The sequence below is a fragment of the Coregonus lavaretus genome, assembly GCF_964263955.1.
Source record: "Coregonus lavaretus genome assembly, chromosome: 13".
In the NCBI taxonomy this organism is placed as follows: domain Eukaryota; kingdom Metazoa; phylum Chordata; class Actinopteri; order Salmoniformes; family Salmonidae; genus Coregonus; species Coregonus lavaretus.
In genome coordinates this window covers 37,457,151-37,601,329 of record NC_140000.1, presented here as the reverse complement: position 1 = coordinate 37,601,329, position 144,179 = coordinate 37,457,151, and the positions used below count along the sequence as shown (strand labels likewise).

Below are 144,179 nucleotides of genomic sequence, written 5' to 3'. Positions count from 1 at the left end.
AATGCATAGATATGGTTTATGGTCAACGCAACCCTTTTGACCTCGGTTCATTCAATGGCTGATAAGAAAAAATACCCCATTAAAAAAAGAGCACAAGCACCTGTTTTTTCTCAAGTGATGCCATTGATTTTTGTATTGACCCCAGAGCTTGAAGACACAGCCAATAGTTGATCTTACCTTACATGGCCTATCTCTGGTAACATAATTACCCCTTACCTTGTACATAGATAGAACCGTCCACTTAGCTCGTTTTAAGCCAACACCAGATGGCAACTGAAGGAGTGCAGCATCTGAAAAAGGTTTTCCTCTGGCATGCAAACATAATCAATAGCTCCATTTCTTAGTCAATTAGATCATGTAGACAAGAAGCACTAGTCAGCAGAGTGGTCCTAAAGTAAACCCTTGCGTGGTTAGTCTACTCTCTATTAGTGCATGGCCAGCGGTAATTGAATTGGCCTGAACAAGCTTCGGGCCTTGCCCCCTTTCCCTCTGACAGCGTATATTCAGCTTTGATTGCTTAATATACTCCTAAGCTATAACATCTTGACCATTAAATCCTTTTGAATCATCTTATTCAAATATGCATCAATTTCATGTTTAATGTAGTGGGGCGATGTATTGAACATTGGAACATCGCCAGAGTTCTGTGATGTCACGCTAGCTGAATAAATAAGACACGCATTCTATTTCCCTCTTGTTATTTTGAGTAAATAAACAAAAGTGGCAATAATCAGATGCAAGCTAATTATCCTTCTCCGAGCCAATCAATGGCGAAGCATATTATTCAGCAGCAGAGAGAGAGAGAGAGAGAGAGAGAGAGAGAGAGAGAGAGAGAGAGAGAGAGAGAGAGAGAGAGAGAGAGAGAGAGAGAGAGAGAGAGGGGTCCCTTAATGTTAAAAACTGCACATCCCGGAGTTTTAGAAAATGACATTGCTGATGAAGTGATTCAGTGGCGGTGCCATCCTCTCAAATTGCTGCACACTGATATTAAGCATTCAAAGCGTCTGAACTAATTAGGACACCATTAGCAGCTTCCCCACTCTTTCTACATCATTATATCATCACTTCTGTATCAGGGCCTGTGAGGTCAGAAACTCACTTTATCATTTCCACCATTACTGAGGTTGTTCTATTGAAACACTTACATTTGCATATTTGTAAACCCTAGTGAGTGGAAATAACGGCTTGATATATTTGTAACTTTAAAGTTTCACTTCATCTTTGACTCATGTCAATCAAACTAAAATATCTTTCATTTTGTATGTGTGAATCTGTCTTAATTTCTTCTGGCAAATAGGGTATCTTTTGTTTGTTCATCTTAGTGCTGGGTATGCCATGCACTGCTCAATGGCTTGCGTGTTTGGAAGGAGTCAAGGATAGCTTGAGGGGAAAAGAGCAAGTTAATATTTTCTTATGTAAAACATTTGAGGAATTTTTTAACCTTTGATAGTAAAGCATTGTTAGCCATGCAAGCTACAAATGCATTGGAGCACTGTATTGTGTCACACAGCCACAATCATCGGTTTATTCTGATTTTGAAGCGCTCTAGCCCTGATCTGGGCATAGCCTCTGTTCTCGAAGCACATAGCCACTCCAGAGACATTACAATGAAAACATAACTGGCATTTTCTGTGATTCTGTCTAAAAGTGTCTCCATTTTTTACTTAAGGGAAGACAAAAACATCCAAAGGCCATAACACATATGTGATGCTCGCAAACAGCGATGACCTATTTGCTCAGCACGCAATCAAGGTAACCCAGATAGAAAAAAGAGAAGTACTGTATTGTGCAATGTTACCTAAGTATATCATTAGTAGCAGTGCTTGTAGTGAACCATTTGCCCTTGTGTGAAATGAACCCTAGCTAAATGTGAGCTAAATTATAGAACAGTGCTTGGTCAATGTTGGGTAATCTATGCAATGGCCTGTTTTATTACAAAGGGCAAAGTTTCTCCCCTGTCTGCTCTTCAAGAACAGGTAGGCTAGATATGTCTACTGACATACTGCAGATGGAACATTTTGCTTTTGCAATCACAGTATTCAAGTATCAAGTATTGTGTAATAGTCATTGTCTATTGCACTCACTGACCACTGAGCGTCTGAAAATGCCTTGGAAATGTGCATCGTCATGACATCATCTTTAATGTTCTGTACTTTCCCTTTCATGTGGGCAGAATGGTAGACTACCATGGTTTAATGACATTAAAGAAAAAAGTGAGTGAGAGAGTGAACTAAAAGTGCATTTGGTCACATTCCTGAAGTTGTTGATGGCATGGCAGCCCTAGAAATTCTATGACAGAAACGCTGGCTGACAGAATGGCAAATAATGGCAATTATACTTCCTCTATAATCAGTGAGATCCTTCACAATCATTCCATTGATGGGTCAGTTGGTTCAGTCCAGTTGATGGAAGCTGGGGAGAGAAAAAAATGGCTTGCGCAATACAATAACATAAAAAGTTGTGTTTTTCTTTCGCCGTCATGTCGTTGTGCAAAAACAGCCAATAGTTGATCGAGCTTTAATTCCATGTGACGTGGCCGGTCATGGGGAAGAGATGGAAAGCTGGGAGAAAAAGACAGGGGATGGCAGCTCGGTCGGAGGGAGTGAGACGCTTGCCCCGTCTCATTCTCCAGGGCACCATGGCTAACGTGAATAGACTGCTGCCTCTAATATCTCCCTCTAAAACCCGTGGAAGCCTAGGGGACCATTAGGCCAGATGAGTTTGGACCTTGCTGCATCATCAGAACTTATTTTGATTTGTTGGATTAATGTATTATGCAATTGACTGAGTTGTTAGTTAGTTTGCCTCAATTCAGTGAATAGTGAAAACTATAGCTCTCGAGATGTACACTTTTTGGACTAAAGCCACCACAAAATCAGTATAGTGACTAAGCCCTGGGCCATCGTTTCTGCTCTCAAAGCTGTCACAAAAGTGTGGTCCCTACAGGAAGAAAGCTTATCTCATCTGGCAATGATGTCGCCACTTCTTCCACGAATCCAATGTGTCCCACTGTGCCTCCTTCCATCCCACTTGCATGTCAAGTTGAGAGTGTGGCAAGGATCTAACACACCACCCCAATGGGCACAATCTGTAGGCTTTTGTGTGGCTTACTTACTATATGATGCCCTAGGAGTGGGCTGTGCCAGGCATGGAAATAAAACAGAACAGGATCACAAGACTATCACGCCATGAAGCCTTTAGCATTTGTTCTTCCATGCTGGTTCCATACCTATCCACTACTTCCTTACCTGCTTCCATAGCTATTCTCCTAACAGTCTTTAGATAGGAGACAAATAGCACTCACCATCATGCAGAGTTTCTTGCTGAACAAATTGCAAGCAATCAACAGTACATTACATATTCAGTAGACAAGGATATTATGAGCTAGTCTATATCTTCCCAAACATAGGAAAGGAAAAGTTTTGCTCCCGCATGCATCTTCTCTCTCTTCTGCACGCCTTGGATAATGAACACCTCTTTGTGGATCTGCAGCCATCCATCCCAAGCAGCAGGTAATGGATTGAGTGTGAAATCTGGTATGGATGAGAGCCCGTGGGTGCCGAGTGGGCGTTCAAATGGATTCTGCAGCTCGGCTGAAATAACACACTTTGTCACCGGTAGCTTTGTCTTCACTGCTTTACCACCGGCCCCTCGAACAGCAACTCTTTAAGATGTGACAGCGTGCCAGAACGTCTGCTGCGAGAAATATTTTTATTGTCATGAAGTTTCTTCTCGCCTAAACCCCTTAATCCGGGAATGTCATACAAGTACGTTGATCCTTGTTACTGTGATATTGTTCAGAGAGATGAAAGCAGATCAAGAGACGTCGAAACAAAGGGAACCCAGGATGCAAGCTCATTGTTTCAATGAGAGCTGAAATTATTCATCGGGAAGTTGCTGAGTTTGGTCCTAATCAGACATTTGTGTTAGTTAGGAGACATTGTGTCTGAAACAATCAGCGATAGCTCAGAGAGATAGATACACACTAGACCCACATGATACAGTTGTGTACTTTAGTATTCACCACAGGAGTATTCTCATCAACATGGTGTCCATGTTGTGATGCGAAACCTAAAAACATCTGGTGGTAAATTATGGATGAAAATGAAATGGATGCACTCCCATCTTCCTCCCCTTAGGAGCGTAGTAATTTAGTATCCTATAAAATAAAAATATGTTCTCCCATGCTGAAATGTATTTTAGCATGTCATGTTCCGCAGCCATTACATTGAGTGGTGCATGCATCTATTGTGATGAAGTTTCTCCCTCAGCGGGATTGTGGGTAATTACAATGTGTTTATCAGTTGGGATAACCGTTATTGCCAGCGAGCTGTGGAGCGATGGCGGAACGAAGCAGGGAGAGGAGATGGTGAATGCTGTTTGGAGCAGCCCAGAGGCACTCACCCACATTATGCAAGGCTAACACACTGGGCCCAGACACCTGTTTCACCAAATGAAATATGAACCAGAGCCAACTGCCAAGGCACTTATTCCCAGCACAACGGACAGGGCCAACTCAGGAAGCAAGCAGACAGAATCAGACTCTGGCTCACAGATCTAAAGCTAGGATGTGATGATAGCTGCACACGATTACATATGAAAGCTGTATATCTTGGTTGAGTCAGGCTCAGAGATCTAGAGTTAAGCAGTCTGCATATACCATTACATATTAAGGCTATAAGGCTTTGTTAGCTAGGCTTAATGGGCTCACAGTATGCCCTCTCTGTTGACTTATGTAACCCAGTGAAAATGCTGGATGAGCCGATTTAAATCACATGAAGTATTCATCATTTATATACAGCACATATGAGGATTCCAGTCATGAGGTAAACAGTGTCTTAAGGCAACTATTTGGCTTTGTTTGTTTCTGTTGAGTCTGGCACACACGTATTCAGATTATTCACTTATTGTTGTGACTGTCAGTTCCATTTGGATTTATCCATATGGGTTCATTGGGTTGATATAGATCTCTCACCAAGCCATATTGATTGCAGCTGTCTGTCTTTATGTAATATTCAAACAGGCTCTCCAGAAATAAACGGAGGAGATGGAGATGGAGGACCTTTCCCTCCAGTGTGTGGGCAGCTGAGGGAGAGAGAGCTGCAGTCGGCTGGGCTGCAGTCGCCCATGTGGTAGCAGCCTTCAGCAAAGCTGCCCGCTGTGTCACAAACGCACTCTCATCATCAAGCCAAGAGCCCACTCGCCAAGCACCATCACCCCCCACCTCTCCGTACACCCCACTTCCGTCAATCCTCCTTCCTCGGAGAACAATGAACCTTTTTCACTTTCATCTACATTAGTATCATTGGTTGCCATGGCGTCCTAGAGGCAGCCTAGCTGCTGGGCTCTTAGCTCCAGCAAATGTGTTGTTAATTTTGTTTTATCGTTCGTGTTTTTATGTGTAATTATTTTTCCGCAAGCTATTCGTTTTGGAAAATAATTAGATAGAGATCACATATTTTCAATTGCAGCAGTAAATTGATTATTAGATCGATTTGACTGCTAGCTAGCTTTACTGCCAGCTGCTAGCTTTGCCGATGCCGTTTTGATTTGAACGTGCCGTCCTTGGGGAGCTCATGCAGGAGATTTCCTCTGATGTTTCGGGCGGCTTGGACAGACTAGACTCGGTGCTGAATTGTGGAGCTGTAATGGAAGCCTGCTACACCGGGAATCAGAGACCATTCAGCCTGGAGAACACCACGGGAGATTACTCGGGCTGGTTCAGCGCAGGGACTGGCGACTGAGGAGCTGCAGGGAGGCGACTCAACTTAGCGAGGATGGTGAGGCTGTGGAAAGATTTGCAAGGCAGAGCCAGGCTAATCGCAAGTCGTCGCAACCAACGCAGTTTGGACAGTGAAGGACGCTGGCTGACTAGTTCTGCGAGCTATTTCCAAGTACAGCAACCACTGTCATCGGGAGGACTATTTAAATATGTTATTGTTTTGGTCTTTGCATAGTTTAATTATTTTGGCCATGTGATGTTTACTACAATTCAGCTTTTAGTTGTGAATGTGTAACATGTTTGATATTTTTGAAGAGGACCACAATTGAAGTACGTAAAAAAAAAAAAGTGTTATCCACAACAATATATTTTTTAATGCATTGTATTGTGTTTTTAAATTGTCGAATAAAATCAATCAATCAAATCACCCCTCAAGGCCCACATTCCCCTCATCCCTCATCCGAAGCCTCTGGAACACAACTCTCAAGTAATCGCTTCACATTAAATACAATTATTCCCCCAGGATGACCTAAGGTGCTTCCCCCTTGGCCATCCTGAGTCCAGTCACAGAGTAGCACAGGGGGGTTAAAGTTCACTCCATTAGCCAGTCATGCAGAATCAAAGGTAATGCACCTTAGTGGGAATGCAAGCCCTTAGCATCTGGAGCATGTCTGTGGTCGGGATGTGTATGTGTTGGTTGAGTGTGTGTGTGTGGGGATTTGTGTGTGTGTGTGTGTGTGTGTGTTGAGTTGGTGGGTATACATGTGTATTTGTTGCGTGTGTGTGTTTGTGGTGGCTGGATACATGTGTTTGTTGAGTGTGTGTATCGACGTGAGACATGCTTCTGTCTAGTCCTGTATGTTGTGGTTGAGTGTGTGGCGGACATGCGTCTGGTTTGTTCGAAGCACGCCTCCCCCCTCTTCCCCGTCACTCCAATCCTCCCTCTCTCCTCTCCTTGGACTGGAGTCTGTTAACGGCATGTAAAAAAAACTCCTCCAGTTTGTTCCACAGTGTCAGCACCGAGGATAGTTTTGTCCTTCTAAATATCATCACTCACACCATGAGGTCAACGAGCCACCGCATGTCTCCTCCGTACACGTCAACCCCAGACGACGGCTCAAAATATCATTAGTAATGTACGTATCATTAGAGGTATTATTTACACGGAAATGTCAATTTGTATGGCCCAACACCACATGGCCGCTGGGTTACATGTGTCTATCTGTCTGTATGTGTATCTGTCTAAGGAGTAACCAGATGACAGAGTCGTGGAGGTGTGAATCTCTCTTCCTGATTAATCTACTGTAGGCCTATGTCCCTGGCAAAATCAGCTTGGAAATATGTCTGGGCTTGTTCTAACTCTGTCTTCAACACATTTCAGAATGTCATCTGAGGATCTGGACTGTATGGTGGAAGTGTTTTGCTATTATTATTTTGGTGTATTTTATAATGGACATGAATTATGGTGTTTATTTCTCTGATGGTGTGGGAAAGCAAAATATTTTATTTATTGCTCAGTTCATTTTTGCATAGGAAACCAGTACTAGAAAATATAACACACTTTTCTTGTTTTCTTGTTATTCTTTGGACCTAGGTTATATGATTACAGATTTCAGTGAAGTGTCATTAGGTTGATTTCTCCATCCCTTAAGGTTCTCTACAGAAGTCATGTGGGTCTGCAGTGGGTGGTGAAGGAATGGTGGCAAGGTTTTGCCTGCCCAGTCATGCCCCTTAGACTGGTACACTGTCTCAGCCTGCATCCAGACATGTCCGCTTGCCTGCCACCTTCTCTCATGTTATTTTCTTAGAAGAACTCTCAACTCATAGTAACACAGTATTCCTCTGGAACTGTATCTCTCCTCCACTCTTTCTCACTTTACTTTCCACACAAAGAGGGGGAGAGATGGGAGAAAATGGTCATATTACATTTTTAATAATCAGGATTAATTTTTACCCAACATAAAGGGGGGGGGGGGCTTGGGTAGTAATTGCTCTAATTTCTCAATCTGATTTGGTAATAATATTTCCATCAAATTTAAATTGCTATCACTATGGTGATAAAACATTATGGCCTGCCTGTGTATGTTAATTCTTCTCCCGATCCTCCCTTGCCATGCACGGCTGCCTCCCGCTCATGCCTGGACTAAAAACGTATGTTCAATGTTGGTTTCCCTTTAGCGTTGACTCCAGTGTAAATTATTAATCCATCTCGGTGATGGCGGTAGTTCATTTCCAAGCACCATAATTGTGGTGGAAGAAAAAGGGAAACAAACTGCAAGATAAGAAAGAAAAGAAATGGTGGGAGGGCAGAAAGATTGATAGAGGGAGGGAAAGAGAGGGGGAAATATACACTGTAAAACCTTACCTGTTATTTTTACAGTATCTTACAAGTAGCTAGTTGCCTGTAACTTACCTTAAAATAAAGTGCAGTATGTTACTGTACCATATGTTACAGTATCCAATACTGTTACTGCAATCTTTTTTACAGTTGTTCTTATGGTAACTTACAGGCAACTGGCTGTAAGTTACTGTAAAACAACAGTACAGTGCATTACTGTAATATTTGTATGGTAATTGTAACAAATTAATGAATGGATGAATTAATTAATGAATTAAATTCATTGAGTGGAGATAGGGCTTGTATTTGACAGTATTTTACCATACTTGTGTGGGATTGATGCAAGCAGGTTGCCTGCAAGGTAATATATTGAAATATTACAGCATATCAATGAATGCCAGTTTGGAAGCCTTTGTTAAGGCCTGTAGAAGTGCGAGAGATATAAAATACTAAATTTTGGTCTTTCATAGCAATTGCACTTCTAGAGGACTTAACAACAGCTTCCAAACTGGCAGTGACTACAAGGCAAAACAGACCAAAGGACATGGCAACTACTCAATCATTAAAGGTTTGAGACTTGACGCCACACTAATCTGTCCCATATACACATTGAATTGTTGGGGCACCAGATATCAGTGAAATTGGTACAACACTCTCACTAATGGGTGGCACAAATGTAGCCGCTTACAAGGCACGCCTCAAAATATGTTCATGAGCCAGAAACAACAATACTACTACTAGTGGTACAACCACTACAACCACTAGTGGTCAAAATGTTTTTGGCACTCCAAAAATACGGTATGACACTGTATTCAGTGGGGTGGAATTACTGTACCATTCGAAATACAGCAATTATTTCCCTGCCCACAACATTGTCCCACAATGCACCATCATTTACAGTATGCTGCAGTATAATGTTTCACAGTATTTTACTGTTGATAAATGTACACATTTACGTATAAATCACAGTTCTTAATTACAGTGTAATATTCTGTGTAATTAAATGTGTAAATCATATTAATGTTGTACACACCTTGTTTGGTTGGTTCACTTCAGACCATGATGTCTCTCAATCCTATCATTCAGAGTTGTTTGAAAAAGTTGCAAGTTGCCAATCCCATAATGCTGTGTGGTTACAGTAATGTACTGTTAAAGCAAAGTTTCTTTGGAATTTACGGTATCATTTACTGTTTATGCCTAAAATCACCCAGAATGCATTGCCATTTACGGTAATTTATTGTCAATAATTAATATGGTACTTTACTGTTAGTTTTATTGTTTAATACTGTCAACACAACAATAACGTTTTACAGTGTAGAAAGAGAGAAATGGGGCAGAGAAAGAGAGGACAGGGTTATCTGGGCTGTGAATCATGCATGAAGAAATAAAGGGATATCAAAGGAGAGCTAATGTTCATTTTATCTCGGATAGAGACAACACAGCGAGCGAGATATGGAGGGAGGGAGCGAGAGAAGATGCTGGCCTGACCTCTGAGCTATTATTACCATGCTCCACTTCAAGTAAGGCTTTTTTGCGTTCAGCTCAGGTTGGCTCAGGCTGTGGCCAGAATCCAGCCCTTCCCTTCCCTTCCCTTCCCTTCCCTTCCCTTCCCTTCCCTTCCCTTGTCTTCCCTTGTCTTCCCTTGTCTTCTCTTGTCTTCTCTTGTCTTCTCTTGTCTTCTCTTGTCTTCTCTTGTCTTCTCTTGTCTTCTCTTGTCTTGTCTTGTCTTGTCTTGTCTTGTCTTCTCTTGTCTTCTCTTGTCTTCTCTTGTCTTCTCTTGTCTTCTCTTGTCTTCTCTCTCTCTCTCTCTCTCCCTCCCTCCCTCCCTCCCTCCCTCCCTCCCTCCCTCCCTCCCTCCCTGGGCCTAGCTGCTGTGCTCATGAAGGGAAATGTTATATTTAGCTGACCAGTATTTTATTTGTTTGTTGGAAGTAACAGTGCCCTTGGAAGGCAGCCAGAATTCTGCAGCGCGTTCCTTTCCAGCACACAGACAGCATAAACAAGTCCAATGCCACAGTGCACCAACACTGGGCTGGCTGTTGACCAACCGCCTCAATCCCCTCATGCAGAAGGCGGGAGAAGTGATTTAACGTGACACTGACAGAAAATGTATGAAGAAATACAAAATACGATTTTTTTCTCAGAATATGCACAGTAGGAGGGAGAGGGAACAAGTGGCTTTTCTGATGTTGTCTGATGAGCACTGCTGGGTTGTGTGTCATCCAATCTCACTTTCGTTATCTGATTAATCACCTTGGCAACACAAACTCTTCTAATACAAGTGTAGGAGTTATAATATGTAATGTGTTTGAGAATTTCTGTCCATATGAAACTGTTTTTGTAATGTGTTTCTGTTCTGACTTATACACTACATGACCAAAAGTATGTGGACACCTGCTCGTCGAACATCTCATTCCAAAATCATGGGCATTAATATGGAGTTGGCCCCCCCTTTTCTGCTATAACAGCCTCCACTCTTCTGGGAAAGCTTTGCACTAGATGTTGGAACATTGCTGCGGAGACTTGCTTCTATTCAGCCTCGAGCATTAGTGAGGTCGGGCACTGATGTTGGGCGTTAGCCCTGGCTTGCAGTCGGCTTTCCAATTCATCCCGAAGGTGTTCGATGGGGTTGAGGTCAGGGCTCTGTGCAGGCCAGTCAACTTCTTCCACACCGATCTCGACAAACCATTTATGTATGGACCTCGCTTTGTGCACGGGCGCATTGTCATGCTGAAACAGGAAAGGGCCTTCCCCAAACAGTTGCCACAAAGTTGGAAGCACAGAATCGTCTAGAATGTCATTGTATGCTGTAGCGTTAAGATTTCCCTTCACTGGAACTAAGGGGCCTAGCCCAAACCATGAAAAACAGCCCTCAAACATTATTCCTCCTCCACCAAACTTTACAGTTGGCACTATGCATTGGGTCAGGTAGCATTCTTCTGGCATCCGCCAAACCCAGATTCGTCTGTCGGACTGCCAGATGGTGAAGCGTGATTCATCACTCCAGAGAACACGTTTCTGATGCTCCAGAGTTAAATGGCGGCGAGCTTACACCACTCCAGCCGACGCTTGGCATTGCGCATGGTGTTCTTAAGCTTGTGTGCGGCTGCTCTGCCATGGGAACCCATTTCATGAAGCTCCCGACTAACAGTTATTGTGCTGACGTTGCTTCCAGAGGCAGTTTGGAACTCGGTAGTGAGTGTTGCAACCGAGGACAGACGAGTAAGGCCATTCAACTGCCAATGTTTGTCTATGGAGATTGCATGGCTGTGTGCTCAATTTTATACACCTGTCAGCAACAGGTGTGGTTGAAATAGCCGAATCCACTAATTTGAAGGTATGTCAACATACTTTTGAATATATAGTGTATTTTCAGTCCATATACACTGGCACATAAACCAGATACAGCCTTCCATCTGTCACGGGTCCACTTCCCATGGGTCTAGTTGCAAATAATAACACACTGGGTCTCTTTCGTTATAGTGGGAACACAGAGTGCATCCTGGGTCAAATCCTGGGTAGCAAGTGATCCCTAAAGTCAGCATCTTCTCCCTAAGGTAGTGTCTGACCTATGCGAGACCCAACATCTGACACTCCTCACACCACCACAAATGAAAAGATAGAAAAAGACAGGGCAACAACGGACAAGGATCCTGAAGAGGTCCTCTTTTTCTTATTTTCTTATGAGTATGGTTATTGTTTTTCCTCTGTCTCCTCATCCTCATCCCATAGCCCCACACTCAGCGAGGGCCATCATGCCTGGGGAAGGTTAATACGGTTGGACAGGGCAGAGAGGTGGATCCCCATTCCCAAACATGACCACATCGGTCGTACAGCTGAACCCTGGGCTTAGCATTAACATTCTAAGCCACACAAACACACACCAGTGCAATCTGCTGCTCTCCTTCCTAATAAAATCCCAGCCACCGGGAAAATAGATGCTAGTTGCATCCGATGCACTTTGCTGGTTTGGGTCCCAAAACTTAATCAGGCTGATTTCACTCATTTGACAATTCAATGATTACTTCTCATTTCCCTCCCTTCTCTGATGTGGAATCAAACAAGTGGAAAGAAACAGCAGACATGCTTAAAGGAGGTGCACTCATTATCTTCAGCTACTGTGCTGTGTTTCGTATTAATTTTTGAAAATGCTATATTCTCTTTGTGGAAACCCAAGTAATGACCAACTGATTGAAATCGTACAGATGCAACACAGGTTTCATTAACCTGACTCGCATTCAGATTCTACGAATCAAGAGCTGGTTTCTGGGTTTCATTGCTTTGTCAATGTGCTTTGTCTAACTGTGTTGTTTATGTATAGCTAGGCCACATTTTGTTCTGTATCTGGGATACTTTGTGTTCATAATGAGTGTAACCTATTAGAATTGTTTTTGTTTACCTGAATTTGTTATTGTACATAATTGGCTGTTCCTGGAAAACCCATTGTCCTTCTAATGTTTTAACCACTAACAATGCTCTTCAACCATAATGAGAATTTGACTGAAGGGACACTTTGTACTCTCCACAATAGCTTCTACTGAAGTTCTTTATGTCATTGTCAAATCAGATAATTTTCTTCTCATCATGATGACAAATATGAACTTCAGCTTTTTCGTGGAGTTTTCTTCTCTCTCTGTTTCTCGGAAATGGGTTGAAAACGACCCTAAAGCAACAGGCCCTGTAGTTTGTGGCATAATGTGTCCTCGCATGGAGAGAATTTCGCTGTGACACTTTTTTCGAATATACTTTTGCTGAGCTCTGAGCCGGAAAATATATTTCCACTCACAAACCTCAGGGCATGGGCCAGCACTAAAGCAAGATGAAGTAAAATAACATTACAGATGGATGTGAACTTATGTGAACCACTCACACACGCAGTGGGTAAAGTACTTAAGTGAAAATACTTTAATGTACTACTTAAGTAGTTTTTTGGGGTATCTGTACTTTACTTCACTATTTATATTTTTGACAACTTTTACTTCACTACATTCCTAAAGAAAGTAATGTACTTTTTACTCCATACATTTTCCCTGACACCCAAAAGTACTCGTTACATTTTGACAGAAAAATGCTACAATTCACACACTTATCAAGAGAACATCCCTGGTCATCCCTACTGCCTCTGATCTGGTGGACTCACTAAACACAAATGCTTCGTTTGTAAATTATGTCTGAGTGTTGGAGTGTGCCCCTGGCTATCTGTCAATAAACAAATTAACATAAATTGTGCCGTCTGGTTTGCCTAATATAAGGAATTTGAAATGGTTTATACTTTTACTTTTACTTTTGATACTTAAGTACATTTTAGCAATTCCATTTACTTTTCATACTTAAGTATATTTAAAACCAAATACTTTCAGACTTTTACTGAAGTAGTATTTTACTGGGTGACTTTCACTTGAGTCATTTTCTATTAAGGTATCTTTACTTTTACTCAAGTATGACAATTTAATACTTTTTCCACCACTGCATAGACACATGCACGCTCTTCTTGCCTATATGTCAGTGTTTGTGTGGAGTTGGATAGCATATGCTGCCTCCTTATCTCAGTCAACAGGCAGGAGGGAGTGTGACGCATGCTTTTGTCTGAGCCCACGTCCACCGCTCTTTACCACTCTACAAGCCTCTCTCTCTCTCTCTCTCTCTCTCTCTCTCTCTCTCTCTCTCTCACCTCCCTTCAGCTCTATTGCACAGAAGCTTCCAGACTCTAGAACAAACGCATTTAGCCCCTAGCCAACCCATCAATTAACACTGTTGCGCTGTGACCCGAATGTACCCCACATTGATTATATATGAGATTTACCATAGTGACAATCACCATATTGGAAGAGAGCACTCTTCACACCCTATTCAGAGCAGAAACACCATGATAGCATACTGGGAAAGCCTCCAATGTTATTGCCCACATTATCCTTAAGCTAAGCTAAGTGCTAAGCTCCACCGTTAGCATTGTGAGGCTGCCAGAGAAAAGAGGTCTGGCTACAGAGGCGGAAGGCTAGCCCGGTCCATCTACATTGCAGCAGAGTCTTAGCCTGCAACCTGACTTAATGCACCAGGCAGGCCAGGCAGCATCCTAAAGCAGCAAGCAGATCACATGCCTTTTAGAGAAATGATGACTACTTAATGTAAATCCTCTCCAAATGGAGCTGTGTAAATCTTAACAGAGAATGTACTACAGTACGACATAGCCTATAGTCAGTGTTCACTTCAGTATAGATTCTAAGGAGGAGTTTTCTATTTGGTGGATATTTCGCTAGCTGCACGACTAATCTTGTCTAAGTGTAGCGAATATCAATCCTGGCAAGTTTGATTAATGAAATTGATATAGTGTGGCAATGGGCATTTCCATAACCTGTTTGATATATTGTTCTGCAGGTGGTGTCGTCATTTAAAAGGCTTACCAGTGTCACCTAATAAATGAGCAAAGGCTTTCTGTCTTTCCCAAATGAAGATGTATCACCGCGCCTGTCACCCAGATCAGGGATCAAACTCCTATCTTGACTCGGATCCTCTTCACACAGATCATCGACGCAATGGAACGCTTCCACAATCTGCTAAAAATAGGGGAAAAAACATGATGTACACTACAGGTCAGAAGTTTTAGACCACCTATTCATTTAAGGGTTTTTCTTTATTTTTACTATTTTCTAATAATAGTGAAGACATCAAAACTATGAAATAACACATATGGAATCATGTAGTAACCAAAAAAGTGTTAAATAAATTTAAATATCTTTTACATTTGAGATTCTTCAAATAGCCACCCTTTGCCTTGATGACAGCTTTGCACACTCTTGGCATTCTCTCAACCAGATTCATGAGGTAGTTACCTGGAATGCATTTCAATTAACAGGTTGCCTTCTTAAAAGTTAATTTGTGGAATTTCTTTCCTTCTTAATGTGTTTCAGCCAATCAGTTGTGTTGTGACAAGGTAGGGGGAGTATACAGAAGATAGCCCTATTTGGTAAAAGACCAAGTCCATATTATGGCAAGAACAGCTCAAATAAGCAAAGAGAAACGACAGTCCATCATTACTTTAAGACATTAAGGTATTTTGGTATTTGGTATTTTATTAGGATCCCCATTAGCTGTTGCAAAAGCTTCCTGGGGTCCACAAGTTCAGTCAATATGGAACATTTTCTTCAAATGTAGTGGCAAAAACCATCAAGCGCTATGATTAAACTGGCTCTCATGAGGACCGCCACAGGAATGGAAGTTTACCAGCCTCAGAAATTGCAGCCCAAATAATTGCTTCACAGAGTTCAAGTAACAGACACATCTCAACATCAACTGTTCAGAGGAGACTGTGTAAATCAGGCCTTCATGGTCGAATTGCTGCAAAGAAACCTCTACTAAAGGACACCAATAAGAAGAAGAGACTTGCTTCGGCCATGAAACACGAGCAATGGACATTAGACCGGTACAAATTTGTCCTTTGGTCTGGAGTCCAAATTGGACATTTCTGGTTCCAACCGCCGTGTCTTTGTGAGACGCGATGTGGGTAAACGGATGATCTCCGCATTCATTCTGCAGCGATACGCCGTCCCATCTGGTTTGGGCTTAGTGGGACTATCATTTGTTTTTCAACAGGACAATGACCTAACACACCTCCAGGCTGTGTAATGGCTATTTTACCAAGAAGGAGAGTGATAGAATCTTCGGCGATGTCATTTACAAAATAGCTTCCAACACTCTACTCAGCAAATTGGATGTAGTCTATCACAGTGCCATCCGTTTTGTCACCAAAGCCCCATATACTACCCACCATTGTGACCTGTACGCCTACTCATTCATTGCAGCTGCAGTGCCGGTTGTAGCATGAGTGGAAGTAGGGAGAATGCGCATTTTTTGTGTTGACAGTGCTGCAGAATAACAACTTAAACATGAGCTTACTCATAAAAACAGCAACTCTTTGCAGTACTCATTGAGTCTCTCTCTAGTAATGGTTTTAAACGTTTTGAAATCTCACAGTATCAACTTTGCTGTGCGTTCGAGGCTTCTTTTTACAGTCTATGGCGCGACGAAACTGTGCAAACACGGTGATCTGAGGTATCTGATTGGCCAGCTGTTGGCCTATAGGTGCATTTGATTTGCTCTCTGGGCCTTCCAGGTAGGCGGAGTTCTGCCTTCAGACACATTAAGTGTTTCAAAATGGGAACACTTTGCCTTCCAGGCGCTAGGGCTGCTGAATCAAGTTATCCTACCGCCAACAGCGCAAAACAAATAAAAATAGGCTTTATCGTTGGGTTTTTTACAGAAATGTTTGGTGATCGACTGGGAATGCCTTGGAGATCGACTGGTTGGTGACCATTGATATAGGGGATAGGGAGTCATTTGCGATGCATACCTTATCATCACTTTGATTGGTAATACTTTACTTGAACCTTCTGTCATCCCATTGATTTATAGTGTGGATGTACGTAAATTGAATTGTGGCTGTTTATTACTGACGTGGGTGGATAGATTTAATGGAGGACTGAATATTATAGGGGGCCTTTCTAAAATACAAAGGACACTCCTCGACAGTACGTGTATAATTATACCTTCTGTTGTAGGACTTGTCTTTGTTTTTAGACGCTCTATTGTTCTATTCCTTCTCTGTTTGAACATCACAAACGTCATTCAAAAACACGGGAGCGTCATTTTGAAATCATCACCAGTGGAGTCAGAATGAGAATGAGCTGCATGGATTCACTGTGTTTACATCAGATGTGACAGATGCAGTCAGCATCCAGTTGATCATTAACTCTGTCTCTCCAGATGTATAACTCAGGAATCAGCCTGACAATTTGATCAGGTTTCCTCTGACTGGATGACACTTTAAAATTGGGGGATTCCTTCCAATCCTGTCATTGTTTGGGGGGAGATAAAAGGGCAAAATCAATTCCGGAACACACATCGTGATGACAGATGAAGGGAACAGAGGAGAGGAGCCCTTTGAATGATCCTAGCTACATGTTGGGGTATTGATACAAATACAAATTGGGTATTGATCCAATGGTTAAATGACAGGGAAGCCAGTACCTTTTTTATTGAGAAAATGATGGGGGATCTCTCTCTTTTTCTCTAACTCTCTGTCTCTATCTCTCGCTGCAGCAGTCAGAACAGGGTTTCTGCCTCGCCGGCTGTGTCTTCCTATATCTCCGTCACAGAGGGGCCTTAACAGACCTGTTATCGCTCCATCTCCTATCAGTCATTCCCGCCGCATCCTGCCATCCCAGCATTCATAGCTCCCGGTTGATAGCCCTCCGCGGCGTCATAGCTGGGTTATCTCCTGTCGTCGTAGCGATGCCGGTCGCCTCTCTGAATATTGGGTAAAGAGAGCTATCTTATTAACAGCACACTCCCTTCAGGGGAATGCTACCCCCATCCAAAACAGTTTCCAGAGCAAAGTACTTCTTCTCACACATGCCACCAACATGAGGAGAGCCCCATAGGCTTTTATGAAGGCTTCAGGTATTGGTTGATGTTTGTTTTAATGTGAACCAATGAGTCACTTGATTCTGTTTTTGCTGTTGCTGTGTGATTTTCAATGCCATCTTTAATCGTGACTTATCCTAGATCCAAGTCCCAAATATGACTAAGCTGTGTTGCCAGCATGACAACATCCCAGCTTCCCTGCATCTAAAATTTGCCCGATTTCAATGTCACACCATAAGAGAGAACACATTTGGACAATCTTGGACAGTTCTTTATTAGTAACTGGGGCAAAGAAAGGGGAAAAAACTGTATTTCTTGGACCCATCTGTGGACAGATGATTCATGACCACAATATATTACAGATTGAGATGTTATTATCAAACACTGGCCTTCTGGCCCCCTGCCTCGCATGGGGGTGGGATAGAGGGATAGAGGGATGGAGGGATGGAGGGATGAAGGGGAGGGAGAGTGGGGGTGGGGGGGGGTAGCTCTCACCATACTTCACTGCACCGTTGCCCATCTGTGAGTGTCTGCCTATACAATCTAATAAAAGGACACAAAGAATGAACAATTTGTTCCCAAGGGGCTGTCTGATGTATCATGCCCGTCATGAACACAACACTTTGTGAAAAGGTTTGGTTTGCTAAGTATAATATTGTGCTTCTGGGCTATATTTCGAAATGTGTTTTCAGAGCTGGTTCATTATACAGCGCAATGGTTAAACATAAAACTGTAATGGCAGGGTCTGAATAAACATTGGGCTGTTTTATAACTTCGCTTCTAGTGCAGATGAGGTATGATGATGGTTCTGTGGGGAGAGAGATGGAGGGATGGAGGGGGAGAGATGGAGGTGAATAATGACAGCGTGTGATGTTAACAACCAACTATGAGCGATAGATAACCACTACCCTTAAAAACCATTCAACAATGGGCGGTAGGGCTGGGCCCTTCTCAACTTAAACACTCAAGAGTTTTTATGCGGCCATATATTTGCACTTCTATGCCTTTGTATCAATCAGACAGCTCCTGAGTCAGCAGTAATGTAATTCAAACAACCATGGTATATATGAGGCAATGACGCTATTCTATTTGAAGTACATTTTCTCATTTGTTCAGTTCAGGTTGGACTTTGTAATCCCTATAGCTTCCAGGCTTGTCTTGCGCTCTCTCTCTCTCTCTCTCTCTCTGTCTCTCTCTCTCTCTCTCTCTCTCTCTCTTTGGTCTCTCTTATGGACTGCGTTTCCTTTCATATCTTTCATGCTTCTCCATATCTATTCCCTGTGTATCCAACTTCCCATTGGCGATAAAGGGGTTCATCTTCTTCTTTTGTTATGTCAGGCTAAAGGCGTGGATGACTAAAACACATGCCTAATCATACAGCACCCTAACAGCTGTTGGAGGTTTGTTCTTGAGGGTTGTCATGGTGACAGCTCGCCATGTCTGTCCACCCGCCTCGCTCTGTGTTTTCACAGTCCCCTCCAATCACACTTAGAGCTCTGAAATGACTCAGGACAGTTCTGTGTCAGTGCAAATGCGTTTGACAGCACATCCAAGCCATTTATGATATTCTGGGCTCGAATCTAAAGTTCATACGAAACATTGAAGGGCATATTGGGGTTGTACAGTAGCTTTGTTTGTGAATCTCTTTCAACAGCCAGGATTAGTCTCCCCTAATTGCAATGAAAACAGAGCTTGTTATAATCTATGCAAGGTGTTATATAAGGTCTACCTCCTGAGAGGTGAGCGGCCTCATACCATTAGGCTATGACACAGCAGATAATCATTGAGTTTGTATTTGTATATCTTATTGGTTGCCTACTGTAATTCTGTATGCGGCTACACTCAACCTTGAGTCCCTTTAAATGCACTCCCTCACCTCTTAATTACAAGCTTAATTACCTCATTCAGTATTCACCATTCCATATTCCCTCTGAGTTCTGTGAATAAAAACATTCAAGAAATAATCTTGTCACATGACCTCTAATAGGGTTCGAAGGAGGAAAGTCAAATATCATAAACCTGCTGTTTGAATACTCAGAATAAGCTTTTGGGGGAGAACTCCCTTGACATATGTCAGCTTGCCGACAGGAATTTTATGGTTGATGTTTGACATTAATCTTGTTTTTAAGAGGGTCTACTTATCAGAATTTGATACATACTTCAAGAACCCTGCATGTCTGGAATTCATAAAGCTACAAAGCTATTTCTGTCAGGTTCAGGAAGAAGAAAAATAGGTTTGATTAAATATCAAGTTATTTTATAAAATTGAACTTAGAAACAAACATTGTTAATGTGTGCCCTCAGTCTGTTTTTATACTACTGCTTTGGTCTGTGGTTTTGTTAATGGAAACTAGGCTATTGTACCTGCATGTGTATGGGTGCACAGAGAGCTGTTTGGTGAGACAAAGCCAAGTGAACGATGCCTCTCGGCACTAATATTGCAGCAAAGAAAATCACATAGACTCAACCCCCCTGGCATCCAATTTATTTTTAACTCATCTCTTGCTCTTGCTCTGCTGTCTGCGAAAGATGCTCTTCGCTTTCCACTACAACTGTTTAGCAATGCATGAACACGGCACAAACCTCCCATGCGCACGTTGATAAATACATTTCACTGCCTGGCTCACAGAGACCTGTAGAGCATGAAAAGGTAGGGCTGTGACCACGGTAGAGAATTTATATTACTGTACTATGGTTAAATTCTCTGAGGCAGTAATTGTCCACAAGTGACAGTAATTCAATCAACGAGGAATGGTCTCCTGAGGAAAGCAAAAAGTTAGACACATAGGTAATAGTTAGTAGAAAACCACTAAAGTACATTAGGGCTATTTGGTCAGTAATGACCAATATCTGTAAATCCATACTGTATGAATAGGGCTATGTTATTGTGGCATTAGAGATGTGATGACGGACTTGAAGGATGTTCTGCTACATGGACAGAATGGTCTGGGTGGACCAGTTCTGTAATGTACATGGCAGCTCACAGGCTGCAGGGTACCTGGAGTGCTTAGAGCTGTGAAGGGAGGGGAGGTGTGTGTGTGCGCATGCGTGCATGCATCCGTGCTTGTGTTAATTCATCAGTGTGCGTGTGTTGAACCAGTTTACAGCAACGTGGTTTGTGGGCACTGTTGTATCTAATTGATTCAACATTTCATGGGCTGTCTACTGTCATGCAAGCCCTGTGATTGTTACTGTAAATACGTTTTCTGAGATTTCCCTGTAAGGGTAACCAACAGGACAGGACACTCATTCAGCACAGCTCACATTGTCCTCATTATATAAACCTATCCTAGTCATGATCAGACACTGACCTACACAGATCCCTCTCGTGCCTTCACAATGATAATTTACTGACGCGTGTGTGTTTTAGGAGTCATTTTCAGGCCAATCAGCCATATCCCACTTTATGTCTGCGCTGTTATCACTGCTCTGATGAAGCATGAAAGTACCTCGCTCACTCACCTTGAGTTTGGATGTTCGAGGGGAGAGGTGTGTGTGATGGGAGAGAGGTGTGTGTGTGTGTGTCGAGTGCCTCTCCGGACTAGCACTTTGAGAATGAGGGGCGCTGTCTTTGTTACAAGTTCAATCACTAGCCTGGAGACAGTTGTGCTAACACTGTCATTCCTACTTTGTGATAGGTTTTCACACTACAAAAAAGGTGCCATCTTAGAGGGTTCTTCAGCTGTCCGCATAGGAGAACCCATTGAAGAACCCTTTTTGGTTCCAGGTAGAATCATTTTGGTTCCAGGTAGAACCCTTTTGGGTTCCATGTAGGACCATTTCCACAGAGGGTTCTACATGGAACCCAAAAGGGTTCTATGTGGAACCAAAAAGGGTTCTCCCTGTAACCAAAAAGGGTTCTCCTATCGGGACAGCCGAAGAACCCTTCTGGAACCCTTTTTTCTAAGAGTTCCTGTATTTGAGGATGGCTCCTTCTCTTATACATCATACATTTGCTTATAATCTACTACAACATATGTTTCAGAAATATAGTCAGTTATTAAAGAATGAACATGACATAACACTATCTCCCCAAAATGACACTGATTCTACATACTTAGCTCAATTGGTAGAGCATGGCGCTTGTAACGCCAGGGTAGTGGGTTCGATCCCCGGGACCACCCATACGTAAAAATGTATGCGCACATGACTGTAAGTCACTTTGGATAAAAGCGTCTGCTAAATGGCATATTATTATATTATTATATACTGTCATCATACTCCATAATACTTTCTCTGACAATGGCACAACATGGTGGCCTATAGACAGTAGTATCCTCCTTGCCAATCACGTCTGTACAGTACGCATCTGACAGAACAGGGTTTCCTGAAAGGCTTTTGTGTTGCTTCTTTGTTGCTGCGGGGAGTGTCTCTGTGAAAATGTCTGCTTATGTTTGGGCTTGTGGGATGCTAAGTGGCTAAGTGACATTTGGCTCATTGTGCTTGGCAGTTCTGTCATCCATTTTGAGACGAGAACCCCTTTGGCTGGGCCTGTGGAGCTAGGAGTCAGGGCAGCAGGGTGATGAATGGGACCGTTCATAGAGACCAGGATGGGGGCCCTGCCTGGCTGCACTCAACGTATTGTATGGTGGTGGGACTGGGAAAGACACATTATCTTTCATGACTGCTGGGTTTGGAACCGGTGGTAGGCAGCACACAGGTGAGGCAAGAGCTGTTTTGGCAGATGGACAGACCAGCCCACCTGCCATTAGTGCAGAGTAAAGTGGTGGAGTAGGATGTCTTACTGTAGAAAGGAAAATAATCTATGAATAGACTAATAAGTTAAATGGCGACGAAGGGGATGGCTGCCGTTTTACGGGCTCCTAACCAATTGTGCAAGTCTGTGTTCTTTCGCTTTGTTTGTAACTTTTTTTGTACATAATGTTTCTGCCACCGTCTCTTATGACTGAAAATAGGTTTTGGACATCAGAACAGCAATTACTCACCTCGGACTGGATGAAATTTTTTTCTTTAATGAATCAGATGTGAAAGATTTACGGCTGCTCCCGGACCAGGCCAAAATCCCCGTCATTCGCATGAAGAGGAGACACAGATACATGGGCCGCAGATCCGGGTGCTTGATGAGAATTCGTTGGCAAGTGGATAATCCGCCTTTACCATCTGTCTTACTGGCGAACGTGAAATCACTAGAGAATAAACTGGATGAGCTCCGTTCGAGACGATCCTACCAACGGGACATTAACAACTGTAATAGCTTATGTTTCACCGAGTCGTGTAAGAGGACATAGATAATATACAGTTGGCTGGGTTTTCCTTGCATCGGCAAGACAGAACAGCAACCTCCGGTAAGACGAGGGGTGGTGGTCTGTGTCTATTTGTCAATAACAGCTGGGGTGCGATCTCTAATATTAAGGAAGTCTCTAGGTTTTGCTCGCCTGAGGTAGAGTACCTCATGATAAGCTGTAGATCACACTATTTACCAAAATTTTACTATATTTTTCGTAGCTGTCTATTTACCACCACAAACCGATGTAGGCATTCAGATGCACTCAGCGAGCTCTATAAGGCCTTTATATTTTTTTCACCTTTATTTAACCAGGTAAGCCAGTTGAGAACAAGTTCTCACTTACAACTGCGACCTGGCCAAGATAAAGCAAAGCAGTGCGATAAAAACAACAACACAGAGTTACATATGGGGTAAAGAAAACATAAAGTCAAAAATACAACAGAAAATATATATACAGTGTGTGCGAATGTAGTAAATTATGGAGGTAAGGCAATAAATAGACCATAGTGCAAAATAATTACAATTAGTATTAACACTGGAATGATAGATGTGCAAAAGATGATGTGCAAATAGAGATACTGGGGTGTAAATTAGCAAAATAAATAACAATATGGGGATGAGGTAGTTGGGTGGGCTAATTACAGATGGGCTGTGTACAGGTGCAGTGATCGGTAAGCTGCTCTGACAACTGACGCCTAAAGTTAGTGAGGGAGATAAGAGTCTCCAGCTTCAGAGATTTTTGCAGTTCGTTCCAGTCATTGGCAGCAGAGAACTGGAAGGAATGGCGGCCAAAGGAGGTGTTGGCTTTGGGGATGACCAGTGAGATATACCTGCTGGAGCGCAGACTACGGCTGGGTGTTGCTATGGTGACCAGTGAGCTAAGATAAGACGGGGATTTGCCTAGCAGTGATTTATATATGACCTGGAGCCAGTGGGTTTGGCAACGAATATGTAGTGAGGGCCAGCCAACAAGAGCGTACAGGTCACAGTGGTGGGTAATATATGGCGCTTTGGTGACAAAACGGATGGCACTGTGATAGACTACATCCAATTTGCTGAGTAGAGTGTTGGAGGCTATTTTGTAAATGACATCGCCGAAGTCAAGGATCGGTAGGATAGTCCGTTTTACGAGGGCATGTTTGGCAGCATGAGTGAAGGAGGCTTTGTTGCGAAATAGGAAGTCGATTCTAGATCTAACTTTTGATTGGAGATGCTTAATGTGAGTCTGGAAGGAGAGTTTACAGTCTAACCAGACACCTAGGTATTTGTAGTTGACCACATACTCTAGGTCAGACCCGCCGAGAATAGTGATTCTAGTCGGGTGGGCGGGTTCAAGCAGCGTTCGGTTGAAAAGCATGCATTTAGTTTTACTAGTGTTTAAGAGCAGTTGGAGGCTACGGAAGGAGTGTTGTATGGCGTTGAAGCTCGTTTGGAGGTTTGTTATCACAGTGTCCAATGAAGGGCTAGATGTATACAAAATGGTGTCGTCCGCATAGAGGTGAATCCGAGCGTCACCAGCAGCAAGAGCAACGTCATTGATATTTACAGAGAATAGAGTCGGCCCGAGAATTTAACCCTGTGGCACCCCCATAGAGACTGCCAGAGGTCCAGACAACAGGCCCTCCAATTTGACACATTGAACTCTATCTGAGAAGTAGCTGGTGAACCAGGCGAGGCAGTCATTTGAGAAACCAAGGCTATTTAGTCTGCCAATAAGAATGCGATGGTTGACAGAGTCGAAAGCCTTGGCCAGGTCGACGAAGACGGCTGCGCAGTACTGTTTTTTATCGATCGCGGTTATAATAAGAAAACAAGAGAATGCTCACCCAGAAACTGCGCTCCTAGTGGCCGGGAACTTTAATGCAGGAAAACTTAAATCATCTTTACCAAAACTAAATCACCAAACTCTAGACAACCTTTACTCCACACACAGAGACGCGTACAAAGCTCTCCCTCACCCTCCATTTGGAAAATCTGACCATAATTCTATCCTCCTGATTCCTGCTTACAAGCAAAAACTCAAGCAGGAACTTGCTCAAAACATAAGTATTCAGACCCTTTGCTATGAGACTCGAAATTGAGCTCAGGTGCATCCTGTTTCCATTGATGATCCTTGAAATGTTTATATAACTTGATTGGAGTCCACCTGTGGTAGTCAATTGATTGGACATGATTTGGAAAGGCACACACTTGTCTATATAAGGTCCCATAGCTAACAGTGCACGTCAGAGCAAAAACCAAGCCATGAGGTCAAAGGAATTGTCCGTAGAGCTCCGAGACAGGATTACCAACAAATTTCGGCAGAATTGAAGGTCTCCAAGAACACAGTGGCCTCCATCATTCTTAAATGGAAGTAGTTTGGAACCACCAAGACTCTTCCTAGAGCTGGCCGCCCGGCCAAACTGAGCAATCGGTGGAGAAGGGCCTTCGTCAGGGAGGTGACCAAGAACCCGAAGGTCACTGACAGAGCTCCAGAGTTCCTCTGTGGAGATGGGAGAACCTTCCAGAAGGACAACCATCTCTGCAGCACTCCGCCAATCAGGCCTTTATGGTAGAGTGGCCAGACAGAAGCCACTCTTCAGTAAAAGACACTCGACAGCCCTCTTGGAGTTTGCCAAAAGGCACCTAAAAGACTCAGACCATGAGAAACAAGATTCTCTGGTTTGAAGAAACCAAGATTGAACTCTTTGGCCTGAATGCCAAGTGTGGAGGAAACCTGGCACCATCCCTATGGTGAAGCATGGTGGTGGCAGCATCATGCTGTGGGGGTGTTTTTCAGCGGCAGGGACTGGGAGACTAGTCAGGATCGAGGGAAAGATGAACGGAGCAAAGTAAAGACAGATCCTCGATGAAAATCTGGTCCAGAGTGCTCAGGACCTCAGACTGGGGCGAAGGTTCACCTTCCAACAGGACAACGACCCTAAGCACACAGCCAAGACAATGTAGGAGTTGCTTCGGGACAAGTCTCTGAATGTCCTTGAGTGGCCCAGCCAGAGCCTAAGACATGGTCCTTGAATCCGATCGAAAGTCTCTTGAGAGACCTGAAAATAGCTGTGCAGCGACACTCCCCATCCAACCTGACAGAGCTTGAGAGGATCTACAGAGAAGAATGGGAGAAACTCCCAAATACAGGTGTGCCAAGCTTGTAGCGTCCTACCCAAGAAGACTCAAGGCTGTAATCGCTTCCAAAGGTGCTTCAACTAAGTCCTGAGTAAAGGATCTGAATACTTATGTAAATGTCATATTTAAGTTTTTTATTTTTAATACATTTGCAAAAAAATAAAAAAATCTGTTTTTGCTTTGTCATTATGAGGTATTGTATGTAGATTTTATAATAAGGCTGTAACGTAACAAAATGTGGAAAAAGTCAAGGGGTCTGAATACTTTCCAAATGCACTGTATCCCAACCAGAAGCCATGGATTACAGGCAACATCTGCACTGAGCTAAAGGCTAGAGCTGCCGCTTTCAAGGAACGGGACACTAATCCAGACGCTTATAAGAAATATCGCTACACAGTAAAAATGACAGAGTGAATTTAACTCTATTTGAAGGAAATGTTACTCTGCCAAAGATAACATTTGGTCCCAGTCCAAAAAGAGTAAAACGTACTCTGGCAACAGAGTTATCTTTTCAGAGTTGTACTGTATTTGCTCAATTGTGTGTTGAAATTGTGTCGTTGCGTTTCACTCTGTACAGTATTAATTTAAAATAACTCACTTGTTTTACTCTCTGCAGTGTTGTTCAGTATTCTAGAGTTAATTGCTGAGAGTAATGTTTACTCCTACCAGTGTCATTACAATATACTCTCATAATATTAAATAAATAGACTCTGATCAGGGTAAACACAGAAAAATTATATTACTACCATAAATCAGTCAACACAAAATATTGCACAACAGGATTTTTTTATTACATGAGATACCAAAAACAGCCCAAACAGTACTTGCATGGTGTACAATCCTTGAAATAAAATAAAGCAATAGGGACAGTATGAATTGAAAGCCACACCCCTGTGCCTCCGTTGGGGAAATTCTCAATTGTTCTGATACTGTGTACAAGCGTGGAAATAAAATCACATGAAGCAGTACGGGACCACAAATAAACTTCAATCACCACCATAGGACATCACCACCATACGACATCTGTATGTCGAATGTATTTTGAATGCTTTGTGATACAAACGATCTTCAACATCAACAACATGGGGTCCCTTTCTTGTCCATACAACTTTAAACGCATGAAAATGTTCACAAAGACACAGTGTCTAAAGCAAAGATAACCTGCAGTACGTTGTCATCTTTTACAAGACTGGATTTCGTGAAATATTGGCATCTCACAATGAACTTTAAGACAAACAACCAAATCTGAACGGTATACATTCCCTTGATGTTTGGCCCATTTTACACTCAAAACCTTAGTGGAAGAAGGCACCCGGAGTGCGTTTGCTAACTCATGAGCTCCTTCCATTACATTCAAGGACACCATTTTCCCTGGACCAATATCCAATCTATCTAGGTCAAATGTTTGCCAGTTGTATGCCATGTCACTTTGGTGTTTCTTGGCCAATGTTTTAGTTATGTTTTTAAAGCGTGTCACTTTTTGTATTTTATTTTTTATTGTGTTTTGCTTTGTAGCACATACACCAGCTATGGAGAATTGGCCCGATTTTCAGAAAGCATCGCGGCTAATGCACCATAAAATGATGTTTTGGTTAAAAAAACTTTTTCCAGGAAACAAATGCTTGAACAATCTGTGGTGTTCTGCAATCCAGTGCTTCAAATAGACTGTAATAACATTGGATAACACTGGAGAAAATAAAGTGTTGACTAATTGAAGCAACAAAAGCAGCAAATGCCAATGTTGATCATTTGGAGACACTAAGTCACCAAAGATAAGTGATAGATTGCATAGTAGGAACCAAGACTGAATGGCAATTAAGCCCAAATCATTGGAACCCTCAAGTAACTTCACTGCAGAGGGTCTGTTGTTTCTTTCCATATAAGCATAGCTGAAGCTCTGAATTCTCATGTCAATTTCTTTTGAGGTTAAATGCTCGTTTGGCAAGTGCTGTAGTAGCAATTTCACCTCATATTGCCCAACACCCTCCAAGATGTCATGCCTGATATCAACTGAAAAATTCTCACTTGTATGAAAGTTCTGTAATGAATTTAACAGGCAGAATTGTTTAACACCCATCACATAGGGCAGAGTGGGATTTCTCTCCATTGTTTGGCAGTGTTCCAAATGCATCTCTTTAGTTCGCAATACTATCTTAGGACTGTCTTCACTAAACTCTGTCTGAAATTCGTCTTTCTCAACAAGACAGAAACGGAAGCAATGTCTTGCGCTAAAAGATTCCACAAAACAAAATAAACCATGAATACCAAGGTTGTCACCTGTTACTCGGACAATAGTTCCATGAATTTGGTGATCGTACAAGGGAACCTTAATTCCATCACTTTACAAAATGTTTACATCTCGTACAATTGGGTCAAGTAGTGAGTGAAACCCATAGGTTTTTATATCTTGAGCATGAAATAGAGAAACCAGGTAAATATTGAGCAGAGAGGAATTCCACTTTGGTGAGACATTTCTTAAAGTAAAGTAATGTCACGGATGCCGCCGAGGCTGCTCCTCCTCCTTGCTCGGGCAGGCTTCGGCGTTCGTCGTCCCCGGAGTACTAGCTACTACCGCTTGATGTTTTCGATGTTTGTTTTGTCATGTCTAGTGGGTACACCTGTTGCGTATTCTGTATTGATTATGTCACGTATAAGTTCACCTGTTTTATGTTTTGTCTTTGTATGTTATTGTCCGCGTGTCTTGGATGCCTTGTGTCGGTGTAATACTCATTGTGTCATTTTACGCATATGGTGTTTTTTCCCTCCAGTGTTGGAGACGTTTATTTTCGTGCGTATTTCATGTTCTAGTAAAGTCGTCTTTACTTATCCTCTGTGTCCTGCGCCTGACTCCACCACCGCATACACATCAGCCTTTGACAGAATAACATACCAACCCATGGAGTCAGCAGGAGCAGCGGCGGTGCCCGAGTCACTGGAGGGTCGGGTCAGCAGCCAGGACGCCATGATCCATCGACTCGGCTCCGCCATGCAAGACGTGATGGACACCCTGCGCCGATGGGAAAGAGGAGGTTTGCCCACACCTCCTCCTACATTACCACCACCATCGGCCAGCCCCATCATACCATCTCCGGAGTCCAGTGGGATTCGGCTCTCGCTCCCGAGGGCATATGATGGCACCGCAGCCGGGTGTCAGGGGTTCCTACTTCAAGTGGAACTCTACCTGGCCACCATACACCTGGCGCCCTCGGGATACGAGAGCGTTTCCGCCCTCATCTCCTGTCTATCCGGCAAGGCCAAAGTGGGCCAATGCCGAATGGAGGGGAATAGACGCCGCCACCATCAGCTACGCGGAGTTCTCCCGCCACTTCAGGGCTGTTTTCGATCATCCCCCAGAGGGTAAAGCGGCGGGGGAGCGTCTGTTCCACCTCCGACAGGGGAAGAGGAGCGCACAGGAGTTCGCCCTGGACTTCCGGACTCTAGCAGCGGATGCGGGGTGGAATGAGAGGGCCCTCATCGACTACTATCGGTGCAGCCTGCGAGAGGACGTTCGACGAGAGTTGGCCTGCAGGGACACCAATCTAAACTTCGATCAGTTGGTGGACATGTCAATCCGTCTGGATACCCTGCTGGCTACCCGCGGACGTCCGGAGTTGGGGCCGTCCATTCCATCCCCCAGCACCTCCGAGCCGAGCCCAATGGAACTCGGGGGTGCTGGCGCTAGAGAGAGGAGGAGAGAGATCCGGAGGCAGGCCGTCCTCTGCACCAACTGTGGCCGTGGAGGACACACTGCGGTTAGGTGCTGGGGAGGGCCACCAGGGGATCGAGGCAACAGGTCACGCACTGGGGAGTCATTCCAGGTGAGTAGGCGCCCATCTCACCCAGAGCTCTCTGTTGTTCACCTGTGTATACAAGTAGTGTTTCCCCAGGTTGCATCTCATTCACAGCATAAGGCGCTAGTCGATTCAGGCGCAGCTGGGAATTTTATTGATCGTAATTTTTGTGTTAAGTTAGGGATTCCCCTCCTACCAGTAGATGTGCCCTTTCCTATCCATGCCCTAGATAGCCGTCCGATGGGATCTGGGTTGATTAGGGAGGTCACAGCGCCACTAAAGATGAAGACGCAGGGGGGTCATGAGGAGATCATTCAGTTGTATCTGATCGACTCTCCTGCATATCCCGTGGTGCTGGGGCTTCCTTGGTTAATCGCCCATGACCCCACCATTTCGTGGCAACAGAGGGCTCTCAAGGAGTGGTCTGACCAGTGTGTCGTGCGGTGTCTAGGTGTTTCCGTAGGGGCGACCATGGTGGAAAGTCCGAACCAAGTGCTCGCACTGCACATTCCTCCTGAGTGTGATGATTTGGCACTCGTGTTCAGCAAGACTAGGGCGACGCGATTGCCACCTCATAGCCAGGGGGATTGTGCGATAGACCTCCAGGCAGGTGCTGCACTTCCGCGTAGTCATGTGTATCCTCTGTCTCAAGAGGAGACGGCGGCTATGGAGACATACATAGCCGAGTCTCTGAGACAGGGATACATACGGCCCTCCACTTCTCCTGCGTCCTCGAGTTTCTTTTTTGTGAAGAAGAAGGATGGAGGGTTGCGCCTGTGTATTGATTACCGTAGTCTCAATTAGATCACTGTTAAATACAGTTATCCTCTCCCGCTGATTGCGAGTATGACGGAATCATTACACGGAGCGCGGTTCTTCACAAAACTGGATCTCAGGAGCGCCTACAACTTGGTGCGCATTAGGGAAGGAGATGAATGGAAGACAGCATTTAGTACCACATCGGGTCACTATGAGTATCTCGTCATGCCATACGGGTTAATGAATGCTCCTTCAGTCTTCCAATGCTTTATGGACGAGATCTTCCGGGATTTGCATGGGCAGGGTGTAGTGGTGTATATTGACGACATTCTAGTTTACTCTTCTACACGAGCCGAGCATGTAGCCCTGGTGCGTCGAGTGTTGGGTAGGCTGTTGGAGCATGACTTGTATGTCAAGGCAGAGAAATGTCTGTTTTTCCAGGAGTCCATCTCCTTCCTGGGCCATCGACTGTCCGCGTCAGGGGTGGAGATGGAGATTGACCGCGTTTCAGCCGTGCAAAATTGGCAGACTCCAACCACGGTTAAGGAAGTGCAGCGGTTTTGGGGTTTTGCCAATTACTACCGGAGGTTTATCCGGGGTTTTGGACAGGTAGCAGCTCCCATCACCTCCCTGCTGAAGGGGGGCCCGGTGCATTTGCAGTGGTCGGCTGAGGCGGACAGGGCGTTTGGTAAACTGAAGGACCTGTTCACCTCAGCTCCGGTGCTGGCGCATCCGGACCCCGCTTTAGCGTTCCAGGTGGAGGTGGATGCGTCAGAGGCCGGTATTGGGGCTGTACTGTCTCAACGCTCAGGCACGCCTCCTAAACTCCGGCCCTGCGCTTTTTACTCTAAGAAGCTCAGCCCGGCGGAACGTAATTATGACGTGGGGGACAGGGAGCTGCTAGCCGTGGTTCAAGCCCTAAAGGTGTGGAGGCATTGGCTTGAGGGGGCTCAACACCCTTTTCTCATTCTGACTGACCATCGTAACCTGGAGTACATCCGGGCAGCTAGGAGACTGAACCCTCGTCAGGCTAGGTGGACCATGTTTCTGGCCCGGTTTGTTTTTAAGCTCACTTACATCCCAGGGTCCCAGAACGGTAAGGCAGACGCCCTGTCCCGGCGATATGACACAGAGGAGAGGTCCATTGAGCCCACTCCCATACTGCCGGAGTCTTGTCTGGTGGCACCGGTGGTGTGGGAGGTCGATGCGGAAATCGAGCGGGCGTTACGCACCGACCCTACTCCTCCAGAGTGTCCAGTGGGGCGGACGTACGTTCCGCTCGAGATTCGTGATCGTCTCATATATTGGGCTCATACGTCACCCTCCTCTGGACATCCTGGTATTGGCCGGACAGTGCACTGCCTTAGTGAAAAGTACTGGTGGCCAACATTGGCTAAGGACGTGAGGGTTTATGTCTCCTCCTGCTCGGTGTGCGCTCAGTGTAAGGCGCCTAGACACCTGCCCAGGGGGAAGTTACAACCCCTACCCGTTCCACAACGGCCGTGGTCTCACCTCTCGGTAGACTTTGTCATGGACCTTCCCCCTTCCCAGGGGAATACCACTATTCTGGTCATTGTGGATCGGTTCTCTAAGGCCTGTCGTCTCATCCCAATGCCGGGTCTCCCTACTGCCCTACAGACTGCTGAGGCTTTGTTTACCCACGTCTTCCGGCACTACGGGGTACCAGAGGATATAGTGTCTGATCGGGGTCCCCAATTCACCTCTAGAGTCTGGAGGGCGTTCATGGAACGCTTGGGGGTCTCGGTTAGCCTTACCTCGGGTTTCCACCCTGAGAGTAATGGGCAGGTGGAGAGAGTGAACCAGGATGTGGGTAGGTTTCTGAGATCTTATTGCCAGGACCGGCAGGAGGAGTGGTCGGGGTATATCCCCTGGGCAGAGATTGCCCAGAACTCTCTACGCCATTCCTCTACGAATCTGACCCCTTTCCAGTGTGTGTTGGGGTATCAGCCGGTTCTGGCACCATGGCATCAGAGCCAGATCGAGGCTCCTGCGGTGGATGAGTGGTTTCGGCGCTCGGAGGAGACATGGAACGCTGCACATGTACATCTGCAGCGGGCTATCCGTAGGCAGAAGGCGAGCGCCGATCTCCACCGCAGTGAGGGTCCAGTGTACGCACCTGGAGATCGAGTCTGGCTCTCGACTCGAAACCTGCCCCTTCGCCTGCCCTGCCGGAAGCTGGGTCGGCAGTTTGTGGGGCCATTTAAAGTCCTGAGGAGATTGAACGAGGTATGTTACAGGTTACAACTGCCTAATGATTATCACATTAACCCCTCGTTCCATGTGTCTCTCCTCAGGCCGGTGGTAGCTGGTCCACTCCAGGACAGTGAGATACGGGAGACTCCTCCGCCCCCACTGGACATCGAGGGGGCTCCGGCGTACTCAGTCCGGTCCATCGTGGACTCGAGACGTCGGATGGGGGGTCTGCAGTATCTCGTGGAGTGGGAGGGGTACGGTCCGGAGGAACGGTGCTGGGTGCCTAGGAGGGACATTTTAGATCCCTCCCTCCTGACGGAGTTCCACCGGAGTCACCCCATGCGCCCTGCTCCGCGTCCTCCTGGCCGTCCCCGAGGCCGGGCTCGGCGCACGGCTCAAGGGGGGGGGGGGTACTGTCACGGATGCCGCCGAGGCTGCTCCTCCTCCTTGCTCGGGCAGGCTTCGGCGTTCGTCGTCCCCGGAGTACTAGCTACTACCGCTTGATGTTTTCGATGTTTGTTTTGTCATGTCTAGTGGGTACACCTGTTGCGTATTCTGTATTGATTATGTCACGTATAAGTTCACCTGTTCTATGTTTTGTCTTTGTATGTTATTGTCCGCGTGTCTTGGATGCCTTGTGTCGGTGTTATACTCATTGTGTCATTTTACGCATATGGTGTTTTTTCCCTCCAGTGTTGGAGACGTTTATTTTCGTGCGTATTTCGTGTTCTAGTAAAGTCGTCTTTACTTATCCTCTGTGTCCTGCGCCTGACTCCACCACCGCATACACATCAGCCTTTGACAAGTAAATGGCACCCAATTTATGTATGCCACGCTTCGATCCAAAAGGATTAGCGGTTTCAAAGTCGTCATACAAGAGTTGAATTTGTATCACATGTTTCTCTTTTGAGAATAGAGCATGATTCTTAAAGAAATATCCATCACGCAAGTCATAAAGTAGACTTTCTTTGTGACCATCTACAGGCTGCAACATGTTGTGTGCATTTTCGTAAATAGACTCTAACGTCTGTAAAATGGGTATGTACATTAATTTATCTGTAACAGTAACCTGGTCAGCAAAAAAAGAAACGTCCTCTCACTATCAACTGCGTTTATTTTCAGCAAACTTAACATGTGTAAATATTTGTATGAACATTACAAGATTCAACAACTCAGACATAAACTGAACAAGTTCCACAGACATTTGACTAACAGAAATTGAATAAAGTGTCCCTGAACAAAGGGGGGGGGGGTCAAAATCAAAAGTAACAGTCAGTATCTGGTGTGGCCACCAGCTGCATTAAGTACTGCAGTGCATCTCCTCCTCATGGACTCCTCCTCATCCTCCTCATGTTACCCCACTCTTCCACCAAGGCACCTGCAAGTTCCCGGACATTTCTGGGGGGAATGGCCCTAGCCCTCACCCTCCGATCCAACAGGTCCCAGACGTACTCAATGGGATTGAGATCCGGGCTCTTCGCTGGCCATGGCAGAACACTGACATTCCTGTCTTGCAGGAAATCACGCACAGAACGAGCAGTATGGCTGGTGGCATTGTCATGCTGGAGGGTCCTGTCAGGATGAGCTTGCAGGAAGGGTACCACATGAGGGAGGAGGATGTCTTCCCTGTAACGCACAGCGTTGAGATTGCCTGCAATGACAACAAGCTCAGTCCGATGATGCTGTGACACACCGCCCCAGACCTTGACGGACCCTCCACCTCCAAATCGATCCCGCTCCAGAGTACAGGCCTCGGTGTAACGCTCATTCCTTCGACGATAAACGCGAATCCGACCATCACCCCTGGTGAGACAAAACCGCGAGTGAAGAGCACTTTTTGCAAGTCCTGTCTGGTCCAGCGACGGTGGGTTTGTGCCCATAGGCGACGTTGTTGCCGGTGATGTCTGGTGAGGACCTGCCTTACGACAGGCCTACAAGCCCTCAGTCCAGCCTCTCTCAGCCTATTACGGACAGTCTGAGCACTGATGGAGGGATTGTGCGTTCCTGGTGTAACTCGGGCAGTTGTTGTTGCCATCCTGTACCTGTCCCGCAGGTGTGATGTTCGGATGTACCGATCCTGTGCAGGTGTTGTTACACGTGGTCTGCCACTGCAAGGACGATCAGCTGTCCGTCCTGTCTCCCTGTAGCGCTGTCTTAGGCGTCTCACAGTACGGACATTGCAATTTATTGCCCTGACCACATCTGCAGTTATCATGCCTCCTTGCAGCATGCCTAAGGCACATTCACGCAGATGAGCAGGGACCCTGGGCATCTTTCTTTTGGTGTTTTTCAGAGTCAGTAGAAAGGCCTCTTTAGTGTCCTAAGTTTTCATAACTTTGACCTTAATTGCCTACCGTCTGTAAGCTGTTAGTGTCTTAACGAGCGTTCCACAGATGCATGTTCATTAATTGTTTATGGTTCATTGAACAAGCATGGGAAACAGTGTTTAAACCCTTTACAATGAAGATCTGTGAAGTAATTTTTATATGTTTGAAAGACAGAGTTTATGTTCCAGTGGTTCTATTGCGTCTTGTGTCAAATCTTGTGCCAAGAACATATTCAACTGGATCTACATTTCCCAACTTTTCAGAGAAATATTTAAACCTTTTGGCTTCAGAATTCAATACACTGAAAGGATTTTCAATTTTGCCAAAACACTGACTTATTTTACCTCCAATATCATTGTTGCCAGTTTCCTGTAAAGACATACATGTCTTCACTGACTCTTTAGCTTGACTGTGGATATCATCAACTATCTCTTCCATGGTACTGTTGTTTCACCAGCTCCTGCTACTTTGAGTTGAGCTATTGTTGCAGCACAATTATCCACAATACTCTTATTATAGAGAGCTGAATCACAATGTGAGCTTGGTGCTGGCACATCACCAAAATAATTTGCTGCAAAACTGTTTGCAGCGGTAGAGGGGCCTCCACCATCATTATCAGAAACTGCTTCGGTACGCTCTTCATATGCCCTGTTAAGATGCTTTCTAAATCCAGATAAAGTGCAAAATACATGTGAACAACCAACCTGACCACACTTTAAACAACTACTATAAGTCTCACAAGCCAGACAGTAGTTATTCTAATATGTATTACAGTGTCATACTGCCACAGTTGTAGTAGTTTAACTAGTAAGAGTTATTATAGCAGTAGAGTTGGTGATAGTGCTGTTTGCTGGGGTAAGTGCTTGTACACTTGAGGGAAAGAGGGGTGAAGTGGAAGAGGGTGAAGGAAGGGGGGGTGGGGGGGGGGGAATCAGGATACAGCGACACAATTTGTCTATAACAAATTTGTGTTGAATTATAGCCTTACCTTTATGAATTTCACAAGAGGTTCAGCTGCGTGTCTTGTTGACATCTTTCCCAGCTTGTTGTGGCCTTGAGCGGAGGGAGGCAGAAGACGGACGAGGAGAACACTGTCACTGTCCCAGCCTAGAAACACACATTTTTAATTCTGACATTAGAAAACTGTCAGAATACGTTTGCCGGTGCTGGTGTGGGTTAAAATTCAACACAATCCCCTTTCAACCACAATCCTACAATTCTTCTCCCTCCCACATGCACATACTAGAACTTCATATCACAGTATACAGTGGTATGTCTGTACCATTTTTCACCTCAGCTGTGGACTCAGCGTTGTGTATCAGGTCCTGAAGCTCCATTGTTGGTGTAAGTCCATGGCTCTGCAGGATGACCTTCTGTTTGAAGACAGTAGGCCATTTCTCCAGGAATTTTGCGGAAGTTGCGTCACCAAACATCAGTCCATAATCTTGCTCAATCTAAGACAAGACGCACAAAGACAACAATAAAATCGCAGCTACAGGATTTCTAAGACATGGTCCTTTCGCCTTTTAAGGGTAATAGCCACTCATGCTTTGGAAAAAACAATATATCAACATGTCATTCATACGTTCTCACACGTGCATGCTATGGAGTTGACAGAGTCCATTTCATACATACCATGCCTGGTATGTCCAGGAACCGTGGAAACACTGAGTATGTCAGAGGAGTTCTGTGGGTCATGGACGATTTTTTGGCAGTAGGCAAAGGTCAGCTTCATCTTTTCTTTTACGGTTGCTTCACCAGACGTGTGTTTCATCAGCGCGATGGCCTCTCGACACTGCTCTTCTTCACTCAGCCAGTCTTCGTCCGTGAAGGGGTCTCTGTCAGCAGCTGGTCCACCTTCAACCAAAGATAAAAAAGGACAGGAACACACAACACTGGTATAAACAGTCCAACCAAACCCCATTACACTGAATTGTGAGAAAAACCCATCAAAAACCATTCACACAAATAAAATACTTATGTATGCCAACCAGCTGACCCACCTGTTAGTGATCTACGAGGGGACTTTATTCTTCCTTCTGCATCCTCCTTTTTACAGGTGCTTCAGTCTCCATGCCAAGTAGCCACTCCCGTCTTCTGCATTGTAATAGTGGGTCTAGATAAACACAGACAAAAAAATAAACATACCTTTTGTTCACCTGAAGCAAATTTGTCACTGGTGCATGTTAGAATCTAGAAGAAAAGTTTAACAGTTGCAGGGACTGTGTAATGTTAAATGCTCCTCAGTCACCTTCACATACACAAAGCCTGATTGATGACGAGGAGGAGCATGTTAACAACAGCAGTGCTATGTTAGACCGTTTTGCACCTTCAAAAGTGATTCAAAAAATGCTGTGTTTATCATTTGAACATCTAGTGATGTTGCAGTGGCAGTTTCACTATCGGCAGATTGTGCCTTTAAAACAGCAAAACCATTTCAAAAATAGTCTTACACCACTTCCCCTTGGCCCTATAACCCTATCAATATGTGCAGATCCAGGTGAAAGCTCCACGACTACACTGCTTACATCTATCCACAACCTTCAAATCTGCAAACATCAAAGGGTTAAGGCTAAAGGGAAGTGGTAGGGAATGAATTGGGACCCAGATTTATTTCGTACTCACAGTCAGTCTTGCTTTGTGGTCGGCCAGGCACGGGAACAAGGAAACTATTCGTGTTGCATATGCCTCCTTCACATGTCATGGGGGACTTGTTCTGAACCAAAAAATAAATAATTACTACATTGGCAATAATACATGAATGCAAAACATTGACATTTTTGCGTAAAAACTTTGATGGTTTAACCAATGATCCTCTGTCATATTTGCAAACAATACCTTGATCATATCACATCTGGTGCGGGCAGTCAAGCTTTTTGTCCGAGCATACTCGTTCATGATCCTTTACCCTCCAGCTTTGCTGTGGAGAATGTCCTCAATCATCTAACAAAAAGCACAAGACACAGACCCTAGTACACCTGGGTTCTTTCTCAAAATATTTTTTTATTGATTCCTCGCCTCCTTCTCAAATCCCATTTGATAATAAGACCCAATGTTCCTCTCCTAATTCCTTGTTCTGTAGTTGGTTTTGAGAAGGATGAGAAGAGGACACGAGGAGCCAATGATAGACAAATTGAGAAAGAGCTCAGTGGTAGCCAGCCATCCTCCTGGAGTGCTAGCAAGCATTGGTTTTAGCCCTGCTCCAACACCTGGCTACAGTGGGGAAAAAAAGTATTTAGTCAGCCACCAATTGTGCAAGTTCTCCCACTTAAAAAGATGAGAGTGGCCTGTAATTTTCATCATAGGTACACGTCAACTATGACAGTCAAAATGAGAAAAGAAAATCCAGAAAATCACATTGTAGGATTTTTAATGAATTTATTTGCAACTTATGGTGGAAAATAAGTATTTGGTCAATAACAAAAGTTTCTCAATACTTTGTTATATACCCTTTGTTGGCAATGACACAGGTCAAACGTTTTCTGTAAGTCTTCACAAGGTTTTCACACACTGTTGCTGGTATTTTGGCCCATTCCTCCATGCAGATCTCCTCTAGAGCAGTGATGTTTTGGGGCTGTCGCTGGGCAACACGGACTTTCAACCCTCCAAAGATTTTCTATGGGGTTGAGATCTGGAGACTGGCTAGGCCACTCCAGGACCTTGAAATGCTTCTTACGAAGCCACTCCTTCGTTGCCCGGGCGGTGTGTTTGGGATCATTGTCATGCTGAAAGACCCAGCCACGTTTCATCTTCAATGCCCTTGCTGATGGAAGGAGGTTTTTACTCAAAATCTCACGATACATGGCCCCATTCATTCTTTCCATTACACGGATCAGTCGTCCTGGTCCCTTTGCAGAAAAACAGCCCCAAAGCATGATGTTTCCACCCCCATGCTTCACAGTAGGTATGGTGTTCTTTGGATGCAACTCAGCATTCTTTGTCCTCCAAACACGACGAGTTGAGTTTTTACCAAAAAGTTCTATTTTGGTTTCATCTGACCATATGACATTCTCCCAATCCTCTTCTGGATCATCCAAATGCACTCTAGCAAACTTCAGACGGGCCTGGACATGTACTGGCTTAAGCAGGGGGACACGTCAGGCACTGCAGGATTTGAGTCCCTGGCGGCGTAGTGTGTTACTGATGGTAGGCTTTGTTACTTTGGTCCCAGCTCTCTGCAGGTCATTCACTAGGTCCCCCCGTGTGGTTCTGGTATTTTTGCTCACCGTTCTTGTGATCATTTTGACCCCACGGGGTGAGATCTTGCGTGGAGCCCCAGATCGAGGGAGATTATCAGTGGTCTTGTATGTCTTCCATTTCCTAATAATTGCTCCCACAGTTGATTTCTTCAAACCAAGCTGCTTACCTATTGCAGATTCAGTCTTCCCAGCCTGGTGCAGGTCTACAATTTTGTTTCTGGTGTCCTTTGACAGCTCTTTGGTCTTGGCCATAGTGGAGTTTGGAGTGTGACTGTTTGAGGTTGTGGACAGGTGTCTTTTATACTGATAACAAGTTCAAACAGGTGCCATTAATACAGGTAACGAATGGAGGACAGAGGAGCCTCTTAAAGAAGAAGTTACAGGTCTGTGAGAGCCAGAAATCTTGCTTGTTTGTAGGTGACCAAATACTTATTTTCCACCATAATTTGCAAATAAATTCATTAAAAATCCTACAATGTGATTTTCTGGATTTTTCTCAATTTGTCTGTCATAGTTGACGTGTACCTATGATGAAAATTACAGGCCTCTCTCATCTTTTTAAGTGGGAGAACTTGCACAATTGGTGGCTGACTAAATATTTTTTTCCCCCCACTGTATATCACTAAGCTGTACATTAGGATCTTCCAAGATGATTGAAGTCAATAAGAGCAGGACTGGAAAAAGCCTACATACTAAGTAACTCTCCGGGAGTAGGCCAACCCAACATCACAAAGATGGAACCTCAGGAAGATCAATACAGTTTTTAATTATAAAAAAGACAATCATAGCAAATAATGAAAGGCTTACTTTGGCTGCACAATCTTCCTCTGCTTCCCTTTTTCTGTTAGTACTTTGTGTCAGGGTAACAGTGACATCAGAGTCTGAGGAACCATCCACGGAGCAGCTTGCAGAAGAGTTAACAATCTGCCGATTACATGAATAAATTAATACTATGTTCTCAACAATGCTACAGGGATAATACAACCAAATTGCATATGTGTCTTTACATTTGATTGTTAGTCCTACACTAAACCCCATTTAGCATGCTTTAAATGTCAGGCCCAAATAATCTGTTAAGAAATCGTTAACCTACAATTCTACAGTTGAAGTTGGAAGTTTACATACACTTAGGTTGGAGTCATTAAAACTTGTTTTTCAACCACTCCACAAATTTCTTGTTAACAAACTATAGTTTTGGCAAGTCGGTTAGGACATCTACTTTGTGCATGACACAAGTAATTTTTTCAACAATTGTTTACAGACAGATTATTTCACTTATAATTCACTGTATCACAATTCCAGTGGGTCAGAAGTTTACATACACTAAGTTGACTGTGCCTTTAAACAGCTTGGAAAATTCCAGAAAATGATGTCATGGCTTTAGAAGCTTCTGATAGACTAATTGACATAATTTGAGTCAATTGGAGGTGTACCTGTGGATGTATTTCAAGGCCTACCTTCAAACTCAGTGCCTCTTTGCTTGACATCATGGGAAAATCAAAATAAATCAGCCAAGACCTCAGAAGAAAAATTGTCGACCTCCACAAGTTTTTCCAAATTTCCAAATGCCTGAAGGTACCACGTTCATCTGTACAAACAATAGTACTCAAGTATAAACACCATGGGACCACGCAGCCGTCATACCGCTCAGGAAGGAGACGCGTTCTGTCTCCTAGAGATGAACGTACTTTGGTGCGAAAAGTGCAAATCAATCCCAGAACAACAGCAAAGGACCTTGTGAAGATGCTGGAGGAAACAGGTACAAAAGTATCTATATCCACAGTAAAACTAGTCCTATATCGACATTACCTGAAAGGCTGCTCAGCAAGGAAGAAGCCACTGCTCCAAAACCGCCATAAAAAAGCGAGACTACGGTTTGCAACTGCACATGGGGACAAAGATCGTACTTTTGGGAGAAATGTCCTCTGGTCCGATGAAACAAAAATTGAACTGTTTGGCCATAATGACCATCGTTATGTTTGGAGGAAAAAGGGGGGTGCTTGCAAGCCAAAGAACACCCTCCCAACTGTGAAGCACAGGGGTGGCAGCTTCATGCTGTGGGGGTGCTTTGCTGCAGGAGGGACTGGTGCACTTCACAAAATAGATGGCATCATGAGGAAGTAAAATTATGTGGATGTATTGAAGCAACATCTCAAGAAATCAGTCAGGAAGTTAAATCTTGGTCGCAAATGGGTCTTCCAAATGGACAATGACCCCAAGCAGACTTCCAAAGTTGTGGCAAAATGGCTTAAGGACAACAAAGTCAAGGTATTGGAGAAAATGTGTGGGCAGAACTGAAAAAGAGTGTGCGAGCAAGGAGGCCTACAAACCTGACTCAGTTACACCAGCTCTGTCAGGAGGAATGAGCCAAAATTCACCCAACTTATTGTGGGAAGCTTGAGGAAGGCTACCCGAAACATTTGACCCAAGTTAAACAATTTAAAGGCAGTGCTACCAAATACTATTTGAGTGTATGTAAACTGACCCACTGGGAATGTGATTAAATAAATAAAAGCTGAAATAAATCATTCTCTCTACTATTATTCTGACATTTCACATTCTTAAAATAAAGTGGTGATCCTAACTGACCTAAGACAAGGCATTTTTACTAGGATTAAATGTCAGGAATTGTGAAAAACTGAGTTTAAATGTAATTGGCCAAGGGGTATGTAAACTTCTGACTTCAACTGTTGTTGAGATAAGACGTACAATTAATGGGGCCTAATGTGATCTGTGACATACCACATAATGTGTGACATGTGACTCCATCCCTCCAAACCTCGGACCCCTGGCAAACTCCCCCTCCCAAAAGCGTGTTTGAGATTCAGCGGTGCCTCCCACAGGCTTTGGGGGACAGGGTGGCCCCCCCTTTACTGTACCATCCCTGCAAACACAGACCTCCGCCTGGCTCCGGGTTTCAGAACTGGGTCAGCGGGATTAGATTCGGCCTGCCGGACTCAGGACGGATGTGGGCCATATAATTTGTGCTAGCTGGGATTGTATGAATGAATACATTGATCACATCTCTGTACTGTAGACAAATAACTCACCATCAGAACTCGTTTCATTGGGTAAACACATTTTACAGAAGATACTGGAACACTTCTTCATCTACTTCTGTCTCAGATTCATCATAGACTTTTAAGTCCATGGTCGGCAGGATACATTTCTTGACAACTTGAAAGACATTAAACGAAGTTACATTTGGCTCGCTGTTAGGGTTTCTGTAAACAACTGCAATTGTGGCAATCACTCACTTCCAAGAAGTCATTGAAAGTCAATGGCTCATGTGAAAAGATTTGCTTCTTCTCATCTTTGTATTTCACTCGTACACCCAGCATCCTTAGTGAAAGGAAAATTAGACACTGTTAATCATCTCATATTAAATGTCACATCTAAAATAGTCAGCACTATCCTAACACAACCTATATAAACACAGCCACGTTCAACTTCAATACATTCTAATAAAAATGTAGCCTAATGAACAATGCAGGACGTCATTGATATCCACACTAACTTACCACTTTGACAGCCTCAAAACTAAGGTGAACATGATGGAACCTCAGGAAGATCAATAAAGTTTTTAATTATAAAAAGACAATCATAGCAAATAATGACATTTGCATATCGCACATGTGGATTTCAGCATATGAGATTGAGATAAACACCTCGCTACCTTTCTAACATTTGCTATGGTAACATAAAATCACTTCAACCGAACGACGTATTCCGTGCTTTCTCCCTGGCTTTGCTGCACAGTTGACACAGATAATGACATCATAGCTACCCATTACTGAATTCTCAAACCGAATGCAGGTTTAGGTTATCTATCTAGCTAGTTTAGACGTGTGGCTTTGGTAGCCATCTAGCTAACGTTACTAGCCAGCCATCTAGCTAGCCAATGAAGCAACACTCACGTAAGCCAATGTGGTGGTGTATAGAATGAATGATTGACCTTAACTCAACTATATAACCTGCATTTGGTTTGAGCATTCTAGCAAAGATCTATATAACTAACCATCATTGTTCTATGATTCTAGTTTGCAAACGTTAGCTAGCTACTGTACATGGCCAATCTAGTTAACGTTAGCTATTAGCTAGCTATGTGACATTAGCTAACTACTGTAGCTAGCTAAATTACCCTGGCAGCTAACTGTTAGCCAACGTTAGCTATTTGGTATGGTAACGTTACAAAACATTTGTCGAATTGCCACACGTGTATCGGTTTATTCAACTGTGGTGATAAAAAAAAAAACACCCGATTGGTGCACCCGATTAGATAACAATCACCCCCATTAAAAGGTGGAAATCATCTTACCAATCACACCATTCATATGGTGAATGTGGTACCCCACAGGCCACGTGTGGTACGCGTTACCTTTGAATAGTGATTCAGAACCACACATCGTACTGTGTGATACGCGACCCTTTCAATGGTGATTTTAACTGAATGCTAGTGTTCACCATAGAAGCCAAACCCAAAACAATTCCTAGGAGTTTTTAGTGTCAAATTCCTGGGTTTCGCGGGAAATTGTCTTTGAGCCTTTGTTCGGGAGTGTACCATGTAATATTTACACGTAAGGAAAGTTCTTCTACAACTTAATGTCATTGGCAAGTATAGTCTATCTTATTTAGATTTAGCATGATTCTTATAAAAGCATGCTTGAATTATAACTTGGTGAGCTGTTAAGACCCTGATTTTCATAGTCTCTGAGCTAGCTAAGTTTGCTAGTATCGCCAAAAGAATGTTAGTTACAGTAGCTAGCTATAAAAAGATTAGCTAGCTATCCTCATCACGTTGTGGCTACATGTAATTTCTCTGTTCCCACTCAATGATGACTTCTCCCATCCCTCAAGATATGTTCAACAATTCCCTTCAATGTTTGTCTCAAAAGAATAAGTAAAACACTTCAACAGGTGAAATATTTAATCAGATTAGCTAGCTACTTGTCATTAGGCTTTTAAAGGGGACATTTTTGTTCACCTTTATTTAACCAGGTAAGCCAGTTGAGAACAAGTTCTCATTTACAACTGCGACCTGGCCAAGATAAAGCATAGCAGTGCGATAAAAACAACAACACAGAGTTACATATGGGGTAAAAAAACATAGTCAAAAAATACAACAGAAAATATATATACAGTGTGTGCAAATGTAGCAAGTTATGGAGGTAAGGCAATAAATAGGCTATAGTGCAAAATAATTACAATTAGTATTAACACTGGAATGCTAGATGTGCAAGAGATTATGTGCAAATAGAGATACTGGGGTGCAAAAGAGCAAAATAAATAACAATATAGGGATGAGGTAGTTGGGTGGGCTAATTTCAGATGGGCTGTGTACAGGTGCAGTGATCGGTAAGGTGCTCTGACAACTGATGCTTAAAGTTAGTGAGGGAGTTAAGAGTCTCCAGCTTCAGAGATTTTTGCAATTCGTTCCAGTCATTGGCAGCAGAGAACTTGAAGGAGTGGCGGCCAAAGGAGGTGTTGGCTTTGGGAATGACCAGTGAGATATACCTGCTGGAGCGCAGACTATGGGTGGGTGCTGCTATGGTGACCAATGAGCTAAGATAAGGCGGGGATTTGCCTAGCAGTGATTTATACATGGCCTGGAGCCAGTGGGTTTGACGACGAACATGTAGTGAGGACCAGCCAACAAGAGCGTACAGGTCACAGTGGTGGGTAGTGAATGGGGCTTTGGAGACAAAACGGATGGCACTGTGATAGACTACATCCAATTTGAGAGTGGTAACATTTCTCCAGCCACGTCCCATAGCTTTTAACTGAAACAGGGACATGGAAGACGCTTAATTTTTTCTACTGCTGATTGTCGCTTTAAGTGCTTTTCATTTGCTTCATATTGTAACGTGCAGTAGGCTGTAAAGGTTGGTGTGAAGTGTGACCCAGGTGCGGTGCAGGATAGACAGTAGGCAAGGACAGTGAAACAAGGATCTTTACTTGTGGTCCAAAGACCAGGATACAAAACAACAGACTATACACGAAAACAAATGAGGAGCACATAGGTCTCCAAAAAACAGGCTGACAGCAAACAATACAAACTATTTTCCCCCCGGAGGATGACACCTAGTGGGTCGCTCCGGAACTGCGACCCACTCCTGTAACAATAGGCTATCTATGTGAGTGCAGTATAATGAAAAAACTGGCTTCTACTACCCTGACCAAGGGCTTTTGTTCTTGCTGACAAAGGCACATTTTGGGGATTGTACCTTTATTTAATAATATATAGTATAATATGCCATTTAGCAGACGCTTTATCCAAAGAGACTTAGAGTCATTTAACTAGTCATTTAACTAGGCAAGTCAGTTAAGAACAGATTCTTATTACATTGACGGCCTAATCCCCTGTCAGTTAGACCAAAAGGACTGAAGGCTCTTGTTCAAAGACTAGGAAACACTTACATACACCCATGTTACAATTTAATATTTCAAATATCTTTGTTGTTGTTGTAGGAAGACACCTCATAATGGCTAACATCAGGGGCACCCTTGTGTCTTATCATGAACGGGGTATGAAAAGGAGGTCCTCAACCCTGGTGACGGAGGCTGCTGCAGCTACATGACTACCTGTGTCTGTAGTTAAGGTATGAAATGGAGGGAAGGGGTGGGTGGGTGGGTGGGGGGTGAGAGGGAGGTGGAATTAGGGACATGTGACTACAGGGTTGGTGGATTTTGAGGGGTTAGTGGCAAGAGGAGATTGGGGGGACAAATTGATTTCGGGGAGAGTGGGGAAAGAAATAGGCTGCGTTCCGATACCCTTCATCCAGAAGTGTTCACACTTTCATTTCACATCATGCATTTAAAAGCATTGGATTGGACATTCCACCACAGCAGAAGACCACTGAACGACCCCAAAGCATTGGACATTCCACCACAGCACAAGACCACTGAACGACCCCAGGCCAAGTGTTTTCTTTCCTAACCCCTGTATTATTAAAATATTGTGAAAAAAAGAATAAACAATCCACCTCCTAAAACACTGTGGATTAGGCAGGATCAAGCAACAGTGTAAAATCCTGTTTAATTACGGTACTGTAAATGGCATTTTATCAACACAGAGGTTATACAGTGTTATGCTTGAATGTTTTTAGTTGAGTTACATCTAATGACAATGCTTTCCTTTCAAATTACAGAAGTGCATTGGTAACTATGGGCGTATTCTGTAATGTTTAATTAGAGAACAATTTAAAAGTGAATTGTTTTATTACACATGTACTCTTCATTACATAACGAAATTTGTTTTCCAACATATTTAGAAAGAGGTTAAGCTACGCATGACTAAGTCGCATGACTAAGTCACTTAAAAGTGTCTGCTTAATGGCGTATATTATCATATATTATTAGATAATATTATGTGGACTATAACATCTTTATAATATTGATACAGTCATGGGTCACGTGTGTTATTGTGTGTTTATAACCTACTGTATCTGGCCTGTTAGTCAGTTGAATATCTGGTTAAATAGTGAAACAACATGGTGTGCTCGCCTTAGCTCTGTCACGGTAGAACTGTATCCTGTGCGCTGGAGCCTGTGCGCCCATTGTCTTGTAACACCGCATCTGTACAATAAACCGAAGATTTGTGCCAGTTTTTGTGTGCTATTTTGGGGGGCTGCTCTGCTAAAAGCAACGTCTCCTATGGAGCGGAGCCTGGTGCAGGGGATGATGAGGAGGCCATTGTTAGAGGAGTGCAGTGAGCAGGTCGGAATGTAGGGGTGCGAGAAGGTAAGTAAGGTATGAGGGTGCCAGTCCATTGAGTGCTTTGTAGGTGAGCATGAGCAGTTTGAAGGTGATCCTGTATTGTTCAAGTAAGCCAATAGCTCACGACACTTTCACCACGACAATATCCTCTGTTATAGTTGACATCAGTATACAATATTGTAATCTCAGGTGACCTGACAACCCTCAGTGGCAGGTGGGGGAGTTTAGGTGAGATGGAGAGGAGGAAATTCCAGAAGATGGCTGAGGAGCTCAGGGAGTCAAGGGATAAAGGACAGATGACTGAAGACGTTAGGGCAAGAGAGCTGATGACCACATAAAGTCATGTAAAGCCCAGGGTCAGAGTATCAGTCGTTAGAATGGCAGCCTAACACTATATTTTAGCCCACACTTTTTAGCCACTAATTTGTAGTTTATAATTGTTTCATAGGTAGTTTATTGTACCCTTATTAGGTATTACTTAAATTAGATTTCAGCAGTTTCTAAGCATATTTTCCATAAATACCTATAATAATAGGAATTATAATAATAATAATTAGGTGGGTGCTTATACTTGTCCTATATTATGTCAAGTGTCATTCTACACCATGTTATTTTAATTGTTCATAGGTGTAAACACAACTGGACCACAGGAAGGTCGGAGTGGCCGAGCAGATCTAGTTCAGGCAGTTAAAGAAGTCTTCAATTCTAAATGTAGTATGTTTGTTTAAAATGATTTCCTTTCTCACAATAGCAAACAACAGATACATTTAGTCACATCAATAGATTACAGATACATTTAGTCACATCAATAGACTACAGATACATTTAATCACATCAATAGATTACAGATACATTTAATCACATCCATAGATTGCAGATACATGTAGTCACATCAATAGATTGCAGATACATTTAGTCACATCAAAAGATTACAGACAAAATGTAATTTGGTTAAAATCAAATCAAATTTTATTGGTCACATACACGTGTTTAGCAGATGTTATTGCGGGTGTAGCGAAATGCTTGTGCTTCTAGCTCCGACAGTGCAGTAATATCTAACAAGTAATATCTAACAATTTCACAACATATACCCAATACACACAAATCTAAGTAAGTAACTGAGGGAGGCCCCCCTCTCTTGCTTTCCCAGATGTTTAGTTCATTTCATTCCGATCTCCTTTGCATAATTGTAGCCCTTCTCTGTAGCCTGTCAACTATGTGTCTGTCTATCCCTGTTCTCTCCTCTCTGCACAAGCCATACAAACGCTTCACACCACGTGACTGTTGCCACTCTAATCTGGTGGTCCCTGCGCGCACGACCCACATGGAGTTCCAGGTCTCTGGCAGCCTCTGGAACTGCCGTTCTGCGGCCAACAAGGCAGAGTTCATCTCAGCCTATGCTACCCTCCAGTCCCTCGACTTCTTGGCGCTGACAGAAACATGGATTACCACAGAAAACAATGCTACTCCTACTGCTCTTTCCTCGTCTAACCATGTGTTCTCGCATACCCCAAGAGCATCTGGTCAGCGGGGTGGTGGCACAGGAATCCTCATCTCTCCCAAGTGGACATTCTCTCTTTTTCCCCTGACCCATCTGTCTATCTCCTCATTTGAATTCCATGCTGTCACAGTCACTAGCCCATTCAAGTTTAACATCCTTGTCATTTATCGCTCTCCAGGTTCCCTTGGAGAGTTAATCAATGAGCTTGACGCCTTGATAAGTTCCTTTCCTGAGGATGGCTCACCCCTCACAGTTCTGGGTGACTTTAACCTCCCTACATCTGCCTTTGACTCATTTCTCTCTGCCTCCTTCTTTCCACTCCTTTCCTCTTTTGACCTCACCCTCTCACCGTCTCCCCCTACTCATAAGGCAGGCAATACGCTTGACCTCATCTTTACTAGATGCTGTTCTTCTGCTAATCTCACTGCAACTCCCCTCCAAGTCTCCGACCACTACTTTGTATCCTTTTCTCTCTCGCTCTCCTCCAACACTACTCACTCTGCCCCTACTCAGATGGTAATGTGCCGTCGCAACCTTCGCTCTCTCTCTCCCGCTACTCTCTCCTCTTCCATCCTATCATCGCTTCCCTCTGCTAAATCCTTCTCCCTCCGATCTCCTGATTCTGCCTCCTCAACCCTCCTCTCCTCCCTTTCTGCATCTTTTGACTCTCTATGTCCCCTATCCTCCCGGCCGGCTCGGTCCTCCCCTCCTGCTCCGTGGCTTGACGACTCATTGCGAGCTCACAGAAGAGGGCTCCGGGCAGCCGAGCGGAAATGGAGGAAAACTAGACTCCCTGCGGACCTGTCAAATTTTCACTCCCTCCACTCTACATTCGCTTCCTCTGTTTCCGCTGCTAAAGCCACTTTGCCTCTAACCCTAGGAAGCTCTTTGCCACCTTCTCCTCCCTGCTGAATCCTCCTCCTCCTCCCCCTCCCTCCTCCCTCTCTGTGGATGACTTTGTCAACCATTTTGAAAAGAAGGTTGACGACATCCGATCCTCATTTATTAAGTCAAATGACACTGCTGGTCCTGCTCACACTGCCCTACCCTATGCTTTGACTTCTTTCTCCCCTCTCTCTCCAGATGAAATCTTGCGACTTGTGACGGCCGGCCGCCCAACAACCTGCCTGCTTGACCCTATCCCCTCCTCTCTTCTCCAGACCATTTCTGGAGAACTTCTCCCTTACCTCACCTCGCTCATCAACTCATCCTTGACCACTGGCCATGTCCCTTCCTATTTCAAGAGAGCGAGAGTTGCACCCCTCCTCAAAAAACCTACACTTGATCCCTCCGATGTCAACAACTACAGACCAGTATCCCTTCTTTCTTTTCTCTCCAAAACTCTTGAGCGTGCCGTCTCTAGCCAACTCTCCTGCTATCTCTCTCAGAATGACCTTCTTGATCCAAACCAGTCAGGTTTCAAGACTGGTCATTCAACTGAGACTGCTCTTCTCTGTGTCATGGAGGCTCTCCGCACTGCTAAAGCTAACTCTCTCTCCTTTGCTCTTATCCTTCTAGACCTATCCGCTGCCTTTGATATTGTGAACCATCAGATCCTCCTCTCCACCCTCTCCGAGTTGGGCATCTCCGGCGCTGCTCACTCTTGGATTGCGTCCTACCTGACAGTTCGCTCCTACCAAGTGGCGTGGCGAGAATCTGTCTCCGCACCACATGCTCTCACCACTGGTGTCCCCCAGGGCTCAGTTCTAGGCCCTCTCCTATTCTCTCTATACACCAAGTCACTTTGCTCTGTCATATCCTCACATGGTCTCTCCTATCATTGCTACGCAGACGACACACAATACATTTTCTCCTTTCCCCCTTCTGATAACCAGGTGGCGAATCGCATCTCTGCATGTCTGGCAGACATATCAGTGTGGATGTCGGATCACCACCTCAAGCTGAACCTCGGCAAGACGGAGCTGCTCTTCCTCCCAGGGAAGGACTGCCCGCTCCATGATCTCGCCATCACGGTTGACAACTCCATTGTGTCCTCCTCCCAGAGTGCAAGGAGCCTTGGCGTGACCCTGGACAGCACCCTGTCGTTCTCCGCTAACATCAAAGCGGTGACCCGATCCTGCAGGTTCATGCTCTACAACATTCGCAGAGTACGACCCTACCTTACACAGAAAGCTGCACAGGTCCTAATCCAGGCACTTGTCATCTCCCGTCTGGATTACTGCAACTCGCTGTTGGCTGGGCTCCCTGCCTGTGCCATTAAACCCCTACAACTTATCCAGAACGCCGCAGCCCGTCTGGTGTTCAACCTTCCCAAGTTCTCTCATGTCACCCCGCTCCTCCGCACACTCCACTGGCTTCCAGTTGAGGCTCGCATTTACTACAAGACCATGGTGCTTGCCTACGGAGCTGTGAGGGGAACGGCACCTCCTTACCTTCAGGCTCTGATCAGACCCTACACCCAAACGAGGGCACTACGTTCATCCACCTCTGGCCTGCTAGCTCCCCTAACTCTACAGAAGCACAGTTCCCGCTCAGCCCAGTCAAAGCTATTTGGTGCTCTGGCACCCCAATGGTGGAACAAGCTCCCCCACGACGCCAGGACAGCGGAGTCACTGACCACCTTCCGGAGACACTTGAAACCCTACCTCTTCAAAGAATACCTGGAATAGTATAAAGTAATCCATCTACCCCCCCCCACCCCACCCCCCCATAAAAAAAAAGAAGAAAAAAAGTGGTTGTCCCACTTGCTATCATAAGTTGCATGCACCAATTTGTAAGATGCTCTGGATAAGAGCGTCTGCTAAATGATGTAAATGTAAATGAATGAATTAAGAATATATACATATATGGACGAGCGATGTTAGAGCGGCATGGACTAAGATACAGTAGAATAGTATAGAAAAAAGTATAAACATATGAGATGAGTAATGCAGATATGTAAACATTATTAAAGTGTCTAAGATACCGTAGAATAGTATAGAATACAGTATATACATATGAGATGAGTAATGCAAGATATGTACACATTATTAAAGTGGCTAGTGTTCCATTTCTTAAAGTGGCCAGTGATTTCTAGTCTATGTCTATAGGCAGCAGCCTCTAATGTGCTAGTGATGGCTGTTGTTTAGTGTTACCTGTAATATATTATATAAAATGTGATGTTTGCTATATACAGTATGCATGTATGTTATCCATGCCAAGCTCTCTGTGTCTTCCCTTTAGATGAATGTGGTGGAAAAGGTCAGTTCCCCACCGCTCTTTTGAAGAGGGGACCATCATCATTAGATGTCTGGGCCATGAGTTAACCATCAAGGGTCTGCCATCTTTTGGAAAGAAACAGCTTGAAGACATACTGGCAAAGGCAGGAGACTTCAAATGTGAAATAAGTAGGTGTAAATTAATTATATCTTTGTCTCATTCTATCTTGTTATGGTTAAATTTTCTAATGAAATGATTACTTGAGAGATATTGTAGGCCACTGAAATGACTCTTAACAACTGTATGCAAGAGGTTTTATTGTGTGAAAAATAAGTAATGGAAGCGCTGCACAATAATAGATGTTTTAATAGATAGAAGTTGCTCTTTTGGTAAAGGGGTTAATGTCTCTCTCCCTCTCTGAACATGTATAGAATAAAGCCTTATTAATGGCAGTAATGTCCTGTAACTTATGGTTTTGCCTTGTTATTCAACATTCGCCTTTGATATTAACCTTTCAGATCTTTCTTGATAGCCTATTAGTGTAACTTAACGATAGTCCTTTTGCACATAGCTCCAGTCCTCCCCCAGACGTGGCGAGGTCCAGCCGGGCACCAGTGGACCTTCAGTCCCCTCCAGATATGGCGACAGCCGGGCTCCAGTGGACTTCCAGTGCCCCCCAGACGTGGTGAGGAACAGTCTGGCCTCATCAGACATCCAGGGCCCCCCAGACCCCTTGTTGCATCCACACCTGATCAGCCGGTGGGTCTACATTCTCCCCAATCATTTGATGGCCATTTTCAAAAGTCTGTCCTAAATAATGTTCTGCAACCACATTGCAACTAGCGAAGACCCTGAAGCAACAAAAACAGGGTTGTTGACACCAAAATGTTCAGTTGAGACCAATCATATTTCAGCTACATTACTGTAGGGGAGGTGTTGAGGGGGCTGAGCTACAAAGTAGTAGCGCCTATAGTACCTGTTTGTGAATGCAGGGGAAGGGCTATGGGCCATATAACTGCTATGATGTATAATTAGCAATTTCACAATCTTTGTTTCAGACCTTTGTGGTTTCTTATGGGTATCCTGCCTTGGATACTTTTCTGGTGGGTCCACTTCTCTTCACTCCACTGATAACCAAAATGCCATATATTTCCTCATCATCCTTGCTGGTTCAGCTAGTAGTCCACTACACCTGTCACTCGTATAAACAACCTTGAACCCATTACAGATGTTTGTATTCAAGACCAAACCTTGGTCACATCAAGCAACATCCATCTATCAACACTCATCTATCAACAATCATCTACTAACTTTGACGGAAGAACAACCACCGTGGGAACCAACACAGAAAACATCAGGACACTGCAAGCGACGAAAACAACAAGGAGGTTGAGGTGTAAGTGAATTGGGTGCTAGAGCTGAAGACGGCGTTCATCATACTACAAACTGGAACCCATCGCACTCAAAACAAAAGCGACACCCGCGAGGGATTTCCGACACCAACGAGGGAGCCCCAACAGGCACCTGGGTTCCTCCGGTACATGAGGTTGCAGGCCGGGCGCCACAGAAGGAGAGAAATACAACACACAACATGAACACAGAGGGACCACTCGACAGGTAAGTTAACACATGACAAGAAGCACTACACCACGTGTGGCTCACAAGCTGGTGGCGTGCTCACAGTGGCTAGCGAGTGGTGAAAAATAGACAACGAGGGAGCAACCGTTCATAACAACGTGGGAGCAACTGTTCAGCAAACATAGGTCAAGGCACACGAGGGACCAGTGGACCACGGGGTCACAGGACACCTCACAAAAACCAATTGAATATACTATTCGACCCACAGAGAGGGACACAACAGCCTCCCACACTCCTTGGACCAGTCGTTACAGAACTACACAAGTCGGATCCAAAACAAACACAAGAGGAGCCCTCAATGAATCGCCCATGCCCCTGCGTGACATAGATCTGTCGAGGGAATCGCCGACTCGACAACACAGCGAAAGATCACCGATCCGGCACTACAGCGACAGATCCCATGCAGGCACTCAACAACAGGGGATGGCACGAAGCGGCGAGGGAGTACAACGGCAGCAACGACAACAACAACAACAGCACACACAGACTGAGGCAACACCGACCAGCACGAGGGACCAACGGACGGAGCACACGGAGGTAACAACCTTAGCCACCCCGGACTCCCTTTCCCTCCCCCTTCCCAGTGCCGGGCCACAAGGGACAATACGGAGGCAAAAGCCCTCAACACACACCCGGTGACCACCAGAGCGCACCACCAACCCTCTGGTGTTTCCCCTACCCTCCCCCCTTCCAAGCACTGGGCTACCAGGGACAATGCGGAGACAAAAGCCCTCGACACACACCCGGTGACCACCAGAGCGCACCCCCAACCCTCTGGCGAAACTCATCAGGGCACTTCACCACCTGGAGGAAATCAACGTCCACCTCACTGTTGGCCAACCTCCTCTGGGCTATCAACGAAAGGCACGGGACCCGATCGCACTCTTCACCCCGTCGGGAGCGACCAAGGAGACGGTGGAGGAGCTGTCCGTGGCATCGGCGGAGTGGCTGCGACGCTGTTACGAGGTGGTGGAGAAACACTACAGGGCGGAGACACAGCGACTGGAAGGAGTCCTGTGCCAACAGACGGAGTGTGCCGACTGGAGGGAGGCCTGGTGCTGGGCACAGAAGCTACTCAGCAGGCCACTACGAGAGCCCCTGCTGGACCGCATCCGCCACTTCTTCCCCGACCTCACCCGTGATCTCTGGGCCACCCTTGTGCGGTGACGGAACTCACGCAGCGCATGAGGACAGGAACAACAGGGGCCGACTGGGCCCCTACCTCCGATGTGCCGCCGACTTCTTCGCCTCAGCCTCCGCCTCAGCTTCCGCCTCAGCCTCGTTTTATCCACTGCCAGCCCTGCTGCCCCCACAACACCTCAGCCTGGTGGTCAGCCTGCAGAGACCCCCAGTGGTGTCCTCCACGCTGATGGAGAGCAGCGAGCAGAATCGCCCCACTCTCCAAAAGGAGGGGTGCGAGGAGACCCCAACCAACGCCGACCCAGCCGCATCCGCCCACCCGGCCCACTCCGCCCCATCCCCCGCCGTGGTGGGCCCTGGCCACACAGACAGCTCCAGACCCGCAAAAGCCGGGCCCCTCGAGGGAGACAGAGACCAGCTGCTTCAGGTGCCACCCGTCAGCCCGCTACAAGCCCGAGTGGAGAGTGCAACCCCGTCGACCCATCCTCATCCTCGGCGACTCCAACATCACCCACCTGCCACAGATCCGCTCCAACTTGGCACAAGTGGAAGCCTACCCCAGTGCCTGCCTCTGCCACGCCGTCCGCCTCCTCGACTACCTGCGGCCTGAGGGCTGCCCGGAGGTGGCCAAGGTCATCCTCTCCTTCGGCCTCAATGTGGGGGAAACCAGTGGCTCCCTTCTCACCCGGCTCACCCAACACCTCTACAACCTCTCCACTTTCCGTCGCACCAGCACACCACTTCCTCCGGGTGCACCACGTCGACCAACTCCACATGGCCGGCCTCGAACACGGGCCCAACTGGACCACCACACAGCGACGCAACAGAGAACTATTCTGGATCGCCCGACTAGACACCATCACACCTAACGGGCTCAACAAGAGGACATCACAGCCCCTACACGACTCCGGACGGGTCCAGTATGGCTCCAGTGACAACACCAGCCGCAACGGAAGCAACGACCACGGCACCGCCGACACAATGAGAACGACAACGCCACGACTAAACCCTCGAACCCCGCGGCCGCCACCCAACTACACCACCACACCCCAACACCACCTCACCACACCCACCCTCCCACCTCCTTTCCAATGTAAATATCTATTGTTTTCTTTGACATATCTGTGAAGCGTAACAGCATAATCCGCAGTCAGGAATTCAGTTTCACCATCATTTGGGGTCAACAACGTAAAAACTTTGCATTTCACATAGTAAACATAATCAACAAGCTTAAGAAGTTTAGGTTTGGTGAAAAATGTATGGGAAATAACATTACCTCTGGGTGCATTATAATTAGCATTGTCCCAGCCATAACAACCCATAGGGCAGAAGCATATCTCCTGTTTCAGTAGTGGTATGCTGATCTCTTCCTCTTGCGCCAGATAGAGCGGGGGCTGATAACCCAGGGAACACTCAAAGGGCAAAAGACCCGTGGCAGAGCAGGGAAGGGTGTTGCGGGCGTATTCGACCCACACTAGTTGCTGGCTCTAGGTGTTGGGGTTTGGTGGAGACCAGGCAGCGTAGAGTCGTCTCCAGGTTTTGGTTGGCTCGCTCCGACTGGCCGATGGACTAAGGGTGGAAACCGGAGGACAGGCTGGCCGACGACCCAATGAGTGTGCAGAATGCCTTCCAGAACCGGGACAAGAACTGAGGACCCCAGTCGGAGAGGTTTGAGGAGACCAGCCAGAGCTTGCCGAGGAGTCTTGTTCTGTGCACAGATCGTGCAGGCGGCGACGAACGCGGAGACGTCAGGAACCATGGTAGGCCACCAGAAGCCGCAGGGCTATAGCGGTGTGACAGCGCATCTGGCTTGACATTCTTGGATCCCAGTCGGTATGAGAGGGAGAAGTTGAACCGGGTAAAAAGCAGGGCCCACTTAGCTTGCCTGGAATTGAGACGCTTGGCGGTGCAGAGATATTCCAAGTTCTTGTGGTCTGTCCACACAATGACCGGATGTTCCACCCCCTCCAGCCAGTGCCTCCATTCCTCCAACGCCATCTTCACCGCAAGAAGCTCACGATTCCCCACATCGTAATTCCTCTCCGTGGTGTTGAGGCGATGGGAGAAGAAGGCGCAGGGATGTAACTTGAGGTCCAGGGCCGAACACTGGGACAGATCCACCCCCACTCCGACATCCAAAGCGTCGGCCTCCACCACGAACTGGCGGGAAGGGTCAGGATGAACCAAGATGGGAGCAGTAGTGAAACGGTGTTTGAGGTCCCGGAATGCCCGGTCAGCAGCTGGGTACCATGTGAACGGAACCTTGGGAGAGGTGAGTGCAGACAGGGGGAAGCCAGGGTGCTGTAACCCTGGATAAAGCAGCGATAAAAGTTGGCAAATCTCAGGAAACGTTGCAGCTGCACTCTGGACATAGGCTGGGGCCATTCCACCACCGCTCTCACCTTCCCGGGATCCATCTGTACACTCCCTGCAGCAATGATGTAGCCCAGGAAGGGGATGGTGGAGCGATTGAATTCGCATTTCTCTGCTTTCACAAAAAGCTGGTTCTCCAGGAGGCTTTGGAGGACCTGTCGGACGTGGAGCACGTGTTCTTGGGCGGAGCGGGAGAAAATAAGGATGTCGTCGAGGTAGACGAAGACGAACCGGTTCAACATGTCTCGGAGAACATCATTAACCAGGGCCTGGAACACAACTGGAGCATTGATAAGGCCAAATGGCATGACTAGATACTCGTAGTGACCGCTGTCCGTGTTTAAGGCAGTCTTCCACTCGTCCCCCTCCCGTATCCGCACCAGGTGGTAGGCATTCCGTAGATCCAGCTTGGAGAACACGTTGGCCCCCTGGAGCGGCACGAAGGCCGAGGAGATGGTGTGGTAGTGGGTAGCGGTTCTTCACCGTGATGTTGAGGCCCCGGTAGTTGATGCACGGGCACAGGGTTTTGTCCTTCTTCTCCACAAAGAAGAACCCTGCGCCGGCGGGGGAGGAAGAAGGACGGAAGAACCCGGCAGCTAAGGAGTCCTCAATGTAGGTCTCCATAGCCTTGATCTCCGGACCCGACAGCGAGTACAGTCGTCCCCATGGTGGAGTGGTACCAGGGAAAAGGTTGATTCCCCAGTCATAGGGTCGGTGCGGCGGAAGCAAAGTGGCCCGGGCCTTACTGAACACCTCCCGGAGGTTCTTGTACTCTGCAGGAATTGTGGAGAGGTCCGAGGCAACTTCCGAGCCCCGAGGAAGACGTCCCAGAGCAGGCTGCGCTGACTTGAAGCAATGAGCGTCGCAGAATGGGCTCCAGCCCATGATGGCACCAGTAGACCAGTCAATAAAGGGGTTGTGTCGCTGGAGCCAAGAGAAACCAATTCTACGGGAACCTGAGGAGACTTAATAAGCAGGAATTGGATTGTCTCGCTGTGGTTCCCTGATACTCATAGGTTGATGGTGGTGGTATTGTGGGTGACCTGGACTATAGAGCGCACGTCCAGCACTCTAACGTCCATGGGAATGGAGAGGGGCTCAGTGGGGATGCCCAGCTCGGATGCCAGGGTAGTGTCCATAAAGCTCTCATTGGCCCCAGAGTCGATGAGTACCCGGAGAGATTTCGACTGGTTCCCCCACAGCAAGATGGCATGAAAGGGGGTGCAAGTAAGGGGAGAGGAAAGTCCTACCGGTGAGCCTGGTCTTTTAGTGGCAGTGGTCCTCTGTAGCTCAATTGGTAGAGCATGGCGCTTGTAACGCCAGGGTAGTGGGTTCGATCCCCGGGACCACCCATACGTAAAAATGTATGCGCACATGACTGTAAGTCGCTTTGGATAAAAGCATCTGCTAAATGGCATATTATTATATTATATATTATATTATTAGTGGACAGGTAGACAAAAAATGACCAGTAGTCCCGCAATACAGGCAACTCTTTGTGTGAAGCCTGTATTGCCGGTCGGCTGGAGACAGCCTAGCTCTGCCTAGTTGCATCGGCTCAGGAAGAGGTGAATCGGCAGACTTCGGTGACTCGGAGGAACTCGGGACGCCTCGGGTTCTCTCGGCAACAGAGCCGTCGGGGACTTCCGGGATGCCTCGGAGGCGAGGTGGAATCCTTGGGCGGGCAAGTGGAATTGGACTTCCTCTCCTTCTTCGTTCCCGTAGTAGCCCATCGATCCGAATGGTCAAGGCGATGAGCGAGTCGATATCCGTCGGTAGTTCCCGAGCTGCAAGCTTGTCCTTTACTTCCTCCGATACTCTGTGCAGGAACGTGTCGAACAGCGCTTCCGGGTTCCAGGCACACTCAGCTGCCAACGTGCGGAAATCCACTGCATAGTCTGCCACACTGCGGGATTCTTGCTGAAGCAGGAGTAACTTCCAGGCAGCCTCTCTCCCGGACAATGGAGCATCGAAAACCTTCTTTACCTCCTGCATGAACTCCTCCAGACTGAAGCATACGGCCGACTGTTTTTCCCACACTGCCGTAGCCCAGCTCTCCCGGACATCAGCGTGATGAGGTACGCTATCTTAGAGCGGTCCGAGGGAAAGGAGGAGGGCTGCAGCTCGATGATGGGTGAACACTGAGCGAGAAATGCCCGACAGGTTCCCGACTCTCCAGCAAAGCGTTCCGGGTGAGGTAAGCGGGGTTCTCGGGAATCCGGGGTGGCAGGATAGGCTGCGCTGCTAACAGCTGGGTTACTGAGGGGCTGGGAGGTTACCGCCGTGGTAGGCTGCCTAACAGACAACCTGCCAAATTGCTCCAGCAATGTGTTAAACGCTCGGTCATGGCGTTCGGCCAAGGTCTGGAACCCTTCCATGAGACCACGAAGCAACTCCTTGTGCCGTCCAATGGTGGCTCCTTGGGAAGAGATGGCATTGCGGAGCTGGTCCGAGTCTGCTGGGTCAGTCATGGCCAGTTCGTACTATCACGTTTCAGGAGAACACCCAGATGCAGACAGTGTTGAAGCAACAAAAGTTTATTACAAAAACAGGGGACAGGCAAACGACAGGTCAAGGGCAGGCAGAGGTCAGTAATCCAGATCAGAGTCCAAAAGGTACATAACGGCAGGCAGGCTCAGGGTCAGGGAAGGTAGAATGGTCAAAACCTGGAAAACTAGAAAACAGGAACTTGAGAAAGACAGGAGCAAGGGGAAAAACGCTGGTAGGCTTGACGAAACAAAACAAACTGGCAACAGACAAACAGAGAACACAGGTATAAATACACTGGGGATAATGGGGAAGATGGGCGACACCTGGAGGGGGGTGGAGACAATAACAAAGACAGGTGAAACAGATCAGGGTGTGACAAAATATGAATTTCAAAACCATATTACTTACCTGACTGAATGCAAAGAATACTTCTGTCAGTATCAGCCTGACATGCTGACTAGACCGGGCACGTGCGTGCGCCATCGCACGCATGTTGATTTTGTCCATCCACACCAGACAAGATCAGGACACGCAGCTTGAAATATCAAAACGAACTCTGAAACCAACTATATTAATTTGGGGACAGGTCCAAACCATGAAACATTCATGTCAATTTAGCTAGCTAGCTTGCTGTTGATAGCTAATTTGTCCTGGGATACAAACATTGGGTTGTTATTTTACCTGAAATGCACAAGGTCCTCTCCTCTGACAATTAATCCACAGATAAAAGGGTAAACCTAGTTAGTTTCTAGTAATCTCTTCTCCTTCAGTCTTCTTCTTCTTCTTCTTCTTTGGACTTTAAGGTGCATTACCACCGCCAACTGGACTGGAGTGTGGACCTCAGTTAACAGGTTGAGTGTGGACCTCAGTTAATCTTTCAATCACCCATGTGGGTATATGCTCCTAAAAACCAATGAGGAGATGGGAGAGGCGGGACTTGCAGCGCATCAAGCATAGAAAATAGAACCAATATAGAACCAAGTTCTATTTTAGCGCCTGGCTACGCAGACGCTCACTGACGCGTGCGAGCTGTTTGGATTAAATCATTGAATAACATGTATGTGTACATTTGTTTTGCAACGCTCGCGCAAGCATGCAACGCAGCCGGTGTGGTCAGCATGTACAGCCACACGTCTAAGCTAGCTAGATAGTTAACCTAAACCTGCATTCGGTTTGAGAATTCAGTAATGGATATGTGCCTGGGTAGCTATGATGTCGTTACTCAGGGCACGTACTCAGAGCATAACCTGACCAACTGGCAAGTGTCTTCACTGACATTTTCAACCTCTCCCTGACCGAGTCTGTTTTACCTACATGTTTCAAGCAGACCACCATAGCCCCTGTGCCCAAGAACGCCAATGTAACCTGCCTAAATGCCTACCGCCCCTTAGCACTCACGTCGGTAGCCATGAAGTGCTTTGAAAGGCTGGTATAGGCTCACATCAAAACCATCATCCCAGAAACCCTAGACCCACTACAATTCGCATACCGCCCCAACAGATCCACAGATGACGCAATCTTTATTGCACTCCACACTGCCCTTTCCCACCTGGACAAAAGGAACACCTACTCTACCAGTCAAAAGTTTGGACAGTCGTACTCATTCAAGGGTTTTTCTTTCTTTAATTTTTTTTTTACATTGTAGAATAATAGTGAAGACATCAAAACTATGAAATAACACATATGGAATAATGTAGTAACCAACAGCGTGGTCCTCTGTAGCTCAACTGGTAGAGCACGGCGCTTGTAACGCCAAGGTAGTGGGTTCGATCCCCGGGACCACCCATACACAAAAATGTATGCACGCATGACTGTAAGTCGCTTTGGATAAAAGCGTCTGCTAAATGGCATATTATTATTATAAACAAATCAAAATATATTTCATATTTGAGATTCTTCAAATATCTACCCTTTGCCTTGATGACAGCTTTGCACACTCTTGGCATTATCTCAACCAGCTTCGTGAGGTAGTCACCTGGAATGCATTTCAATTAACAGGTGTGCCTTCTTAAAAGGTAATTTGTGGAATTTCTTTCCTTCTTAATGCGTTTGAGTCAATCAGTTGTGTTGTGACAAGGTAGGAGGGGTATACAGAAGTTAGCCCTATTTGGTAAAAAACCAAGTCCATATTATGGCAAGAACAGCTCAAATAAGCAAAGAGAAATGACATTCCATCATTACTTTAAGACATGAAGGTCAGTCAATACGGAACATTTCAAGAACTTTGAAAGTTTCTTCAAGTGCAGTTGCAAAAACCATCAACGCTATGATGAAACTGGCTCTCATGAGGATAAGACCCAGAGTTACCTCTGCTGCAGAGGATAAGTTCATTAGCGTTACCAGCCTCAGAAATTGCAGCCCACATAAGGGTGTGAATCAGGCCTTCATGGTCAAATTGCTGCAAAGAAACCACTACTAAAAGACACTAATAAGAAGAAGAGACCTGCTTGGGCCAAGAAACACGAGCAATGGACATTCGACTGGTGGAAATTTGTCCTTTGGTCTGGAGTCCAAATTGGAGATTTTTGGTTCATACCGCTGTGTCTTTGTGAGATGCAGAGCAGGTGAACGGATGATCTCTGCATGTGTAGGAAGCGAGTCGTCGTCGTCGGGTGAGGTTGTGTCTCTCTCTGGCGGTAGGTAAGCTTGGCTTATATGGCTTACATACATAGTTTGGGCTTTGTCAAGTAAAGCTTAAACTATGTATTTAGATTGTAGTTAGGTATTGTAGGTAGTTATCGTGGGTTGTTGTATGTAATTATTGTAGGTTAGTATTGTATTCGGCTGAGCCCGGTGAAGCACGAAGCTAGCTAACCCACTACCTGGACTAGCTGGCGGGTAGCTACTGGTAACTATTTGCAACTGTGGATAGTTGTTTCACGCCTGAGAGTACCTGTAATAACGCCAGCTAGCTGCCTACAATAATTACATACAATGATGCCTACCATTCAGCTGTTTTTCTAACCTCATTGTCTGAAAAGTTAGGTAGTAAGTGGCTACTGTGCTTGAAATTTAGCTAGCTTGTTGCTACCTGGATAGCTACTAAACAATGGCTGGAACGACCTAGCGAACAGCCGCGAACTGGCTGAGTCAATTCAGTGGCTAGCTTTGCACTTGGCTAGCTAACAGTAGCTGCTAGGGGTAAGTTATAACCTACATTTGTGTTTTGTTTTTACATACTGGTAGCCAGAGTCGTTCAAGGGAATTCGGGACATGGGTGACTAGTTAACGTTAGCTTGGCTCTCTCTGTGTGTTCGTGCCGTGGGAGGAGGGGTTTCTTCTTTGTCTGAGAGCAATGGCTAGCTAGTATGCTAACTATTCTAGCTAACTAACTGGCTGAATAAGTTGACGACGGACTCGCTCAAGCTGTCGGGACTAACCCACAACGTTAGACACGGACACAAATGATCTGCTTGGCGTGTTGACACACTGGTGGTTTGTTGTGGCCGAGTATTGGTGCTAAACCGTGTTGTTGGAGTCCGGCATGCTAGTTGGCTGTGGCGTCATATGACTAGGTGCCCTGGACGATTTTCACGGAAGAATACTGTACCAAGTTAGCTAGCTGAATAAACTAAGTTAGTCTATTCCTATAAAACATTGAACCGCTGTAGTTTACAACAATTATAGTTTCTGAGGTGGAAGTTGGGAGAGTTATATTTGGGTGTTTCAGTGAAACGTAAGTGAGGGAGGCCCCGCTCTCTCCTTTCCCAGATGTTTAGTTCATTTAATTCCGATCTCCTTTGCCTTATTGTAGCCATTTTCTGTAGCCTGTCAACTATGCCTCTGTCTATCCCTGTTCTCTCCTCTCCGCACAGGCTATACAAACGCCTCACACCGCGTGGCTGCTGCCTCTCTAACCTGGTGGTCCCTGCACGCACCACCCACGTGGAGTTCCAGGTCTCAGGCAGCCTCTGGAACTGCCGTTCTGCTGCCAACAAGGCAGAGTTAATCTCAGCCTATGCTACCCTCCAGTCCCTCGACTTCTTGGCGCTGACGGAAACATGGATTACCACTGAAAACACTGCTACTCCTACTGCTCACTCCTCGTCTGACCATGTGTTCTCGCATACCCCGAGAGCATCTGGTCAGCGGGGTGGTGGCACAGGAATCCTCATCTCTCCCAAGTGGACATTCTCTCTTTTTCCCCTGACCCATCTGTCTATCCCCTCATTTGAATTCCATGCTGTCACAGTCACTAGCCCATTCAAGCTTAACATCCTTGTCATTTATCGCCCTCCAGGTTCCCTTGGAGAGTTCATCAATGAGCTTGACGCCTTGATAAATTCCTTTCCTGAGGATGGCTCACCCCTCACAGTTCTGGGTGACTTCAACCTCCCTACGTCTACCTTTGACTCATTTCTCTCTGCCTCCTTCTTTCCACTCCTCTCCTCTTTTGACCTCACCCTCTCACCGTCCCCCCCTACTCACAAGGCAGGCAATACACTTGACCTCATCTTTACTAGATGCTTTCTTCTACTAATCTCACTGCAATTCCCCTCCATGTCTCCGACCACTACTTTGTATCCTTTTCTCTCTCGCTCTCCTTCAACACTACTCACTCTGCCCCTACTCAGATGGTAATGCGCCGTCGCTACCTTCGCTCTCTCTCTCCCGCTACTCTCTCCTCTTCCATCCTATCATCTCTTCCCTCTGCTAAATCCTTCTCCCTCCAATCTCCTGATTCTGCCTCCTCAACCCTCCTCTCCTCCCTTTCTGCATCCTTTGACTCTCTATGTCCCCTATCCTCCCTGCCGGCTCGGTCCTCCCCTCCTGCTCCGTGGCTTGATGACTCATTGCGAGCTCACAGAACAGGGCTCCGGGCAGGAAAACTAGACTCCCTGCGGACCTGGCATCTTTTCACTCCCTCCTCTCTACATTTTCTTAATCTGTTTCTGCTGCTAAAGCCACTTTCTACCACTCTAAATTCCAAGCATCTGCCTCTAACCCTAGGAAGCTCTTTGCCAACTTCTCCTCCCTGCTGAATCCTCCTCCCCCCCCCTCCCTCCTCCCTCTCTGTGGATGACTTCGTCAACCATTTTGAAAAGAAGGTTGACGACATCCGATCCTCGTTTGTTAAGTCAAATGACACTGCTGGTCCTGCTCACACTGCCCTACCCTATGCTTTGACTTCTTTCTCCCCTCTCTCTCCAGATAAAATCTTGCGACTTGTGACGGCCGGCCGCCCAACAACCTGCCCGCTTGACCCTATCCCCTCCTCTCTTCTCCAGACCATCTCCGGTGACCTTCTCCTTTACCTCACCTCGCTCATCAACTCATCCTTGACTGCTGGCTATGTCCCTTCCGTCTTCAAGAGAGCGAGAGTTGCACCCCTTCTCAAAAAACCAACACTCGATCCCTCTGATGTCAACAACTACAGACCAGTATCCCTTCTTTCTTTTCTCTCCAAAACTCTTGAGCGTGCCGTTTTTAGCCAACTCTCTTGCTATCTCTCTCAGAATGACCTTCTTGATCCAAACCAGTCAGGTTTCAAGACTGGTCATTCAACTGAGACTGCTCTTCTCTGTGTCACGGAGGCTCTCCGCACTGCTAAAGCTAACTCTCTCTCCTCTGCTCTTGTCCTTCTAGACCTGTCTGCTGCCTTTGATACTGTGAACCATCAGATCCTCCTCTCCACCCTCTCCGAGCTGGGCATCTCCGGCGCAGCTCACTCTTGGATTGCGTCCTACCTGACCGGTCGCTCCTACCAAGTGGCGTGGCGAGAATCTGTCTCCGCACCACGTGCTCTCACCACTGGTGTCCCCCAGGGCTCAGTTCTAGGCCCTCTCCTATTCTCGCTATACACCAAGTCACTTGGCTCTGTCATATCCTCACATGGCCTCTCCTATCATTGCTACGCAGATGACACACAACTAATCTTCTCCTTTCCCCCTTCTGATGACCAGGTGGCGAATCGCATCTCTGCATGTCTGGCAGACATATCAGTGTGGATGACGGATCACCACCTCAAGCTGAACCTCGGCAAGACGGAGCTGCTCTTCCTCCCGGGGAAGGACTGCCCGTTCCATGATCTCGCCATCACGGTTGACAGCTCTGTTGTGTCCTCCTCCCAGAGTGCAAAGAGCCTTGGCGTAACCCTAGACAACACCCTGTCGTTCTCCGCTAACATCAAGGCGGTGACCCGATCCTGTAGGTTCATGCTCTACAACATTCGGAGAGTACGACCCTGCCTTACACAGGAAGCGGCACAGGTCCTAATCCAGGCACTTGTCATCTCCCGTCTGGATTACTTACAACTCGCTGTTGGCTGGGCTCCCTGCCTGTGCCATTAAACCCCTACAACTCATCCAGTATGCCGCAGCCCGTCTGGTGTTCAACCTTCCCAAGTTCTCTCACGTCACCCCGCTCCTCCGCACACTCCACTGGCTTCCAGTTGAAGCTCGCATCTGCTACAAGACCATGGTGCTTGCCTACGGAGCTGTGAGGGGAACGGCACCTCCGTACCTTCAGGCTCTGATCAGTCCCTACACCCAAACGAGGGCATTGCGTTCATCCACCTCTGGCCTGCTGGCCCCCCTCCCTCTGTTGAAGCACAGTTCCCGCTCAGCCCAGTCAAAACTGTTCGCCGCTCTGGCACCCCAATGGTGGAACAAGTTCCCTCACGACGCCAGGACAGCGGAGTCACTCACCACCTTCCGGAGACACTTGAAACCCCACCTCTTTAAGGAATACCTGGGATAGGATAAAGTAATCCTTCTACCCCCCCTTACCCCACCCCCCCAAATTTTTTTTTAAAAATACATATTGTAAAGTGGTTATCCCACTGGCTATAAGGTGAATGCACCAATTTGTAAGTCGCTCTGGATAAGAGCGTCTGCTAAATGACTTAATGTAATGTAAATGTGTAGTTCCCACTGTAAAGCATGGAGGAGGAGTTGTTATGGTGTGGGGGTGCTTTGCTGATGACACTGTCTGTGATTTATTTAGAATTCAAGGCACACTTAACCAACATGGCTACCACAGCATTCTGCAGCGATACGCCATCCCATCTGGTTTAGGCTTAGTGGGACTATCATTTGTTTTTCAACAGGACAATGGCCCAACACACCTCCAGGGTGTGTAAGGGCTATTTTACCAAGAAGAGTGATGGAGTGCTGCATCAGATGACCTGGCCTCCACATTCCCTCGGCATCAACCCAATTTAGATGGCTTGGGATGAGTCGGACGGCAGAGTGAAGGAAAAGCAGCCAACAAGTGCTCAGCATATGTGGGAACGTCTTCTAGACTGTTGGAAAAGCATTCCAGGTCTCCCCCCCCCCCCCCCCCCTCTTTTACGCTGCTGCTACTCTGTTTATTATCTATGCATAGTCACTTTAACTCTACCCACATGTACATATTACCTCAATTACCTCGACTAACCAGTGCCCCTGCACATTGACTCTGTACCGGCACCCCCTGTATATAGCCTCCCTACTGTTCTTTTATTTTACTGCTGCTCTTAAATTTTTTTATTTTAATTTTTTTTACTTATCCATTTTTTACTTAACACAAATTTTTCTTAAAACTGCATTGTTGGTTAAGGGCTCGTAAGTAAGCATTTCACTGTAAGGTGTATTCGGCGCATGTGGCAAATACAATTTGATTTGATTTGATACTAAACAGTTAATCAAATGGCTAGCCGGACTATTTGCATTGACCACTTTACCCCTACCTACATATTACCTCAATTACCTCGGCTAACCTGTACTCCCGCACATTGACTCGGTACCGCCTGTATATAGCCTCATTATTGTTATTTTATTGTGTTACTTTATTATTATTATAGTATTTTATATAGTTTTTTTTGCACATATTTTCTTACTTAAAAAAAAAAACTCTGCATTGTTGGTTAAGGGCTTGTAAGTAAGCATTTCACGGTAAGGTGTATTCGGCGCATGTGGCAAATACAATTTGATTTGATTTGATACTAAACAGTTAATCAAATGGCTAGCCTGACTATTTGCATTGACCACTTTACCCCTACCTACATATTACCTCAATTACCTCGGCTAACCTGTACTCCCGCACATTGACTCGGTACCGCCTGTATATAGCCTCGTTATTGTTATTTTATTGTGTTACTTTATTATTATTATAGTCTTTTATATAGTTTTTTTTGCACATATGTTCTTACTTTTAAAAAAAAACTCTGCATTGTTGGTTAAGGGCTTGTAAGTAAGCATTTCACGGTAAGGTGTATTCGGCGCATGTGGCAAATACAATTTGATTTGATTTGATACTAAACAGTTAATCAAATGGCTAGCCTGACTATTTGCATTGACCACTTTACCCCTACCTACATATTACCTCAATTACCTCGGCTAACCTGTACTCCCGCACATTGACTCGGTACCGCCTGTATATAGCCTCGTTATTGTTATTTTATTGTGTTACTTTATTATTATTATAGTCTTTTATATAGTTTTTTTTGCACATATGTTCTTACTTTTAAAAAAAAACTCTGCATTGTTGGTTAAGGGCTTGTAAGTAAGCATTTCACGGTAAGGTATACACCTGTTGTATTCGGCGCATGTGGCAAATAAAATTGTATTTTATTTTTACAGCCTTATTCTAAAACAAACAGCTCAACATGAAGTTCAACCTACAAACAAATAGTCTTTGAAGATCCATAAATAACATACATTTGAAATAATCCTCTTGGAATTCATGATCTCAGTCAAAGACAATCATGGTATAGAGATAGAAATATTAATTACTGTATATTTCTATGGTCTGAAGTACTGAGTTAGTCTGTCATAACTCTGCTTGCCTTGTTGGTTGAATATACAAAGTATATGATGGAGGAGTGCATCAAGGCTCTCTCTCCTGCCCACTCTTTTTAAAAATATGTTTTCTCCTTTTTCTATCCCCCCCTCTATCACTCTTTCTCTCTCTCTCTCTCTCTCTCTCTCTCTCTCTCTCTCTCTCTCTCTCTCTCTCTCTCTCTCTCTCTCTCTCTCTCTCTCTCTTCATATAGATATGGAGCCAATGGGTTTCTGGCTTGCACACTTGTGAGCAGATGCTGATTTGTTGAACCTGAGCGAGCACAGCATGATAGCCCTAAATTCAGCCCAGTCTTTGGCATGATATTTTCTCTACAGGTCCACTCTACAGTGTTGGTGAGAGAGAGAGCAGGAAACAGAGTGGGAAATCTGGTGACCTAGTCTTTGACTATATTCCATCTGTCGCAGGGGAGGCAAGAGCAACTGGATCAGTGTGTGTGTGTGTGTGTGTGTGCGTGCGTGCATATGTGTGTTGTCGCTTGAGACAAACAGCTGACTCGTCCAGGCCAATAATGAGATAAACATTATAAGCTGAGATGGACTTTAAAAAAGTTTGTGAAACAGTGTGTGGCAAATGTAATGACCATTGGTGTTGTTCATGGTTCTGTTGATTCTGTTGCAGTCTACAGATGTAGAATCTTAATTTGAGCCAGTTTGCTACAGCAGAAAAAAGAATCCTGCAGCAACAGGAAATTGTAATTACATTTTTGTAGGGGTTGATACATTTTTTTATCAGGCCAAATCAAGTCTGAAATTTAAAAGTGGAAATGACAAACTTTAGAAGCCTTTAGAAAACTAAAATGCACTACAATTTTGCATTTCCTGCTGTGCAGGAAAATTCTCAGCAACAAAAGAGTGATCAAATTAAGATCCTGTACTGTTCTGATTTCTCAGTCACAACTACACAAACAGATTTGTTTTGAGTTGTAATTTTCTCCCCGTCAGATCAATTAATGAATTTCACTTTTTTGTCTCAGCTCAGTGATATCGAACAGGTTGGATTATTAAAAAGTAATAGCTGTTCTACATGGCTGTGCCAGGGAAAGGAGTAAATTAGGTTGATAATGAATGAATGCCCTCGACGGGTAATTATATTGAAGGTTCACGTTTATGAGAGGAAACGTCTCTATGCTTTAGATTACATATGAGTCATTGTCTTTCTTTTGCACACTGTTCACATCTCCTCCGTTATCAACCAAGGCACAAAAGGTTATTTCTGAAGCTGAAAATGATCAAAGTAAATATCAGGTAAAGAAATGTGATATTGCTGTTTTTATATCATGACTAGAATATGAGTAGAAATACATTTATTCAAGGTATTGGATTGAATATGTGTAGGCCTCTCATGGATAGGTGGTGCTGAATATCACATTTCCCCTATGCAAATGTGTAATTCTGTTTATTTATCGCCTTTCAAATAAAACATCTTATGAAAAACAATTCAACAGATTACATGCCACTCTTCCCATACATGTAACATGCGCTGAAATGATTAACATTTCCTGTGTGTCTCTCCCTCTTGGTGTCATGTCCGGAGATTGGCTGACAGGGATAAAGAGTGTAATGGCTGTTTGAATTGATCCCTGTGAGTTGACAAGATGTTTGGCCGATTAAGCATTGTCATTGTCCCGTTGAGATAGATTACTTTTGAGCATGAAGTGACTGTGAGTGGTGGATTTATTTTCCGTTGAGTATTAATCAACAGAGGATTTATTTTTGCTGTGTATTACAGAGACTGAGTCTCACCCTACCACTGCCATAGAATATCGTTCCACCCTTTTGAATATCGGTACTTCTGGGGGAAAGAAAATGAAGAATGTTTTCCCCGAATTCGGCTCATTCTATTTTTTTTGTCATCATAGCCTTTTCCGAAGTTCACTTTGCTCTTGACAGATACACTGAATGTGACAGCTTTTGATTTAGGCTCTGATGTGCCTGCCTCTCCAAACATCCACTTTGTGCGGCACTCCCAGTCCATCACATTGATTTCTGTGAAGATGAAACTGTGATTGAACAGGCATCTCCTCCTGCAGGCTCTCACCTTATGACTCATATAGTTAGAGAGTATGAAGGGTGAGCTTTATAAAGCCTGTCACCTGACCAAATATGAGGTGAGGAGTATACCTGCTACACATGTCTATGCCTGCTGCCGTGTCAGGCAGGGTTCACCTGGGGGTGGAATGTGGGGGGCATAGAGTAGGTAGGTGGGCAATGTGGAGTGGAGGAGGGGGGTTAGTTGGGCTAGATGGGTTGAAGGGGGTTAGATAGGGTGAGGGGATTGGTATGCAAGGTGGTAGCTTGCTATCCAGCCTGCTAGCTCTAACTAAATCTGCATAATGTGGTGGAGAGGGGTGGAGGGCTTTAGGTAGGTAATATGGTGTGAGTTGTTGAGGCAGAGGAAGGATTCTATGTAGGCCTAGGTAATCTGTGCATTTGAAGTGAGTGGAAGAGGGGTTGGTAGAGGCTGCCTGGGGAGAAGAATGAAGCGGTGGCTGTTGCAAGGTAGGCAAAGCGACCCAGACCACAGACCTGACGAGGCACAGTGAACAATGATAAACATCAGCAATTTAGGTCACTCAGCTGGAGACCTCAGATCTGGGTCTCTCACCATCTGAGTGGACCTGGCCAGGGTTATCCACACAGTCAAACCAACTGCCGGACAACAGACAAATAACACACACTCTCACCGCCACAACTCACCATAAGGACACAGCTCTGCAAATGCTAAAATCACTGAGGACTTAAGAAGGGGATTGCCTCTGCTCTATATGCAGAGAGGCAAATCCCCGCCTTATCTTAGCTCATTGGTCACCATAGCAACACCCACCCGTAGTATGCGTTCCAGCAGGTATATCTCACTGGTCATCCCCAAAGCCAACACCTCCTTTGGGTCGCCATTCCTTCCAGTTCTCTGCTGCAAATGACTGGAATGAACTGCAAAAATCTCTGAAGCTGGAGACACTTATCTCCCTCACTATCTTTAAGCATCAGTTGTCAGAGCAGCTTACCGATCACTGCACCTGTACACAGCCCAACTGTAATTAGCCCACCCAACTACCTCATCCCCATATTGTTATTTACATTGTTATTTGTTTTGCTCATTTGCACCCCAGTATCTCTATTTGCACATCATCTTCTGCACATCTATCACTCCAGTGTTAATACTAAATTATAATTGTAATTATTTTGCACTATGGCCTATTTATTGCCTTACCTCCATAACTTACCACATTTGCACACACTGTATATATATTTTCTATTGTGTTATTGACTGTACATTTTGTTTATTCCATATGTAACTCTGTGTTGTTGTTGTTTTTACCGCACTGCTTTGCTTTATCTTGGCCAGTTCGCAGTTGTAAATGAGAACTTGTTCTCAACTGGCTTACCTGGTTAAATAAAGGTTAAATAAAAAAATTAAATAAAAATAAAAGAAGAGTGTGGATACTGGCGGTGTTGGGGAAGCTACTCTTAAAATATCGTTTACCAAGCTTTACTTCACACTGAAAGAAGTTAAGCTACACCAAAGCCACCCCTATGAAAAATATAAAGTTACTTTGAAAAAGTAGTTCACTACATCCAAACTACTTTGTGAAAAATTATCATATGTAAATCTGAAATGTAGACTATAAATTTCAAGAGTACACTTTGGGGTCATATGTTAACAGAATGTGTAATTTATCCGATTAAACACAAAAACAATGTTTCAAGTGAGAATTAGGCAGGTCTGATGCAGAAAAATAAAATATTGCATACTTCACCCATATTTTATTGTATTTTTGCAAAACAAGTAGAGTATAGTTACAGTAGTTACAGTGCTTTCGGAAAGTATTCAGACCCCTTGACTTTTTAAACATTTTGTTACGTTACAGCCTTATTCTAAAATGGAGTAAATAAATAACAAATCCTCAGCAATCTACACACAATACCCCATAACGACAAAGCGAAAACAGGTTTTTAGAAATGTATACAAAAACAGAAATACCTTAGTTACGTAAGTATTCAGACCCTTTGCTATGAGACTTGTAATTGAGCTCAGGTGCATCCTGTTTCCATTGATCATCCTTGAGATGTTTCTACAACTTGATTGGAGTCCATCTGTAAAGTCAATTGTCTATATAAGGTCACATAGTTGACAGTGCATGTCAGAGAAAAAACCAAGCCATGAGGTCGAAGGAATTGTCCATAGAGCTCCGAGACAGGATTGTGTCGATCTCTGGAGAGACCTGAAAATAGCTGTGCAGCAACGCTCCCCATCCAACCTGGCAGAGCTTGAGAGGATCTGCAGAGAGGAATGGGAGAAACTCCCCAAATACAGGTGTGCCAAGCTTGTAGTGTCCTACCCAAGAAGACTCAAGGCTGTAATCGCTGTCAAAGGAGCTTCAACAAAGTACTGAGTAAAAGGTCTGAATACTTATGTAAATATGATATTTCTGTTTTTTTAATTTAATACATTTGCAAAAATTTCTACAAACCTGTTTTGCTTTGTCATTATGGGGTATTGTGTGTAGATTGATGAGGGAAAAACAACAATTTAATCAATTTTAGAATAAGGCTGTAACGTAACAAAATATGGAAAAAGTCAAGGGGTCTGAATACTTTCCGAATGCACTGTAGCTGCACCACTACATGGCAAAAAAAAAGTAATTAACTACTGAAAACATTTGAAAATGTAGTTAAATTACTAGTTGAACTACATGTAGTTCACTACTCCCCAACAGTGGATACTGGATGGTGGTGGTTCCGTTAGGGTGGCCATGTTTCCTCAGAATGTTGTTGTAAAGTAATCTTGCCACGTCGTATTGCACATCTAAGAATGACGAACATGTGATGAGGCCCGGACTCCCTGCATAATTCAGATGAACCTCACTCTTTCCCTCTCTCTTTTTTACCTCTCTCTCTCTCTCTCTCTCTCTCTCTCTCTCTCTCTCTCTCTCTCTCTCTCTCTCTCTCTCTCTCTCTCTCTCTCTCTCTATATATATATATATATTATTGTTCTTTCTCTCTTTCTCCTTCTTTTTCCTTCACTCTGTCCCTTTCTCCCCCCTCTCCCTCTCTCCTTCCCTCTCTCTCTCTGTCCTCAGTCTCCTTCACCCCTCTCTCCCTCCAACTCTCCCCTTCCTTCTCTCTCTCTCTCTCTTTACGTGGGAGTTCATTCATTGAGTGCTGTGACTTACGGGGGTAATGAAAACATCGGCACCATTCATGAGCTCTGATTTCGGAGAAGAAGGGTGAGCTAGCCTGCTCTGCCTCGTGGAAACAGCACACCAGGGATCCGCTTCTGTAGTGGGACAGGTGTTGCTGAGCTGCTTTTCTGTGTTGCTTACCAAGAATAGTCTTACGTTCCAACCAAATATTAACAGCGGGACGCCCTGTTCAATTATGGATGAAGCAACTCAGCACTAATTTAAAAAATGGTCACTTGAATTCTATTGTAACAGTTATCGTGGTCTTGCAGGAAATACGTGGCCTATTTAATACACGACGACCTCGATATTTCATTGAAGAAAAAAGAGCGGGGTTGAAGTGGACTAATTGGGTGTATTTATAAAAAGTGATGACCTCTTAATGCACTCTGAAACACTCACAAGTGTTCTTTCTTCCTCTCATCAGTCGATTTCCCCGGAGTGCAAACGGGTGTGACTTCTGTACCCTTCAGGCCCTCCAGTTCACCACGCGACACTCTGCCTTACTCTTCCCCAATCAGCTCAGCAAAGAGAAACACACTCACTTTGAAGAGATTCACATTCCACTTTTACAGTACCTGGGGTATAGCACACACACACACACACACACTTATCTCTGCAGAATCTCACTTTGCCCTCCTGATACTTTGAGATAACACCCTATCTGTGTATTTATTTCCATGCAATAAATAGGCTGTTTATAAGCTGTGTATGTTGATGTCAATCTCTTATAAACACACACGTACACACACACAAACACGCGCACACGCGCACACACGCGCACACACGCGCACACACACACACACACACACACACACACACACACACACACACATACTTTTTGGATGCTTTATAGCCTCAGGATAGTGAGATATTAGCCTGTTCTTTGATGTTCATCCCATCCTTGCATTTATCATGTTGAATCAGCAGAAAATCCTAAATAAACCTTTTAAAAGGCTTCTCCTCAGTAATGCTGTAAATGATCCAAGAGGCCAATTGGTTTATCTTGGTCTTAAAAGCCCAACGCTGAGATTTTCGATGCAAAAATGAAGAGGATAGTCAAATAAAGCCTGCAGTTGGGCTTGGCGGTTACAGATATGGGTACCATAAAATTTGAATTTTTTAACTGTATTTATTGTATTTACATTACAATCCTCAAGTCCAAATGTATCATTCATTTTGACCAAATGTATGTAATGTAAATACAGAACATTTATGTGGTCCCGATACTCATAACTACGGTCTAGAGTTTTCCTGGTCATGTCATCATATGAAACGGTGGGGAAAAACTCAGGGCCCTAAATCCCTCCAATTACAGTAGGTTGATATGATTCTCGATGAGGGCTGCGACTGTGTTATGTTTGTGTCTCCAGTCTCCAGCTCAGACGTTTCTTGGCTCTGTGGGATTCACAGTGATGTGTGGGAGGGAGGGAGGACTGCCGCTGTATCTGTATGTGCATTATTATACCTAGTCAGTCAGTCAGAAAAGATCGAATCACATTTAATTTGATTTGTCACATGCTTCGTAAACAACTGTGAAATGCTTACTTACGGACCATTCCGTAGAAAAATAATAGACCCCTGCCTCCATAGTGCCCCTGTTGAGATAAAGCCACACTACTCCACATAATCATTTTCCAGAAAGGATCATAATCAACCAGTGTTATTCCCATATAGTGTAGCATTTGACCAGAGCTACTGTATGTGGAAAAGTTATTATTTTAGTAGGGTGTCATTTGAGATGTGCCCCTTGGCACCACTATGCCACCTTCACGGGGATATCTTCACAGACCATAGAGGACACACAATGGATGTGGATACAATGATTAAATGCTCGAGGTGGTTGTCTTTTCTGATCAATTAATGTTAAAATTACATATTTGTTCAATTATCTTGATTGATAGATTTAAATTGTTTTATATCAACACTGTTAACATAAATACTTATATTTCATTTATATCACCTCTAATGGAATAGTAATTTATTGAGAGGGACAACCTGCTGTGAAAGCACATTCGATTTCTCTGCAAACGCAAAATCTCAACTATGTTGTCTCATCATACTTGCCGTAGTTTGGAGTCACGAACTGAAAACGAAAAAAGTTTTTAAACAAACGAGTAAGCAACTCAAGATTAATCTTTCGTTTTATCATTGCTAGTTATTTGTGAATACCTTTGATGATTTGAAGTAGTTTTACTGTGATGCCTCTGGAATTGCGTGAGATGTCATCACTTATTCAACTTTACGGAGCATAACTGGCTAGCTACTATAGCTAGCCATTCTTGTGCTATGTGGCATTCTTGTATTGTGTGCTAGCCATTATTGTGCTATTGACAGCAGCACCTAGCTAGCTAGCTAACTGTCTCTAATATTCTGTCATTAGCCACTGATGAGTGTCAATGTTTATTGCTATGATAATTAAAACGGTGTTTGTTTACTTGCTTGTCATCCAGTCAACATATAACAGCTAAATTAGGATGATTGTTGTGTTGATGATAATTCATGTTCCAAAAATATGTTCTCCTTTCACAGTGGCTGAATAGCCTATTTCATCTGGATCTCATCCTTAATATTGCCTAAATTGAAGTGCCCAAGTCCACTACAAAACTTGCACAAGCTTGCTACTGTCAGTGACGTACCTGATCATTGAATCATGAGTTCCTCCAGTTGAATGTTCAGGAGGATTCGTTACTGTCTCAGCCACTGTCTCTACGCAGCCATGTCACGCCTGGAGCTGGAGGAGGAGAGCGGGCCTGGGCCTGCACCTGGAGTAGAGGTGGACATGTGGTCGTCGGTGCGTTGCCTTGGTTACCTCTCCAGTTTCAACCTGATGGTGGCGGTATGCCTGGGCCTGTACGTGCGCTGGGAGCAGACGGACGAGCCCATGATCCTTGTCATCTTCATCCTGGGTCTCTTCGTCCTGGGCATCGCCAGCATCCTCTACTACTACTTCTCCATGGAATCAGCCAGTCTCAGCCTCTTCCACCTGTGGTTTGGCTTCCTTCTGGGCCTCCTGTGCTTCCTCAATAATCCCTCGCTGGAGGAGAATGTGAAGGAGCAGGCTACTAACTACCTGCTGCTGGCTAGTGTGGCTTTGAGGACGGTGTGGGCCTTAACAGATAGGATAATGGGCTGTGTTCACTATAAACCCACCCTGCTCTCGTCCGAGGAGCTCCTAGAACTCCTGGGCTTTGGCATCGCCAGCACCACCATGCTAATGCACAAATCTATCGCCCTCATTGCCCTAGTGGTGGCGCTGGGGGCTCTGATCGTGGGCCTGCGTGTCAAGTCCCTCCTAGCCCTGCCCAACTTGGCCTGCTTCGCCCTAGTCACCTCCCTGCTGTTCTTCAAGGCCGTGGGGATAACCACCAATCCCTTCGCCCTGGGCTGCTACCTGGGCCGTCTAATCTGTGACCCCCTCCTGGACGTCTACTTCAGCAGCCTGAGGGCCACCGAGCGCTGGCTGCCCGTGCTTTCCTGGGGACGTGTCTGGCGTCGACTCTCCCTGCTCCCTCTGGGGCTTGTGGAGATAGCCTTCTTCGTCCTAGCCGCTCTAAAGATGAGCCATCTAGAACTGTGGTACCTGGTGATCCCTGGGTTCTGTGTGTTTGGCCTGTTCTGGACAGTCTGCCACGTGGTGCTGCTGATCACACTGTGGGGCTTCCACACCAAACTGAGTGACTGTCAGAAGACGCGCTCGGTCCAGCCGTCAGACACACGCAGCCTGGACCGGGTCATGGCCTCGCGGGGGATGAGACACTTCTGCTTGATCTCTGAACGCCTGGTCTTCTTCAGCCTGGTGTCCACAGCCATACTGGCAGCTGTGTCCTGGCAGGTAAGCTGCTACATAGGGCTGAATGGTGAACTGGCAGGGTAATATATGTTAAACTAATGAATGAAAATATGGATTGATAAATCAGTTGGTTTATTGATCAGCTGATTGCGCGATTGATTGATTGTGTGATTGATCTGAGCTTTTCATTTATTGAGAAGATTTGAATCATTGAGAAGATTTGAATTATCTTATTCGAGACAGACCTGACCATAATAGCTGCATAGTAACAAAACAAGTCGAGTAGCATCATCAACATTGAAACATCAAGCTTCACGTCATAATCTCCAGAGACTGACACTTGCTAGAGGCCTGGCAGGCATTCACAACAGTCCCAAGCCGGAGAGGAGAGCTGCTTCTGCTCTCAACCGTGACCAAGTTAATTAGCACTTTAAAATGCCTATCTCCTTACATAAAGAGCCATAAATGATCTAGCCCTAATTTAGCTTTACCTTGTAATCTGCTATTAGCATAACAGGCTACACTGAGGCATGTCCAACTATTTATCACATCATATAAGATCTCCAGGCAGTGTATGCTACCGTACCTGTAGACTTCCAGTTATTGCGCTAACACTAGGCGAGTAGGGTCATCATTGGCTCGGGGGAAAAAAACTACCTGTAACTTCCTTCATACTGCACGCAGAGACATAAACATGGTATCCACGAGTTTGTCTGGGTAGGTAGAAAAACGAATAGTCAGAATCTCGCTGTATCTCTTTAAGCTATGACCCCACCATTTATTTTAATCACGAGTAAAAGCTAAAGTTGCAATGGGTCCGTTTAAAGGCCCTGTGCAGTCAAAAATGTGATTGTCCTGTGTTTTATATATTTCCACACTATGAGGTTGAAATAATACTGTGAAAATGCACTTTCAAATAAAATAAAATAAAATTGTATTGGCCACATGCGCCGAATACAGCAGGTGCAGACATTACAGTGAAATGCTTACTTACATCCCTTAACCAACAGTGCATTTATTTTTAACAAAAAAGTAAAAATAAAACAACAACAAAAAAAGTGTTGAGAAAAAAAGAGCAGAAGTAAAATAAAAAAACAGTAGGGAGGCTATATATACAGGGGGGTACCGGTGCAGAGTCAATGTGCGGGGGCACCGGCTAGTTGAAGTAATATGTACATGTGGGCAGAGTTAAAGTAACTATGCATAAATAATTAACAGAGTAGCAGCAGCGTAAAAGGATGGGGTGGGGGGGCAGTGCAAATAGTCCGGGTAGCCATGATTAGCTGTTCAGGAGTCTTATGGCTTGGGGGTAGAAGCTGTTGAGAAGTCTTTTGGACCTAGACTTGGCACTCCGATACCGCTTGCCGTGCGGTAGCAGAGAGAACAGTCTATGACTAGGGTGGCTGGAGTCTTTTACAATTTTGAGGGCTTTCCTCTGACACTGCCTGGTATAGAGGTCCTGGATGGCAGGAAGCTTGGCCCCAGTGATGTACTGGGCCGTACACACTACCCTCTGTAGTGCCTTGCGGTCGGAGGCCAAGCAGTTGCCATACCAGGCGGTGATGCAACCAGTCAGGATGCTCTCGATGGTGCAGCTGTAGAATTTTTTGAGGATCTGAGGACCCATGCCAAATCTTTTCAGTCTCCTCAGGGGGAATAGGCTTTGTCGTGCCCTCTTCGCAACTGTCTTAGTGTGTTTGGACCATGATAGTTCGTTGGTGATGTGGACACCAAGGAACTTGAAGCTCTCAACCTGTTCCACTACAGCCCCGTCGATGAGAATGGGGGCGTGCTCAGTCCTCTTTTTTTTCCTGTAGTCCACAATCATCTCCTTTGTCTTGGTCACGTTGAGGGAGAGGTTGTTGTCCTGGCACCACACGGCCAGGTCTCTGACCTCCTCCCTATAGGCTGTCTCATCGTTGTCGGTGATCAGGCCTACCACTGTTGTGTCGTCGGCAAACTTAATGATGGTGTTGGAGTCGTGCCTGGCCATGCAGTCATGGGTGAACAGGGAGTACAGGAGGGGACTGAGCACGCACCCCTGAGGGGCCCCCGTGTTGAGGATCAGTGTGGCAGATGTGTTGTTAACTACCCTTACCACTTGGGGGCGGCCCATCAGGAAGTCCAGGATCCAGTTGCAGAGGGAGGTGTTTAGTCCCAGGATCCATAGCTTAGTGATGAGCTTTGAGGGCACTATGGTGTTGAATGCTGAGCTGTAGTCAATGAATAGCATTCTCACGTAGGTGTTCCTCTTGTCCAGGTGGGAAAGGGCAGTGTGGAGTGCAATAGAGATTGCATCATCTGTGGATCTGTTGGGGCGGTATGCAAATTGGAGTGGGTCTAGGGTTTCTGGGATAATGGTGTTGATGTGAGCCATGACCAGCCTTTCAAAGCACTTCATGGCTACAGACGTCAGTGCTACGGGTCGGTAGTCATTTAGGCAGGTTATCTTAGAGTCCTTGGGAACAGGGACTATGGTGGTCTGCTTGAAACATGTTGGTATTACAGACTCAGTCAGGGACATGTTGAAAATGTCAGTGAAGACACTTGCCAGTTGGTCAGCACATGCTCGGAGTACACGTCCTGGTAATCCGTCTGGCCCTGCGGCCTTGTGAATGTTGACCTGCTTAAAAGTCTTACTCACATCGGCTACGGAGAGCGTGATCACATAGTCATCCGGAACAGCTGGTGCTCTCATGCATGCTTCAGTGTTGCTTGCCTCGAAGCAAGCATAGAAGTGGTTTAGCTCGTCTGGAAGTCTTGTGTCACTGGGCAAGAGTGTAAGAGCTGTTTGAAAAGGCCGCCTGAAATGTCTGCCTGTTTTGGTGGGATGGATATTTGGCCTGACTGGTGACATCACCAGGCGGTAAATTAGTAAATAGACCAATAAGAAAGAGTTCAGTTTTCCCCTCCCCACTCAGACCACTCCCAGCCAATCCTAGCAAAATTATTGCTTGAGAAGTCTTTGCTAAGAAGCCATTTTTGGTTCTTTTTAAACATTTTAATTTAAAACAATCACAATCAAGATACTTAATTGTTACTCAGAAATGATTTGATTTTGAGATAAAAACGACCTTTAATAAGCACAAGAAACCTGCAAAGTTAATAAAAGGGTGTGGCAGTAAGAGCAGGAACAGCAGCATCTAGTGGGCAAAACCTGCTACTTTCACACAACTTTATGGGGGGAAATGCAAGCGACTTCAATGGTTAATTTCTCTGAACAGGGAAAAAAATACATCACCAAATTCACTGAGAATACATTACATAGTTTGAATTAATAATACTCCAAGCCGCAGCTTTATAATACTTGTCAAAAATAGAGAACTGATACTGTATATTGACGGTTGGGGTGGCCTTGATTTGGGGGGGTACGTGGGTGGCTTTTGACAATTTATTTGGATTCATCACGTCTTAGGCATTTTAAGAAGTGGTTTGGTCCAAATCGGATGTTGGGTATTATATTTAATGAATATTATATGAATCCTATGAATTGAAATGGCCAATTTGGATGCAATCAATTAGCTTAATTTCTCAAAGTTCAAATAGTCTTTCAACAAAATAATGTTGTAGGAATGCTTATCTTATCTGTTTCTAACTACAGAAACCATTTCAGAACAATCAGAGATGGTGGGTGTCATGGCTTGCTGAAATATGCATACTACGTCATATACAGTGGGGAGAACAAGTATTTTATACACTGCCGATTTTGCAGGTTTTCCTACTTACAAAGCATGTAGAGGTCTGTAATTTGTATCATAGGTACACTTCAACTGTGAGAGAAGGAATCTAAAACAAAAATCCAGAAAATCACATTTGTATGATTTTTAAGTAATTCATTTGCATTTTATTGCATGACATAAGTATTTGATACATCAGAAAAGCAGAACTTAATATTTGGTACAGAAACCTTTGTTTGCAATTACAGGGATCATACGTTTCCTGTAGGTCTTGACCAGGTTTGCACACACTGCAGCAGGGATTTTGGCCCACTCCTCCATACAGACCTTCTCCAGATCCTTCAGGTTTCGGGGCTGTCGCTGGGCAATACGGACTTTCAGCTCCCTCCAAAGATGTTCTATTGGGTTCAGGTCTGGAGACTGGCTAGGCCCCTCCAGGACCTTGAGATGCTTCTTACGGAGCCACTCCTTAGTTGCCCTGGCTGTGTGTTTCGGGTCGTTGTCATGCTGGAAGAGCCAGCCACAACCCATCTTCAATGCTCTTACTGAGGGAAGGAGGTTGTTGGCCAAGATCTCGCGATACATGGCCCCATCCATCCTCCCCTCAATACGGTGCAGTCGTCCTGTCCCCTTTGCAGAAAAGCATCCCCAAAGAATGATGTTTCCACCTCCATGCTTCACGGTTGGGATGGTGTTCTTGGGGTTGTACTCATCCTTCTTCTTCCTCCAAACACGGCGAGTGGAGTTTAGACCAAAAGCTCAATTTTTGTCTCATCAGACCACATGACCTTCTCCCATTCCTCCTCTGGATCATCCAGATGGTCATTGGCAAACTTCAGACGGGCCTGGACATGCGCTGGCTAGAGCCATTTTAATCCATGACGGCGTAGTGTGTTACTAATGGTTTTCTTTGAGACTGTGGTCCCAGCTCTCTTCAGGTCATTGACCAGGTCCTGCCGTGTAGTTCTGGGCTGATCCCTCACCTTCCTCATGATCATTGATGCCCCACGAGGTGAGGTCTTGCATGGAGCCCCAGACCGAGGATGATTGACCGTCATCTTGAACTTCTTCCATTTTCTAATAATTGCGCCAACAGTTGTTGCCTTCTCACCAAGCTGCTTGCCTATTGTCCTGTAGCCCATCCCAGCCTTGTGCAGGTCTACAATTTTATCCCTGATGTCCTTACGCAGCTCTCTGGTCTTGGCCATTGTGGAGAGGTTGGAGTCTGTTTGATTGAGTGTGTGGACAGGTGTCTTTTATACAGGTAACGAGTTCAAACAGGTGCAGTTAATACAGGTAATGAGTGGAGAACAGGAGGGCTTCTTAAAGAAAAACTAACAGGTCTGTGAGAGCCGGAATTGGTAGGTGATCAAATACTTATGTCATGCAATAAAATGCAAATTAATAACTTAAAAATCATACAATGTGATTTTCTGGATTTTTGTTTTAGATTCAGTCTCTCACAGTTGAAGTGTACCTATGATAAAAATTACAGACCTCTACATGCTTTGTAAGTAGGAAAACCTGCAAAATCAGCAGTGTATCAAATACTTGTTATCCCCACTGTATGTGCAACTATGTGTGCCATGTCATTGCTCTCTCTCTCTCTTTCTCTCGCACACTCTCTGCTGTGTCCACTGAGCCGTTGGGCCCGCACTGCAACCTCTTTGGATAAAGATGGGCAGGCGTCTTGTTAGCTGTCACTCAAATGCGAGGGCCTGAAGCTCATTGGCTAGAACTCAAATTGATAGGAGGCTGGCCCACGTGGGGGGAAATGTAGGGAAAATGGCGCGGCACAGATTCAAGAAAGCAGTCGTTTTCAAACCAAGGATTTTGTGGCTAATTAAGGTGACAGTAAATCTGCTCATAGATTATGCATGTATGAACTACACATTGACACATCCAGCCCAAAGCGGGAGGTTTAAACAAATACTTTCTTAGTCGCCAAAGTACCGGAACACGTCTTTAAGCAAGGATACTTACTCAACCCACCCACATACTCTTCAACATTTTAAAGTAAGATATACAATTCATTGTCCGTGTTACCAAACATATAGGCCTAGCTATAGCCTTGAATTGTTTCTATAATCTAGGCCTATAGCCTTGCTCTACTTTAAAAGGGCTTGAAGGCTGGGATGGCATAAGAGCTTCAGTGTTGCTGTGTCAAATGAGAACTGAGGAGATGACGATGGACCAGCTGTGAGGCCTTTGGCAGTAGTAGCTGAATTTAACAAGAGGTCTGCTGCCTCCATCCAAAATTCATTAGCTAATAATGAAGCAGGGAGCTCTGAAGTGATGTGGTAAGCTTGCTGTTGCCTCGCTAATTGAACAAGTCGGATTGAGGAAAAATATGGATTTTAATTGTGAATGTAACACAAGTGTAATTGAGGAAACGCAAGGCTACGTGGAAATCGTCATGGCAACATAAGTATTTTGTTGTCTCTTTTTTTGTGTGTAATTTGTGTGTAGTTACTGAATTTTAACAGCTTGGGGAATTTGTATAACAATCCATTGTGGCCTTGGAATTTCACTTAGACTATCTTTGAAAAGGCTTCATTCTCACTCATTCCCACAGCTTCACTTGAGTGTGTTCCAAGGGTGTTTTGAGCTGTAGCCTTGTGATGGAATTTTGTTTGTGTGTATCTAAATAGCTAAATTATCTTACGCTTCAATACATTTTTTAAAAATCACAAATTACATTTTATCTTGTGTTGCAGCCCTCCAACGGTGTGTTCATGAGTATGTTCCTGGTGGTCCTCCCTCTGGAGTCTCTGGCCCACGGGCTCTTCCATGAGCTGGGCAGCTGCCTGGGGGGCACGTGTGTGGGCTACGCTGTGGTCGTCCCTACAACCTACAGCAGGTAGCAGCAGTAGCCTACTCTGTATGTACAGTGCATTCGGAAAGTATTCAGACCTCTTCCCTTTTTCCACATTTTGGTACGTTACAGCCTTATTTTAAAATGGATTAAATAAATTAAAATCCTCATCAATCTACACACAATACCCCATAATGACAACGCAAAAACAGGTTTGTTGAAAGTTTTCAAATGTATTAAAAATAAAAAACAGAACCTTATTTACATAAGTATTCAGACCCTTTGCTATGAGTCGCGGAATTGATCTGAGGTGCATCCTGTTTCCATTGATCATCCTTGAGATGTTTCTACAACTTGATTGGAGTCCATCTGTGGTAAATTCAATTGATTGGACATGATTTTGAAAGGCACACACCTGTCTATATAAGGTCCCACAGTAGAGCTCCAAGACAGGATTGTGTCGAGACATTTCTGCAGCATTGAAGGTCCCCAAGAACACAGTGGCCTCCATCATTCTTAAATGGAAGAAGTTTGGAACCACCAAGACTCTTCCTAGAGCTGGCCGCATGGCCAAACTGAGCAATCGGGGAAGGGCCTTGGTCTGGGAGGTGACCAGAAACCCGATGGTCATCTGTGGAGATGGGAGAACCTTTCAGAAGGACAACCATCTCTGCAGCACTCTACCAATCAAGCCTTTATGGTAGAGTGGCCAGATGGAAGTCACTCCTCAGTAAAAGGCACATGACAGCCCGCTTGGAGTTTGCCAAAAGGCACCTAAAGGACTCTCAGACCATTAGAAACAAGTTTCTCTGTTCTGATGAAACCAAGAGTGAACTCTTTGGCCTGAATGCCAAGTGTCACTTCTGGAGGAAACCTGGCACCATCCCTACGGTGAAGCATGGTGGTGGCAGCATCATGCTGTGGGGATGTTTTTCAGTGGCAGGGACTGGGAGACTAGTCAGAATCGAGGTAAAGATGAATGGAGCAAAGTACATAGAGATCCTTGATGAAAACCTGCTCCAGAGCGCACAGGACCTCAGACTGGGGCAAAGGTTCACTTTCCAACAGGACAACGACCCTAAGCACACAGCCAAGACAACGCAGGAGTGGCTTTGGGACAAGTCTCTGAATGTCCTTGAGTGGCCCAGCCAGAGCCCGGACTTGAACCCGATCTAACATCTCTTGAGAGACCTGAAAATAGCTTTGCAGCGATGCTCCCCATCCAACCTGACAGAGCTTGAGAGGATCTGTAGGGAAGAATAGGACAAACTCCCCAAATACAGGTGTGCCAAGCTTGTAGCGTCATATCCAAGAAGACTCAAGGCTGTAATCGCTGCCAAAGTTTATTCAACAAAATACTGAGTAAAGGGTCTGAATACTTTTTTTTTAGTTTTTCAGTTTTTAATAAATTTTCAAAAGAAATTTAAACCTGTTTTTGCTTTGTCATTATGGGATATTGTGTGTAGATTGATGAGATTAATTTTTAAAAAAAATCAATTTTAGAATAAGGCTGTAACGTAACAATGTGGAAAAAGTCAAGGGATCTGAATAATTTCCGAATGCACTGTATATAAACGTACACACACACACACATATATATATATATATATATATATATATATATATATATATATACATATATACATATATATATATATATATATATATATATATATATATATATATATATATATATACATATATATACATACATACATACATACATACATACATACATACATACATACATACATACATACATACATACATATATGTATATATGTGTATGTATATATATGTATATATATATATGTGTGTGTGTATATATATATATATATATATATACAGTGGGGAGAACAAGTATTTGATACACTGCCGATTTTGCAGGTTTTCCTACTTACAAAGCATGTAGAGGTCTGTAATTTTTATCATAGGTACACTTCAACTGTGAGAGACGGAATCTAAAACAAAAATCCAGAAAATCACATTGTATGATTTTTAAGTAATTAATTTGCATTTTATTGCATGACATAAGTATTTGATCACCTACCAACCAGTAAGAATTCCGGCTCTGAAACGTCAGCCTCGAAACCTTAATGACTTGGAGAAGATCTGCAAAGAGGAGTGGGACAAAATCCCTCCTGAGATGTGTGCAAACCTGGTGGCCAACTACAAGAAACATCTGACCTCTGTGATTGCCAACAAGGATTTTGCCACCAAGTACTAAGTCATGTTTTGCAGAGGGGTCAAATACTTATTTCCCTCAATAAAATGCAAAAATCAATTTATAACATTTTTGACATGCGTTTTTCTGGATGTTTTTGTTGTTATTCTGTCTCTCACTGTTCAAATAAACCTACCATTAAAATTATAGACTGATAATTTATTTGTCAGTGGGCAAACGTACAACATCAGCAGGGGATCAAAAACTTTTTTCCCACACTATATATATACAGTGGGGGAAAAAAGTATTTAGTCAGCCACCAATTGTGCAAGTTCTCCCACTTAAAAAGATGAGAGAGGCCTGTAATGACAGACAAAATGAGAAAAAATAATCCAGAAAATCACATTGTAGGATTTGTAATTAATTTATTTGCAAATGATGGTGGAAAATAAGTATTTGGTCAATAACAAAAGTTTCTCAATACTTTGTTATATACCCTTTGTTGGCAATGACACAGGTCAAACGTTTTCTGTAAGTCTTCACAAGGTTTTCACACACTGTTGTTGGTATTTTGGCCCATTCCTCCATGCAGATCTCCTCTAGAGCAGTGATGTTTTGGGGCTGTCGCTGGGCAACACGGACTTTCAACTCCCTCCAAAGATTTTCTATGGGGTTGAGATCTGGAGACTGGCTAGGCCACTCCAGGACCTTGAAATGCTTCTTACGAAGCCACTCCTTCGTTGCCCGGGCGGTTTGTTTGGAATCATTGTCATGCTGAAAGACCCAGCCACGTTTCATCTTCAATGCCCTTGCTGATGGAAGGAGGTTTTCACTCAAAATCTCACGATACATGGCCCCATTCATTCTTTCCTTTACAAGGATCAGTCGTCCTGGTCCCGTTGCAGAAAATCAGCCCCAAAGCATGATGTTTCCACCCCCATGCTTCACAGTAGGTATGGTGTTCTTTGGATGCAACTCAGCATTCTTTGTCCTCCAAACACGACGAGTTGAGTTTTTACCCAAAAGTTCTATTTTGGTTTCATCTGACCATATGACATTCTCCCAATCCTCTTCTGGATCATCCAAATGCACTCTAGCAAACTTCAGACGGGCCTGGACATGTACTGGCTTAAGCATGGGGACACGTCTGGCACTGGTGAGATCTTGCGTGGAGCCCCAGATCGAGGGAGATTATCAGTGGTCTTGTATGTCTTCCATTTCCTAATAATTGCTCCCACAGTTGATTTCTTCAAACCAAGCTGCTTACCTATTGCAGATTCAGTCTTCCCAGCCTGGTGCAGGTCTACAATTTTGTTTCTGGTGTCCTTTGACAGCTCTTTGGTCTTGGCCATAGTGGAGTTTGGAGTGTGACTGTTTGAGGTTGTGGACAGGTGTCTTTTATACTGATAACAAGTTCAAATAGGTGCCATTAATACAGGTAACGAGTGGAGGACAGAGGAGCCTCTTAAAGAAGAAGTTACAGGTCTGTGAGAGCCAGAAATCTTGCTTGTTTGTAGGTTACCAAATACTTATTTTCCACCATAATTTGCAAATAAATTCATTCAAAATCCTACAATGTGATTTTCTGGAAATCTTTACTCAATTTGTCTGTCATAGTTGACGTGTACCTATGATGAAAATTACATGCCTCATCTTTTTAAGTGGGAGAACTTGCACAATTGGTGGCTGACTAAATACTTTTTTGTGTGTGAGTTCTGTGTACATGTGTCTACGTAGTCAAGAACTACAGGAAATGTATGATCTCTGTAATTGCAAACACAGGTTTCTGTACCAAATATTAAGTTCTGCTTTTCTGATGTATCAAATACTTATGTCATGCAATAAAATGCAAATTAATTATTTAAAAATCATACAATGTGATTTTCTGGATTTTGGTTTTAGATTCCGTCTCTCACAGTTGAAGTGTACCTATGATAAAAATTACAGACCTCTACATGCTTTGTAAGTAGGAAAACCTGCAAAATCGTTAGTGTATCAAATACTTGTTCTCCCCACTGTATATACAGACTACGTAGACACATGTACACAGAACTCACACACACACACACACACCAGGGTCTCCATTAGTCGGTAATAGCCGGCATTTGGCAAAAATTTTATAAAATGAAAAGCCGATAAATATAACTGCCACCGGCCAATTGTCCTGGAGAAAAATACAATCCCATTGCAAAATAATGGAAATACCAGTCGATGTAAATACATTTGACCGGTTATGCTTATCGGTCTATAAGTTAATTTGCATAATGTTGTGGAATTAAATTGTCACGTGTGTATTTTCGTTAGTCGTTATGTTTATCACACGAGCACAGTATACAGATACAGAGCCTATGAGTGGAAAATCTGTCACACAGTGTGAGAGCTGCTGCTACAGCTTATCAAACAGTTAATTTGTTGATGCTGGCTTTAAACATGCTTTTATAAGCCCAATCATTGCGTAAAAATTCTAAATGCAATTGCGTGTTAAAAATTATTTTGATGGCTATGATTTAAGAAAGCTACTATTTTTATTTCTCAGCTGGTAATTGAAGCATGCTTCCCATTCACCATTCAAGTGCATATAGGCAACGGTATAGGCAGGCTTCAGTATGTCACACACCACTTTGCAATGAGCTGGAGGCAGTATGAAACCTGAACGTTTTACTTCATATTATGAGGCATGTCTTACCTTACTTCAAAGTCAAATCCGACCATAGAAACGTGGAGGCAATTATTTTATAAACATATGCCTTTTGAAACCAGTAGCCTATTTCTCTCATGTTCTATTGGTTTTCAAATCAACTTTCATTCATTGTCCAGTAGCCTAAGGCACCTAGTCATATTAGCAACCCATGCTAGTTGTTGCATCTTTAGATCTCCCCTCTTTCAAAATGTCTAATGGATGTTTTTATCTCTGTCACATGAAACTACTTGCATGTGCAGTTTGCTTTTGACAATGGTGGTTTCCCACTAATTGCATTATGGAACAAACATTTGTGCATAGCTTACTGACTTGTGCACATTGCTAAGCTTATAATGTGAAGAAATAATAGTTTATCAACATTTTAAGCTAAATTAAAATGCTGCCGGTCAAAAGTCTGGTGCCACATTTTCCTAATAGAAACCCTGACACACACGCACACACAATTCAGTATACACATGTACAGTGAGGGAAAAAAGTATTTGATCCCCTGCTGATTTTGTACGTTTGCCCACTGACAAAGAAATGACCAGTCTATAATTTTAATGGTAGGTTTATTTGAACAGTGAGAGACAGAATAACAACAAAAAAATCCAGAAAAACGCATGTCAAAAATGTTATAAATTGATTTGCATTTTAATGAGGGAAATAAGTATTTGACCCCCTCACAATCAGAAAGATTTCTGGCTCCCAGGTGTCTTTTATACAGGTAACGAGCTGAGATTAGGAGCACACTCTTAAAGGGAGTGCTCCTAATTTAAGCTTGTTACCTGTATAAAAGACACCTGTCCACAGAAGCAATCAATCAATCATATTCCAAACTCTCCACCATGGCCAAGACCAAAGAGCTCTCCAAGGATGTCAGGGACAAGATTGTAGACCTACACAAGGCTGGAATTGGCTACAAGACCATCACCAAGCAGCTTGGTGAGAAGGTGACAACAATGGAAGAAACACAAAAGACCTGTCAATCTCCCTCGGCCTGGGGCTCCATGCAAGATCTCATCTCGTGGAGTTGCAATGATCATGAGAACAGTGAGGAATCAGCCCAGAACTACACGGGAGGATCTTGTCAATGATCTCAAGGCAGCTGGGACCATAGTCACCAAGAAAACAATTGGTAACACACTACGCCGTGAAGGACTGAAATCCTGCAGCGCCCGCAAGGTCCCCCTGCTCAAGAAAGCACATATACATGCCCGTCTGAAGTTTGCCAATGAACATCTGAAAGATTCAGAGGAGAACTGGGTGAAAGTGTTGTGGTCAGATGAGACCAACATCGAGCTCTTTGGCATCAACTCAACTCTCCGTGTTTGGAGGAGGAGGAAAGCTGCCTATGACCCCAAGAACACCATCCCCACCGTCAAACATGGAGGTGGAATCATTATGCTTTGGGGGTGTTTTTCTGCTAAGGGGACAGGACAACTTCACCGCATCAAAGGGATGATGGATGGGGCCATGTACCGTCAAATCTTGGGTGAGAACCTCCTTCCCTCAGCCAGGGCATTGAAAATGGGTCGTGGATGGGTATTCCAGCATGACAATGACCCAAAACACACGGCCAAGGCAACAAAGGAGTGACTCAAGAAGAAGCACATTAAGGTCCTGGAGTGGCCTAGCCAGTCTCCAGACCTTAATCCCATAGAGGGAGCTGAAAGTTGGAGTTGCCAAACGTCAGCCTCGAAACCTTAATGACTTGGAGAAGATCTGCAAAGAGGAGTGGGACAAAATCCCTCCTGAGATGTGTGCAAACCTGGTGGCCAACTACAAGAAACGTCTGACCTCTGTGATTGCCAACAAGGGTTTTGCCACCAAGTACTAAGTCATGTTTTGCAGAGGGGTCAAATACTTATTTCCCTCATTAAAATGCAAATCAATTGATAACATTTTTGACATGCGTTTTTCTGGATTTCTTTGTTGTTATTCTGTCTCTCACTGTTCAAATAAACCTACCATTAAAATTATAGACTGATCATTTCTTTGTTAGTGGGCAAACGTACAAAATCAGCAGGGGATCAAATACTTTTTTCCCTCACTGTACACAGACCTCACACAGACACACACTCACTATATTTTTCTCCACAATCATCAATATTCCCTGCACCGAAGTAAAAAAATACCTTAACTTTACAGCATCCAGAGGGACAGACCATAATTTCAATTCCCTCACTGGACAAACCAAGTGGAAATATATCCCAATAACCATGCATAAACATGGCCCTAATGTTTCCCCCCTGAGGCTGCTCTCTCCCTGGCATACTAAGTGGCTGTGGGTGGAAGATGTGTTTACGACCAGTCAGGGCCACTCTCTGTCCAAAATGGCACCCTATCCCTTTGATTAGGACCCACTGGGCTCTAGTCAAAAGTAGTGCACTATGTAGGGAATAGGGTGCCATTTCAGACTCTGCCTCTATCTCTGTGCTAGGGCAGTTAGCACTTAGCAGTAGCTAGCTGCTGTCTGTCTGTGGTGGTGATTCGGATGCAGGCCCATACATCTGCTCTGTATGCCAGGGCTGTGGATGTAGGCCCCACCGGGAGACCAGAGTGCATGTTGAGAATATAGCAGTGTATTATCTACTGTTTGATGGGTTCAGATCATGTTTTTACAATGATGAGGACCCCTTGGGAAGATGAGGAGGAGGAGAAGAAGGGAACGGCGAGGGACAGAGAGCAAAGGAGAGAAAGTCAGACAGGGACAAAGAGAGAGAGGGTGAGAGGGAGAGAGACAGGCTTTTAGAGAGGCAGGACAGGGGGAAGGGGATAGAGAGAGACTAATATGTTTCCATCTTTGTATAGATAAGACCCATGCCAGGTTAGTGAAACAAATCTGTCACGTCATCCACTGCCCCCAGTCATCTCAATACAACGACTCAGACAACATCGACTCATTATTCAGACAGAACTCTCTCCAATCTCTCCAGCCCAAGGTCTCTCTCAAGACCATAATAACTCTGCTTTCAGATGAAATGTTTTGAGTTATGCAGATGTCTATATGAGTGAATGGAGAAAGTCGTGAGTAATGCCAGGCACAGGGACAGACAGATACAGAGTGAGTGGGGCTATATTGAGTAACAGAGACTGGGGCAGCCTTGACTCCTGTCCTTATGCCTGGTGCTGTGCGATGGAGAGACAGAGAGAAAGGTGTGTCGGATCGAACAGATGGATCTGTCTTGACCTCCAAATCTTGTTGTGGGGTCGTTGGGTCAGAACTCATCGCCATCTTTATTGTCACTCATTTTAGCCCTCCACACACACACACACACACACACATTCATATTATCTCATATTCCATCTCTACTGTACTGCCAGTGTCTTCACCTCTATTCCTTTTCTTTTTCTTTTCAATTCTGCTCTCCGTCTCCACTTGCCATTCTCTCCTCATATTCATTGTCTCCCCCCCCCCCCCCCCCCCCCCCCACCTATTCACCCATCCTTCTCTCCCTTCCCTCCACAGCCCAGACGGCCAGCCCACCCTCCTACCTCCGGACCAGGTGCAGGAGCTGAACGTGCGCTCCACGGGCATGTTGAACAGCGTGCAGCGCCTCTTCTCCCACCACATGATCGAGACGTTTGGCTGTGACTACTCCACCAGCGGGGTGACCTTGGAGGCCCTGCAGGCCAAGCTCAAGGCCTTCCTGGAGCTTCGCACGGCCGACGGGCCCCGCCATGATACATACGTGGTGTTCTACAGCGGGCATACGCAGCGCACCGGGGCCTGGGCACTGGCAGGTGAGGGTCATCATAGCTTACAGAGGCTGGCTGGCTGGCTGGCTGGCTGGCTGGCTGGCTGGCTGGTTGGTTGGTTGGCTGCCTCTGCTCAACTCTCAGAAACCAGCAGACAAGCTTCTTGCCTCTCTGTCTCTCATCGTCAATCAATGTTTATTTTGCACCTATTTATTTCCAGACTAGATCAAACATGAAAAATACAAATACAGGATCAAATTAAGGTTATATGTTTGAATAAAACATAATGATGAGGGTAGAATAATGTATTCTTGCTTTGCCAAACATTTTAAAGTTTTCCATTTGTTTGTGAGAAATGTCTGGAACAACAGCAGTAGTTAGAACAAGTACAAAATATTTTGTAGTCTGCCAGATGCAGTGTGTGCCTGTACTTTTCATTAATCCATGTGACTCTTAGCAGAAATGAAGAGTACAACATTTCCCCAGTGTGATAACTGAAGTTTGTCATCAGAGTGGCTGCCAACACACACCAACGCTTTATCACTGCATGATGCTGCTAGGAAGCTCAGTGACAATTAAACATGACTTGACCATTGTTAATGTACTCCCACTCCTAACTTTGATTTTTCTCCATTAACCCAGACAACCTTTTGTCTTTAATGTCCATTACTTGCTCACCACCTACCTTAACCTTATCAAATACATGCAGACAGTCATCGTGACTCATCGGGCAAATCAGCAGTAATAAGTAGTTAATTAGTATTATTATTAACCCATTACCCAATTATTCTTTAATGGACTATGGAAGGAAAATATTTTAATCATACTGCAATTTTTAAAACCCTTGTTATCAAACTAGCTGCTAAACTAACATTCAGGGTCAATAAAAAAAAAACTAGTACGTATTGTCTTCCTGAAGATACAGATCCAACTACGGACCAACCAAGTATTCTAGTAATATGTGTCAAAACATCAATGTGGCCACAGTATATTATCCTGGTGCTCCCCTGAAACCCACATTTTACTTAAAACATCAGTGTGTCGCGACCACACAGTATCGCTCCTCCTAACCGTTCCCTTTCTGAGCAGCTCCCAAGCTGTAAAGAAATATCTTATCTTGGCTCCATCTACGGGCACCTCTTAATCTTCCTGCCATGGAGCACACTGCCGTATTAATCCTCATGAAGGATACTGCGTGTCATACCCTGTGTCACAGTGTTTGAGCAGTGGAGGCCGAGGGGAAAAACAACCCGGGCCCTGGCTGGCGTTGGAGCTTTACAGAACGGTCTGGGAAGAGCGGGGTGGGGGGTGTCTCTGGCACTCTCACTCACTCACTCACTCATGCAGGCTGCTCACGCACACATATAGACACTCATATGCCGCTCACATATTTGCCACAAAGGAGGGGTATCCAAACAGAAAGCAGTCCCTGTAACTCAAGATTTAGGCGCCTTAGACTAGGGATAGGCCATACAGTCGTATAGCTGTAGATGGTATTCAGAATAACAATAGAGATGATTTGACAAATAACTTGACTATTCACATGTTCCTTTTGTTTCCATTGTGCATGTTATGATATAGATCATATCAGCTTTTCGCAAATGGTTGTTCCTTGTTGGTCCCAGCCTAAGACTTGGTTGTGGTTATTAAGCTAGAAACATGTTTATTTCTCTCTCTCTTCCAGGAGGAGACTCTCTGCGTCTGGAGCAGTTGCTGGAGTGGTGGAAGGAGAAGAACAGCGGCTTCACCTCCCGCCTCATCCTGGTCCTGGACACAGAGAACTCTCTGCCTTGGGTAAAGGAGGTCCGCAGGATGGAGGGAGTCTACGTGGCCGTGCAAGGGGCCGAGCTCGCCCCCGCCGGTGACATCGAAGGTGTGGACGCCCCCCGCCTCGGGGACTTCACCTCGGAGTGGGTGGAGTTCAACTGCAACCCGGACAGCGCCACCCAGTGGTTGGAGAAGGACAGGATGGTGGTGGCGGCCTACGGTGTGTCGAAACACTGGAGCGACTACACGCTCCATCTTCCCACAGGGAGCGACGTGGCCAAGCACTGGAAGACCCACTTCCCCCAGGCTACCTATCCTCTGGTGCACCTGTCCAACTGGTGCTGTGGGCTCAACCTCCTCTGGCTGTGTGGAGTGTGTCTGAGGTGCTTCAGGCGATTCAAACTGGGCTGGTTCCCTCCCAATATACTGGACACGGGACAGGGCATCAAACTGGTCCACTCATAGACTGAGCTGTGTGTCTGTCTGGGAGATCACTTGCCTGACCACTCACCCTGAATTGAATTCCTCTGCTCTATCAATCGCTACATACATTCAGTCTGAAACTGCCATCCTAGAAGTTGTTTGTGTGACTTCAAAACAAATTCATCAGTGATTGGATCGTCTATAACAAATCTAACCAATCAGAGAGTCAAAGTTGATAACTTCATCAGGTAGGCCGGCTCTGGCCCAACCCATTGGTTTCTGGGACCAATCAGATTGGTCAGATTGTGTTCGCATTCTAGAAATCGTCGAGGAGGGAGGCAAATCCAGACTCATCGTGGAGAAGAAACGTCAGTTGGCCGGAGCAATGTGGATGGGTAGCCAGGCAAGGAGATCACAATGGTGTTTCAGCAGGTAGCCTAGCGGTTAAGAATGTTGGGCCAGTAACCTAAATGTTGTTGGTTCGAATCCCCGAGCCGACTAGGTGAACAATCTGTCGATGTGCCCTTGAGCAAGGCACTTAACCCTAATTGCTACTGTAAGTCGCTCTGGATAAGAGCGTCTGCTAAATGAGTCAAATGTAAATGTGTTGACAATCATAAGTATCTATGGTAAGTCATGTGTAGACAATCACCAATAGTATATGTGGTAAAGTACAGTCACCACAAGAGGCCTGCTTTCTACGGTAAATCTGTAGACAATCACCACAATCAGTCTTATTGTGGTCCTCTGTAGCTCAGCTGGTAGAGCACGGCGCTTGTAACGCCAAGGTAGTGGGTTCGATCCCCGGGACCACCCATACACAAAAATGTATGCACGCATGACTGTAAGTCGCTTTGGATAAAAGCGTCTGCTAAATGGCATATTATTATTAGTATTATTATTATTGCCACAGACCGCAACCATGCTAGTATGGGCCTTGCATCTAATGGTACAAGGAGACAATCTCCACAATATTCTTTGTATCTGTGGTTTACTGACATCCACCGTATGTGCCTTGTGTTACTTTGTAAATTGAACTTTCTTGGGACAGTGTGCTTTATTTTGAAAATGTAATATATCATTATTAAGTGTTTTTTCTGTGCTTTTTTTTTTAGTTGCCATGTTTATTTCCACTTTTGAACCTGATAGTATATAGGTTTTAACATTTAAAATGTCTAGCCAAAGATTTTGGGACAATTTCCAAGAGTCATGTGGCCAGTGTCTTTCTTGCCTTGCGTTTGGTGTTGGTTTCTATTGACTGATTATTTAAAATGATGAGATGAAAGCCTTATTACCTTATTTTAGCACCCAATTCTGTTCTATTAGATGGATCACAACAAATGTGGTTAATTCATTTATTTGTTTTTTAAACATTAATTTAGTAAATGTGCTGCATCAGTGTGAGTAGGAGGAGGGGGTGTTGACAATTGGTCAGCCTGACAGGATCCATATACCTGCAGGGATATACAGTACACAGCTCCCTGCCTGCCGCCCATTTGCTGCAGTTGTTTTGGTGTCGAATCCACTGTAAAAACAATGACTCACCACATGTAGCCTATCATTGCATCATAAAAAGTTCACTGTGCCCTCATTGGTTGCGATGGCCATGGTGACCCATATTTGCCAACCTTTCTGCTTCATTTGGTGCTTGTCTTGCTCTCTCTCTCTCTCTCTCTCTCTCTGCGATGCTGCCTTTATGATACACTGTGATGTTTATGCTAAAAAGGTCAAATTGTATTATTCTACATATAAATGAAAGCCAAGTTTTTTGTCTCGCTATATCTTTGTTGTCCTGATTTGAACCGATGTGATGCCTTATCTCAGATTATGCTGGAATAATAAAGTGAATATGTAAAAAGTTGTATACATGTGTTGATCACTTATCTTTAGAAATGTATTGCCTTTTGTAAAAAGACTGTGCAGCTGAGCAACATTCTGGTATCTACCTGGACATTGAAATGGAAAGTTTACCCCAGAGATTAAAAGAGTCACTCAGTTTAGTTTGGAAAGCACAGTCAATGGGTTAAATTGGGCCCAGTCGCCTCTACATAATTGCTTCAGTTGTGGTTTGAGAGGATAGGATGAGTAGAGAGAGGAGGATGCATAGAGGGAGAGACGAATCATGAAATGGGGGAGGGGGAGGTGAGATGACCCAGAGGTGTCCCTAGCCATCCGTTCCAATTCCAGACTCAATAGCAGACTTTAATATGGAATGGTTTACAGACATTGAGCAAATACAGACCCTCGCTGTATAAATGTTAGTGTTGGCAGCTGATATTGGGTATGGGAACCTAGAAGTCCGGACAGATGTTGTAGGAATAATTGTCCTGTGCTGCTGTAAAAAGCTGTCAGTTCTCTCACCGGGGAGTCTAGCTAGACATAAAGCGTTCACTTCAGTTTAGTCCCCCTTTCCTCAACATGTCTCCGAAGGTAGAGCTGCTTTCAATGGTCACACTTTTTATGCATTTTATTGGTTTCATAGAGCAGGTCAGTGAACCACCGCATGGTGCCTGGAGGATACTATTAGACTAGAGAGAGGAAGGAATGAAACAATGTTGATAAGCTTTGGGAGGAATAGAGAGAACTCCATTGTCAGCTTTGCTGCTTTCATACAGGCCATTTAAACCTGCATCTTCACACAGACACACGCACGCACGCACGCACACTGTCTCTGTCTTTCTATTGGCCGTGGCTGGAATAGAGTGCTGTTATTGGGTAAGGTCAGTGATTCATGTATACAGGAGGAATCATTTATGGGAATATTAGATTAAAGGCTGGATTCATCTCCTAAACTGGATTAGGCAATAAAAGAGCCAGTCTCTTCTCTCTCTTTGTGGCCCACATTAATGTGCTGAGTCAGAGCCTGCCACTCACATACACACACTCACACACACACTGACAGGCAGACTACCCAGCATGCTTCATTCAGCAGCTGTGCCTCATCTGTACTGAGTAGGCAATTTGAGCCCGTCAGAAAATGTTTCCCTAATACAGGCAAAATGATGTGCGTGAGTGGTATCCAGAATTTATTTGAGCATTACTTAGCTTTATATCATGCTTTTGTAACCGTGAAATAAGTCACTTGAAAGAAGCGTGCTTGAAAGAACAGAAACATTGAAACAGCCCACATTAGGAGGTCATGGGTAGAAAATCTTCTTCTAGAAATCTTATTTCACTGCTAGACAGCAACACACCAATATGAAATGACTCCCTTTCTTCATTTAACCATGTCTCCACAATCAGGTAAGTACACATCATTATTCCTAGTCTCATTCATTATGTTTCCAAGCCTTTGCATTGTTGCAATATGAACCATCATGCAGTACTGTATGTCTATGAGCTCATTCCGCTCTTTCCTATTCAGAGTTATGGGCTGTCTATGGTCTGTCTGTTATCCTGTGTGTCCTTCAGGCCTTTAAGTGTGCTGCTCACAGTCATTCAGCATCTGCTCGTTGCGAGGGAAATGTACTGTAGTTGTATAAATGCTGAATTCCTCTTTTCTCTCTGGCTGGAAATGAGCCTGACTGGCTGCTGGAGTAATGGGATGAGATTATTGATTCATTCGATTCCTGACCTCTCCAACTTTTCCGCCCAAAAAAGACAGTTGACGTTGCTGTGACATTGAAATGTCAGAGGCATTATCTCTAATCACAAGAGGTGAGGAGGCGTTTAGTCGCCACTTAACCACTGAACGCTTCCCTCTCCACATGATTATGTTATTTTAAAGACGGCTGCCAAATACAAAACCTTCCATCCAGCTCACTTATCCTTCCTTCATCCAGCAAGGGAATTAAACAAACTAGCTACCCTTTTGGTCTTTTGAAGTAAAAAGGTATTTCTCTGTCCCACTGTCCTTCCATCTATCTGTCTGTCTGTCTCCTTATTACCAATGGCAATATATGCTCCTCTCTTTTGATGATAATAAGAAACGTGCCATGAGAAGGAAAAATATATGATCCTGTTATTTTGCACTTTGATCCATTGTTACGGGAATGACTCATAAACAACATTATATTAGTTAACTATTGATAGAAAACAATAGTTGCTTCCTTGTGGCCAGGTATATTAGTTGATCCCCTTTCTCCAACTAAACAGAACCTATAAAGACTACCAGAGATTCCTTAAACAACAGGTAAGTCCACTATACTCACCTCCACCTACGTTCTAAAGTACTCACTGTCTGTCGCTGAATCAAACAGTCACACTCCGAACTCCACTATGGCCAAGACCAAAGAGCTGTCAAAGGACACCAGAAACAAAATTGTAGACCTGCACCAGGCTGGGAAGACTGAATCTGCAATAGGTAAGCAGCTTGGTTTGAAGAAATCAACTGTGGGAGCAATTATTAGGAAATGGAAGACATACAAGACCACTGATAATCTCCCTCGATCTGGGGCTCCACGCAAGATCTCACCCCGTGGGGTCAAAATGACCACAAGAACGGTGAGCAAAAATCCCAGAACCACACGGGGGGACCTAGTGAATGACCTGCAGAGAGCTGGGACCAAAGTAACAAAGCCTACCATCAGTAACACACTACGCCGCCAGGCCCGTCTGAAGTTTGCTAGAGTGCATTTGGATGATCCAGAAGAGGATTGGGAGAATGTCATATGGTCAGATGAAACCAAAATAGAACTTTTTGGTAAAAACTCAACTCGTCGTGTTTGGAGGACAAAGAATGCTGAGTTGCATCCAAAGAACACCATACCTACTGTGAAGCATGGGGGTGGAAACATCATGCTTTGGGGCTGTTTTTCTGCAAAGGGACCAGGACGACTGATCCGTGTAAAGGAAAGAATGAATGGGGCCATGTATCGTGAGATTTTGAGTGAAAACCTCCTTCCATCAGCAAGGGCATTGAAGATGAAACGTGGCTGGGTCTTTCAGCATGACAATGATCCCAAACACACCGCCCTGGCAACGAAGGAGTGGCTTCGTAAGAAGCATTTCAAGGTCCTGGAGTGGCCTAGCCAGTCTCCAGATCTCAACCCCATAGAAAATCTTTGGAGGGAGTTGAAAGTCCGTGTTGCCCAGCGACAGCCCCAAAACATCACTGCTCTAGAGGAGATCTGCATGGAGGAATGGGCCAAAATACCAGCAACAGTGTGTGTGAACCTTGTGAAGACTTACAGAAAACGTTTGACCTGTGTCATTGCCAACAAAGGGTATATAACAAAGTATTGAGAAACTTTTGTTCTTGACCAAATACTTATTTTCCACCATAATTTGCAAATAAATTCCTTAAAAATCCTACAATATGATTTTCTGGAATTTTTTTTCTCATTTTGTCTGTCATAGTTGACATGTACCTATGATGAAAATTACAGGCCTCTCTCATCTTTTTAAGTGGGAGAACTTGCACAATTGGTGGCTGACTAAATACCCACTTTATGTATGTCTGTCTCTTTTTTCTCAGGAGACTATCACCATGGCGATGTTGACCATATTTCTGCTTCTCAGCGCTGCCTTTGCTCTGGGTGATGCAAGTAAGAGAGACATACCTCAGTTTCCACCTGATTTAAAAAAAACTAATTTTAGTTACAGAGTGTAGATAACGGAGGTGTTTATCGATGTGTAGGTAGCAGAGGTATTCTTATCAATGGTATGATTACCTGTTCACACTCATCATATGCAGTTTGATGATACTGTATCATTCTACACTTTAAAGAGCACAAGTCTTAATCTTTCCTCTGTCTTTGTCTGTCTTTGTTGTAGGGGATCTGAATGACGCAGAGAACCTGATACCCAACCTGCCAATCGGTAAACTGCCATCCTCAATCCCATACCAACAGGCTTTCTGAAACCTGCAGAAAACTATAATATTGCATTGGTTTGCTAATGTTAACGGACTGATAATGCACAGATAGCACAGATAGCCGTGGTGTTGAGCTCAATAAAATCACGGCTGGAACGCACTTTTGACCACTCAGATTGTGTGGTCGGGACTAATCATTTCATCATAATATTGAATGTTATCTCTCCCCCCTACAGAGTCTGAGGAGATGGGGGCGAAGGAGAAGTGGGGACTACAAACCAGGAGTTCATCATGCCCACCTGGTTGGCACAGTTCTGGGACACACTGTTATCAGTACGTCCCCATCTTGGCCAATTGGCCAGAGGCAGAGGTACCTGTACATTTTTGTAAATAAATGTCCATATTTAGGGCCAGACTTACTCATTGTAAACATCATAGGATTAGTGTGTTTAACAGTGTTGCTAAACTAAAACTTGACGTGCTATTCCTTCTCTTCATATTCAGAAACTCATGCAGAAACTTCCTATACATCTATCATCATTAATTCAATTTAGATTTACAAATTACCAAACCGGGTCTCAGGCTTGGATAACACTGGAGGCCACTTTGGTCTCCACAGAGTTGGATAAAGCTGCTTTTAGTTTTTTTGCACCCTTTATGTGGAACAACTTACAGAGCTTTCTGAAATGAGACCCTAGTCTCAGTATGACTTACCTGTCAAAATAAAGGTTAAATAAAACAAAATATTCTACCTTCTTTGTATGATTCCCTTTAAAATCCCCCCTCCCCCCTGACTCTCTCGCTCTCTCCAGCATTACTGTTTGCTATTGGGAGGTAACCTGGCATCAGTGCACAGCCGTTCCCAGTATAACTTCCTCCTGTCTGTCATCCAAAGAAGTGCCAACGGAGCCCAGCGCATCTGGATTGGAGCCAACGATGCCATCAAGGTCAGAAGCACTCTGTTTAACATATACATATACAGTAGGATGCGTTGATCCTTTGAGGATATAACTTATAAGCTTGTTTTACTCCATTGTAAACATACACTGTGTAGCTTTAAAGCATGGTTAAATAATTTTCAAATCATGTTAGATTAGGTCTGTCTATGAATTTGAGTGGTTACATTTCTCCAGTCCCATCCCTCAGCTGTTTACCAAAACAATGGCGAAGAGATTGCACTTTCCTTTAAAGAACAATAGTGTTTAGTGTCTTCTCCAGGGGCGGTGTGTTCAATAGGGCGATATGGGCGACGCACTGCCAAACGGGAAAAGGAAGGGATTTTTTTTCTAATCAATTATATCACGGCAACAGTAGTTATCAGTGTTGTAATCTAGACGTCTGATCTGCCACAGTGCCACTAAATGTCCAATCAGGCTAAAGTCGTGCTTCAAATGCCCCCCCCCCCCCTTTTGGGGCGATTTCAGTCAGGTTGAAAATCGCCCAGAAGTCTGTCATAGACTCCCATGTAAAATCTATTTTTTTCAAATATCAGAGCTTTCAATACAATCTCTATGGGTTTCTGAGGGCTTGCACTTACGCGCTTTCGTCATACGTAACATAACCATGAACGTAACTAAGAAAAGAGCGGGTAGCAGCCTCAATCAATTCACTACTACTATCAAAATGGCTAGGCTTCAGTGCAACTCGATTGTGTCTTTGAAAGAAGTTCCTTTTTGTCGGCGAACAAATGAAGATAAATTGGCAACGAAACAATTAGGACCTCCCAGACCAAATTTAATAATTTAACAGGTTTCTACTAAAGGGGGGAAGTCCTACACCCGAGGATTTTCCAAAAATTGGTACGAACGAAAAACCTGGCTAGCAGGCTGCGATGTAGCTAATGCAGTCTTCTGCTACCCCCTGCTTACTCTTTCACCCTGAAGGCGGCACGGCAGACAGCACCGCTTGGACAGCGACTGGTGTGTAACGGACATGCACCATCTTTCAGGAAAGATTAAGAAACATGAGCTGTCAAAGACCCACATGGATAGCTGTTTGAGATTGTCTGCTTTGGGGAGAGTGAACATTCCCACTCAACTGGATGAGGGATACAGGCTAGCTGTCCGCCGCCACAACGATGAGGTTAGTGTTGATAATCACAAGTTTACTGGAGAACTGAAACTGACAAGGCTGACAAGATAGGACCCTTTTGTCCATTGTTATTGGATAGGAACAGAACTTATAACCAGCTCCTGACCTAAATAGATCTTAGCACAACATTTTACTCAACATATCATATTCCATATTCACTATAACAAATATATTTACTACGACATTAGCAAGAACCGCCACATCCTCAGCCGGCTAATCCAGTGTGTGAAGTTTTGCGGAGTGTTTGAGTTAGCTTTGCGAGGCAAAGATGAAACTGAGGGCTCCACCAACCCTGGTAAGCCAACACTTTTGAGATCAGTCAATAAATGCTTCTGGTATTGACTTATATGCTGCCCCTGTCTTCATGTTGTTGCTGGACATATCTTTTTTAAAATGTGTGTAGGTCACCTAAATCATCAGAAAAATTGCCCCCCCTGAGAATTTTTTCAGGAGCCGCCACTGGTCTTCTCATTGCACATTTGCCTGGATGCTCTTTAGGAGGGTCTTTGGCTGTGGAGCGACGGGTCCAGGTTTAGGTACCAGAACTGGGGCCAGGGGCAACCCGATAACAGCAACCATGGTGCTTGGAACGACAACACGAATGGCCGTGAGCATTGCATGGAGATGAACTATGGAGGTACGATGCAGTCGCCAGAGCACTCTCCCTCACATTATGCATCAAACATTTTGATAGATGTAAAAATAAATCTTAAAGAGAATTTGTTCCTTTTTTAGCTACATAAAAAACATCAATACAATACTTAGCTTTCTCTGTTACCCTCTTTCCCAGGTGACCGCGGCCAGAATGATGCACCCTGTAGGATGCAACTGCCATTCATGTGTTCCAGAAAACTGTGATTTCTACAGATTAGGAGAGAATACATGTTCTATCGTTACTCACATGGTTAGTCTGTCATCATGTTTAGTGTACTTTTATATTCTTGCTGATTGTAATGTGGGATTTTATTGCTTTTTTATCTTGATGATTATTGCTGATTTATGTAAAGTGACTTTGGGTGTCTTGAAAAGTACTTAAAATAAAATATATTATTATTGTTATTATTAATACATCTGAGAGGCTCTCGGGATATGGGATTCTTCAATAAAGCCACAGTCTGTAATATTTCCTGTTGTTCAGTGGTCATTTTTGCAAAAACCCCCAGAAAATGCTCATGTGTGGCTCCAGGGAGGAGGTTTCCTTTGCAGAAGCACCCTCATGAAACAATGTATTAATATGTGCGTGCATGTACACCATTGATTGCAAGCACTCCTTTGTAACAACCGAACCTACCCCTTAGCTCTCAGCATATGGGATTATTTTAACCGAGGATGGTGTTGGATGCTGGATATTGCTGTATAGCTGGCCAAATACACTTAGTATGAGCAAGATGATGTTGAAACGGATGATAGGATTCAAAGTGTAAATCTGGGAGCTAACTGGCCTGTCAGCCTTGTGGGATTCGAGGACGTTAATTAGCTCAGCTGTCACAGTCGGGTTCAGATGGGTTTTACTCTGGGCCAAGACCGGGCCGGGGCTGGGTCAGATCTGGACCGGATGGAAGAATGGAAAAACACAGATAGTTGATACAAGAGTTCCTCAAACACACAAAGCCAGCCAGCGTGCCAGCCACCTCTCCCTACGTCCCTGCCATCAAATCCACTCTCCCCCTAATGAAGTGGCTGACATGACTTAAGCGCTCTCCATCTGGCTGCGCAGTGGAAATTGGGTTATGGAGACAAGACGGGGTCTCCTCCACCTCCCCGCCATAACACACATGCACTCAGACTGTAGCTTGCTGGAGACATACCTGTAAAGTAGAGCATGGATGGCAACCGTGTGGTGGATGGGGGAGGATGAATAACAAATGAAAAACGCATCATGGTAGTGCAGAATACTGTACCCTACAGTGTTACTTAGCTAAATGGGCAGATGCTATGTGTGTAATACTCGTGTGTGTTGTTTCGAGATGTTGTGCCTGTAGTATGTATGTATGCTTGCATGCATGCATGCATGTGTGTAGGTAACCTACACTAGAGATTTGACCACTTCTTTATACCACAGTATGACATTTCTGCTGAGACAAAATATTGCATGATATTACATGAATGACAGAGTGCATGCCTGTATACTTGCACGCATGTATGTCGGTAGCCCACATACAGTACACTTGAGATTTGTCCTGCCCAGGGGAATCTCCAGAATTATACCATAGTTGAGGCAAAATATTCAAATATTACCTTCCTTCTCTGGAATGTGGAATACCATTCGCAACTAGTTCGGTTTACATTTTGACGTCTATCCAGTGCAGGGGCGGTGTGTTCAATAGGGCGATATGGGCGACGCACTGCCAAACGGGAAAAGGAAGGGATTTTTTTTCTAATCAATTATATCACGGCAACAGTAGTTATCAGTGTTCTAATCTGATCTGACTGCCACTAAATGTCAAATCAGGCTAAAGTCGTGCTTCAAATGGCCCCGCCCGTTTTTGGGGCGATTTCAGTCATGTTGAAAATCGCCCAGAAGTCTGTCATAGACTCCCATGTAAAATCAATTTTTTTCAAATTTCAAAGCTTTCAATACAATCTCTATGGGTGTCTGTGGGCTTGCACTTACGCGCTTTCGTCATACGTGACGTAACCATGAACGTAACTAAGAAAATAGCGGCTAGCAGCGTCTCTGTTGCGACCTGCAGTGTGGCGTTATCTTATGTTTTTAATTTGTACACTTAGTGGCGTTATTTTATGTTTTTAATTTGTACACTTAGTTTACAAACATTCTGCCAACCATGGATTTCCAGTGGTGGGTTTTGGACTGATCTTGTTGATCGTGTACATACCCGCTACGAACGGACTAAATAATGAAAACGCTGCTGGCAGCGGAATCCAATACAGCTGGGAGACTTGGCTGGATGACAGAGTCCCGGACAGAGAAGTGGAGCCGGCCGGCTTCACCCTGGTCAGAGCGGACCGCGATCTGACACAGTCACAGGGAAAATCGATCCTGGTAAGAGAGCGACTCTGTACCCCCGACATTGAACTGCTTTCTGTGTCACTGCGACCTTACTATCTGCCCCGTGAGTTCCCCCAATTGTTTGTTACCGTTGTGTACTGTTGATAATCACAAGTTTACTGGAGAACTGAGACCAAGTAGAGACTTTGGACAGGGTGGATATGGTATAATAAAGGCAGTTTATTCAGAGGTAAAGATATCTGGAATCGCGTGCACGGACTCGTTCGTCAAACTCTTAGGGAGCTATCTGAAGAGAGCCCCGAAAACATTGTGTGCAGACATTTTATACAATAAATGATGTAGGTTGAATCTAGTAGTTCTGATCTTCTGATTGGTCCTGATGAGTTGGGCGAGGTCCCCTCCACTGTTGCATTGGCTCTGAGTCGGGTTCTCTGTCTTCAAATGTTCAGCCTAAAGAGAGGGGATTTTTGTGTGTGTGTGTGTGTGTGTTTAACAGTGATGATGTGTGTGTGTGTGTGTGTTATCAGTGATGATGTGTGTGTGTGTGTGTGTGTGTGTGTGTGTCCTCAGAGCAAGAACTCGTGAGTTGGAAGAACTGAGAGACCTATGGCGTGGGTGTTGTCCTTGGCCACCTGCTGACAAGGCTGACAAGATAGGACTCTTTTGTCCATTGTTATAGGATAGGAACAGCATTGATTGAAAACAAACGCCCAACACAAAATGGGTCATGCACAAGATTTTAGTCAGACCAAGCTATAACATTATATATTTACTACGACAGTACATTCAACCAAAAGCTAATATAACAAAGGCATCAGAGATTATTTATAATCTGTCACAGAAACTGGAATCCATCTCCCCAGATCAGTCAATAAATGCTTCTGGTATTGACTTATATGCTGCCCCTGTCTTCATGTTGTTGCTGGACATATCTTTTTTAAAATGTGTGTAGGTCACCTAAATCATCAGAAAAATTGCCCCTCCTGAGAATTTTTTCAGGAGCCGCCACTGATTCAGTGTGAACGGTATAGGTAAAGATACCAGGCAGACCCAGACCTAAATGATGCAGAAAACTGATTTATTTCCCAGATTTGCCCGTGCCTTATTATTGTAGCACTATAGCTCATTCCTGGGCACTGATGTCAGTGCTCCCCAAGAGGCCCTCCCTGCAGGAGCTTGTTTGATTGCAGCCTCACAGCTGGCTTGTGATGTGGGCCAGGCCTGAATGGAAGGATGGAGGGAGGAGGGGAGGGGGGCGAGTCAGTTGCCCCCAGCTGTGAAAATCTGAAAATCAGGCTGGACCCTGGTGCTGGATTGGGAAGAGAGGGGGGAGGAGTCTCTCTCTCTCTTTTTTTATATTCTCTCTCTTGCTTTCTCTCTCCCTCTCCCTCTCTATCTGTTTGTGTGAGAGAGAGATAGAATAGACAAACAAACATGCACGTGCACACACACACACACACACGTCCTCAGCAGCATCATCGCTTGCCTGCCTGGGTGGAGGATATAAAAGCCTGCACGGTCCCTGCCCTGCTGTAGAGAGGCAGGACTCCCTCGCTATTGGGCAATGGAATGGAATAGCCTAAAGTAGATGACGGTGTGTGTGTGTGTGTGCGTGCGAGCGTGCGTGCGTGCGTGCATGGATGTGTGAGAAACGCAAATATGCGACAAACAGAGACACAAGTACGGAACAGACATAAACACATTTCCCATGAGCATATCTGTCATCCTCCGTGGCATGCAGTGTGGGGACATTCCAGGGCTCATCTCATTTGTGTCCTTGCTGTGACTGCTGAGAGCGAGAGAGAGAGAGACAGAGAAAGAGGGAGGGAGGGAGAGAACGAGAGAGCGAGGGAATAAAAAAACAACTGAGACCGAGACTGTATTTTGTGTTGAGGAACAAACACACTGATGATGCATGGGGGCAGGAGACCTGTTATTGCTGTTATTGCTCCAGCTGTTTCATTTGGATGAAGAATATGTTTCATGGGACGTGTGAATGGACTATAAAACAGGGAAACATTCTTGGGTGTGAAAACATTGTGTTAACGAGGACCACTTCCATTCATTCAGGGGAAAAAGGGCATTCTTATAACCTGCACCTCTCTAGATGGATGATTCTCCAGGAAGAACCTCTCGCACTGTGCTGCCATCATTATTGTCATAATGAAAGGTGTAGTGCCAAGGCAGAACAACGCCCTCTGTGGGTCTGGATGGTCTAGGTAAAAAGCACCTTCATATGAATATATGACTTAATGGGCAATTAAAACAATTTACTCCCATCCAACATTACATAAAGAGGGTAAAATGGTTTGCGGGAGCTTTGCCACATTCCTTTGAATGAAGAATGAATAGCATTTGATGAGTATGGTCTTAGATGGTTATTGAGTATATATATATTTTTTATTTAACATTTATTTAACTAGGCAAGTCAGTTACGAACAAATTCTTATTTAAATGACGGCCTAATCCCCGGCCAAACCTGGTCGACGCTGGGCCAATTGTGCGCCGCCCTATGGGACTCCCAATCACGGCCGGATTGTGATACAGCCTGCAATCGAACCAGGGTCTGTAGTGATGCCTCAAGCACTGAGATGCAGTGCCTTAGACCGCTGCGCCACTCGGGAGCTCCAAGTATGAACTGGACTGTGAATGTGATGATGTAAAGCAGAAGGATTTCTCATACATCACCCTTCGTTCTAGACCAGGGTTTTAGTCAATAGGGCACACTGTAGCAAACCGTTTAAAAATGAAAACAAGTGGTTCCTGTTGAACAAGTCCAGGTAGTCCCTCCCAGCTCCCTGTTTCAGTCTGTTTTCTTCCGTTTGGTGCCTAATGAACACGACCCTGGCTGCTTCGCATGACCAGCCGCTGTTGCTAAGCAGCCAGTTCAGGTCGAGCTATTTTAATGGCTGACACTAGATCACCCATATTCTAATGACATTTACATGGGCTGGAGAAGTGGCACCCACCGTTAAAATGATAACCTGCATATAAATACATTGACTGAATGGGCACATGTAATGACTATCATATGACATACATTCAGCATTCATGTATGAAAGGATGGATGCGGCTGGGCCTGGGGGACCTTCAAATATAATGTATATAACAGCACATAAAATTCTCTTTGAGCTCTAGGCATCATTATAGTCGCTATAGTATGCATTGGTTGAAGCTCAATGTTAAATCTCCCTACCATCATATCTAAGCCAATATGACTCCAATGTCAATGAGAATTCGCAAATCAACTTGATTGGAGTTACACAACACACTCCCCGTCTCTCGTCATGATTGTCCGGCCGTTACCGTGAACCACTATACTGGATTTTTGACAGGGCCGTTAGCATTAGAGTCGTCAGATTCTTTTTTTCTCCCAAACCTAGCTAAAATTTTAGACATTGGATTAAAACAAGACTTCAGCGTCCATAAGGTGACCATTAGTCTTCGATACATTTGGACTGGATACGTTTGTAAGTGCAACAGTTTTTATTGAATTCACAATGTATGGCTCTCACGTGTACATTTCTGGCCAATACAAACCAAGGTTGTGCAGCTACCTTTTCAGCCGAATCTCAGAGTTCTAAAACCAGTCGAGCAACACGGTTGCTGCGCAACAGTAGCAGCTAGCTAGTAGAAAGCCAGCAGCTTTAGCTGGCTAGCTAACACCAGTTGGATGAGAAGCGAAATAAAATAACTAGCCAGCTAGCTAGGTATATTTTGTTATGGAAGGTTTTCATATGGCTGAAGAGAGTCATCTGTGCAAATCTGTCGGCGCCATCAAACATAATATAATGGCGCCGACAGATATGGAAGCTCTGCTTCTAGCTCCTAAGCAAACTGCTGACCTGGACACTTGCGCGTAATAAGAGCACAAACAATTAAGCTAGCGAACCTCCTATTGGCTGCAATTATAGCCAGTTAGATACACCAAACTTTGGGAACTGGGGAAACTGCCACGCTGCTAATTATAATACATGCACACACCAGACAGACGCGTTGCTGTTAGAAGATCCAGAGCAAATTCTATTCCTTACCTTATACATTAATTCAGTTCACTCCCATTATAATCAAAATGTATGCTGACTGATCAACACAGTGTCAAGTTACTTTTCAATGTGTTCCCGAAAACCTGAAGTCTCTATCCACAAGTAAAAAGTAGCAGGGGTGCAGGTTGCACACGAAGCATCCAGGTAAAACAACAACATCATCATAATGATCATTGCTTGCTTGCGTGACCTGTTCGAAGACAAAAGAAAACGCCATGCTTTCTAACACATTCCTGTAAAGCTTAGAGAGGATCTCATGTTAAATACTGTTGAAGTAATATGGCTACAGGTTCATCTGCATCACCTAAAGCCCATTCTTGTGGGAAGCTGCTATAGACCACCAAGTGCTAACAGTCAGTATCTGGATAACATGTGAAATGCTTGATAATGTATGTGATATCAATAGAGAGGTATATTTTCTGGGTGATTTAAATATTGACTGGCTTTCATCAAGCTGCCCACTCAAGAAAAAGCTTCACTGTAACCAGTGCCTGCAACCTGGTTCAGGTTATCAGTCAACCTACCTGGGTAGTTACAAACAGCACAGGAATGAAATCATCAACATGTATTGATCACATATTTACTAATGCTGCAGAAATTAGCTGGAAAGCAGTATCCAGATCCATTGGATGTAGTGATCACAATATAGTAGCCATATCTAGGAAAACCAAAGTTCCAAAGGCCTAATATAGTATATACAGTTGAAGTCGGAAGTTTACATACACCTTAGCCAAATACATTTAAACTCAGTTTTTCACAATTCCTGACATTTAATCCTAGTAAAAATTCCTTGTTTTAGGTCAGTTAGGATCACCACTTTATTTTAAGAATCTGAAATGTAAGAATAATAGTAGAGAGAATTATTTATTTAAGCTTTTATTTCTTTCATCACATTCCCAGTGGGTAAGAAGTTTACATACACTCAATTAGTATTTGGTAGCATTGCCTTTAAATTGTTTAACTTGGGTAAAACTTTTCGGGTAGCCTTCCACAAGCGTCCCACAATAAGTTGGGTGAATTTTGGCCCATTCCTCCTGACAGAGCTGGTGTAACTGAATCAGGTTTGTAGGCCTCCTTGCTCGCACACGCTTTTTCAGTTCTGCCCACATATTTTCTATAGGATTGAGGTCAGGGCTTTGTGATGGCCACTCCAATACCTTGACTTTGTTGTCCTTAAGCCATTTTGCTACAACTTTGGAAGTATGCTTGGGGTCATTGTCCATTTGGAATACCCATTTGCGTCCAAGCTTTAACTTCCTGACTGATGTCTTGAGATGTTGGTTCAATATATCCACATACATTTCCTTCCTCATTATGCCATCTATTTTGTGAAGTGCACCAGTCCCTCCTGCAGCAAAGCACCCCCACAGCATGATGCTGCCACCCCCGTGCTTCACGGTTGGTATGGTGTTCTTCGGCTTGCAAGCATTCCCCTTTTTCCTCCAAACATAACAATGGTCATTATGGCCAAACAGTTCTATTTTTGTTTCATCAGACCAGAGGACATTTCTCCAAAAAGTACGATCTTTGTCCCCATGTGCAGTTGCAAACCGTAGTCTGGCTTTTTTATGGTGGTTTTGGAGCAGTGGCTTCTTCCTTGCTGAGCGGCCTTTCAGGTAATGTCGATATAGGACTTGTTTTACTGTGGATATACAGTGAGGGAAAAAAGTATTTGATCCCCTGCTGATTTTGTACGTTTGCCCACTGACAAAGAAATTATCAGTGTATCATTTTAATGGTAGGTTTATTTGAACAGTGAGAGACAGAATAACAACAACAAAATAATACAGAAAAACGCATGTCAAAAATGTTATAAATTGATTTGCATTTTAATGAGGGAAATAAGTATTTGACCCCCTCTCAATCAGAAAGATTTCTGGCTCCCAGGTGTCTTTTATACAGGTAACGAGCTGAGATTAGGAGCACACTCTTAAAGGGAGTGCTCCTAATCTCAGTTTGTTACCTGTATAAAAGACACCTATCCACAGAAGCAATCAATCAATCAGATTCCAAACTCTCCACCATGGCCAAGACCAAAGAGCTCTCCAAGGATGTCAGGGACAAGTTTGTAGACCTACACAAGCTGGAATGGGCTACAAGACCATCTCCAAGCAGCTTGGTGAGAAGGTGACAACAGTTGGTGCGATTATTCGCAAAAATGGAAGAAACACAAAATAACTGTCAATCTCCCTCGGCCTGGGGCTCCATGCAAGATCTCACCTCGTGGAGTTGCAATGATCATGAGAACGGTGAGGAATCAGCCCAGAACTACACGGGAGGATCTTGTCAATGATCTCAAGGCAGCTGGGACCATAGTCACCAAGAAAACAATTGGTAACACACTACGCTGTGAAGGACTGAAATCCTGCAGCGCCCGCAAGGTCCCCCTGCTCAAGAAAGCACATATACAGGGCCGTCTGAAGTTTGCCAATGAACATCTGAATGATTCAGAGGAGAACTGGGTGAAAGTGTTGTGGTCAGATGAGACCAAAATGGAGCTCTTTGGTATCAACTCTACAACATTCGGAGAGTACGACCCTGCCTTACACAGGAAGCGGCACAGGTCCTAATCCAGGCACTTGTCATCTCCCGTCTGGACTACTGCAACTCGCTGTTGGCTGGCCTCCCTGCCTGTGCCATTAAACCCCTACAACTCATCCAGAATGCCGCAGCCCGTCTGGTGTTCAACCTTCCCAAGTTCTCTCACGTCACCCCCCTCCTCCGCACACTCCACTGGCTTCCAGTTGAAGCTCGCATCCGCTACAAGACCATGGTGCTTGCCTATGGAGCAGTGAGGGGAACGGCACCTCTGTACCTTCAGGCTCTGATCAGTCCCTACACCCAAACGAGGGCATTGCGTTCATCCACCTCTGGCCTGCTGGCTCCCCTTCCTCTGCGGAAGCATAGCTCCCGCTCAGCCCAGTCAAAACTGTTCGCTGCTCTGGCACCCCAATGGTGGAACAAGCTCCCTCACGACGCCAGGACAGCGGAGTCACTCACCACCTTCCGGAGACATTTGAAACCCCACCTCTTTAAGGAATACCTGGGATAGGATAAAGTGTTCCTTCTAACCCCCCCCCAAATTGTAAAGTGGTTATCCCACTGGCTATAGGGTGAACGCACCAATTTGTGAGTCGCTCTGGCTAAGAGCGTCTGCTAAATGACGTTAATGTGCCCTTGAGCAAGGCACTTAACCCTAATTGCTCCTGTAAGTCGCTCTGGATAAGAGCGTCTGCTAAATGACTAAAATGTAAAATGTAAATGTAAACTCAACTCGCCGTGTTTGGAGGAGGAGGAATGCTGCCTATGACCCCAAGAACACCATCCCCACCGTCAAACATGGAGGTGGAAACATTATGCTTTGGGGGTGTTTTTCTGCTAAGGGGCCAGGACAACTTCACCGCATCAAAGGGACGATGGACAGGGCCATGTACCGTCAAATCTTGGGTGAGAACCTCCTCCCCTCAGCCAGGGCATTGAAAATGGGTCGTGGATGGGTATTCCAGCATGACAATGACCCAAAACACACAGCCAAGGCAACAAAGGAGTGGGTCAAGGAGAAGCACATTAAGGTCCTGGAGAGGCCTAGCCAGTCTCCAGACCTTAATCCCATAGAAAATCTGTGGAGGGAGCTGAAGGTTCGAGTTGCCAAACGTCAGCCTCGAAACCTTAATGACTTGGAGAAGATCTGCAAAGAGGAGTCGGACAAAATCCCTCCTGAGATGTGTGCAAACCTGGTGGCCAACTACAAGAAACATCTGACCTCTGTGATTGCCAACAATGGTCATGTTTTGCAGAGGGGTCAAATACTTATTTCCCTCATTAAAATGCAAATCAATTTATAACATTTTTGACATGCATTTTTCTGGATTTTGTTGTTGTTATTCTGTCTCTCACTGTTCAAATAAACCTACCATTAAAATTATACACTGATCATTTCTTTGTCAGTGGGCAAACGTACAAAATCAGCAGGGGATCAAATACTTTTTTCCCACACTGTAGATAATTTTGTACCTGTTTCCTCCAGCATCTTCACAAGGTCCTTTGCTGTTGTTCTGGGATTGATTTGCACTTTTCGCACCAAAGTACGTTAATCTCTAGGAGACGGATCTCCTTCCTGAGCGGTATGACGGCTGCGGGGTCCCATGGTGTTTATACTTGCGTACTATTGTTTGTACAGATGAACGTGGTACCTTCTTGGCTGATTTCTTTAGATTTTCCCATGATGTCAAGCAAAGAGGTACTGAGTATGAAGGTAGGCCTTGAAATATATCCACAGGTACACCTCCAATTGACTCAAATAATGTCAATTAGCCTATCAGAAGCTTCTTAAGCCATGACATCATTTTCTGGAATTTTCCAAGCTGTTTAAAGGCACAGTCAACTTAGTGTATACCTCTGACCCACTGGAATTGTGATACAGTGAATTATAAGTGAAATAATCTGTCTGTAAACAATTGTTGGAAAAATTACTTGTGTCATGCACAAAGTAGATGTCCTAACCGACTTGCCAAAACTATAGTTTGTTAACAAGACATTTGTGGAGTGGTTGAAAAACAAGTTTTAATGACTCCAACCTAGGTGTATGTAAACTTCCGACTTCAAATGTAAGAGGTCCTACAATAACTTTTGTAGTGATTCCTATGTTGTTAACGTAAAGAATATTTGTTGGTCCGTGGTGTGTAATGGGGGGCAAACAGACACTGCACTTGATACATTTATGAAATTGCTTATTCCAGTTACTAATAAGTATGCACCCATTAAGAAAATGACTGTAAAAACGGTTAAATCTCCATGGATTGATGAGGAATTTAAAAATGGTATGGTTGAGAGGGATGAGGCAAAAGGAATGGCAAATAAGTCTGGCTGCACAATCGACTGGCAAAAGTATTGCAAATTGACTAAACTGAATAAAAAGAAGAAGAAACTACACTATGAAACAAAGATAAATTACATAAAGAATGATAGTAAAACGCTTTGGAGCGCCTTGAATGACATTTTGGGAAAGAAGGCAAACTCAGCTCCATCATTCATTGAATCAGATGGCTCATTCATCACAAAACCAACTGACATTGCCAACTACTTTATTGATTTTTTTTCATTGGCAAGATTAGCAAATTTAGGCATGACATGCCAGCAACAAACGCTGACAATACACATTCAAGTATATCTGACCAAATTATGAGACAAGCATTGTAATTTTGAATTCCGTAAACTGAGTGTAGAAGAGGTTAAAAAATATTGTTGTCCATCAACAATGACAAGCCACCGGGGTCTGACAACTTGGATGGAAAATTACTGAGGATAATAGCGGACAATATTGCCACTCCTATTTGCCATATTTTCAATTTAAGCCACTAGAAAGTGTGTGCCCCCAGACCTGGAGGGAAGCAAAGTAATTATGCTACCTAAGAATAGTAAAGCGCCCTATACTGGCTCAAATAGCCGACCAATCAGGCTGTTACCAACCCTTAATAAACTTTTGGAAGAAATTGTGTTTGACCAGATACAATGCTATTTTACAGTAAACAAATTGACAACAAACTTTCAGCATGCTTATAGGGAAGAACATTCAACAAGCACAGTACTTACTCAAATGACTGATGATTGGCTGAGAGAAAATGATAATAAAAAATATTGTGGGGGCTGTTTTGTTAGACTTCAGTGCGGCTTTTGACATTATCGATCATAGTCTGCTGCTGGAAAAACATACATGTTATGGCTTTACACCCCCTGCTATATTGTGTTTAAAGGGTTACCTGTCTAACAGAACACAAAGGGTGTTCTTTAATGGAAGCCTCTCCAACATAATCCAGGTAGAATCAGGAATTCCCCACGTCAGCTACTACAGCGACAGAAATGACTGCAACACTTAACAAAGAGCTGCAGTTAGTTTCAGAGTGGGTGGCAAGGAATAAATTAGTCCTAAATATTTCAAAAACTAAAAGCAAGGCAAAACTGCTCCAGCTCCTTCAAGTTGGATGGGTTCCGCTGGTGTACAGCAATCTTTAAGTCATACCACATATTCTCAATTGGATTGAGGTCTGGGCTTTGACTAGGCCATTCCAAGACATTTAAATGTTTCCCCTTAAACCACTCAAGTGTTGCTTTAGCAGTATGCGTAGGGTCATTGTCCTGCTGGAAGGTGAACCTCTGTCCCAGTCTCAAATCTCTGGAAGACTGAAACAGGTTTCCCTCAAGAATTTCCCTGTATTTAGTGCCATCCATCATTCCTTCAATTCTGACCAGTTTCCCAGTCCCTGCCGATGAAAAACATCCCCACAGCATGATGCTGCCACCACCATGCTTCACTGTGGGGATGGTGTTCTCGGGGTGATGAGAGGTGTTGGGTTTGCGCCAGACATTTTCCTTGATGGCCAAAAAGCTCAATTTTAGTCTCATCTGACCGGAGTTCCTTCTTCCATATGTTTGGTGAGTCTCCCACATGCCTTTTGGTGAACACCAAACCTGTTTGCTTATTTTTTTCTTTAAGCAATGGCTTTTTTCTGGCTACTCTTCCGTAAAGCCCAGCTCTGTTGAGTGTACGGCTTAAAGTGGTCCTATGGACAGATACTCCAATCTCCGCTGTGGAGCTTTGCAGCTCCTTCAGGGTTATCTTTGGTCTCTTTGTTGCCTCTCTGATTAATGCCCTCCTTGCCTGGTCCGTGAGTGTTGGTGGGCGGCCCTCTCTTGTCAAGTTTGTTGTGGTGCCATATTCTTTCAATTTTTTTTATAATGGATTTAATGGTGCTCCGTGGGATGTTTAAAGTTTCAGATATTTTTTTATAACCCAACCATGACCTGTACTTCTCCACAACTTTGTACCTGACCTGTTTGGAGAGCTCCTTGGTCTTCATGGTGCCGCTTGCTTGGTGGTGCCCCTTGCTTAGTGGTGTTGCAGACTCTGGGGATTTTCAGAACAGGTGTATATATACTGGGATCATGTGGCACTTAGATTGCACACAGGTGGACTTTATTTAACTAATTATGTGACTTCTTAAGGTAATTGGTTGCACCATATCTTATTTAGGGGCTTCATAGCAAAGGGGGTGAATTCATATGCACGCACCTTTCCGTTATTTATTCTTTAGACATTTTTGAAACAAGTTATTTTTTTAATTTCACTTCACCAATTTGGACTATTTTGTGTATGTCCATTACATGAAATCCAAATAAAAATCTATTTAAATTACAGGTTGTAATGCAACAAAATAGGAAAAACGCCAAGGTGGATGAATACTTTTGCAAGGCACTGTAGTGTTCTCCTGGCATCCGCCAAACCCAGATTCGTCCGTCGGACTTCCAGATGGTGAAGTGTGATTCATCACTCCAGATAACACGTTTCCACTGCTCCAGAGTCCAATGGCAGCGAGCTTTACACCACTCCAGCCGATGCTTGGCATTGCGCATGGTGATCGTAGGTTTGTGTGCGGCTGCTCGGCCATGGAAATCCATTTCCCGACGAACAGTTATTGTGCTGACGTTGCTTCCAGAGGCAGTTTGGAATTCGGCAGTGAGTGTTGCAAATGAGGACTGACGATTTTTACGCGCCAAGCGCGTCAGCACTCGCCGGTCCCGTTCTGTGAGCTTGTATGGCCTACCACTTTGCGGCTGAGCCGTTGGTGCTCCTAGATGTTTCCACTTCACAATAACAGCATTTACAGTTGACCGGGGCAGCTCTAGCAGGGCAGAAATTTGACGAACTGACTTGTTGGAAAGGTGGCATCCTATTGCGGTGCCATGTTTAAAGTCACTGAGCTCTTCAGTAAGGCCATTCTACTGCCAATGTTTGTCTATGGAGATTGCATGGCTGTGTGCTTGATTTTAGCATGGGTGTGGCTGAAATAGCCGAATTCACCAGTTTGAAGGGTGTCCACATACTTTTGTATATATAGTGTATGTATTCTTAAAAGTATTTTGAACTTGTCTAATGACTTTGTATTTTACAGGTGTTTCTCAGCGGTTTCTCATTTGTCACAGTGTTTGTATCAGGAGTTACCAAAATTGCTATTGAGGAGCCACAGAGTTATGCAGGCTTCTTTGTTCAAGTCCATTGCTACCACACCTGATTCCACTACTCAGCTGTTCATCAAGACCTCAGCTGTTCATCAAGACCTTGAATAGTAGAATCAGGTGTGGTAGAACTGGGCTTGAACAAAAAAGCCATCATAAACCTGTAGCTCTTTAAGAGCAATTGTGGCCATCCCTGAATAGTATTTACAAATTGTACTATATCTGATGAATGCATGTAAGGTTCTGTATTTATTTTCTTAGTCAACCTTGTGTTCTTCAACATAGCCCTGTTTCTTTGTGTTCTTGAACGTAGCCCTGTCTTTTATTTTTGTTCATTGATTTCACCTTTGTTAGTTACTCACCTGGTCTCATCAGCTCCTTATTTAGTTCAGTTCATTCTGTTTGTGCCTTGTAAGGTATTGTTCGTTTTGACTCTACTAAGCCTGTTCCTAGCTCGTTTGTGTGAACCAGTTATAGCCTTCAGTCCTAGTCTTTCATTCTCCTGCCTGTTTGCCTACCTGTGTATGACCGTTGCCTGCCTGTTACCACGATTCCTGCCTTCTGCAAAGGCGTAATAAACACCTGCCGCGTTCTGCGCGTGAATCTACACCTTTTTCACCCTGAGTATTCATTACAATGTACAGTACCAGTCAAATGTTTGGACACACCTACTCATTCAAGGGTTTTGCTTTATTTTTACTATTTTCTACATATAATAATAGTGAAGACATCAAAACTATGAGATAACACATATGGAATCATGTAGTAACCAAAAAAGTGTGAAACAAATCAAAATAGATTTTAGATTCTTCAACGTAGCCACCCTTTGCCTTGATGACAGCTTTGCACACTCTTGGGATTCTCTCAACCAGCTTCATGAGGTAGTCACCTGGAATGCATTTCAATTAACAGGTGTGCCTTGTTAATTTGTGGAATTTCTTTCCTCCTTAATGCGTTTGAGCCAATCAGTTGTGTTGTGACAAGGTAGGGGTGGTATACAAAAGATAGCCCTATTTGGTAAAAGACCAAGTCCATATTATGGCAAGAACAGCTCAAAGAGAAACGACAGTCCATCATTACTTTAAGACATGAAGGTCAGTCAATACGCAACATTTCAAGAACTTTGAAAGTTTCTTCAAGTGCAGTCGCAAAAATCATAAAGCGCTATGATGAAACTGTCTCTCATGAGGACAGCCACAGGAAAGGAAGACCCAGAGTTACCTCTGCTGCAGAGGATAAGTTCATTAGAGTTAACTGAACCTCAGATTGCAGCCCAAATAAATGCTTCACAGAGTTCAAGTAACAAATACTTCTCAACATCAACTGTTTAATATAACTGTTCAGAGGAGACTGAGTGAATCAGGCCTTCATGGTCGAATTGCTGCAAAGAAACCATTAAAGGACACCAATAAGAAAAAGAGACTTGCTTGGGCCAAGAAACACGAGCAATAGACATTAGACCGGTGGAAATCTGTCCTTTGGTCTGATGAGTCCAAATTTGAGATTTTTGGTTCCAACCGCCGTGTCTTAGTGAGATGCAGAGCAGGTGAACAGATGATCTCCGCATGTGTGGTTCCCACCGTGAAGCATGTAGGATGAGGTGTGATGGTGTGGTGGTGCTTTGTTGGTGACACTGTCTGTGATTTATTTAGAATTCAAGGCACACTTAACCAGCATGGCTACCACAGCATTCTGCAGCGATACGCCATCCCATCTGGTTTGCGGTGTTTTTCAACAGGACAATGACCCAACACACCTCCAGGCTGTGTAAGGGCTATTTGACCAAGAAGGAGAGTGATAGAGTGCTGCATCAGATGACCTGGCCTCCACAATCACCCGACCTCAACCCAATTGAGATGGTTTAGGATGAGTTGGACCGCAGAGTGAAGGAAAAGCAGTGCTAAGCATATGTGGGAACTCCTTCAAGACTGTTGGAAAAGCATTCCAGTTGAAGCTGGTTGAGAGAATGCCAAGAGTGTCCAAAGCTGTCATCAAGGCAAAGGGTGGCTGCTTTGAAGAATCTCAAATATAAAATATATTTTGATTTGTTTAACACTTTTTTTTCCACTATTATTCCACAATGTAGAAAATAGTAAAAATTTAATAAAAGTAGGTGTGTCCAAACTTTTGACTGGTACTGTACTTTTTATTGTAAATGTCATATTTTGTAATAACTCACTTTTGTTTTGTCACGACTGTCTGTGAGATGCGGTAAACGAAGTCAGGCGCAGGACACAGAACTCTCGGATACGTACTTTTAATACGAAAAGGATCCAAAAGGACACAGAAAATAACTCCACGCAGGGAGGAAATAATCCGCTCACAAAAGAGACAACCGTGAAGGGGAAAACAATCACACACAAAGTACAGATGAGAGACAGGGGTAATAATTAACATAATGACGAACAGGTGTAAACAATACAGACAAAACTAAACAAACACCGATAACATCGAACGGCATTAGCTAGTACTCCGGGGACGACGAACGCTGAAGCCTGCCCGAGCAAGGAGGAGGAGCAGCCTCGGCAGAATCCGTGACAGTACCCCCCCCTTGACGCGCGGCACCAGCCGTGCGCCGACCCCGGCCTCGGGGACGGCCAGGAGGACGCGGAGCAGGGCGAGTTGGGTGACTCCGGTGGAACTCTGTCAACAGGGAGGGATCTAGGATGTCCCTCCTAGGGACCCAGCACCGTTCCTCCGGACCGTACCCCTCCCACTCCACGAGATACTGCAGACCCCCCATTCGACGCCTCGAATCCACGATGGAACGGACTGAGTTGCCGGAGCCCCTTCGATGTCTAGTGGGGGCGGAGGGGCCTCTCGTACCTCATTCTCCTGGAGTGGACCAGCTACCACCGGCCTGAGGAGAGACACATGGAACGAGGGGTTAATGCGATAATTAACAGGCAGCTGTAACCTATAACATACCTCGTTCAATCTCCTCAGGACTTTAAATGGCCCCACAAACCGCCGGCCCAGCTTCCGGCAGGGCAGGTGAAGGGGCAGGTTTCTGGTCGAGAGCCAGACCCGATCTCCCGGTGCATAAACCGGACCCTCACTGCGGTGGCGATCGGCGCTCGCCTTTTGCCGTCTGATGGCCCACTGCAGATGGACGTGCGCAGCGTTCCATGTCTCTTCCGAGCGCCGAAACCATTCATCCACCGCAGGAGCCTCGATCTGGCTCTGATGCCAGGGTGCCAGAACCGGCTGATAGCCCAACACACACTGGAAAGGAGTGAGATTAGTGGAGGAGTGGCGGAGTGAGTTTTGGGCTATCTCTGCCCAGGGAATATACCCCGACCACTCCTCCTGCCGGTCCTGGCAGTAGGACCTCAGAAACCTACCCACATCTTGGTTTACTCTCTCCACCTGCCCATTACTCTCAGGGTGAAAACCCGAGGTAAGGCTGATCGAGACCCCCAAATGTTCCATAAACGCCCTCCACACTCTAGAGGTGAACTAGGGACCCCGATCAGACACTATATCCTCAGGCACCCCGTAGTGCCGGAAAACGTGAGTAAACAGGGCTTCGGCCGTTTGTAGGGCTGTAGGAAGACCTGGCATAGGGATGAGACGGCAGGCCTTAGAAAACCGATCCACAACGACCAAGAAGGTCGTAGGGGGGAAGGTCCGTGACAAAATCCACCGACAGGTGAGACCACGGCCGTTGTGGAACGGGGAGAGGTTGTAACTTCCGCCTGGGCAGGTGTCTAGGCGCCTTACACTGGGCACACACCGAGCAGGAAGAAACGTAAACTCTCACGTCCTTAGCTAAGGTGGGACACCAGTACTTCCCGCTAAGACAGTGCACTGTCCGACCAATAACAGGATGACCAGAGGAGGGTGACGTGTGAGCCCAATAAATCAGTCGGTCACAGACCTTGAGCAGCACGTACCTCCATCCCTCTGGACACTCTGGGGGAGAAGGGTCGGTACGTAACGCCCGCTCGATTTCCGTGTCGACCTCCCACACCACCGGTGCCACGAGACAAGACTCCGGTAGTATGGGAGTGGGCTCAATGGACCTCTCCTCTGTGTCATATCGTCGGGACAGGGCGTCTGCCTTAACGTTCTGTAACCCGGGGATATACGTGATCTAAAAGACAAACCGGGCCAGAAACATGGCCCACCTAGCCTGACGAGGGTTCAGTCTCTTCGCTGCCCGGATGTACTCCAGGTTACGATGGTCAGTCAGAATGAGAAAAGGGTGGTTAGCCCCCTCAAGCCAATGTCTCCACACCTTCAGGGCCTGGACCACAGCTAGCAGCTCCCTGTCCCCCACGTCATAATTGCGCTCCGCCGGACTGAGCTTCTTAGAATAGAAAGCACAGGGGCGGAGTTTTGGAGGCATGCCCGAGCGCTGAGACAGTATAGCACCGATCCCCGCCTCGGACGCATCCACCTCGACTTGGAACGCCAAAGAGGGACCCGGATGTGCCAGCACCGGAGCTGAGGTGAACAGGTCCTTCAAATGACTAAACGCCCTGTCCGACTCAGCCGACCACTGCAAACGCACCGGGCCCCCCTTTAGCAGGGAGGTAATGGGAGCCGCTACCTGTCCAAAACCCCGGATAAACCTACGGTAGTAATTGGCAAAACCCAAAAACCGCTGCACCTCCTTTACTGTAGTTGGAGTCTGCCAATTACGCACGGCTGAAACGCGGTCAATCTCCATCTCCACCCCTGACGCAGACAACCGGTGTCCCAGGAAGGAGATGGACTCCTGGAAAAACAGACATTTCTCTGCCTTCACATACAGATCATACTCCAACAGTCTACCCAGCACCCGACGTACCAGGGACACATGCTCGGTACGTGTAGCAGAGTATATCAGAATGTCATCAATATACACCACTACCCCCTTTCCATGCAAATCCCGGAAAATCTCGTCTACAAATGATTGGAAGACTGAAGGAGCATTCATTAGACCGTATGGCATGACGAGGTACTCATAGTGACCCGAGGTGGTACTGAAGGCTGTTTTCCACTCATCTCCCTCCCGAATGCACACCAGGTTGTAAGCGCTCCTGAGATCCAATTTTGTGAAGAAGCGCGCCCCGTGTAATGACTCCGTCATACTAGCAATCAGAGGGAGAGGATAGCTGTATTTAATAGTGATCTGATTGAGACCACGGTAATCAATACACGGGCGTAAACCCCCATCCTTCTTCTTCACAAAAAAGAAACTTGAGGACGCAGGAGAAGTGGAAGGCCGTATGTATCCCTGTCTCAAGGATTCGGCGACGTATGTCTCCATAGCAGCCGTCTCCTCCTGAGACAGAGGATACACATGGCTGCGAGGGAGCGCCGCGCCAACCTGGAGGTCTATCGCACAATCCCCCTGTCGATGAGGTGGTAATTGAGTCGCCTTCTTCTTACAGAAGGCGCTTGCCAAATCGGCATACTCAGGAGGAATGTGCATTGTGGGCATTTGGTTCGGACTCTCCACCGTCGTTGACCCTACGGAAACACCTACACACCGCCCCACACACTGATCAGACCATCCCTTGAGAGCCCTCTGTTGCCATGAAATGTTGGGGTCATGAGATATTAACCAGGGAAGTCCCAACACCACTGGAAACGCAGGAGAGTCAATTAAATACAACTGTATAGTCTCCTCATGACCCTTCTGCGTTTTCATCTTCAGTGGCGCTGTGACCTCCCTAATCAATCCCGACCCCAAAGGCCGGCTATCTAGGGCATGGATAGGGAAGGGCACATCGACTGGTAATATAGGGATCCCTAACTTATATGAGAAATGGCGATCGATAAAATTCCCAGCTGCGCCTGAATCGACTAGCGCCTTATGCTGGGAGTAAGAAGAAACTCCTGGAAACATCACTTGGATACACATATGAACAGCAGAGAGCTCTGGGTGATTTGGGACCTTACTCACTGGGAATGACTCAACAGTGCGCTGCCTGCTGCCTCGAATCCGAGGAGACCCTCCCCAGCACCGAACCGCCGTGTGTCCTCGGCGGCCACAGTTGGTGCAGGGGACAGCCTCCTTCCTGGCCTCCCTACTACCAGCACCCCCGAGCTCCATAGGGCTCGGCTCGGAGGTGCTGGGGGATGGAATGGACGGCCCCAGCGCTGGACGTCCGCGGGTAGCCAACAGGGTATCCAAGCGAATCGACATGTCCACCAGCTGATCGAAGCTTAGGTTGGTGTCCCTGCAGGCCAGCTCTCGACGAACGTCCTCCCTCAGGCTGCATCTGTAGTGGTCGATGAGGGCCCTCTCATTCCATCCCGAATTGGCAGCCAGAGTCCGGAAGTCCAGTGCGAATTCCTGTGCACTCCTCCTCCCCTGTCTGAGGTGGAATAGACGCTCACCCGCCGCCTTCCCCTCCGGGGGATGATCGAACACTGCCCTGAAGCAGCGGGTGAACTCCGCATAGTTCACAGTAGCGGCGTCTATCCCTCCCCACTCGGCGTTGGCCCACTCCAGTGACTTGCCGCACAGACAGGAGATGAGGGCGGACACGCTCTCGTATCCCGAGGGTGCCGGGTGAATGGTTGCCAGGTAAAGTTCCACCTGGAGCAGGAAACCCTGACACCCGGCTGCGGTGCCATCATAAGCCCTCGGGAGCGAGAGCCGAATCCCACTGGACTCCGGATGTGAGACGATAGGAGTAGCCGATGGTGGTGGTATTGTTGGAGGAGGTGTGGGCAAACCTCCTCTCTCCCATCGTCCCAAAGTGTTCATAACGTTATCCATAGCGGCACCAAGATTTTGGAGCATCGCTGCCTGTTGTAGGACGCGCTCCTCGAGTGATCCAGTCGGTGCCGTCGCTCCTGCTGACTCCATGGTAAGGTGTGTGATTCTGTCACGACTGTCTGTGAGATGCGGTAAACGAAGTCAGGCGCAGGACACAGAACTCTCGGATACGTACTTTTAATACGAAAGGGATCCAAAAGGACACAGAAAATAACTCCACGCAGGGAGGAAATAACCCGCTCACAAAATAGACAACCGTGAAGGGGAAAACAATCACACACAAAGTACAGATGAGAGACAGGGGTAATTATAAGGGAAACAATTAACATAATGACGAACAGGTATAAACAATACAGACAAAACTAAACAAACACCGATAACATCGAACGGCAGTAGCTAGTACGACGACGAACGCCGAAGCCTGCCCGATCAAGGAGGAGGAGCAGCCTCGGCAGAATCCGTGACATGTTTGTAGATAATGTAGTACTAGGCCTTTCTTCAGTAAACTTTAAAGCACATTTTCATGTCATTAGTTAATGGGTGCAAATTAACTATTTTAAGGTACTTTAAGCTAGGCTGTTTGAGAATGTTTGAATCCTAAGCAACCTGCCTACACATTGTTGGAAGTACAACAGACCAACATAGCTTCTGTAGTAGGTCAAAGCTGTGTGCTGGAAAACCTTTGTAGAGCATGGGTGAAGTATGCATTGTGGTGCCCGTGAATTTCCTTCCTTTTTCGGCTTCAGACCAATGCCTACTTCTCACTTAAAACATATTTTTTGGTTTTTAATATAATTACATTTACTGATTGAATGTATTCAAAGAGGCATGGGGTGTTTCTTTATTAAGTACACTTATTTATGTATTTGGGAAATGGGACGAACACTTCAAAGCAGTCAGTTATGAGAGGAGCTTTTGATTTGGCAAGATTAGAGATAGGCAACCCCTAACTGACATGATCAAATGTACTGTACTCCATCATCTCTAGTGGAGGTTGAAAGAGAGAGCAGTAGGTAAGAGGCAAGGGGCAAACACATCTTTCATATTTACACTACGTTGAAATATTAAATGGGTACAATGTTTTCAAACACATTAATTTATCAGGACCACATTAAATCCAGTGTCAGGTGTAAATGGACCGTCTTTAGAGCTTTTGAGAATCACGACGAAACAAAAGACAGGTTCATGTGAACCACATACAGAGATTGCCTGTTGGTATATTTTCTTTATTGACTTGTCAAAGATGTTTACCACACACTGACAGATTGAAGTTGTGACATCAGGGACCGACTGGGGTCTTTTGTATTCCGAGCTCTCACCACTGTGAAAAGCTTTCTATCGATTGACAACAAACTAGCAGAGAGGATTTAGTACTGAGGAGAAACACAGCACAAGCCATTTCCCTGGATTGAATATTCAAACAGTTTTTATTTGTTTAGGGACGGATCAACATTTACTGGGGGGAGGGGTGGTCCAAAATAGGGGAAGGTTGTCAAACTTTTTTGTTTTGCTTTGGGGAGGGTTGTGTGATTTTTGGGGGGGCACAGGGAAGGGTAGTGCGTTTTTTCCCTGGTTTACATTTGCTCTTCTGCTCATATTTTCCCTATAAACAATGGCTTGACTTACTTTTGATATTACCCTAATAAAGTTTACAAAAGTTTGTGAAGGTTTGGTATGGTGTGGCTATTATTAAGCTTTAGTTACTGCAGGCCTTTGATATGAAGGCAGTGCGCCCCGGTGCTCCAACCGACTCCGACAGTTGAACTTGAGGTGAGGAAGACTGTTTCAGGCCTACCATAGTTACTCCTATGATCTAACATTATAATGCTTATGTTTATTTTAAAAAATTATTGGATCGACAATTAACGAATTCTGTATCTGTAGAGCAGATGCTGTAGCCACCTGACATAAAGAAATGTATGTCGGTGTCGTAGCATGACACCGGCATATCTCTATCTCTCTGGGGATAGGCCTAAGCTTCTCTTCCTTTATATAGGCTTTATACACTATATATACAAAAGTATGTGGACACCCCTTCAAATTAGTGGATTCGGCTATTTCAGCCACACCCGTTGCTGACAGGTGTATAAAATCAAGCACACAGCCATGCAATCTCCATAGACAAACATTGGCAGTAGAATAGCCTTACTGAAGAGCTCAGTGACTTTCAACATGGCACCGTCATAGGATGCCACCTTTTCAACAACTCAGTTAGTCAAATTTCTGCCCTGCTAGAGTTGCCCCGTTCAACTGTAAGTGCTGTTATTGTGAAGTGGAAACGTCTAGGAGCAACAATGGCTCAGCCATGAAGGGGTAGGCCACACAATCTCACAGAATGGGACTGCCGAGTGCGTAAACATTGTCTGTCCTCGGTTGCAACACTCACTACCGAGTTGCAAACTGCCTCTGGAAGCAAAGTCAGCACAAGAACTGTTCGTCAGGAGCTTCATTAAATGGGGTTCCATGGCTGATCAGCCGCAAGCCTATGATCACTATGCGCAATGCCAAGTGTCGGCTGGAGTGGTGTAAAGCTCGCTGCCATTGGACTCTGGAGCAGTGGAATTGTGTTCTCTTGAGTGATGAATCACGCTTCACCATCTGGGAGTACGACAGACTAATCTGGGTTTGGCGGATGCCAGGAGAACGCTACCTGCCCCAATGCATAGTGCCAACTGTAAAGTTTGGTGGAGGCACATCATGGTTCACCAGCAGCCCCAAACATCTAAAGAACAAGCTACGAGTCAAACAAGCGTGTAAGAATTGTACTTAAACTCCCCCTCATACTCATCTGGAGGTTGAGACTTTTTTCTCTATCTCTGTAATGTGTCTGTAGCTAATGTAATTGTATACACAAACCATGATATTGAAGTGCCCGAAGTCGGTATGCTTTGTTTATTGGTTGTGTGGTGCATTGGCACAGAAACCTGTTGGTGGAGAATTCGTTGCATATATTTTAATTTTGAAATTCAGATTTCCCCCTAACTGATCATTGTCTGCAACCAGCTGTGATCATAGTGTAATGAAACAGGCAGGGAGAGTGAGCTTGTGTGTGGTGGTCGGTGAACCCTCAACTTTATGGCCCGTAGCGTGGCATCGACTGTGCAACAAAAGCATGCTGAAGTGGCAAAGCGACATCCACATTTATAATAATAATAATAATATGCCATTTAGCAGACGCTTTTATCCAAAGCGACTTACAGTCATGTGTGCATACATTTTTACGTATGGGTGGTCCCGGGGATCGAACCCACTACCCTGGCATTACAAGCGCCATGCTCTACCAATTGAGCTACAGAGGACCACTATATAACAGTTATTGTTATTTGTGGTCGTAAACATTATTTTGAGTTAATTCTATCAGGGGGGAGGGTGTTCAATTTATTTTACAGTAGAGGATCATGTGAAAATATTTTTTACTTTGGGAAGTGGGGGTGCATTTTTTTAATGACACCTTGAGTTGGACCAGCCCCTCCCCCCCAGTAAAGTTCAATCTGTCCCTTATCATGTCTAAGAAGACCTTTTTGGGTTGCACATAACATTATCAACACAGCCCGCCATAGACAAACATGTACATTTGATTAAAATATGAATGAAATGAACAATTCAACTGTCAAGACATATCTCCTCAACATGGAATGACTAACATTAGTTAATAGCACAACCAAGAGTTAACCTCGAATGACCGTATATGACCACAGTGTGTTTGTGTTTTATCGATTGCGGAGTGCGTGCATGCTTCCGTCCTTACATGTGTGTGCATGTGCATGTGTCTGTGTGCAAGGATGCCTGCATCTTTACCAGTGTGTGCATGTGTATGTGTGTGCATGCGTGCGATTATGCATGTGTGTGTGTGTCCCAGCATCCCACTCAGCATTATATATGTGGCCCCTGTCACATTAGCATTGCTGATACATGTGCTGTGTGCAGCATTACAGAGAATTACGTGGCTGACTAACTTAAGCTGTCAGTGCTCTAATTAAAACAACTCTCTCTCAGGCTGATGGAGGAGCAATGGAAAGCTGCTAATTAAATACAGAAAGGCCACTTTCTGGACATAAGGATTTCTTTAAGGTTGACAGCGTCAAAAGAGTTTGTTTTTATTCCTGTATAGAATGATTTGTATTGAACCCCTTATAATAATCATAATCGGTAACACTTATTTGGTTAGTCCATCTGTAGAGACTCTACAGACTATCAGTAACATTTCAAATAACTATCTACCAACCCTAACCATAGCCCTAACCTTATCCTGACTCTAAACTTAACCCTTACCCTAACAATAGCCCTAACCCTTAAACCTAACCCTAACCGTAACCTTAGCAAGCAGTTGCTTATCAACAGATAGTTTGTTGATAGTTTGACCATCTGTAAAGCATCTACAGATGGACTATCTGGACTATCCAAATAAAGTGTGACATCATAATCCGTTAGATTTAATGTTAATAGTTGTGTTTATGTTAATTGCACCAATGTCAATGTTCATTTATCGAATTGCCATTTGATTTAAGATTGTCAAAGAAAGTTTACTTTATAGGTGAGATCCTGTTTTGTCATAGCAAATATATTATATAGGCAACAGACAACTATCCCCAATGCACCCATTTCCCCTAATCACACAGTGGTAGTTAAACCTCCTTATCTTATTCCAGTGCGACCAGAGGGAGACCATAGTCAGTAAACTGTCCTTGTCACCAGCTTAAACATGGATTTAGAGGCCCCTAGTGTATGCTTCAGCCACACATCCCAGCCACTGTGCAGAATGCTGAACCCAGTGTTTGACTTTCAATATGGCCACCATGAGAGTATAGGCTATGGACAGTATGTGAGTCTGTTGGTTTAAAACGTATGACCCAGAAAGAGGTCCAACCAGTGTGGGCTATTACTGTGTCCAACACCATCCATACCACACCATTCATTACCATCAATAACAGTAATAATGTTTGTACTGCACCTGGAATTGCTTTTCCTTTTTATATTCCAGTAGGATTGTGTTGTGAAATAAGACTGTGTGTGTGTGTGCGTGCGTGCATGTGTGTGCATGCGTGTGCATGTGTGTGTGTAAGGGTTTCAACCACGTTTGAAGACCGAAGGGATCCCCCCCAGCAGCTCAGCCTCTGTGGTGAGTGTGGTCACCGACCATGTTCCAGTGATATTAGTGAATTGATTTATATGTTGAGAAACACTGTGCACTCCCCCTAATAGAGCTTTAAGACAGGATGATGGAGAGCTCCTCTGAATAGACTGCATTGCTGCATTTCTCCACCGTTAAAAGCAGCTGAATTTATTGTCGCTCTGATTTGATGAATTAAGCGCTCAGGCAAATTTCGCTTGTGACCTTTTTCATTCTAATCAACAAAGCAGGCGGCCAAGCCAAATATGTATACCCACACTGATCCCTCAGAACAGGTTTGTTTGGTTCGATACAAGAGGCAAATCAACATCGGGCTTGGGTCACAGTTCCACATTTCACCTTTTGAGAAAGCCATACCGAAAGCAATCAATGAAGCTATGGGACACTGTAGCCTGCCAAACAACATTCTGGTGATTTTAAGCCAATTAAGGACCCAACATCAGCCCAGTCTATTTGCATATGGACCACATGTACAATACCGCTGATTGGCTGGGAGATAATTGGACCCCCTCAGCCAGATAACAACAGACTGATTGACCTGCGTTGACATTCTCGACAATGTCGGACTAAGTCCTCCACCCGCTTCGAGAAATCACAGCCAATCAGCCAGAGATATGCACAGGCACATCTGGAGGATATTGAGAGTTGAGACTGTAAGGGAGGGGTTCAGCTTCCCTAACAGGCCACCCTGTCTTGATCTGAAAACCAGCCACTCTGTAGAAGAGAGCCCAGACATGGCTAATTTCGAGAACTAAATTGCTTTCACTTAAAAAGGCCAGACAGTGTTACGAACCAAACCCCTCGCAGTTTGAGATAAATTAATTTAGTCTATCCCAAAACATTTAATGGAATGATTACATCGTTTGCGGCAAAACATTTTTGGCCACCATCGCTCCCCTACCATCTGAACTTTTCCTGCTTTAAACCAAACCCTTGTTTGTCAATCTTGTTCTGGCTCTACCCTTGTAGCTCTTGCGGGTACAACGGTAACAGGAAATAAAATCCTGTAGTCACACACTCCCTCTCTTAGAGCTTTTCTGAGTGAAGGGGCCTCTTGCCACTCTCAGGGTCTTCGGAGCTGATCTGTGCCACAGGGAGCGGATTTCTTATTTCTTGCATCAGTGGTTCGGGCTGAGCTGAAAGAAGAGGAGGAGGAAAGGAGAGGAGAGGAGCAGAGGAGGGGAGGACAGGGGCCCTCCAGGACTAGCAGTGTCCCTGACCTTCAGGAATTTTATTGGCTTTCACAAATGGCTCTGCAGGGTGTCGTCTCCAGCAAGCCTTAGCCTCTACCGGCCCGATGCCACCTCCACCTCCACCACCACTAACCCCTTTAATGATTACAGCTATAGGCCCGGTTTGCCATATCTGAACCGGAGCTGAGCCCATTGTAATGTGGACGCAGCACTTTTCTATAGCATCTTGCAGTTACTTTACTTCTTGTTAAAACAATTAAATAACTTGTTTGTTTTCAGCCTTCATATGAACCTGCTGGGTCTGCATAGGCCTACAATGAGTTATTTATTGAGAATGTTTAAACATAATGACCTCATCATCGCTGTTACTTTGACTACCACAGGTACAAATAGCTCGTCTTTTGGATGACTTCTAGCTCCGACAGTGCAGTAATATCTTCTGTACAGCGGCAGAGAAAAACAAATATCGATGACTTTATAATTTTTGCCTGGTGACCTTTCTGGCTTTCTCCTCCTCCCTTTCTCTCTACTCCTCTCCACACCTTCTCCTCCACCTTCTCCATGCCTTCTCCCTACCTTCTCCACGCCTTCTCCTCTACCTTCTCCACACCTTCTCCTCCACCTTCTGCACGCCTTCTCCTCCACCTTCTCCACACTTTCTCCTCAACCTTCTCCACGCCTTTGCCCCCTCCTTCTCCACACCTTCTCCTCCACCTTCTCCACGCCTTCTCCTCTACCTTCTCCACACCTTCTCCTCCACCCTCTCCACGCCTTCTCCCATACCTTCTCCACCCCTTCTCCTCTACCTTCTCCACGCCTTCTCCCTAACCTTCTCCACACCTTCACCTCCACCATCTCCACACCTTCTCCTCCACCTTCTGCACGCCTTCTCCTCCACCTCTACCTCTCCTCCCAATCTGTGTGGTTCTATTATTACCCATTCTCTAACTCTCTCTCTGTCTTTCTCTACATCCCTTTCTCTCTCACGATCCCTTTCTCTCCTCTTTCCTCCTCCCTTTCTTTCTCTCACTCGCTCTCTCTAGTTCTCCTTCTCTCTCCTTCTCTCCCACACTATTTCCCCCCCTCCTCCTTTCTCTCCCCCTCTAGCGCGCTCTCCCTCTCTCCCTTCCTCTCTCAGGATAATTATTCATAGAGGGACTCTGAATAGGGTTTCAAGGTTAAGTGCCAGTGTGTTCGGTGGTTGTGCTGAGTTGTGTTCTCTGTGTCTGTTCGCTGTACCGGGAGGGGGGTGGGGTTGTTGGATGGGACACATCCTATCACATCGTCGCACCACAAACAGGGGGGCCGTGACTGGCCTGGAGTGAGAAACGCAATCAGAGGCAATCAATAGGTTTCAATATGGCCCGCCGCAGGCTGAAAATGAAACTCAATTTTATTTCGCAATCTGGTGCATTTATTAGATGAGCGGATATTGATGGAGAAAATAGCCCTGGTGGTGCTCTGTCCAATACACACACGAGCTGGGTCTGGTTTATAGGCAGATTTCTTGAGCCAAGACGAGATGAGAGACGGTGTCTTTTCTTAATGGATGCTATACTCTAAATAGATAATTATACAAATACTATGTTGATGTATATAAAACTATTAGATTAGATACTTCTCAGAAAAGTCACAGTTGTCACTTTCCCTTCCTCACTCCCCACTGTTTGAATCAACGTTGTTTCCATGTCATTTCAATGAAATTCCATTGAATCAACGTGGAATAGACATTGAATTGACGTCTGTGCCCATTGGGTCATCTGACGTCTGTTTTTTACTAGTCTTTCCTCCTAACCCTTCAATCATATACCTGTGGACAGTCAAGGTAACCAAAGTAGAGACCTTCTTCCATGTAGCGACCTTGGTTAATCAAGAGTCACAGCCCCACAGCAGATGCTGGATTTGAACGTCCATCCCACAGATCCCGCAGGGCCTATCAGGAGTTAACACAATTAAAGTGGATCAAGGCTTATTGTGCCTAATTCACCAGGTGAGTAATCAGGAAAACTATAGCAGATGGTGCTCTGCTCTCTATCCACTATCCCTTTCAACACTCTTGCTTTCATCCTCCTCTCTCTCAGTCTTCCTCCCCCCTTTCCCCATCACCACCACACACACACTTTCCCTCTCTCTATCAACCAAGGACGGGGTCAGGGGGTCGAGATGTGTGGGTGGTGCTTGCATGTGTCTGGCTGTGCTGTTGGGCACTATGATATATGGTGTTGTTACAGGTCCCTGGGGCTATAGTGATGGTGATGATGGTGGTGATGGTAGTGGTGATGGTGATGGTGATGATAGTAGTGGTGATGATGGTAGTAGTAGTGGTGGTGATGGTGGTGGTGATGGTAGTGGTAGTAGTGGTAGTGGTGGTGATGGTTGTGATGGTGATGGTGGTGGTGGTGTTGGTAGTGGTAGTGGTGTTGGTAGTGGTAGTGGTGGTGTTGGTAGTGGTTGTGGTGGTGGTAGTGGTGGTGTCAGTGACTGCGGTGATGGGATTGGTTGTGAATATGGCTATTGGTTGTGGTATATTGGTTGTGTATATTGGTTGATATATTGGTTGTGGTATAAAGCTACGGTAAAAAAAGTTGCATGTTTGAGTCGCGTCGGGGAGAATTTTAGCATTTTAGCTAACCCTTCATCTAATTCTCCTAACCTGCTACGTTCATTTCTATTAACCTGCTGCGTAAGTTCTCCTAACCTGCTACAAAAAGTAAATTCTGTCCATAGCTGTATAGCCTACTATCTAAAACCGATGGATTTAGTGTCATGTTGAGCAGAAGATGGGAGGCATCCGAGCATTAAGCTTGCCTATGATGACTGCATGCACAGCAACTGACCTGGAACCAGTAGCACATTAACCCTCTACAGCCCCTCTAATGGTTCGACTGGTCTTTACCACTGATCCAGGATGAATTATGACCCTGGTTGGATGACGTACTGTATCTAAAGCCTGATTCACAGGGCCAAACTGAGCCAAGCCATGCCGAACTGAACTGGCCTGACTACGCATTTACCATAGCTGCTGTAACAATGCTGTAAAGGACAATGTGAAAAGGAATTATCAGAGAAACCACAGCATACAGGTTGTTCGGGCCTATAAAGTGAATCAGGTATAATGTCCCCTTGGTTTCACCACTGATCCAGGGTGAGTTATGGCCATGGTGGGATGACGCACTGTATCTAAAGTCTGAAGGGGACTCATCAGGTTGGGGTTTGTCCAACAGATACCGGTCTCCATCTGTAACCCAGCATGCATCTCTTTAGAAATCTAATCGCACATTAAGGGACAACAACCTTGAGATCCAAACAAGTCTCCCTTCAGATGAACTCCCCATTACTAATCTGTTGTCATGGAGGGACACCAATATGGTGAGTTAGGGGAGGAGGAGGAGGAGGAGGAGAAGGAGGAGGAGTGATTTACCGATGTGAATGAACTCTCTTCTTGTCCGTGCTCATTTTCAGCATCAAATGACCTCACGAGGGCATCACCGTGCAATAACTGTAAATCACCAAATGAGAAGAAATGATTTTGCAATTTCTAAAGGGCAAAAGAGCTCAGCCTATGAATTACAAGGTAGGGGATCTAACTGAAGCAAAATACTAATTAGAAGACATCAATAACCAGGCGTGGAGGAGAGCTGTCCACGGCCAGCGGACCAAAGGTTAATTGATAAAAGGATAGTGATCCCACTCCATGGGTTTTCAGTGACACCCGCTTTGACTCTGAATATTCAATGACTTGTATTCATCCCTTTGACATGTTGTCAAAATGGAAATCTATCATTTGAATTGCAAGCAGTCAAGCACTTGCTTTCATATTTGAGTGTGAGAGAGGGTGTTTGTGATTTTTGTCAAAGACAGGTGTTCTCTGTAGGCTGGGCGGATGCGACTTGAGAGTGTTATTTTGAAAGATATTATACATAATTATTTTCCTGGTGGATAGTTGTTATAGCGACTGCTTGACTGGTTGTGAGAGGAAGTGATTTATACAACTGAATGAGTACGCCACCGATGAGTAGTAAGGCTAATTATAATTGTTTCTATGATTGTAGATCTTGGTACTTGAAATATTTAATTAGTTAATTGGATGTGCAATGTAGTAAACTTAATTTCAACCCAACAATATCCCTCTCTTCATCTGTGTTTGGGAAGACATCCACAAACCACTACTAGACCACTAAAACAATGACTGGATGTATTTTCCCATTTTTTCCTCTATTTCATTGTCAAAGTGACTGTATTTCATGTCGTTTCTGTGGTTGGCATCATCAGGCTCAGTAGTGTGTGTACTGCAGTGCAGAGACACCTATTAGAGACACCTATTTCCCTCAGATTACACAGACCCACAAAGAATTTGAAAACAAACCCAATTTTGATAAACTCCCATATGTATTGGGTGAAATACCACAGTGTGCCATCACAGCAGCAAGATTTGTGACCTGTTGCCACAAGAAAAGGGCAACCAGCGAAGAACAAACACCATTGTAAATACAACCCATATTTATGTTTACTTATTTTCCCTTTTGTACTTTAACTATTTGCACATAATATGACATCGTTAATGTTTACTGTTAATTTTTTTATTGTTTATTTAACTTTTGTTTATTATCTATTTCACTTGCTTTGGCAATGTAAACATGTTTCCCATGCCAATAAAGCCCTTAAATTGAATTGAATTGAGAGAGAGAGCGAGAGAGCGAGAGAGCGAGAGAGAGAGGAGACTCAAATTATCATGTCTGATATCATTACCAGAGACCATTAAACTGTAATGATGTTCTTGTCATCTGAATTTGCATCTGAAGGGCCATTCTCCGAAGCGACACAATCAAATCAAATAATATCATATCACAGACACAGACACAGACACACACACACACACACAGATATGTACACACAGACATGTACACACATACACACACATGCATGTGCACAAGCACTCATACACACAGAGACAGACAGACATAGACACACACACAGACAGACAGACATAACATTAGACACACACACACATACACATATTCCCACAGGTGAGGTGATGACATAATGCATCAGCTGGGGGATATTGAATGCATGAAACCGGAGCGTTCGTCTGGAATGTGATTACCATTTTGATTTCTCATCTCATTTCTTCCTCTGGATTATCTATGCGATTTTCATTTGTTGCATGTATATCAGCTGTGATGAAAATCATATTTTTCTGACGAATCCAGTGCCTTTTTCCTGGTCTAGCTAGCTAGTCATCGGCTTTCTCTTTTGTGTGCAATAACTGTGGAAAGCAGAGAATTCAAATGTCAGTCACATCATCTGAACATTACGGTTTAAAAGGTTACATGTGGGCAGAGTCTGGAGCTGAGCAGTAGTCTGTGAGACTCGAAGTCAGACCAGAACATCCTTCAGCAATACAGAGGCTTACCAGGGATAGGGTGACAATGCAGCTACTGACGGTAAATGACTGTTGTATTTCAATAGATTTCCTGTTAGAGAGGAGAACAAAAATGTTACAGTAAACTGGAAAGCGGTGACAGTACTGATGGAAAATGAAATGGCCGCCATAAATAATGGCAATGTATTTACTGCCCTTGTAAAAAAAATATGATGGAATACATTTGAACCTTGAATGCATAGTAAAATGAGTTGAAGGATATATGGCGGGTGGCGGATGGCTAACTGACTGTAATTGCGCCTTAGCAATAGGCCTTTCCTTTAAAGTGTGTATGTGGAGTAATAAAGATAAGGTTATCTATTGTAGAGGGGTTTTCAGACGGCTGACATACTGTATGGGAGTATTCCTTTAGAGGAAATCATGGCTGCTACACGCAAGGATAGCCAGCCTGGCACTTGACGACCTTGTTTAATTCACTAGCACACTCTCACACTCTTGCCGAGACACACATGTGCAAGTGCACACACACATGGATACGTACACACGGACGCGCACAAACTCAAACATGCACACTCAAATGTGCAGACCAGCCACACACTTGCATGCATGCACACTCACACACACACACACACACACACACACACACACACACACCAGCCCAAGGCAAGACATCTCAGTCCTCAGTGTTATCAGCAACCAGAAGCCACAGACAATGAAGCTCTGTGAAGTAACTACCTACTCTACATGTCTACATATATTTGGCTGTGTTCTATGATCCACTCATGTTAATACACAGTTATCTATTTTCTGCCTCACACAGCTGCCCTTTACGTCCTTTTATCAATTAAAGATCACAGAATGTTATAAAATCCCTCCATTTACAGAAAGTACAAAGCGTCCATCCACATTGTTCTCTGATCTTAGCGTAATGATACACTCATCATTTGTGTAATTACGATCCCGAGGATAGATCTGTCAGAAGAAAATGAGTTTCCCTCACCTTGGCTACTGTACTGTAGCGCTGAAATAAAAACAGCTCCTTTGAAATAAACCTAATTAAAAGAGGATGGGCTATGTGGGCTGATGGGGAGTGTAATGACAGAACCAGTGGTTGGTGGGGGAGATGGGAAAACAAGTTAAAAGGTTCCTGTATTAGAAGAGAGAGAAGACCGTCTGACTGGTGAGGGATGCTCCAGTCATGGGAATGAGCCAATCAGCTTGCTCTCTCCCTCTGAGCCGCTTGGCAACAACCTCCTCGGCAAAGGCAAGCTTCTGTGTGTGTGCGTGTGTGTTAATCATGTGACAGCCTGTACATGCCCCACTCCTCTGTATTCAGATATTGTATGAGAGCCAGCTGTGTAATGCACTCAGGGTAGACTAAACACACACATGAGTGCACACACACACACACACACACACTTTAATGTGTGCTATAAAATGCATGATTCAGGGGTGACCACTTTCATCCCATGATTGACAGATAAATGGATGACCTCATGAATTTATAATGAAGGTCCAGCTATAAGTAGACATGGCACTACAGTCTGTATAGTTGGAACCAGAATATACAATGATCATTTAGAAGCTACAGTATAAACTGATAGCTCAAGTCCCATATGGAAAACATAAAGAAGAATTGAACAAGATTCTTATGTTCTGCAGCAAATACACATACAAGATTCATAGAAGATTCTTGTAATAGCTGACTCACTGTTAATGTTGCATGTATTGTATAAAAACCATACAAGAGACATGTAAGCTTTCTATGGTCTTACATACCATATCTATGTAGGAAGATCACCACAGTCATGTATTCAAATCAAATCAAATGTATTTATTAAGCCCTTTTTACATCAGCAGATGTCACAAAGCGCTTATACAGTATTCAATTGTGTTTGCCACATAAAGGCATTTAAGTTAACGCGTATACAAATACACCACTGAAATATAATCAGCCGTACAAGATTCTTATTTGATTTTGATTATTATTTTCCATAGGGGTTTATATATCATATATGTATCCAGGTTAGTCCTATTGAGATAATGAGATCTCAATTCTATAAGGAAACCCAGGGCAAGAGGAAGTATAATCATGTTTTTATTAACCAGTGTAAGAAGGCTACGAAAGGGTACGGAATATTCTCACTCACCAGCATATTAAGGGAATGAAAGGGTGTTCAGCACATGATATAGGTAAACTCCAGTATTGGCCCTGTATCTCTCCCTTCCTGTCAGGGTGGCTGTGTTTTGGGCTCCTAGGCAATGTTTCTAAAGAGGAGATAAAGCCGGGTTCCCGCTGAGGCCTTGGCTCCACTGCCAGAGCGCTAGCTGGCTCGTGCTGCTCACTCACAGGTGTCTTCCAACACACCCTGGCCTTCTGTATCTGGCAGCTACACACAAACAGTTGTCAGCCTCAACGGGGGCCTGTGTGTGTGTCACTGGCCTCCATCATGGGAGAGAGGGGGATGGAGGGAGGGGATGTGTGTGTGTTTGTGCATGCATGCGTGTACATGCTTCGCTGTGTGTACATGTAAGTCACACTGCCACACAGAGTAGGAGCTACAATGCATCTGTGCCCAGCATGACAAATGCGTACCACTTCACTCAGGTCTAGAAACATTATGTATGGACACTCATTTGGTGTCAGTCAGAGTGACATACAATAATGTATAGACTGATGGGTTGCCCTTTTACAAAGTGGATTCATTCAACAAACTATTTAATTGGTCTGTTTAGTGATTATATCATCAGATTAAAACAAAAATGCATATATTTTCTCATGCCAAACAAACATTGTTTTCACAAATTCAGTGCAGTAGATCTGCGTCTGTTGAATGTTTACAGAAACGCAAATGAGATACTGAAGATTACAGTAAAATTCATAATTTAGTATACTTTGCTATACATTACAGACACACAAACACAGTGGAGTAGTTACAGAAGTACCAATGTGATTTTCCCAAGGCACTCTATTTGTACAGTATAGTGCATAAAGACTTGTCATTCCATTCAGTTTAGTGGTAAATAACTGCCACCTGCTGGTGGAAAATACAGTCTGCTTGACATTCCTCAGACATTCTTAGAACATGTAAATGCTTTAAAAAATATATATATAAAGATGAAGACATAAATACACAATTCTAACCTGTTTAAAATAATGTCAAATACAACGCATTCGAATACCACCTATTATAAATGTAGATTATACAGCAGTACAGTATCCCTTCACCCCCCTCATAATCGTTTCTTTGATTAACACATGCTCCGCTGTATCATTCTCTCCTCACATAAACTACCATAACATAACCTAGATGATATGGGATAGGAGGAAGAGAGGAGAGGGACAGTCACAGAGTCATATCATCAAGAAATAAATTGTGCCATTAACCCATATGGGCTCTTTTGAGATAAGTGCTCCGTTCAAGTAGGCCCTGCATCAAGCGCAGCAGAATGCACCAAGACAAAAGGCTTGTGTCTAAATCCTTTCTAAGAACTGCTTATGAGGCTGACGACAAGTGACAACCCTCTCTCTTTGGCAAGCATGCCGTTTCAATATGCATTCTGTTTGTGTGAAGTGGAATATAAGCCACACTCTCCTGTGAGTTTTGAGAGGAAGACTGAAGAGAAGGGGTACCTCACTATGAGCAGTGGCTCTGGCTGAGGTCCAGGTACTGTTGAAGGAGAGTCTTCCACTGTCTCATCTCCTCCAGGTAAGTCCTCTCCACTTCACTACCGCCTGCTAACTCACCCATCCTCGATGTTGTCTCAACTGAGGACACAACATAGAAAGATAGAGATTGATTGATTGATTGCTTGAATTAATTAATTCATTAATAGGGGTATCAATATGTTGTGTACACTATTTGCATAGCATAAAGCAGGTAGGATTGGGTTTCTTGAGTGATGTAGGCCTATAGCATTTGAAATAATGTATATGTATGTAGATATTGATAGGTTATCATTGAAAAGGATATTGCTAGGTTACCCATCAGATAGACAGCGTAGGCAGACAGCACCAGGCTCAGCAGCAGAGCCAAAGTCAGGAGGATGAAGAGGATGAGGAAGAGTCTGGGTCGAGGGTGAGTGTGTGATGTTTTACTGCCCTCCTCTTCCTCACTGGTGTGTAGCGTCTTAATGCTCTCCTCTTCGATGCCAACAGTACTGTGTCCATTCACCAGCTGCATCACACCAAACAGGCAGCCTGGGAGATTAATACATTCTTTAACCTCTTCTTCAAGGGTTATTGTTGAGCTTCATGTTTTGTTTGTAGAGGTAGATGGAGGCTGCCTCTGGCTCTTTTAGAACATCTTATGTGTGTGTTTCAATGAGCCTTATCTATGTCTATTGATAGTACTTTGATTGATCCCTGGTAAATTAGTAGGAATAGATTCAGAGGTATCATAGACATGTTTTTTTAACATATAATTAGGCATAATGATTATGGCTCTAGATTGCAGGAAAAAGCTGTTTCAGGTGTATGAAAAATGCTAAATTCCCCAGAACACCCACCACCCTCCATCCTCACATACTTCGTGCCCTCTCTACAATAATGGGTGCATGAAGAAATAGATTTGTATACTTTTTGCCACCCTCACCTGGTGCAGGCCGGTGTTATGATACTGATGATTTGTCGCCACAGATGGTTTGTTTACATTCTACGGTTGTGACTTGATGGAGTAGGCCTACAGCTCCGTCTAGTGGTCACGTCGGGTACAGCAGTGGTTGACAACTGTAGCATTGAAGCTAAGCCTAACCCTAACCCTTTTCCTAAGGGTAACCTCATTCTTATAACCTGCTACGTTAATTCACCTAACCTGCCACGTTAATTATCTTAACTTGCCACGTTAGTTATCCTAACTTGCTATATAAACAAACCATACCATCAGTATCACCACACTGGTCATTGCTGTTGGCATTCTTCCCTCTTCTTTCTCCAGGAGTGGGTGTGGTCTGAGAGCTCATTGGCTGTTCTGAAACCAACCAGAGGAGAGGACAGTCAGGGCCTACTACTATATCTATCCAGAACCCTTACAGACCAAACACACCACCATAGAAAATAAGCCTTGACATTATAAAGAACATACAATTCATATACTGCACCATCATGACGGGAGCATTCATAATTCAATGTGGTATAACTGATTCCAGGCAAACCATGTGAGGGACATTTTATTTCCTGGATTCTGTCAGATCTCTGCCTTTGATAAAAATAAATACATGCCTCTCACCATGGCGGATTATTGATATGCACACATTCATAATCAGAGTACCTACAACATGCATGTGCATATATGAATATCTGAGTACAACATGTACAGTACATTATGCACATACACTACCAGTCAAAACCCAATTGAGATGGTTTGGGATGAGTCGGACTGCAGAGTGAAGGAAAAGCAGCCAACAAGTGCTCAGCATATGTGGGAACTCCTTCAAGACTGTTGGAAAAGCATTCCAGGTGAAGCTGGTTGAGAGAATGGCAAGAGTGTGCAAAGCTGTCATCAAGGCAAAGGGTGGCTATTTGAAGAATCTCAAATATAAAATATATTTTGATTTGTTTAACACTTTTTTGGTTACTACATGATTCCATGTGTTATTTCATAGTTTTGATGTCTTCACTATTATTCTACAATGTAGAAAATAGTTTTAAAAAATAAAGAAAAACCCTGGAATGAGTAGGTGTGTCCATTTCTTCGCTGTATTTGTGGATGTTCAATATCAATACATAATTTCCTCCTTCCATCATATTTCCTTCTGTTATTTAGATTGATATCCACCATCTTGAAACCAGGTCAGTAAAAACACTTCAATGTGAGCCTATACGTGTACCTGCACCTCTCAGTGAATGTTTCTCTGACACAACAACAGCCAAAGCCCCACACTTCCTTTGTGCCTTGTCAACAAGGCAGAGAGCCTCAAGACTAGAGCTGACTAATTATACCCCAGCGGAGGTGACACACTAACAGGTGGCTGCTATCCCAGGCTCCCAGTCTCCCTAGGGACATGGACAGCCATCCAACCACTGCAGCCAGCCAGCGCTCAGCTCAGCCCAGTTTTCTCGCTCTTACAGTACCTCTGGAGACTAATTTGCTGCATCTGATTTAAAGGCACTCGACACACGCCACCATGGAGAGGTTCAGATTAGATATACTGTATATGCTAGCAGTTACCTGGACATTGTGAAAGCAATGCATGGATCTCCCAGTGTGTTTACATCCATCAGTGGGAGCACACAGCACAGCAACACACACAGTGAGCACCTGAGAGGAAAATGTGAGGAGTGAGGCGTTCTGCGACAATTTTTTATTGTGATAGGCAGCAGAGCTGGCTGGCTCCGGGGCCAACTGTATACAGGGGTGGAGGGATGGTGGGGAGGACAGTGTGAGTGTGTGTGTGTGGGGGGGGGGAGATAGAAAAATACTGTACATGAAAGCGGTTAGCATCCATCTGGAAGTTTGTGTGTGTGTGTGTGTGTGTGTGGACGTTGTCGCAACTGTTCTTAGGCTTCGATAGGCTGGATGCCTCTATTACCCTTGGGGGACTAACCAGCAATGGTAATGACTCTCTCACAGCTTTGCACCTCCCCACTTTCACTAACAGTTTGCACTAAACCCATCAAACATACTGTATAGTACCTACGCACATACGCAATGCCAGTGCAATGAATGCTATGAATATGCAATGGAGACAGTTTAAAGTTCATTATAACTCTAACATGATTGGAGACTGGAGCATAACTACTCATCACTATCAGCTATTCCATGCTGTTCAGACCTTCAAGCTCACAAAAGGTCTAGACAATATTCTCCTTGACCATGGAAAGCTCATATTGGTAATCCTAGAGAGGTTTAGTGAAGAGAAAGTGCTAAGTCTTCCGAGTGGCGCAATGGTGTAAGGCACTGCATCGCAGTGCTAGGTGTGCCACTAGAGATCCTGGTTTGAATCCAGACTCTGTGGTAGCCGGCCGCGACCGGGAGACCCATGGGGCGGCGCACAATTAGCCAGCGTCATCCAGGGTAGGGGAGGGAATGGCCGGCAGGGATGTAGCTCAGTTGGTAGAGCATGGCGTTTGCAACGCCAGGGTTGTGGGTTCAATTCCCACGGGGGGCCAGTATGAAAATGTATGCACTCACTTAACTGTAAGTCGCTCTGGATAAGAGCGTCTGCTAAATGACTAAAATGTAAATGTAAGTCATTCAGTAAAACAAGGACAGCCATTGAGTCTAGACAAAAGTGAGGACAGAGAATGCATTCAATAATCTGATTGAATTTGTACCAGTCAAGGAACATTCCTAAGCTTTTTCTTCGTATCTTGGACTAAATAACCCACAGATAGATAAAGAGCTTATATATTGTAAGATTCCACACAGCCTCAAGAGAATAGTGTCTGTGGACTGACTGACCTAGTCTACATGCATATGATGTGGGAATGAATAAGACAAGTCACTAATAAACAGACACAAACCTGTGAGTTTCAGCAGGTCCTTGGGGTCGGAGCACATGTTCATCTTGTGGAGGTCATTCAGTGATTCTGCCGTGTACAGTTTTCTCTCCTCGTCGAAGCACTCCAGGTCTAGACATATCTCTGTCATCGTCTCTGATGTTAGGGCCATCTTGAAGACAGGAAAGACTCTCTCAATGGAGTGTTATCACAAACTTAACCACAGAGCGCCAATTCCATGCCTTAAACCTGACCCCAATCCATAAACCAGATACTTTCAAAGTGGCGCAGCGGTCTAAGGCACTGCATCTCAGTGCTTGAGGCGTCACTACAGACCCCCTGGTTCGATTCCAGGCTGTATCACAACCGGCCGTGATTGGGAGTCCCATAGGGCGGCGCACAATTGGCCCAGCATTGTCCGGGTTTGGCCGGTGTAGGCTGTCATTGTAAATAAGAATTTGTTCTTAACTGACTTACCTAGTTAAATAAAGGTTAAATATATATATATATTAAAAAGAAAAGTGAACAAAAAAGTAATACAAATAAAATAAAAATGGACTTCAAAATTAGTTGATTCCAAAAATAGTCCAAATGAAGAGGCTAATAGTCCCTTTTTGAAGTGAGTAAAAAAGCCTGGCTTTAGTAATGGGTGACCCAGTGGCCACTGAGAAATGGGGCCAGGGCTGGGCATGGACCCCCTGGGGAGGCATGTGGGACATGACCCTCAGCAGGTCCACCCGGTCAGGGCCATGGAGGGAGGAATGACAGTGTTATAGTCTGGCACTGCTATCCCCTATTTCCCTCCGTCACTCCCGATTCGTCTGACAGACAGACAGCTGTGCCCTTGTCTTTTCCCCTGGGTCCCTGATAAATGACAGCTCAGAGGGTTTTAGAGAATACCATTTGCCATAGCCAGGAAAGGACTCACATACTGGAATTCACACATTAAAGGGTCAGTTCATGACCATTAGCGCGCAGCCTTCACCCCCATTAACACTGATAGGTCTATCAGTCTCTGGTTCAAAGTGCCTATAAAGTGGCATGTACAGTAGTCTGGTCCAAGATCCGTATGTGATTTATTCAATTCCTCTGAGTATCATTATTATACATACATTATATAGCATGATAACAATAGACTGTGGAGTGAGTTCTCCAGAGCACACACAGAGATTTGGGACCAGGCTAGCAAATACTGTCGTCTAAACAAAATCAACACAAAGTGTTGATCATTAGCTAAGCTAGTTTGACAACAAAGATACTTTGTCCCAGACCTTCAAGAATCACTGGCTGAGATT

The 144,179-nt window shown here is 44.6% G+C and overlaps 3 protein-coding genes across 4 annotated transcripts; 2 read left to right on the top strand and 1 right to left on the bottom strand.

Annotated features, from left to right (window-relative positions):
- The first annotated feature begins 75,192 nt into the window (after window positions 1-75,192).
- Window positions 75,193-95,999, top strand: tmem168a (transmembrane protein 168a). Of its 2 annotated transcripts, none has more exons than XM_084175804.1 (5): window positions 75,193-75,238; window positions 75,654-76,956; window positions 83,309-83,451; window positions 91,723-91,997; window positions 93,637-95,999. In XM_084175804.1, the coding sequence occupies exons 2-5, from the start codon at window positions 75,793-75,795 to the stop codon at window positions 94,182-94,184; spliced, it is 2,130 nt and encodes a 709-aa protein (XP_084031930.1). In that variant the 5' UTR covers window positions 75,193-75,238; window positions 75,654-75,792; the 3' UTR covers window positions 94,185-95,999. The 2 variants fall into 2 exon arrangements, with proteins under 2 accessions (XP_084031930.1, XP_084031931.1); XM_084175805.1 differs by lacking the exon at window positions 75,193-75,238 and adding an exon at window positions 75,261-75,338.
- A 3,571-nt stretch (window positions 96,000-99,570) lies between these two features.
- Window positions 99,571-102,846, top strand: LOC311139530 (galactose-specific lectin nattectin-like; the record flags this gene model as incomplete). The annotated part of the gene is made up of 6 exons (XM_084174415.1): window positions 99,571-99,628; window positions 99,858-99,902; window positions 100,134-100,267; window positions 100,710-100,844; window positions 102,487-102,625; window positions 102,779-102,846. 6 exons carry the CDS (start codon window positions 99,571-99,573, stop codon window positions 102,844-102,846), a joined length of 579 nt encoding a protein of 192 aa, XP_084030541.1.
- Window positions 102,847-137,404: 34,558 nt separating this feature from the next.
- Window positions 137,405-142,981, bottom strand: LOC311139452 (uncharacterized protein). Its single transcript, XM_084174328.1, has 4 exons — window positions 142,909-142,981; window positions 140,324-140,413; window positions 139,429-139,644; window positions 137,405-139,212 (listed from the first exon to the last, which is right to left on the bottom strand). The coding sequence occupies exons 1-4, from the start codon at window positions 142,949-142,951 to the stop codon at window positions 139,082-139,084; spliced, it is 480 nt and encodes a 159-aa protein (XP_084030454.1). The 5' UTR covers window positions 142,952-142,981; the 3' UTR covers window positions 137,405-139,081.
- Between the last annotated feature and the right edge of the window lie 1,198 nt (window positions 142,982-144,179).

What these genes read in the sequence shown, in the direction of transcription:
- LOC311139452 (XM_084174328.1), bottom strand. Translation starts at nt 142,951, where the DNA reads ATGAACATGTGCTCCGACCCCAAGGACCTGCTGAAACTCACAG. An exon ending in CCAGTGTGGTGATACTGATG is followed by an intron (nt 139,645 to 140,323) that starts GTATGGTTTGTT and finishes TTAATCTCCCAG; the next exon opens with GCTGCCTGTTTGGTGTGATG. An exon ending in CTACGCTGTCTATCTGATGG is followed by an intron (nt 139,213 to 139,428) that starts GTAACCTAGCAA and finishes TTGTGTCCTCAG; the next exon opens with TTGAGACAACATCGAGGATG.
- tmem168a (XM_084175804.1), top strand. Translation starts at nt 75,793, where the DNA reads ATGTTCAGGAGGATTCGTTACTGTCTCAGCCACTGTCTCTACGCAGCC. An exon ending in TGGCAGCTGTGTCCTGGCAG is followed by an intron (nt 76,957 to 83,308) that starts GTAAGCTGCTAC and finishes CTTGTGTTGCAG; the next exon opens with CCCTCCAACGGTGTGTTCAT. An exon ending in GTCCCTACAACCTACAGCAG is followed by an intron (nt 83,452 to 91,722) that starts GTAGCAGCAGTA and finishes TTCCCTCCACAG; the next exon opens with CCCAGACGGCCAGCCCACCC.